Genomic DNA, 141412 nt, shown 5'->3' on the forward strand with positions numbered 1-141412 from the left:
CTGGCATCCTCTCTGCCCCATGCTCGGGGCTATGGGTGGTACCCAGGCTGTTGCAGCCCTGTCTTCACCTTCCTGCATTCTGGGATGGGCTCCACAGAGCTGTCTTCAAGGGTCAAGGCTTCTCTCTTCTGCTTCCATCGCTCTCTCCGGATCCAGGTGAGCCCTGAGGTTCTCCCTCTGGGGATGAACCCCCACTCTGCCCTTCCTACCCTGCTCCGTCCCTCAGGTGAGCTGGCTGTACTTGGCAGCTAGGACCCTAAGGGTGGTAACAGCTAAAACGGCCCTCGGTTGCTCCCCCCACCACCAACTTTTAAAAAAATCTCAAACAGCTGGAGTGTGTTTGTTTGGTCTGGAGTTATTCCTGCTACAGACAGCCGCCACCCAGCTGGCAGAGGCCATTTGCTCTGAGAGCAGCCTTCCTGCCTCCTGCCAGCCCCACGTTAGCTGCACACACCAATTTTTTTTTATTTTCTATTTTTTTAATGAAATGCAGTTGATTTACAATGTTGTGCTAATTTCTGCAAAATGACTCACTTAAACACATATACACATTCTTTTTTAATCTTCTTTTCCCTTATGGTTTATCCAGGAGACTGGATATAGTTCCTTGCTGTTTATCCACTCAAAGTGCAATAGTTTGTATCTGCCAACCACAAACTCCCAGTCTGTGTCTCTCCCTTCCCCACTGCCGCTGGGCAGCCTCAAGTCTGTTTTCTATATGTGTGCACGTGTTTCTGTTTTGTAGACAGGTTCATTTGTGCCATATTTTAGATTCCACACATAAAAGATATCATATGGATGAGGTATTTGTCTCTTTAACTAAGGTTGCCAGGTTTAGCAAATAAAAATACAGGATGCCCAGCTGAGTTTGCCTTTAAGCTAAACAACAAATGTTCTCCAACTATGTAGGTATGTCTCGTGCAATATTTGAGACTTATTTATACTAAGATATGATTCGTTGTTTAGCTGAAATTTAGATCCAACTGGGTGACCTGTGTTTTACCTGGCAATCTTATTTTCATATTCAAGTAAAAGAAGCTGAAAAATCTTCTGCAAGCTCCTGAAAGGATCTGCAGCTCCAGCAAGGCTGTGAGGCAGTGCACATTGGTAAGCTACGTTTGCTGCCACGAGGCAGTGATTAGATGTCTGGTATGTCCTCCATGGGGCATTATGCATAGGCCGCCCATGCTTGCAAAACTGCCTCCTCAAAGCTAGACAATGATCTACAAGTAGCAAAAATGGAAATTCACTCACACCCAAATCCAGAGGGCAGAAAACCCAGAACAAGTTCTGCCCACAGTTGCCAAGGGAAAAAACAAAATAAACCGTGACAAAGCCAAATAGTTGCAAAAGCATTCCCTTACACAGAAGCAAAGAGTTACTTGTAGGGAGAGTGGGTTTGGAAACTCTTGCCGTTTCCATAGGAGCCACTCCTAAGATCTTCCCATTCTGCAAACCCTGCCACTAGCAGTCACCCCAAATAGTCCACCAACTCCCCGACCTGCTGGCTTCAAATCGCATCAGCTTTTACTTTGGCTGACTCAGCAGCCTGGAATGACTCACTTTCAGTTAGTCAGTGACACATTTAAAATCCCCTAAGTATTTATGGTATTTATGGCAGGCCGACTTTGGCTCCCTAAATTGTACATGCACAGATGTGGAAACATGCTTAAATTTACCTCTCCATTCAAGGGAAAGCCTCTCGTGTGCAAAATGCCGTGAGGGCCATCCCGGGGGCCGGGGCTGGGGTGATGGGATGAGAAGCTGGGCAGGTGGGAGTATGAATATTCTGTCCATATTGTGAAGTGACTTATGGGTGTATGCCAGACAAGTGTCAATGTATTGTTTAAATCACTTATCTAAATAATAGGTGTTAAATTGAATTCAAAAGTGCTAAAGGTGATGGGCTCTGGTCCTACATGGTCATTAGAGGAAAAATCATTTTACAGATTCACAAACAAGATTCGATTTACGTTTAGGGATGAAGGTCCAACCATGCAGCCCAGCCTAAGCCTAGAGATGGCAGCACCTGGGGATTTTGTCTTCAAGCACGTGATGTTACGAACTGCAATATGTGAGTGAAACTCAACCCAAGGAAGCTGTGCTGGGGCTCATTTCCCTGTACATGACGGTCACCACTAAACCACGTGAAGGGGTTCTTTTAAAAAAAGGGAATCCTGACCCAGCCGTGAAGGTATGCAGTTTGCTCTTTTGTTCTTCCCCATTAAAACACAGCTGGGACTTGCACGGTTTTCACGGGGTGGCCAGATCACGTCATTGTCCTGTAGTTATTGTTGCGTTAGTCGCTCATTTGTGTCCGACTGTTTGCCACCCTCTGGACTGTAACCCTCCAGGCTCCTCTGCACATGGGATTCTCCAGGTAAGAATACTGGAGTGGGTTGCCATTTCCTTCTCCAGACTTAGTGGAGTAAGTTCCTGGAAAAGGAACAGTGCCCAGGGTCAGGAGTGAAGCCAGTCTCTGTCTTCTAAGTTTGCTATTAGCAGAGTTTCTCCGAGTGAGATCCCAGAACCACAATGTCCGGACACTCTAGGACAGCAATTCTCAAATCCCCACTGTGCAAACAAATCACAGAATCACGAGAGACCTGGTTAAGATGCAGAGGCATCAGGCACCCTAGATTCTGCATTTCTAACTTTGCCCAGGAGGTAGATAAACACTACACTTTTGGCAGAAAACCTTCCAAATGGGTTCCCTACTTGTGTCATCTATGCTGGCCAACCCTCACCGGGCTACTGTCCTTTCACTGCTTCAGCCACACTGGCCACTCTCTGCTCCCAGAACACGCAGGGCCTCTTCCCACTGCAGGAATGCGCCCTCTGCAGTGCCTTTGTGTGGAGTGTTCCCACCAGGGCTTCTTATTGTCATCAAGATCTTAGCTCAGATCTCACCTCCCCAGATAGGTGTTCCCATCTTATCCTATCTAAAGTAGCACACCCCACCCGAAGCATTCTTTATCACATTCATACCTCCTAAAATTATCTACAAAATCATTGCTTATTTAAATATTTCCTTCTGTATTCTCTCTCTTCTCAATAAGAACAAAAATCATTTTTGTCTTGGTCACTAGAGCACCCCCCTGGACTGGGGAAAGTGCCTGTCACACAGTAAGTGCTCAAGAAACATTTTTGACTGAGGAGGGTTTATTTATTTATTTATTTATTAACTGCAAATAAATTTCAACTGAAGCGCAAAAAAGTGCTTTTCAACATGCTTCTGTTAGAAAAGACACACATGTTAGTGATAGGAAGGTGGTCTCAGATTGTTGACTTTCCAGAACTCACTAAAGAGGAATGCACTTAATCCCTTTTACTAACTTTATGTGATCTCTTGGGAAGCATTGTCGTGATCAAGAAAATTTTAAAAGAAGAAAAATGTTAACTATTCCTGACTTTCAGTCTAACTTTCCCTTCACTTAGAACATTTTCATACAATTTCAGTAGAAAGGGTGACCAAGTACTGTCTCTCTGACAGTCTTCATCATTGGAAGAGGGTTGTTTGGATCTAGCTTTTAGATGCTTTAGTAAGTGGAAACCCACTTGTAGATGTATTTTAAAAGGGGTTGGGTAAAGATTCCTGGGATTTCTAGGTCCCTGGTAGTATCTACCCGCATCTCTCTTGAGTCTAACATACCTTCCTCAGCCTCGTTCATGCTTTTACCCAAGCCTTGAACTTGCCCTGGCTTCCCAGGACCCCGCCTGTATTTCTACATGACCCATGTGCCTAATGCAGCCATGCTTCAGTGGGAGTCTTTTATTATAGTCGGCCATCAGTCCCATTGGGGAGGATGTGTTGAGCTCCTCAAGGGCCAGGGGCAGATTTCTATAATCCTCCTTGGGTCTCGGCGTCTCAGTCTACAAACCTGGCACAGTGAGGACAGCCAGCAACCGAGGGCCTCCCTACATCTAATTGTGAGATCTTTCATCTGTCTGCTTACCTGGAAAAGTCTTTTCAAGGAAGTATGTATAACCCTGGCATAAAAAAATTATCTTAAAAACTTTAAAAGTACGGATAGTGAATAATTCATCTTCATCCCACTGCTCTCCTGGAGCTCATATCAAATCACAAACCAGATTGTCTGCAGCCAGGAAGTCAACAAACAGCTCATTGTTTCCAGAAACCTGTAGCCACCTGAAACCCTCTACACCTGTACAAATGTGTAACCTTTGTACACATTCAGGCTCCACAGTAGCCACTGATCGATCCATTGACTGAAGAAAACCGACTGAAGTTTTCTACAACGAGAAAAGCCGTAAATGCTCCCAATCGCTCCCTCCTCCAAGCTCACCAGGGGCTCACAGGAAGGCTGGGGATGGGGTGGTGACAATGATTGGGCTCATGACCAAGGAACACTGAGCTTCGGGATCACCTGCTCTCTATCTTCAGGGAGAGGCTGCCTTGTCTCGCGGGCTGCTCCTTGCACGCACAGCCCTGAGACGTGGCCTGGGGAAGGGGCTGAGAGCTGGGGCTCCTGGCACTCCCAGTGGGAACATGCTGGCACCTGCATGGTGGATCACCTCTCCCAACAAGGCCAGGAACCAGTCCTGGAGGCCCCGCCCAAAGGGTTCTTCCAGGAGCCAGGCCTAGGCCACGGGCCTGCTGTTGAGCAGGAGGATGTGAAATAGTGGAAGTGAAAGGTCAGAACTGCCCCTCTGGCCCTGAGGGATTGTAGGTGGTGATAAGACAGGAACCAGGAGGGGAAGAGTGAGATAAAGAGGAAGGGAGTTGGGGATGAGATGAGCGGATGCTGAGGGCTTCAGTGAGGACTCTGGGAGGGGGTCCCCCAGATCCTACCCCCTCCCACACACCTGGGGCTGCCAGAGCCCAGGCACCTCAGCCATGCAGCAAGGCCAGGAGGTAGGGGCTGGAAGCTAGCTTTCCAGAGCTGCTCTCTGTACCGCTGTGGTGTGGTTCAGACCAGGCACTCCTGCAAGGGCCCAGAAGGGGGTGCCCTGGACAAACGTGCCCCCCTGGACTGCGTTGGCCATGTGCTCCTGGTCCAGCCGTACCGGACCCTTCCCATCCTTTGCCCAAAGCTGGCAGCACGCGCCCACCTGTAAGTCTGTGTCTTCACCCGTGGAATAGGGGTAAGAGTAACGCCGACCCCACAGGCTTATATAACTTCTACATGCCTTGGTTTCATCATTTGCAACGTGAAGATAATACTACCATCTATTTCAAATGATTGAGCTAAGAATTAAATGATTCAACGTTGTAAAACACTGAAACTATGTCTGGTACCAATAAGTGCCATACAAATGTTTATTGTCATTGTTATTCTACTTCCAAGTTAGATTTGCTTCATGAACGTTCCTGTGTGAAACTTAGGAAAATTTCATTTATCTTAGGAAATGAAAATATTCCAGGGTCACAGAATCATAGCCTTTCAGAGCTGGAGTGAATTTTTAAAAATTAATTGAGCCCCATCCTTTTGTATTTTATTTTATTTTGTTTGTTTGTTTTTCTGACATTTTTTTTCATTTATTTTTATTAGTTCGGGGCTAATTACTTTACAATATTGTAGCGGTTTTTGCCATACATTGACATGAATCAGCCATGGATTTACATGTGTTCCCCATCCTGATCTCCCCCCTTTTGTATTTTAAATGATAAAAGTCATCTCCGTGTAACACAGCCAAGGTGAGCTAGCCCATAATGCAGAGCCCAGACCAGAACCCAGTTCAGAGCTCTTTCCAACACACCACTCCCTGTGTGTGCTTATCAAACCAAGCACCACGTGTCACGGGCCCCAGGCAAGTCAGAGCCTTTATTGCCACAGTCAAGCTTGGGTCCAGAGAGCAACACGGAAGCATAAAAGAAGAATTTGGGAATCACTCTCCAACACCACCACCACCTCACTGTCTTTGAGATACCTCTAGAAACCTGATTCCCTAATCCTATTAATAGAACCTCTAGAGCTATTGCTGAGTCCCCTCTGGGCTCCACCCACCACAGCTTTTAGTGGAATCCCAGGGATTCAACAGGAAAGTTCTTCCAGTTCTTCAAAAATGAGCTGTGTTTATGCTACTTCTTAATTCTCCCTAAAGTGTCTCTTGCCCTGGGGAGAGTTTATGTAACTTTCTGCTAAGGTCAAAGCACTATTCTCTTTCAGCAGCTGGATGTTAATTGATCATTGATCTTTGAACTATGCTTTTTCAGACTGCTGCACTGAGAAAAATGAATAACATTCGTCCTTTGGAGTGCTTTCTGCAAAAAAACCTCTCTCAGGCATCCTTTCTCTCCTTTGCCACTACCACCTGCCACTACCACCCTCCTCTAGGTGGGCCCTTTTTACACTCCCGGGTGATTTATCACAAGATGCTCTAGTGCGCTGGTGAGGAGGACAGCTTTAGGGGGAGACCTGGGTTTGAGCTGACTCTGCTGTTAGTGTGCAGGCAATTTCCTTGGGGGAATTTCTTAAGTCCTTTCAACACAGATGCAATGGTGCTGGCTCCAGCTCCAGTCTGCACACAGAGCAAACTTTTCGCCTCTCTTCTCAGATGGGGCTTACCGCCACCCCCAGTGCAGGAGGATTCTCATGTTTAAACTGGGATGGTCGTCTCTGATGGAAGATGCTGCCTACCACCCAGTCTTCATGGATGCTCTCCAGACCTTTCGCTGCTTTTTCTATTTCCGGTTTGGCTTTCAGCTTTTCTTGTCTGTCATATCATCACCTCCCAATGGAAGAAGGGAAAGTAGGAAAGATGTGCCCAGGAGATGCCAAAAGCCTATTAAGCATGATTGTATACCAAAGCTAACTTTTCCCTGAACTAACCAGTCATTTATCTGGTTTGCTGGCTTAAAGAAAATCTGCTTTGTGATTTTCTCTGAGCTCCAACAGAGTGGAGGAAGGAAGATTATGAGTTGTCCTTACTTTTAGACTTTGCAAAGTTACTCACTTATGCCAAGGCTCTGCACACTTCCTTGAAAAGAGAGAAGGGAGAGGTGTTTTTCCACCTGTTCCTTCCAACTTACTCTTTCTGCCCGCATCCTTACCACAGCTTACCTGGCTCTTCCATGATTTTCCTGTTGGCAAGCTGCTGACCATCCCTCCTCCCTGATTCTCCCTAAACCCATACACCTGATCTGAGCCACTTTGTTTTCCATAGCGAATTTGTTCCAGATACAAACAAATTTCCTCCCTCCTCAGTTCAGTGAAGCAGAGTTTAGAAATTTTTTGAAAGACCTTTATTAAGAACCTAATGGGCAAACTAGTATTGAGCTGGTATTCACCACTGTGATCCAACTGGTTATAAAGTCACTTAAATATTGCAAATGACATGATCTTATAGAGAGAGCCCTAAAGACTCCACTAAAAACTAGAAGTGATCAACAAATTCAGTAAAGTTGCAAGATGCAGAATCAATATACAAGAAGCAGTAGCATTTCTACAAACTAACAACAAACTATCCAAGAAAGAACTTTTTAAAAAATCTCATTTATAGTGGCATCAAAACCAGTAAAACATTTAGGAATAAATTTAATAAAAAGGTAAAATATCTGTACACTGAAACTATAAAACATTGATGAAAGAAATTGAAGAAGACACAAGTAAATGGTAAAAGATTCCATGTTCTTAAATTACAAAAGTTAATATTATTAAAATATCTATATTACCCAAAGAAATATATATATTCAATGTAATCTCTATCACAATTCAAATGACATTTTTCACAGAAATAGAAAAAAAATCCTAAAATGTATGTGGAACCACAAAAGACCCCAAATAGCCAAATCAATCTTAAACAAGAACAAAACTAGAGGCATCACACTTTCTGATTTCAAAATACACTACAAAGCTATAGTGAATCAAAACAGCATGGTAATAGCATTAAAAACAGACATATAGACCAATGGAACATAATAGAGATTCTAGAAATAAATCTACGCATTTTCAGGCAATTGATTGTTGGTAAAGTTCTGAGAATACACACAGGAAAAGAATAATCTCTTCAATACACACTTGAGAAAACTGGATAGCCACATATGGAAGAATGAAACTAGACCCTTATCTCATACCATATAAAAAATCAACTCAAAATGGATTAAAGACTTGAATATACCTGAAACTCTGAAATTATTAGATGAAAACATAGGTGAGAAGCTTCTTGAATTGGTCTGGACAAAAAAATTGAACCACCTGTTGTTGACAGAAACAAAATGCAAATATGAGAGTCGTAAGGAAAGTTTATTTGGGCATAAAATGAAGACTATAGCCCAGAAGACAGCATTTCAGATAGCTCTGAGAAACTGCTCCTAAGAGGTAGACGAGAGGTCAGTATTATATACGATTTTAGCGTAGGGGGTTATATGCAGTAAAACATACATTTTGGTAGAGGCCTGCAGCTAGTCATGAAGAGCAGAGATCATCATTAATGATTTTAGTGCTTTTCTAGACATGAGGAGTTGCAAGAATTGGGCTCATAAAATTGTCTCCTAAAAATATCTAACCATCTGAAGGTTTGTTCTGCTGTTTTTTCCCAGAGAACACATTCCTGATCTCCACCCTGAACTCCTTTCAGGGTGTATTGAAGATTAGCAGTACAGCAGTTTGTGGCTTAATCCCTGCAGAGGCAGATTGCTTTGCGACCCTATGGACTGTAGTCCACCAGGCTCCTCTGTCCATGGGATTTCCCAGGCAAGAATACTGGGATGGGTTGCCATTTCCTTCTCCAGAGGACTTTCCCGATCCAGGGATCAAACCCACATCTTCTGCATTGGTAGAGGCAGATGGCAAGGGCCAATTTTTAGGTGGCACTATGATCCAGAAGTACAACTTCTTGGTATATTTCCAAAGGAAATGAAATCGAGTCTTGAAGAGATGTCTGCACTCCCATGTTCCCTGCAGCATTATTCACAATAGCCAAGATATAGAATCGACCTAAGTGTCCTTCAATGGATGAATGAATAAAGAAAATGTGGTGTATGTATACACAGAGGAATATGATTAGGATTTAAAAAAGAAGGAAATCCTATCTTTTGTGACAACAGAGATGAACCTAGAGGACATTATGTTAAGGGAAATAAACAAGGCACAGAAAGACAAATGCTGCATGATCTCACATATATGTGGAATCTAAAAAAGTCAAACTTAGAAGCAGAGTAGAATGGTGGTTGCCGGGGATTGGGGGTGGAGAAAATGAGGTGATGTTTGTAAAAGGGTACAAAGCTTCAATTCTGCAGGTTGGATAAATAAACTATGGAGATCTAATGTATAGCATGGGCTTCCCTAGTGGCTCAGCTGTAAAGAATCCACCTGCAATGCAGGAGGCTGAGGTTCGATCCCTGGGTTGGGAAGATGCCCTGGAGAAGGAAATGGCAACCTACTCCAGTATTCCTGAGGTTGTAAAAGAGTCAGAGACCACTTAGCAATTAAACAACAACAAATATATAGCATATAGCAAATATATAGATTACTTATGATGACCATAAGTAACAATTGTATACTTGAAATCTGGTCAGGCAACATGTTCTCATTACACACACACACAAATAGTTACTATGTGAAGCAATGGGTATGTTGAATTAACCAAGGTTATCATTTCACAATGTATCCATATATCAAAACATCATTGTACACTGTAAATATTTATAATTTTTATTTGTCAGTTACACCTTAATAAAGCTAGGGGGTGAGGATAGGAGATTAAAACATTGGTATTCATTCAGCAGCTTCCCCAAGATTCCTGAAAGTGAAAGTCATTCAGTTGTGTCCTACTCCTTGTGACCCTATGGACTTCAGCCCACCAGGCTCCTCTATCCATGGAATTCTCCAGGCCAGAATACTGGAGTGGGTAGCCATTCCTTTCTCGAGGGGAGGGGATCTTCCTGACCCAGGGATCGAGCCCAGGTCTCCCACATTGCAGGCGGATTCTTTACCGACAGAGCCAGCAGGGCAGTCCCAGCAACAAAGGTAATTGTTGTTGTTCAGTCTCTAAGTTGTGTCCCACTCTTTGCACCTCTATGGACTGCAGCACACCAGACCCCTCTATCACTCACTATGATAGAGTGAATGATAAAATTTGTTCAAATTCATATCCATTGAGCCAGTGATGCTATCTAACCATCTCATACTCTGCCACCCCCTTCTCCCTTTGCCTTCAATCTTTCCCAGTATCAGGATCTTTTTCAAGCAGTTGGCTCTTTGCATCAGGTCGCCAAAGTATCGGAGCTTCAGATTCAGCAAGTCCTTCTCATGAATAGTCTGTTGATTTGATCTTGCTGTACAGCAAAGGCAGAGCGCCCACTAGAGCAGCAGGGGGCGCTCCAGATCCCTGCCCCGACGCTCAGCCCCATTCCACTGATTAATGCTTGGTCCTTAAACCAGCTGCCTGTTACCCCGTGCTACGGGGAATAAATAAGACCACACATTTCCAGAGTTAGATTCCTCATCTGAAATTGAGTGGCCAGAGACCGGCAGGCTCCCACTGCCTAGAGGACATAGCCAAGCTCCTCCTAGAACCCTGCCCTGTCCCAGGTAAACTGCCTGTTGGTTGAGACCAAGGACATTTCATTGTTCCTTCTGTTTCTCGCCTAGAACCTGGGCTCCCTCCTAGAAGCATGAGGGCTCCTGGCCCAGTGATCCCCAAAGAGCCACTGAGGATCAGTGTCCAACTGAGACGAGGTTTTCCCAGCCTGCTGAGACATGAGTGAAGCAAGAGACACACCCATGTAGAGAAGGGTTTGTTTTGTTTTGAAGAGGAGAACCATGGTTTCTTTTATTTTTTCATTTTTAACTGTTATGAAATACATAACATATAAAATTTTCCATCCTTTACATTTTTAAGTCTACAGTTCAGTGGTGTCAAGTGTATTCACGTTATTATGCAGAACTTTCTCAGTGTGCAAAACTGCCACTCTATGCCCATCAAACAATAATTCCCATATTCCCCTCTCCTTCATCCCTGGCAACCACCATTCTATTTTCTCTAAAAGTTTGATAACTCTAGTCCCTAATATAAGTGGAATCATACAGTATTTGTCTTTTTGTGACTGGCTTATTTCACTTAGTATAATGTCCTCAAGTTTCATTTATGTTGTTGCATGTGTCAGAATTTCATTCTTTCTTGATTTCTACATTATTTGGTATCTATATACCACTTTTTGTTCATCCATTGATCTGTCAGTGAACAATTTGGTTGCTTCCACCTTTTGGCTATTGTGAATAATGCTGCTATGAATATGGGTGTACAAATATCTCTTCAAGACCTTGCTTTCAATTCTTACGGGTGTATATATCCAAAAGTAGAAGAGTTGGAGGATATGGAAATTTTAATTTTTTAAATTGTTTTCTAGAGCACCACTTTACATTCCCACCAACAGGGAACATGGGTTACAATATCTCCACATTCTTAGCTACACTTGTTATTTTCATTTCATTTCAAGAATGGGTGTGATCATATAGGGTGTGAAGAGAAATTTTTATTTCATCATTTTTTATTCTAGGATTGTGTCCTTTTTTTTTTTTACTTTTTTAAAGATTAAAATCACCTTTCATCAAATGGCAGCAATCATAGATGATTTTTTTTTTAAACATACAAATGTGTTCTCATTTGAAATATTTATACAATAAATATTCCTGTTTTGGTCCAGAATAGCCAATAAAGTTTAGTATAAAAGGCAAACTATGCTACTCTCTGCCACTATAATTATAAATAATTCCCAGTCTAGGGTATATGAAGAGCACATACTAATTTGCACGGCTTGTCCTGTTTTGAAGTACTCTGGCATTGTTTCAGTATCAGTACATCTATACTCCACACATTTTAGCAGGCTTTTTTTTCATATTAAAAAAAATTATTTTACATTATGGTTTATCACAGGTCATTGTTCCCTACGCTATACATTAGTACCCTGTTGTTTATTCATTCTAAAAGAAGGTATTCTTTTTAATATCCTTACATGGAAAATTTTTAAATCGACATTGCTATGTTAATTCCAGCCATTAAAAGAAAAACTTCAGATCAAAACATCCAAGTCTAGAAACTATTAGGCAGAAAGAACAATAAATGCACTAATACTTGTTTAGGGTAAGAAGATGATGGGTTTAAAATACAAGAAAAAATAAAGAAAATAAGTGGATTGTAGAATATATGCAATAGAGACAGAATAATATTGCTTAGCTGGAAGCCAGTCTTATTCCTGCTAATCTAGGAGGGGGAGCAGATGGTATTAGGGTAGCGCCCAGCCTCCCCACCCCATTTCGGGAAGACTGGGAGTTGAGAATGGATGCAACAGAAACAGGATGATCTGTCTAACTGGCCACCACTGATATTCTTCATTTCGTATTCCTCTTTAGTTTTTTTCCCCATTTAAATTACTTGTGGAAAACTGCACTCTTTATGTGGCTGGTAACTACACTGGAATTTATTTCACATCCTAGGAACTAAAGGCAAACCGCAGGTGTGTTTAGAAAGGCTACGCTGCACAGAGCCACCTTCATACACATTCAGCAGAAAGCCTGGAAAAAGCATCTAGTGCACACTGGTCAGCTTCACAAGACCGCAGGTATTATCCTATTGTAGGCTTAAACTATCTAAACTTCTGTACCTTGTCATAATTTTTAGCACCAAAGAGAGAGAGAAAGAGATGATTGATTTTGTATGGCAGAATTTATAAGGGATAATATCACATCGTTGCCCAGAATATCAACTCAGCTAATATAAATGAGATGAAGCCTGATATCAGAGGCTGGGTTTTTTTAACCAATAAGAACATGAAGAGATGAATCGGTGTGTCTGTTTAAAGATCATTATCTTGAAGGCTATAAATGTATTTTAATGATTTCTGAAATACATTCTTTTGAATGATTCCCCGGGCAGTAAATTGCCATGCACTCGGAATGGATGTGATTTCTGGAAATAACTAGAAGTGATTCAGAGCCACATCTGGTGAAAATGATTGGAATCACGCAGGGAAATGCTAGTTTCATCTAAAAAGGAGATATGGTTACAACATAATATAGCTGGTTTGTAAACCTTTGTGAAGGCAATTCCAAAAGAAGAATTCTGGAAATGTGTGGAGCAATGAAAAAAAACATTATCGGTAAAAGTGTAGGTGCCCAGCTTGACTGCTCTGTAGAAAAACCAAGTTTAAACTCTGCCATGAATATCTGGGGGAAAAAAACACAAACTTTGCTTTCCAAGGATACTGCCTAACTACTGCTCATGGAACGCCAGACACATGCTGGCAACCCACAGGCCATGTCTTGGCCTACAGTTCTGTTTTCTTTGGCTTGGAGAGTATTTTTAAACTCTGAATATTTAAATTGGAGTATTTAAATTTTTTAAATTAATTAAACAATTTTATTTTATGTAGTTGATTTACAATGCTGTATGATTTTCAAGTGTACAGCAAAGTGACTCAGTTATACACATGTCTATTCTTTTTCAGATTCTTTTCCCATTTAGGTTATTATAGAATATTTACATAGAGTTCCCTGTGCTATACAGTAGGACCCTGTTGATTATCTGTTTTATATATGGTAGTGTGTACATGTTAATCCCAAACTCCTAATTTGTCCCTCTCCCTCTCTAAACCTTTCTCTTTGGTAACCATAAGTTTGTTTTCTAAGTCTGTGAGTCTGTTTCTATTATGTAAATAAGTTCATTTGATCATTTTCTGAAAGTTTTTAAAATCTCAGTTTCTGACTAATCATGGGAAATCAGCAGAATTGTGCTATCATTACCAGGCATGTCCTGGCACCAGACTGCTTGTGTCTGAAGCTCAGCTCAGCCACTTTCCTACTTGTTTGGCCTTCAAATTACTTAACCTCTCTGTGCCTCAGGACTCGAAGCAACTCAAGTTATCATCTTCATCTGAAAAATAGGGATAGTAACAGTATCTCCATGCAGGGTTACTGTGAGCTTAACATGAGATCATCTATTTGCCTCCATAAATGTTAAGCGATTCCCTGGGAACACCACACCCTCTTTTCTGCAGTGGCGGCCTGTTCATACAGAGCAAACGTTCTCCAATTCACATAGTTCCCGTGAGGTCCACTTCACCCACTCCAGTAACTCCCTGGCCCTTGTGGGCACCTGCAGTTTGCAACCTCTGCCTTAGAAACATGGATCTGGCCAAGCAGCCGCATTTCAAGATACAGAAAGAACTACCTCCCAATCACAAAGTTAGCTAACGGCTGTGCTGGCCAGCAGTCTGCCAGTCCATGGCCACCTCTGGTGCTCCTCAGTCCTGTAATCTTGGTTCTCACCGAATCTTCCAGCGAGTTACAGGTGGCCCACAAAACTGCTCAAAAGCCATGTAGACTTGCAGAGTAAATTGGATTTTTTTCTTTCACTTGTAACTGATATTCTTCCTAGGCTAGGAGAAACAACTTAGACTTGCCAATAAAATATATTTATATCTTTCCCAAATCTAAATTGTCTCCTTTCTGAATGAAATTTTAATCTGTTGAAAAGTAATGGAACTCTGTCTGGACTGGTTTGAGCAGCCTCACTAGAACGACTTCATCTCTGATTTTTATCTCCTTTCTTTTCCTCTGGTCAGTGTCTGGGTACATGAGGAACACACTCTCTTTTGGGGGCTTTGGGGAGAAAGTGTTCTCAAATTAGGCTTTGCAAGGGGACTTCCCTGGTGGTCCAGTGGCTGAGACTCTGCGCTCCCAATGGTGGGGACCCAGGTTTCGACTCCTGGTCGGGGAAATAGATCTCACATGCCACAACTAAGACCTGGTGCAGTCAAATAATTAAATGCTAAAAAAATTAAATAAAAGACTAGGCTTTGTAGAAGGTGTCACTGGACCGCCCAGTGGTGGCACATCTTATTGTCATTCTCTGGTTGTCCCTCACAGGCCAGACCTTGCCCAGGCTCTCACAAACACTGAGGTTGGCCTGATTCCCCTGTACTTCTAGCCCTAAAGCCCTCCATCAAGGGCCACCTGGCCACGTAGTCTGCTTTAGGGCAAGATCCCCAGAAGAAAACCTTAACCACCCTCCACACTTGCTGCCTGATCCTGGGGTCCCTAGAAAAAAGATCCTGTAGTAAAACTTAATAGCCAGTGTATTATTAGCAGTGAGACCTGTATGTGCGTGCTATGTCACTTCAGTCATGTCCGACTCTTTGCGACCCTATGGACCATAGCCTACCAGGCTCCTCTGTCCATGGGATTCTCCAGGCATGAATACTGCAGTGGGTTGCCATGCCTTCCTCCAGGGGATCTTCCCAACCCAGAGATCGAACCTGCGTCTCTTGTCTCCTGCATTGAGAGGTAGGTTCTTTACTACTAACCACCTGGGAAGCCTAGGGGGGCCTGGGGATGGGGAACAATCCCTGGGAAGCCAGAGTTAGAGGAAAAGGTCACTGAACAAGGACAAAGGGATGCAAATAAAGACGATGCTCAAAAAAACATAGCTGGTTGCCCAGGGTCGTGGATGTCTCTAGAATGGCTGCCCGGATCTTGGAGTCACTAAATAGTCAAGAACGGGGGAGAAAGGGGAGAGGAGGAAGGGCAAGGAATGCATTTGTGGGCTCCTTCCACTTCCTGTCTCCCTGTTCCAATTTTATCCCACAAACCAAAACTTTCCTGCACATCTGGGTTGCCTTCCCCAGACCCTCTGTGCAGCACTCGGAGAAGCCAAACCCCTGTGAAAGCATGCTGTGCCTGAACTTGAAAATGGTGGGGCTCTGGCTTCAGCTGCAATGGTTCCCATGGGCTCTACATTTAACCATTAGAGGGTGAGGTCCATAGCAGGCCCAGGGCAGTTGCTCGCTCGGGCCGGGCAGTGCTGGCCCAGGCTGGCTACCACGAGAGAAGAGCTGCTGAGGATGGACAGGGTCCAGCATGGCTGGCCACAGCCCCACGACCGGGCCCAGGGGTGGGTACCCAGGGCAGTGCAGGGAGGCGTGGAGCTTAGCTCCAGGGCACCCCATTCCGGGCCCCTGTGGTGGTCTGGTCTGAGCCACAGCACAGCCTACGACGGCAGCTAGCTTCCAGCCCCTACCTCCTGGCCTTGCTGCATGGCTGAGGTGCCTGGGCTCTGGCAGCCCCAGGTGTGTGGGAGGGGGTAGGATCTGGGGGACCCCCTCCCAGAGTCCTCACTGAAGCCCTCAGCATTGGCTCATCTCATCCCCAACTCCCTTCCTCTTTATCTCACTCTTCCCCTCCTGGTTCCTGTCTTATCACCACCTACAATCCCTCAGGGCCAGAGGGGCAGTTCTGACCTTTCACTTCCACTATTTCACATCCTCCTGCTCAACAGCAGGCCCGTGGCCTAGGCCTGGCTCCTGGAAGAACCCTTTGGGCGGGGCCTCCAGGACTGGTTCCTGGCCTTGTTGGGAGAGGTGATCCACCATACAGGTGCCAGCATGTTCCCACTGGGAGTGCCGGGAGCCCCAGCTCTCAGCCCCTTCCCCAGGCCACGTCTCAGGGCTGTGTGTGCAAGGAGCAGCCCGCGGGACAAGGCAGCCTCTCCCCGAAGATAGAGAGCAGGTGATCCCGAAGCTCAGTGTTCCTTGGCTGTGACACCAGCCATTGTCACCTCCCCATCCCCAGCCTTCCTGTGAGCCCCTGGTGAGCTCCAGTGAAGAACTTGTGGGCATGCTAAGTTGCGTCAGTCATGTCCTACTCTTTGCAGCTACATGGACCGTAGCCTGCCAGGCTCTTCTATCCTTGGGATTCTCCAGGCTGGAATACTAGAGTGGTTGCCGTGCCCTCCTCCAGAGGATCTTCCCAACCCAAGAATCGAACCCGCGTCTCTTATGTCTCCTGAATTGTCAGGTGGGTTCACTAGCGCCACCTGGAAAGCCCCAAAGAACCTGTTGCTGCTGCTGCTGCCAAGTCGCTTCAGTCGTGTCTGACTCTGTGTGACCCCATGGACAGCAGCCCACCAGGCTCCTCTGTCCACGGGATTCTCCAGGCAAGAATACTAGAGTGGGTTGCCATTTCCATCTCCAAAAGAACCTGCAAACTGGTGCAAATTCTGAAGCTCCAAGGAGTTATGTATTTTTATTCTAGTCGCATTCAGCCCTTAGTAATTCATTAAAAACCTTAGTTGAATTCTTACCAACTTGTATCTAGAAGCATCTGCCCTGGTCAAGCAAGTGCTCACAGCCCATTCCTTCTTGGAGATGCCTGTTTACCCTTAGATTTTTTTTTTTTTTTTTCTCTCTCTCTCTCTCTTTTTAGCCAAGCAGCTTGTGGGATCTTAGTTCCCCGACCAAGGATTGAACCCAGGCCACGGCAGTGAAGCGTGGAGCCCTAATCACTGGACCACCATGGAATTCCTTAGATTTCAAGTTAGTTGGTTGACACAACCTCAACTCTCTGACAGATTCAAGAGAAATGAATTTGCAGATTTTCTGCCCCATCATCATACATTTGATTAAAGTCTAAAACACTAGAGAAAAAGATATGATAAACCAACTGAATAACATGACTCAGTAGTAAATGGAGAAATTGGAGAACAAACCATCAAACAGCAAGAGAAAACCCTGGGTTTTGTTTTCTTAAAACCCATATTAACTTGTATATTAAGCTGTTAAGAAAATTCTAGCATTTGCAAAGTTTCACAGTTCAGCTTTAATTGAGCTGGGAATGAGTGAGTGGTGTGGATGATGTTTTCATTAGAATCCTCTCTGAATTATATAACTTGTAACCATGCTCATTTATCATTTAAAAATATTTTAAAATTAGAGAAGGAACACATTTTATCACCAAGTCATGAGCAATAAGCAAAGCATCCCAGCCACATGTTGTTGATTGCTGCTACGATCTGGGGACACGACATGAAAACAACGGAACCGAAATCTGTCTCACTGAGAACACTGGAATCATTTCTTCTCCAAGAAACAGAAATTAGAAGTCTGGGAAGGGCTGGCTCCTTGTAAACTTGGCATTTCTATGCCTCTTCTAACCTGTTTGATGACTAAAAATACTTGAGTTGTTTGTGGCACCAAGTAGGCATTTAAAGGAATCCATAAAATTAGTATTCATGTAATTAAGCTGTATGAGATGAGACAGGCTAGCAGGTCTCACACGCTGAGATAGCTGCCCGGACAAGCAGAAACACCGCAACGGTTGCCATTCACACTGGCTTCAGTCAGACTTCATCCCAGCAAACACGTTGCCATCTGCTGACACCCAACAGTTACCTGAACTGGAATCAGAGCTCCCAGACAGCCTGGCACCCCTAAACAATCCAAGCCTTGACAGGGTTGACTTATCTTCTCTAAAGTCACTTTCTTTAATCAACCATTTCCAGAAACACATTTACAGAATGAAATGAGTCATAAGTACATATGTGTAATATCTTAGCTGGTAGTATATTCCTTGGACACGTAGTTGTTTAGAACTTAATCTGAAGAAGGAACTAGCTTTCAGTCACTACAAAATTAAGTCAGATTAAGCCAAAATGTGAAACTTTGGAAATGCAGAATGCTCTTAGCAGCTTAAAGGAGGTAGTAGAGTGTCAAAATCTGGATTCCTGGTTCCCACATTGGCTCAGTTGCTCATCAGTTCAGTTCAGTTCAGTCGCTCAGTCATGTCTGACTCTTTGCAACCCCATGAACCACAACACGGCAGGCCTCCCTGTCCATCACCAGCTTCTGGAGTCCACCCAAACCCATGTCCATTGTGTCGGTGATACCATCCAACCATCTCATCCTCTTGTCCTCTTCTCCTCCTGCCCTCAATCTTTCCCAGCATTGGGGTCTTTTCCAATGAGTCAGCTCTTTGTATCAAGTGGCCAAAGTATTGGCGTTTCAGCTTCAGCATCAGTCCTTCCAATGAACACCCAGGACTGATTTCCTTTAGGATGGACTGGTTGGATCTCCTTGCAGTCCAAGGGACTCACAAGAGTCTTCTCCAACACCACAATTGCTCATCAGAGAGACAAAAACCAAATTCATAGAATTTCATGTATTTTCAAATAAAGAGATAAATAAAAACCTAGAAGCCCTGACCAAAAAACAAACAAAAAACTGAATGGTGTCCCACTGAGGAAAGTCTGATGTTACAAAATGATGTGTGCTGTGCTTAATCGTTCAGTCATGTTCAACTCATTGTGACCCCATGGATTAGAGTCCACCAGGCTCCTCTGTCCGTGGGGATTCTCCAGGTTAAGAATACTGGAGTGAGTTGCCATGCTTTCTTCGAGGGGAATCTTCCCAACCCAGAGATCAAACCCAGTTCTCCCTCATTGCAGGCAGATTCTTCACAGTATCTCCCCTTTTCCTGAAGAATTAGGATTGGAAACGGATGGGGTCCTGAGCAGAACAGGCTTTGTAAAGAGAGGGCTTCTATTGCTTCTAGAAACAGGTAGTTACTCGCTGTCACAGCCAAGCTCTCCTAAGGTCAGAACTTTCTAGCAGCCTCCCCTAGTTCTAAGCCTCCCCCTCGACTAGGCAGGAGGAAGAATTTTCTATTATAAAGCTGACAAAGGAAGGGCTTTTCACGCAGATGAGTTTCTAACCACAGCCAATGGAGAAAACAAAAATATTTTATTTGGGCAGGGAAAAACATTCTACCAGAGCATTAAAAAAAAAAAAACAAATTGTATTCTTTCCATCACATTACTGAGATGTGTGCAAGACCAGTTTGTAAAGTTGCTAATGAGCCTGGAGCAGCTGTGTGGACAGACTAGGAGTTTGGGCCCTGCAGCTAGATTGCCTGGGTTCACATCTTGCCTCTTTACTCCCACACTGTGGCAAGTTGCTACACCAGTCTGTGCCTCTGATATTTTCATCTGTGTAATGAGAAAAAGGTTATCGTGAGGACAAAATAAGTTATAGCTTGCAAAGTGGGCCTGGGTCACAAAAAGAGCTCAGCAGGTATTATGTACATTTTTTTAAAAAAGATTTATTTATGTACTTATTCTATTTTTTTGGCTACTCTGGGTCTTCGTTGCTGCACATGGGCTTTCTCTAGTCAGGCGAGCAGGGGCTACTCTTCACTGGGGTTCATGGGCTTCTCACTGTGGTGACTTCTTCTGTTGCAGAGCAGGGGCTCTTGGGCTTCAGTAGTTGCAATGCATGGGCTCAGCAGTTGCAGCTTGCAGGCTCTGGAGCACTGGCTCATCAGCTGTGGTGCACTGGCTTAGTCACTCCGCCGCATGTGGGATCCTCCAGACCAGGGATCAAACCTGTGTCCCTTACATTGCAAGGTGGATTCTTAACCACTGGACCACCAAGGAAGCCCCACGTACAATTACTTTGGTGGCAAATTTTACATGCCTCGATTGCTTGTGATCCATGACTACCAGTTAGCAGAGGAGGAGAGTTCCCACTGGATATTTGTTAACCTGAGGCTTCTTCAAAGCCCTTCCCCATAAAGGATTTTCTTTAATTGTCTTCTTGTCCTTGAGATTCCTGGCAGCCCCATGGCTCAGCTGTGACAGCCTAGGGATCCATCTGGATGCTTCCCATACCACATACATTGCGCCCACTTGCCTGATTCTTGAGTTGTGTTGGGGTTTATACATTCATAGGATGAATTGCTGCTGTATACATAGGATACATAGGATGTATGCTGCTGCATACAAAAACCAGGGCGGCATTTGTATGGCAGTGCAAAAATTTTACAACTTCAGTAAAGTGGACAATTTCCTATGCTATCATGTTAATATAAATTCTTTTTCTGAAGTAGAATATGTATAACTAAAAAGGGTACAAATATCGCAGAGCTCCAGGAGCAATTCCAAAGTGAAAAAACCTGTACAACCATCACCCTAAGACAAACAAGTCACTACCAGAACCTTAGAACTTCATCCCCGCCCCCCCACCTACTCTGGCTCCAAATGATGACTCTTCTCTTCCTCAGAGGAAACCTCCTCACTTCTAACCCTGCAGATTAGTTTTCCTGGTTTTGAATCATACGTAAAGGGAATTACAGAGAATGAACTGCATCTTGTTTCTTTCATTTGGTAGTCAGTCAGTCAGCCAGTTCAGTCAGTCAGTCAGTCAGTCAGTCAGTCAGTTCAGTCAGTCAGTCAGTCAGTCAGTTCAGTCAGTCAGTTCAGTCAGTCAATCAGTCAGTTCAGTCAGTCAATCAGTCAGTCAGTCAGTTCAGTCAGTCAGTTCAGTCAGTCAGTTCAGTCAGTCAGTCAGTTCAGTCAGTCAATCAGTCAGTCAGTCAGTCAGTTCAGTCAGTCAGTCAGTTCAGTCAGTCAATCAGTCAGTCAGTCAGTCAGTCAGTCAGTCAGTTCAGTCAGTCAGTCAGTTCAGTCAGTCAGTCAGTCAGTTCAGTCAGTCAGTCAGTCAGTTCAGTCAGTCAGTCAATCAGTCAGTCAGTCAGTCAGTTCAGTCAGTCAGTTCAGTCAGTCAGTTCAGTCAGTCAGTCAGTTCAGTCAGTCAGTCAGTTCAGTCAATCAGTCAGTCAGTCAGTCAGTCAGTCAGTCAGTTCAGTCAGTCAGTCAGTTCAGTCAGTCAGTTCAGTCAGTTCAGTCAGACAGTTCAGTCGCTCAGTCATGTCCAACTCTTTCCGACCCCATGAACCACAGCACGCCAGGCCTCCCTGTCCATCACCAACTCCCAGAGTTGACTCAAACTCATGCCCATCGAGTCGGTGATGCCATCCAGCCATCTCATCCTCTATCGTCCCCTCCTCCTCCTGCCCCCAATCCCTCCCAGCATCAGGGTCTTTTCCAATGAGTCAACTCTTCACATGAGGTGGCCAAGGTACTGGAGTTTCAGCTTCAGCATCAGTCCTTCCAATGAACACCCAGGACTGATATCCTTTAGGATGGACTGGTTGGATCTCCTTGCAGTCCAAGGGACTCTCAAGAGTCTTCTCCAATACCACAGTTCAAAAGCATCGATTTTTCAGTGCTCAGCTTTCTTCACAGTCCAGCTCTCACATCCATACATGACCACTGGAAAAACCATAGCTTTGACTAGATGGACCTTTGTTGACAAAGTAATGTCTCTGCTTTTTATTTATTTTTTTTTTGTCTCTGCTTTTTAATATGCTATCTAGGTTGGTCATAACTTTCCTTCCAAGGAGTAAGCGTCTTTTAATTTCATGGCTGCAGTCACCATCTGCAGTGATTTTGGAGACCCAAAAAATAAAGTCTGACACTGTTTCCACTGTCTCCCCATTTGGTAGTAGAACTGTAATAATCACACAGCACGTAGGGGTGGTTTGCTTCCATTTCAATATCATTTGGCACACAGACTCGAGCATTTCTGATGAGTTATACCTAGGGGGAAAATGATGAATCACAGGGATTATGTATGTTCAAATTTAGTTTGTATGTTCAGATGACAAATGATTTTCCATAGTATGGGTAGCAAAGAGCACTCACACCAGCCATGGACAAGCGTCTCAGTCATTCAGTCTCCTCACTAAACTGGAAGTAGGAAGGCATTTTATTTTTCATTGTAGCCCCTCAAGGGATTCTAATTTATATTTCCCAGATGATTAACTGTATGGATCATCAGATACTTAATTAATGAATATCAGATGCTTTTGTGAAATACTTTTTCAACTATTGAGATTATATGATCTTCCCCTTCATGTTGTAAATACAGTAGATTGCACTGACTGATTTTCAAAAGTTTAACTTTTCACTCTTGGAATAAATCCAGTTTGATGATCTTTATCAATTTCAATTTAATATTTTGTTTAAGATTTTGCATATATGACACAAAAGAAACTGATTTAAAGGATTCTTTCTTGTAAAGTCCTCAGGTTACACTGACATTATAAAACAAGATTCAAAATATTAATGTTATCTCCTCCTCAAACATTGGGACGAATTCATTGATGAGGTTCTCCAGGCTTGAAGTTTTGCCTCATTTTGTTTTCTAGGAAGGTTTTTTTGTTGAGAAACAGATGAATAAGTATCCCAAATGCCCATTTCTTTTCCTCTTCCTGTTATTATCCCTCTTCTCAAGAGTAATCCCCATTCTGACTTCTGAGACCATTATTTAGTTTTGCTGTTGGTACCTTATTGGAATCTGTTAAGCAAATCTGAGACTTGTTTTTTGAACCACCATATGGTTACTTTTGGTATTGTTTTACATACACCCGAAAAAATGCTTATTCTTAAGCTGTTGAAAGCTGTGTGCTATGTAAGTCAATGAAGTTTGACCATTTTGCTCTTCAAATGTTGAATATCCTTAATGTCTATTTATCTGCTTATCAGTGAGTGATGTGATAAAATCTCAACTATGTGGATCTGTCTAATTTTCCTCTTGGTTCTGTCCCTTTTTGTTATATTTTCTTGATATAATAAATTGAATATATCAATAGATTGATACAACAAATTGAATAGATTGAATATATCGATAGATATAACAAATTGAGATATTGAATATTTTACTGGTTTGAAATATCTCTTCTTACTTCAGTAACATCAAAGTAGATTTCAAGGCAACAGATATTACTAAAGATAAGGAGGGGTATTGCATACTCGTAAAATATCCAATCCATCGATCTAGCATGAGCTGCTAAACGTGCTGCAAAACTGCTGGGAACATATTCTTTTGGTTTTCAGTTATCTGAAATTATCTTTATTTGCCTTTATTCTTAAAGGATATTCTTAATGGAGTAAATATTCTGGGTTAACAAGTTTATTTTTCACTTTAGCACATTGAAAGTATGGTCCGTCTTCTCAGCTTCATTATGGTTGATGAGAAGGGGTGGTTCTCAAAATGGCTGTAGCCATTGTTATTGCCCTTGAAGCTGTTGTTGCCAAACAAATGTATTCCTTTTTACCCTTACTGCCTTTGCAAATTTTTCCTTATCTTTTTTTTTAAATAGCAGTATAGTTGATTTACAATGTGTGTTAGTTTCTGGTGTATAGCAGAATGATTCAGTCATATATATACATGTATGTTTGTTTTTAATTTGTTGATAATATTTTACTGTTGTTACCTATAGTCTGGCCATTTTTAAAGATTTTCTCTTTTTTTTCCCCCCCAGAAGTTCTACTTGTATGTACTTAAGTCTTGTTCCTTTATATTCGTCTTGCTTGGGTGTTTGTAGGACTCTAATTGGGGCTTGTCTTCTTTCATTAATTTTTGGAAATTATTGAACATTACAGTCCATGGGGGTCACAAAAGAGTTGGACATGATTTAATGACTAAACAAAAACATTTCTTTAAATACTGCTTCTTCTACTTTCTCTCTCCTCTTTTCCCAGGACTCAAATTATGTGTATTTTACAGCTTTTCACTGTGCCATACATCTCTTGACTTGTTTTCATATTTTCTACATTTTAAAAGTTTCTCTGTACTTTCATCTGGATTTTCTCTGACATATCTTCCCAACACTAATTCTGTCTACATAGTGTTTAATCTTCTGTTAAATCCAATCCACTGAGTTAATTTCATCTAATTTGGTTTCCCAGTTCCAGAATTTCCATTTTGATTCTTTTTTATAGTTTCCAGTTCTCTGCTGAATTTCCTGTCTTACAAATATTCATTTAATTTAAATTCCATGTCAGATAATCCTAATATCTGAATCTCTTATGGGTCTTTTTTCTACTGATGTTTCCCATTAAAAAAATCTTCTTCTTTTTATAGGCCTGTTTTTTTAAAAAAATGATTGCTAACACTACAAACAAGAAATTATAGACATCACATGAGGTTCTGTATGATATTTTTTGATAAAGGAAAGCTTATGTCAAGGCTTCAATAGTCTTATAAATATCCAAAAATAGACATCAAAAAGCTGAGCAAAGACTGGGGAAATGGGTTATGGACCTGAAACTGGGGACCAAGCTGTCCCATCCATCTCTCAGGGAACTGCATGTCCCGTATCTGCTTCTTGCTCCTGCTCTTTGTTAATCAGCTTTTATTTCTGACTTATTAGCATATTGTTGTTGTTATTGTTCAGTTGCTCAGTTATGTCCGACTCTTTGCGACCCCATGGACTGCAGCACGCCAGGCTTCCCTGTCCTTCACCATCTCCTGCAGTTTGCTCAAACTCATGTCCATTGAGTCAATGATGCCATCCAATATAAACAATGTAAAATGTCAACCTACCCCAAATCTTCATGACATTATAGATCTCATACTCACCTATATCTTCCTGACTGACTCAGTATATCTTAGTTCAAATTTCTGAGGAAGAGGATATAAAAGACTTAGCCAAGTCTGTGGCTGATTGGCACATGCTGGAACAGGTGTCTACCTCAGGTCCAGTCACCATAGGTGGAGAGGTGTGAACTCACATGATCCAAAAAGGCAGCAAGATCAAGCTTAGAAGTAAGTCTCAGCAGGGACTTGCCTGGTGGTCCAGTGGTTAAGAATGTGCCTTCCAATGCAGGGGATGTGGGTTCAATCCCCAGTCAGGGAACTAAGATGCCATGTGCCATGGGGCAACTAATCCCATGTGCCCTTGCCCCACAATAAAAGATCCCACATGCCACAAACACGACCTCAGGCAGTCAAATTAATAAATAAATTTTAAAAAGAAGTCTCAGTAGAAACCAAAGATACTCATATCTAGTATGAAAACATTGTCAGCATCACTAGACTTTGTGTTATCTTCTTCCTTGGGGCTTCCCAGGTGGTTTTAGTGGTAAAGAACCCACCTGCCAATGCAGGAGATATAAGAGATGTAGGTTCAATCCCTGGGTCAGGAAGGTCCCCGGAGGAGGGCATGGCAAACACTCCAGTGTTCTTGCCTGGAGAACCCTACGAACAAAGCAGCTTGGTGGGCTACAGTTCACAGAGTGGCAAAGAGTTGGTCACAACTGAAGCAACTTAGCACACACGCACACACTTCATCTGTTAGCTTTTCTGAAGATAAATTACATCTCTGCTTTTAATTTGACTTTTGTCATGAGTGAATAGAATTTGACTTCATATATGTATCCCTCGTGGATGATATATTTTTCCAGAGAGAATTTCCTTCTGGTTCTGTCAGGCTGTTAGAGGCTATTACCTTAATTCCATGAGGGACTGAACTGGTTTGGAACTGAGTTTTAGTCCTGTGAGTACTGGTCTATTTCTAGCTCATCCTTATTCATAGGCAGCCTTGACTCTCACAGCTTCTCAGGGCCCTAACCTTACATCTGGTGACCAGAGCCCATCCTCCTGGGCACACTCTGCACTCCGGGAATTGTGTCACCCCCTCCCCATGAGACCTTCCAAAGGTCTGGGCCCCTCAGCCTCTGCTTTCACTTTCATGCTTGAGAACTGCCTGGAGGGAAAAAGATGAGCCTCGAATATCATTTCTCTTGGCTTCTTTCTTCTTCTAGATCTTTGCCTAACAAATGTTCACTTCCTTGGTAGCTTTTCAATTCCTTCAAATAGATTTTTAATATTTTGCCTAACTTGTCTAGCTATTCTTAGGTTGCAGGAGGTTGTCCAAGACAACTTAGCCACTGCAGGAAGCCAAACTTCGTATGTCATCCATGTACTTCCCAAGAATGTTATCATTTTAGAATAAGAATTGGTCTTTTTCCTGAGATCTTTGGACACTCCATATTATGGAAGATCTTATAGCTAACTTTTATATTAATTGTCTCACCTGATGCTTTTTCTCAACAGCTTTCTGAAAATATAAGCCCATATGGCACATTTTCTGCTCTTGCACCTTGTCTCAAAGAGAGATCCCAAGCTCAGGGTGAGCAACCTGTGAATAAGGAACAGTGTTATCTAAGCCTCATCCAGCTTTGGTGTGGCGAGTGGGCTAATGATGACAATGCTTCTTTCTCTGCTTCTTAAATGTGTTGTCATGCCTATGACAAGATCATAGTCCTGGGGTCAGGCCACAAGATCCATTCTTCCATTTCCTTCCACTCACCATCAGTTCTATTTCTAGATTTCTCCCCACTGGAGTGACTGTCTCCTACCAAGGGTCTTGGTCTTCTACACTTCCTTCCTCCAGGACATCCTTCAACATCTCCTGTATGCCAGGCAGGAATCTAGCCCTGGAGCTGGACCACTGGAGCATCCCTGGGTGAGTCCTCTTTACCTAAGTGGTCATTAATTGTCTTTATACCTTAGTATATCTCATTCCCTGCCTTGGAAAATTTGACCTCCTCTGATAGGCTGTATATTGTCACCCTGCTTATTTAACTTATATACAGAATACATCACGAGAAACGCTGGGCTGGAGGAAGCACAAGCTGGAATCAAGATTGCTGGGAGAAATATCAATAACTTCAGCTATGCAGATCACACCACCCTTATGGCAGAAAGTGAAGAAGAACTAAAGAGCCTCTTGAGGAAAGTGAAAGAGGAGAGTGAAAAAGTTGGTTTAAAGCTCAACATTCAGAAAACTAAGATCATGGCATCTGGTCCCATCACTTCATGGCAAATAGATGGGGAACAGTGGATACAGTGCCTGAATTTATTATTCTGGTCTCCAAAATCACTGCAGATAGTGATTGCAGCCATGAAATTAAAAGACGCTTACTCCTTGGAAGGAAAGTTATGACCAATCTAGACAGCATATTAAAAAGCAAAGACATTACTTTGCCAACAAAGGTCCATCTAGTCAAGGCTATGGTTTTTCCAGTGGTCATGTATGGATGTGAGAGTTGGACTGTAAAGAAAGCTGAGCGCCGAAGAATTGATGCTTTTGAACTGTGGTGTTGGAGAAGACTCTTGAGAGTCCCTTGGACTGCAAGGAGATCCAACCAGTCCATCCTAAAGGAAATCAGTCCTGGGTGTTCATTGGAAGGACTGATGCTGAAGCTGAAACTCCAATACTTTGGCCACCTCATACGAAGAGCTGACTCATTGGAAAAGACCCCGATGTTGGGAAAGATTGAGGGCAGGAGGAGAAGAGGACAACAGAGGATGAGATGGTTGGATGGCATCACCGACTCAATGGACATGGGTTTGGATGGACTCTAGGAGTTGGTGATGGACAGGGAGGCCTGGCGTGCTGAACCCCTGCAGTTCATGGGGTTGCAAAGAGTCAGACACGACTGAGCGACTGAACTGAACTGAACTGATGCTTGTTCCAAACTAGTAAGGAGTCATCTAGTATTCCTGGTATTGTGATTCTGAGGCACAGCCTACCCCCTTGTCCCACTTTTCCTTTATATTCCAGCTGATCCCGTCCAGTGCCCCCAAATAATCTCACAGATGCCATCCTCCACTGTGCCTGCAGCTCAAAAGCCATAGCAAGCCCTGGCTGATTACATCGCTTCAGGAACTTACGAAGTTTCTCATGTCTGCTTCAGTCTTCCCCTGCTGCCTTCTTATCAGTTAGTCACTCAGTCATGTCTGATTCTTTGCCACCCCATGGACTGTAGCACACCAGGCCTCCCTGTCCATCACCAACTCCTAGAGCTTACTCAAACTCATGTCTATCGAGTTGGTGATGCCATCCAACCATCTCATCCTCTTGTCCCCTTCTCTTCCTGCCCTCAATCTTGCCCAACATCAGGGTCTTTTCCAATGAGTCGGTTCTTCGCATCAGGTGGCCAAAATATTGGAGTTTCAGCTTCAGCATCAGTCCTTCCAATGAATATTCAGGACTGATTTCCTTTAGGATTGACTGATTGGATCTCCTTGCAGTCCAAGGAACTTTCAAGAGTCTTTTCCAACACCACAGTTCAAAAGCATCAGTTCTTCAGCGCTCAGCTTTCTTTATGGTCCAACTCTCACATCCATATGTGACTATTGGAAAAACCATAGCTTTGACTAGATGGACCTTTGTTGGCAAAGTAATGTCTCTGCTTTTTAATACACTGTCTAGGTTTGTCATAGTTTTTCTTCCAAGGAGTCTTTTAGTTTCATTGCTGCGGTCACCATCTGCAGTGATTTTTTTGAAGCCCAAGAAAATGAAGTCTGTCACTGTTTCCATTGTTTCTCCATCTATTTGCCATGAAGTGATAGGACTGGATGGCATGATCTTAGTTTTTTGAATGTTTGAGTTTTAAGCCAGCTTTTTCACTCTCCTCTTTCACTTTCATCAAGAGGCTCTTTAGTTCTTCTTCGCTTTTTGCCCTAATGGTGGTACCATCTGTATATCTGAGGTTATTGACATTTCTCCCGGCAATTGTGACTGCAGCTTGTGTTTCATCCAGCCTGGCATTTTGCATGATGTACTCTGCATATAAGTTAAATAAGCTGGGTGACAATATACAGCCTCGACGTACTCCTTTCCCAATTTGGAACCAGTCTTATACCTCAAGTATAACCTCCTTATACTTGAGGTCATTCCACCCCAGTCTGATGACTGCTACATAGGGATGGGACTGACCGCAGGACTGGTCTGGATTTGAAGGCTGGCAGGAATGGCAACTCAGCTCAGCTATGGAAACTTCCCACTTTGTTTTCTATCATCCCTTCACCTGGAAAACAATGCAACGTATATGCAAGGCTTTGGAGATGTACGATAGTTCAAGCTAGGGGAACTGGGTTCGTTGGGCCTCCCTTATTTCTCAAAAGGCATGTCCAGAGATGGGTGGTCTCAGCATTCTGCAAAGAGAGAGGAGTTTTCCAGGTCAGAGGAGGCTGACTTCCAAATCTTACTGCTTTTCATATCAGTCGGGGGCTGGAGCCTACCAGCCATGTCACCTAGACTGAATGTCCTAGATCCATCACTTCTTGCTGTGCCGGTTACACAACCTGCTGCTGCTGCTCCTAAGTCACTTCAGTCGTGTCCGACTCTGTGCGACCCCATAGACGGCAGCCCACCAGGCTCCCCCGTCCCTGGGATTCTCCAGGCAAGAATACTGGAGCGGGTTGCCATTTCCTTCTCCAATGAATGAAAGTGAAAGTGAAGTCGCTCAGTCATGTCTAACTCTTTGTGACCCCATGGACTGCAGCCTACAAGGCTCCTCCGTCCATGGGATTTTCCAGGCAAGAGTACTGGAGTGGGGTGCCATTGCCTTCTCCAGTTACACACCCTAGTCTCATTTTTACTTTTCATTTCTCTCAGGGCAATGAAACTTATTTCTTAATCATCTGTTCTCATTCTGTCTAGGGGCTCTTTCAAACTTTCATCTCTCTACCTCTTCTCTCCCTCTCATTAGAAATCTTTCAATCAGTCCCTGAGAAAATGAAAACCACAAGGAGAGAAACCTTCATGACCTCCTACCCATTTACAAGAATCTTCTGTCTTTTGCTCTTCTTGGGAAAATTGGTCCAACTGGTCCCTCTACTAAATCTCCACCTATGCTTTGGAATCTTTTCTCCTTATTCCTTCAGTCCTTCACTCCAACATCATCTCTTGTCTCTCCTTTGTCAACTTAAAAAACAGTCACAACATAGAAATTGAGTCACTCAGTCAGTTCAGTCGTGTCTGACTCTGCAACCCCATGAACCACAGCACACCAGGCCTCCCTGTCCATCACCAACTGCCAGAGTCTACCCAAACCCATATCCATTGAGTCAGTGATGCCATCCAACCATCTCATCCTGTCATCCCCTTCTCCTACTGCCCTCAATCTTTCCCAGCATCAGGGTCTTTTCCAATGAGTCAGCTCTTCGCATGAGGTGGCCAAAGTATTGGAGTTTCAGCTTCAGCATCAGTCCTTCCAATGAACACCCAGGACTGATTTCCTTTAGGATGGACTGGTTGGATCTCCTTGCAGTCCAAGGGACTCTCAAGAGTCTTCTCCAACACCACAGTTCAAAAGCATCAATTCTTCGGCGCTCAGCTTTCTTTACAGTCCAACTCTCACATCCATACATGACCACTGGAAAAACCATAGCCTTGACTAGATGGACCTTTGTTGGCAAAGTAATGTCTCTGCTTTTTAATATGCTGTCTAGGTTGGTCATAACTTTCCTTCCAAGGAGTAAGCGTCTTTTAATTTCATGGCTGCAATCACTATCTGCAGTGATTTTGGAGCCCCCAAAATAAAGTCTGACACTGTTTCCACATCTATTTGCCATGAAGTATAGGACCAGATACCAAGATCTTAGTTTTCTGAATGTTGAGCTTTAAACCAACTTATTCACGCTCCTCTTTCACTTTCATCAAGAGGCTCTTTAGTTCTTCTTCGCTTTCTGCCATAAGGGTGGTGTCATCTGCATATCTGAGGTTATTGATATTTCTCCCGCAATCTTGATTCCAGCTTGTGCTTCCTCCAGCCCAGTGTTTCTCATGATGTACTCTGCATATAAGTTAAATAATCAGGATGACAATATATACAGCCTTGACGTACTCCTTTTCCTACTTGTAACCAGTCTGTTGTTCCATGTCCAGTTCTATTGTTTCCTGACCTGCATACAGGTTTCTCAAGAGGCAGGTCAGGTGGTCTGGTATTCCCATCTCCTTCAGAATTGTCCACAGTTTACTGTGATCCACACAGTCAAAGGCTTTGGCATAGTCAATAAAGCAGAAATAGATGTTTTTCTGAAATTCCCTTGCTTTTTCGATGATCCAGCAGATGTTGGCAATTTGATCTCTGGTTCCTCTGCCTTTTCTGAAACCAGCTTGAACATCTGGAAGTTCACAGTTCACATATTGCTGAAGCCTGGCTTGGAGAATTTTGAGCATTACTTTACTAGCGTGTGAGATGAGGGCAATTGTGTGGTAGTTTGAGCATTCTTTGGCATTGCCTTTGTTAGGGATTGGAATGAAAACTGACCTTTTCCAGTCCTGTTGAGTTTTCCAAATTTGTTGGCATAGTGAGTGCAGCACTTTCACAGCATCATGTTTTAGAATTTGAAATAGCTCAACTGGAGTTCCAACACCTTCACTAGCTTTGTTCGTAGTGATGCTTCCTAAGGCCTACCTGACTTCACATTCCAGGATGTCTGGCTCTAGGTGAGTGTGAGTGATCACACCTTCATGATTATCTGGGTCATGGAGATCTTTTTTGTACAGTTCTTCTGTGTATTCTTGCCACCTCTTCTTAATATCTTCTGCTTCTATTAGGTCCATACCATTTCTGTCCTTTATTGAGCCCATCTTTGCATGAAATGCTCCCTATCGACGGAGGTTCATGACATTGTACAGGAGACATGAATCAAGACCATCCCCAAGAAAAAGCAAAAAAGCAAAATGGCTGTCTGAGGAGGCCTTACAAATAGCTGTGAAAAGAAGAAAAGCGAAAAGCAAAAGGAGAAAAGGAAAGATATTCCCATTTGAATGCAGAGTTCCAAAGAATAGCAAGGAGAGATAAGAAAGCCTTCCTCAGCAATCAATGCAAAGAAATTGAGAGTTATGTTTTATTTGCTGGGAATTTTTAGAATTTCAAGCCTGGAAGACAGCATCTCAAGTAACCCTGAAAGAACTGTTCCAAGCAGGCAGGGGAAGGAGTCAGGTTATACCGAAGTGTGCAACAAACATCAAGGATTATTGTGAATTAAGGAAAAGCAGGTATCTCAAATTAAGGAATATAGCACTCTTCTTTGTACGGGAAGATGCAAATGTCTAGGTACACTGAAATCACTCCCTTCATACGCATCTCGGCTATCTGGGGCCAGCACCCTGCTTCTGGCTTCTCACGGCCTTAGTCCCGCATGCACGCTCACCGCAGTGCCAGCAGTTGCAGCGGCTGGACCTCAGGCACTGCTCTCCGTTTGAGCACACCTGGGGCTCAGACGTTCACACCCGGAGGCCCCAAATCGCCGATGGCCGCGACATCCTTGTTTACTGATATGGCAGGAAACACTCCATTTCACACCTTGAGAGTATTTCAAATTCAAAAAAGGAGGGAAAAGTGGATTGTTCACTGATTATAGGAACACATAACTGCTAGAACTCATTTTTAAACTTGTCTCTATTGATCAATGACAGTTCTGTATTGGGACCCACATGTGGTACTTCAACTTAAAAGAATGGTATGCTTGGTCTTTGTCCCAGTTCCTGACACAGAGCTCCTAAAATCCTTGGGATTTCTCTAAGTGAATAGAAATTATGGTGTCTTTTGTTATGTCAATGAGATGCCTTTTAGAAAGCCCCTAAAGGGCCTGCTTGCCAGGGGGTCCAGCCCTGTGATTAGAGGGTTGGAATTTCCAGTCTAAACCCCTCATCTCCAGAGAAGAGCTGGAGATTGCATTCAATCACCAATAGCCAATGATTTAACCAATCAGGGCTGTTATGAAGCCTCTTTAAGAACTCGAACGGACAGACTTCAGAGAGCTTTCATGAACACGTGAAGATTTGGGGACAGTGGTGCACTCAGGAAGCATGGGAGCTCCATCCATGCCCCACATACCTTGCCCTTTGCGTCTCTTCCGTTAGGCTGTTTCTGAGTTACATTCTTTTATAATAAACTGGAAACAGAAGGAAGGGGCTTCCCAGGTGATGCAGTGGTAAAGAATCCACCTGCCAATGCAGGAGACACAGGTTCGATCCCTGGGTCAGAAGATCCCCTAGAGAAGAAAATGGCAACCCACTCTAGTATTCTTGCCTGGGAAAACCCATGGACAGAGGAGCCTAAAGGGGACACAGTCCATGGGGTGCCAAAAGAGTCCGACACAACTCAGTGACTAAACAACAACATTGGAAGCGACTATTTCTCCAAGTTCTATGAATCACTATAGCAAATTAATTGAACCTAATGAAGGGTTACGGGAGATTTAGCAAATTATAGCCGGTTGGTTAAAAGCACAGGTGACAACCTGGACTGGAATTGGCATCTGAAGCACGGTAGGGGTGCTGTCTTGCAGGACTGAGCCCTCAGTCTGTGGGATCTAACACTCTCTCTGGGTAGATCATGTCAGAACTGAACTGCTTGGTACTGTTGGAAAACACCCACACACCAGACCATGCCTTTGGAAGCAGCCCCAAACTTCTGCAATTGGCTAATTAGCAGTAAATAGCCTTACTCCAGTGACCTCAATTCCTTGACTGATGCTCAACAAATCCCTAAAATGCCCAGTTCTGAAAAATTGGCCAAACCTGAACTCCAGTTTCTCCCAAACTCTTAACAAAATTAGCAGGAGAGGGGCACCAGTAAGTCCATCAGAGAACCCAGCAGCGCACAGAGAGCTTTCACGCCTCCATCCTCCTCCAGGCCAACTCTCTCCACACCGTGCGGGCACCCCAGCAAATTCTGGGTAGAGACATCCACCTGAGTTTACACCTCGGCTCCTGCACCTTCCAGCTATGTGACTTAGGACAAGTCACTCAAACGCTCTGAACTTCAGTTTCCTCTACGTATGTATTTCCAGGAGATCAGGATACAGCACATGGTCTGACTGGCCGCCTTCTCTTCCAAAAGGAGCTAAATGATGTCATTAAGTCAACAACTGGCCTTCTCGACTGCACCCCTTGAATCCAATACAGCCTGCTGGTAACCAGATCTCAAAGCAAAAATCACACGTAAACACTTGACAATGGTGTGCTAAAGTAATGACAATCATTGCGATGGACTAAAACGATTCTGCCGCCTCCGCTGATATCTTTGTGTACACGGCTGCACCTCCTGAGGGACAGTCCTTGGATGAGTCCCCATAATGCCCAACTCTCCAAAAGGAACACCCAGCTCCAAGTGAGTCAGTGTCTTTCTGGTCTACCATGTATAATTGATAAGGTGCTACTTACACCCAATCAGCATAAGACCTTCCATCCAGAGGTCCTCCCTAATTCTTCAGTCTGTTGATTTTCTATTTACCCCAGTCCCCTCTCTGCACGCTTATAAAATTTAATTATGTTCTCAATTTCACATAGGAATTCTGCCTCAACATACAATTCAAGTTAATAAAGACAATGATTAAACTGAGAATCTGAAAATCAGCCTTGATGGGGGAGTAATAAGGTTTGGAAGGATTTCTGAGCACTTTAAGACATGCAGAATAGGTTATTCAAAGCCATCTAGTATTTTAAGGAGTGATTCTGGGAACTTATGTGATGAAGCATTAGTTGCTCAGTCATGCTCAACTCTTTGCAACCCCATGAACTGTAGCCCACCAGGCTCCTCTATCAATGGAATTCTCCAGGCAAGAATACTGGAGTGGATTGTCATTTCCTTTTTTCCAGAGGATCTTCCCGACCCAGTGATCAAACCCGGGTCTCCTGCATTGCAGGCAGATTCTTTACCGTCTTGAGCCACAGGGAAGTCCTACGTGACAGGATAACCCTTGTCCAAATCCTACTCTTGAGGTGGGATATGTAGGAGCCAACAATAAAGCCAAAATAAATAACAGGCCATCAAGAGGGAACAAAACATAGTGGCTTTCAAAATACTATTAGAAGTTAGACCAAAACTCTGGTGAGTTAGTTCGCTGGTAACAAGTATAGCTGCAGCTCTCTTTAATCATCATACATTTATCCTAAGACTTCTACAGAACACTAGTTTGAATTTCAGATATTCAAATTAGGCAATTCTGAGATGTCTCTGCTGGAAAGTGTCAGAGGAAAAACCAAACCTCTTCAGCATACTTTCTCAAGGCCAGAGTTCTTCATAATCCACTCTCCAGGGAGTGATTGCAAAAGAATTTCCTTCAGAGGACTGAATATATTTCTTCGGGAGAAGAGATTTACATTTTAAATGATGTTTTAAAAAACTTTCCATTTAATTACTACAGTCAATTTTTGTTTTTCAGTTTCCAATTATTATTCTCAGCACAGGCTACTTACCATAATTTCTCAGCAAGTACACTTCTATACATGGGATGATTTTATTTTTTGTTAAGGCAATTGAAGATAAATGTTAGGAACCAATTCAGGGGGGTAAAAAACCCAAAGTATTTTCTGTTGAATGTGCCAGAAGTGGTGAACATGCCTTATTTTGGAATATCTCCTGCACCACAAGCTTAGCTTAGGTACACGGGGCCAGAAAGCTTGATGTATTGTTTGCTCACATGATAGGTTTCCTTTTTCTTTCCTTTCTAGCTATAACAGAGTTCCAAGGGCAATTCTTTTCTAAAGAAATCACAAAAGCTTTTCCCTAAGCTTCTGCCTAAAAGTTATTCTTCTCACCAGAATTTGGGGAGAACATTCAAATGAGTCATTTTAGTATGATGTAACCATGTCACAGCATCATGGGAACTAGGTCCTGCCTTCCTATAGGTTCAAACAAAGGAAGTTCAGAAGGAACTGTTTCCCACCTCACTTTTGTAGCCTTGGGGCTGACTCGATGATACATGAAACACTTTTAAACTACCCTGTGTGCTGTGCTTAGTCGCTCAGTCGTGTCTGACTCTTTGCGACCCCATGGACTGCAGCCCGCCAGGCTCCTCTGTCCATGGGGATTCTCCAGGCAAGAGTACTGAAGCGGGTTGCCATGCCCTTCCTTCTCCAGGGGATCTTCCCAGCCCAGGGAGAGAACCCAGGTTTCCCGCACTGCAGGCAGATTCTAGTCTGAGCTACCCAGGGAAGTCTAAAACTACCTTAAGGGGTTTTATAAGAGAAAGCCAGAAAAGAGAAAAATAAACAAATCAGTTCTGAAACCAAACACAAATAACTTTTTTATTTATGGGGTATCATTTTACATCAATTCCATTAAAACCTAAAACCAGTTTGCTGTACTCAAGTTAGGTGGCATAACAATATTTCAGTTAAGCTGGGAGTCACAGGACTTGCACACGTTTATGAAGGTGATGCAAATACTGAGGACACGAAGCATTCACAGTTACAGGTTAGCTGCAGTTCACCGACAGTAACCCCGAGAGAAATGACCTCATGAAAAGAAGCAACCCACCCACATTTTGGTCTCATTTACAGACACCCAACAATTTAGTTGGTCAATGGATTCTATACATTTATTATACAACATATGAAAGAATAAAAGATAAGGCTTACAGAGGTATTTTAGCAGTTGTAAGAATAAAAACCAAGGGCACAAACTAACTTCTAAAGCTTTCTGTATAAACTTCAAAAGCACTGTTAAGATGGAGACTGAGAGGCAACAGAAGTCTGTTGTTAATCCAGATCCTAGAAGTCTGTCTAGTCAGCTTTATAAAAACTTAGTTCAGAGGTCATGCTTCGAATAAGCTGCACGTGACATTATAGAGGATGATTATGGCAAATCAAATAATGCAATTTCCGACCTACCGCAACAGTAAACATCTAGAAGTTGGATTCCATTATCACAGAGTATTGACACGACAGAAAGAGAGAAAGGGTGGAGATGTAGGTGATAAAGAAAAACCAGAAAAGGGCACCCTCATTTACTTAGCATTTGCCCATAAATAAGTGCTCGGTGACTGCTCAACTTATGTAACTCGGGGAGATTTTTATGAAAAAATATCTTATTACTTCTGGCTCTTCTTCCCCTTAAAAATAACTGCATAAAATCACAGAAACCAAAGGCAAGCACGCTGCAGTCATAAAGATTTATTTTTCAAGGGAATTCAGAGATTATTTGGCCTTTTCTAATAGGCAAGATCATCCTTTTGGAATACTTACTTCCATGTTACACATCATGAAATAATTTTTGCTTGGCTTTTCCAAAACCCCTGTCATCAAAATGTTCACTGTGTATTAAAATGTAACGTTTTCCCTGTAGCCATCCTCTTATTTTGGGATTAACTGTGCTTACTGTTAAAAAAATTCCCCAGTTTCTTACAGTACCTTTCAAAATAATTTCAATGATGATTTCTATTTGCTTTAAACAAAACCAGAGTCGATCAAATTTAAGAACTGCTGCCTTTAAAGTGTGATTTGTTAACTTCATGGGACCCTTTTGAAAATGAATCAAGTTCTCCACAGACTGGAACCTGCCTATAGCCAGTTGCCAATGGAGTTAACAGGCACCCGTCGGAACGGAAGCCCTTTCAACACACTGGTCTCAGGAGCTGTGCTTGCTGTCAACGTCTTCTGTTCTTTTCAGGGATGAATTTGTGCAAACTGGTGTGAATGTGTAAGGTAGAAGGGGAGTCTACAGCTTCTAAACAAGGAATGATTAAGTATGCTTAATCACTACAGAGTTTTTCAAACTTCTGGTTTATTTCACAGCAAACCAAACCTTTCCATTTGGTAGAAAAAGGAAGTGAATTTCATTCTACCAGGTCATGATTTTGTATATGCACACACACTGTATATACATACAAAATTCCTGTCTTTGGTGGTTCACTTAGGGAAAAAAAAAAAGTATGAAAATCTGAACACTGTTTGCAAAGAAACTGAAATCATGGTCAAACAGTAGCATTGTCTGTGTGCTTTACTCATAATGCCATTTAGAGGTTCACATTTGACCCAAAAGGTTTTGGGGCCAGGTTTTGAAATAATCTGAACCTCCTCCAACTGGCACATGTTCAGTGTGGATTCTGCTCACAACTATGCATTCACTTGCTCAAATGCACCAGTAACTTTCACTTCGTTTAAGTCATTAGCCTACTGTGTTCTCACAAAACTTTAGGGACTAAATTAAGTAATTCAATAGCACCAGAGAGTTGAGGGAGAAGCATGTTTTTTTTACATTTCCTTGAGAAGGGTTAAGACAAGAAAAGAAAAAAAAAAAAAAACAAAAACATAAAATACAAACCTAAAAATACCGTCCCGTTTGCTCCTGTTTCCTCACCCACATAAATAATGGCTATCACCTCTCTGTACATATTACTCGGGTAATGACGAGCGGCCCCTCCAGGAAAGGTCCTACCGTGTAATAGAGTTTTTAGCTCAATGCTGGTGGTGTCGTGTCCACTGCCTGCAATGGACATTCTGCCAGGAAAAGCCTAGCGTGAAAGAAACAAAAAAAGGAAAACAAAAAAAACACCTCTCACTTACAGTATAGTTCCTCCCCCACCCCCACCCCCGCAAAACTAGAAAATTAGACACCATGAAAGCTTAGCTAAAAATTCAAGCCACAACTAAAAGTGCTCTGCAGTTATAAATTGCCAGCAAACCGTTAGGTTTTCACGGAGGCGGCAAAATAAATTTTACTTAGAATGGCATAGAAAGCATCAGCAGACCAAACACTGACTAGAAGAATGCAAAAGAAAAAAAAAAAAAGCACTAAAAAAGTGTACAAGGGTTTAAAACCAATGGGAAAAAAAGGTGCAATTGTAATTTGTTCATCTGTACCTATATTCAAACTATGACAGCGTTAACATTAGAAAATCAAAACCTATATCCTGCATGGTGGAGATGATTTGTGGCATGGTATGGGTCTATATGTTCAATTATTCTAACTTTCATCACTTCAAAATGCTAATATTTAAGTAAACCAAATTAGATTTGGCATAACGCCTCTGAAAAGTTATGACTCCCACCTCCTTTCAAAGTTGGCCTCTTAAATAATAAGGTTAATTCTGGCAACATTTGCATATGGTAACAGCTGTTCTGTCTTGTGTTCTGAAATGCTACATTTTGAGACCAAAGAAAAGTGTAATTGGGTCATTTGAAAAAAGGGACTAGAAATATGCCACAAAAATTATTTTACAATACATTTTTGCAGAAATAATCTCTAGGTGAAGCTTTGTCTTTTTATACACATATACAAAATTTAAACAGCAATATACACATAATCACAGTGAGGACGTTGGCAAATTCACCAATCTGTAGTGTAAATACAAACTGCAAAGCAGCCTTCCAAGAGAACAATGCTACACAGCAAGCAGAGCTGGCCCATTCAATAGCAAACACCAAGACGTCCCTGCCAAAGGGAGACAGTGCAAGAAAGCAGCATGCGCTTGGACACAAACAGCGGTTTATGGCTAACGGCTGACATGACTGTGGTAACAGTGACTCTCTCGCTGCTATGCATAAAGTCCTAGGACATCTGTTTGTCTTTATACCACTCCACAAACTCGTCCAACAAAACTGGCCCTGGAGAGAGAGAGAGAAGAGAGGGGGGGAACAACACAGCTATGAGACTTCTCATGACAAGGCTGAGGAGCAAATGTGCGGGGGGCGGGGGGAAAGCGATGCCCACCCAGTACTTACATGCTCCATCTTCATCGTAGTTGCTGAGGTCAAGGTTAATTGTTCTGCTAAACTCTAGCACATTGCACCACTGGTCTTTATTAATAACTTTGTATTTTGATTGCTGGTGGAGGAAAAATAACATGAACTACTGACACAACAAATCAGTTTCAACTGCTGTGACAATCAACTTGAAGGTTAACACTCACGAAGGTGAACACTTTCCATTTGTGGTGTTATCAGGCACCATTCTAGGAGAAGGGTGAGAGACAGCGAGAGGGAAACTCTGGATGACAATTTTCATTACAAAAATATTATGGGGGCTCAACATAAAACAACAAATGCATCAAAGAAACACAACTTTACATCCCTAGAAGTGAAATTTCTAGATGGCAAAAGTCCTTTTATGTAAAAGAGGGATAATACCCATTTCACAGAGATGTGGTAAGGATTAAGACAGATAATTTCTGTAATTTATGAAAAGCACTTTACTGAGTGTGTGGCACACAGTAAGTGCTAAATAAAGAGTTGCTCCCATTAACAGGCCCTGACGTGAACATCATGCTTCCTGTCAAGCTGCCAGCTAACAGCATATGCCGCTGCGGGTTTACTCAACGAGACCATGCTAAGTGCTGTAAGCAGTCTCGGGACTAAGAGGCCCAGCCACTGAAGAATTAGTGTCCTAATAATTAAAAACTTGCGTCTAATCATACAAGGACTAAGAACAGCCATGAAGCAGTTTTTCTCTTCCCCCCAGACAAGAAAAAGGCCACATGAATATTCAAAATACAATATTCCTATATAAAGATCTAAAAATAAAACCCAGTCTGATAATTCTTAAATCTTTGCCACTAAAATCGGGAACATTTGGGAAACAAAACAAGTACATAAAAAGCAAAGAGAGTTGAGCCAATGGTTTGGAGGATGCAAACACAAGAAAAGCTCAAATAAAAGGATTACTGGGGCCTTTTAAAAGAAAAATGCAAGCTGGTGTGAGAGAGAGAACAAAGCACAGACTACAAGTGTAACTTTCTAAGCAACTAAAAGCAAAACCCAGTCACTGAAACAGTTGATGGTGCTCCTCGAACCGTGTGAAGTCAAATCAGCTGCAGAAGGACCTTCACACCCGGCCTTAAATTCTGCCCAGCCTCCTGAGATCAGGAGCCCATTGTTACTCACTTTTCAAATAAAGCTAACATTTCTGAGGGTTGTCAGAGGAACTGGAAGAGATCACTGGTAAATACGGGCTGTCATGTAAACAAGTGCTTCTTATATTAAAAACTAGTTTTCATACCTTTCTTCAGGAATCCCAGTCAGTAATGTTAAAAGCAAATTTTAATAACAGTTCTCAAAGAATCCTATCAGTTGGAAGTTTTTCTGGACCATTACACCAACCAGTTGTAAGGAAGATTATTTCAAGAGTGAAGCTAGAGTCAGGGTAAAGTCCAGGATTTTCTCCAAGATCCAACAGCCTCATCCTTTCAAGCAAAAAGCAATTTTTAAAGGGGTTTGGGGACTGGAGGGCAAGAAGGAGGCTATATATGACAACCCAAGTAACTCAGACTTCCATCTCAGGTTCTTCCAGGTCTTAACAGTATTATTACACTGGCATCAGAGATGGTTCCTAATAACCAGCAGCTCAGAATTTCTCTCATTAATACTTAGAGCAAACAAACGATAACAATGGAGGGAAGTGCTGGGTTATTTCGAACACAAACATGAAGAAAATTTAAACTGCAGGAGATACCAACTGAAGGAATTGGCCACTGAGGCTGATCGAGGTCCCCAAGGTGCTTGGAGGTGAGAGCAGTTAAGGACACGTTACAGACTGCTCTTAGTGGGAGAGCGGATGGTTGTTCTCTAACCTTCGCTTCATCCAAGTGGAACTTCATCTAAAGCCACAAAATACGGTACATCTTGTTTTACTCTTGTTATAAAAAGCAGGAAATCTAAACACAAACGAAACTTTTAAAAGGGGGACGAGAGAGGAGAGGCCAGAGCTGCGCTGTCTGGAGCATCTGCAGGGGGCCAGGGGCACGAGCAGCGCACACACGGGACGCTCGGGGCTCGGGGACGTGTGCTCAGCGGCAGTAAGGATGTCGCCGCTTCCTACAGGCAGGGAAGGACGACAGACAGAAAGGTACAGGAAAGGACCAAGTAAAGGATACTTGGTAGTTCCAAGCAAGCACACACACATTCCACAAAGTAACAATTTAGTACCTCTAAGAACTGGTGAAAAACTGGAAAAAGGGGCCAGATTTTTCCTAGTAACAGTCCCAACATGCACTTGGCAGTGTTTATGTCTAGGCTTCGCTGGTCCTTTTCCTGTTTAACAAACAAAAACAAGGATGAGCCAGGTGCCCCCAAACAATCAGTTTCAACAATCCAAATTCCTATTTCACTTCAGTGAGGAATCAGTAAACAGCTCCTGTATCATATACCATAAAAACCTGAATCAAGACTAAGGTAGGGGAGGGGAGGTGGTCAGACATAATGGAAGGATTGAACAGTTTTGTACTATAGAATTTTACTGTGAGAAAGATTCACATCAATTGAATGATCACCCTAATCTATGATTATTTCATGGGATATGGTTGTCATCTATGATTATTTCTTGGGATAAATAAAAATCCATAACTCAATCACTAGCTGTTTGACATTTATGATTATTATTGACATCATTAACTACTGATCCCCAAAACCCAACTTAACTAAATAGGGTTTAAAGGTTTCAAATTTCATGCTTAGGAATCAGGTTTCCTTGAAAAAAAATCTTTCTTCCACCAGTTTTATTTCACTGGTAAATGTTTTTTTTGTACCTAAAAATGATGGAATTCAATGGAGCTCACAATGAACATTGGGGCTCTGGAGGATCTCCCATCCCCCACCCTGGGGGAAAGCAGTGTGCCCACCTGTCTACCTGCTTCATGCTGCTTACCTTAGATTTGCTGCAAGCGACATCTAGGAGAACACCCCTAACTAACAGCCAAGTGAAAGACAACACTGCATGGGGAATCCAGAACACACATCTACATAAACCTGAATGTGGGCAGATTAAGCTCCTTCTACTTACATTTACAATTAAAAATGTTAATTCCTCACTGATCTTTCTTACAAGATTCCATTTGGAAACTAAAAAGTGGGCAGTTTGTATGTAAAAGGACAGAGGACCTGGGACCTTGAGTGGTAACCTTAGACATCAAATGCTAGCTAGCCTCCTCCTGGTATCTTAGTTTCAAAGAAAGTTTGCAAAAGTATCTTACTACAAAGGGAGAAAGTGCTTGGCTGTTTGATGTGGAGTGGAATCTAAATGTTCACCAGATTAAGGGAGGATGCATGACCCCGTGCCGGCCACATATGCAGCCACACACACCTCCTGATAAAACTGTCACCTCAAGGATTCTAACAGTGACTTGCTCTTGAGTACAAGGAGAATTTCTGGCCCTGACACTGATTTTAAAGTAAAGGACTTAAACAAGACAGCAAACCTAAGCGCCTCACTCAATAGCCAACAATGGAGATGTGCGACGGGTCTGCCTTTCGGCCCCAGTTGTGCAGCACAACGACCATGCAACCACAGGCCAGGTCAGATGGCTCTCCGTTAGCCGGCCCTGTCCTGGCCACACAGCTTCAGCCTGAGGAGGGCTCCGCAGTTCAGGGCAAGGAGGGGCCTGCCCTCCACAGCCTGTCCTGCCCTCCCTGCCCACGTGTACCGCCCTGCTCAGGGGTGCAGGGCTCACTCCGAGGAGAGGACGGCAGCGGGAACGCAGCCCTCGTGGGGGGCCCCCTCCTGCCCCCGAGCCTCATGGTGCGTTGCACTGCACGTCTCCCACTTCTGCCATGCACTGTGCAAGCAAACAGGAAACTTCCTCTTGTCCTGTCACGTGGGTGCAGCAGCAGCAGCATAGCCCGCTATGGACACCCTCCGCAGTCCCATGGAAGAAAACCAGGGACCTGGTGAAAACGCACGCGGCACCACGGGACCGGGCCCCAGCTGAACAACAGCTCAGGCAACGCTGGGCTGAGGGCATGGACGCCCTGGAAACGCTCTCCCTCTGAGGAGCCTGTCGTCGTTCACTAGACCTAAAGTCGCCAGTCTTGCCCTGATGCACACTGTGCCTTCTTCCAACACCATCCACATCCCCATCACAATGGACATACACTACAGTGACAGAAAAGAAGATACAGAGGACCTGGACAGACTCTTGGAAACAGTGCAACCATCTGACAAACTGGTGATCATGAAGGATTTCAATGCATGTGTTTGGCAGCGAGGCCAAAACATGGAGGGAAGGCATCCGACTCACAGGGCTGGAAAGCCGAACAGCACTCACTCACTCCTGCTCTGCCAGGGTGCCAGCCAGCAGCGCGCAATCACTAACACCATCTTCTGCCTAGCAAACAAGAGAGAGGTATTACGGAGGCACTCGCGATCCGGACAGTGGCATCTCGCGGATCACCAGTGTGGCCTGGGGGGGGGGGGTGTGAGGCTAGGTGCAGATGACCATGACTGCAAACACTGCGATTCCTGGGGACAGCAAGGCTGAGAGCTCCCAGAGCAAACATCTACGTAACAGCGAAGTGGAGACAGGCCGGGGGTTCTCCGACAGAGATCCTAACGGCACTCTCAAAGGTGTTCCCAACTAAGTGAACTGAACCTCCCAGGATGCTATGAAGCAGCCATAAACACTGAATGTTGTTTGTTTTTTTAAATCACCTTAACAAATCCAAGGAATACAGCCAGAAACATCTAGAAGCCCGTCGAAGGAAATTCAAATAGTACACAGTCAACATTGACCCTGTACTCTCTGCTTGTGGAGTACCAGGGCGCGAGAGGCAGACTTTGACATCTCAATACACAAATAACAATGTTTTTGCAAGGCAATTACTTAATTAAGCTCAACTACTGACACTTCCTTTAAAACATAAAGAAAAAAAAAAGATCTGTCAATTGGCACAGTTTTTACACAGTCATTTTATCTGGTATAGATTCTATGATTGTACTCTTAGAAGATAAGATATTATTTGAAACCTGAGGTTTGTGTGTGTTAGTCGCTTAGTCGTGTCCAACTCTTTGTGACCCCATGGACTGTGGTCTGCCAGGGTCCTCTGTCCATGGAATTCTCCAGGCAAGAATACTGGAGTGGGTTGCCATTTCCCTCTCCAGGGGATCTTCCCGACCCAGGGACTGAACCCGTGTCTCCTGAGTTGCAGGCAGATTCTTTACTGTCTGAGCCACCAGCGGTTACAAGTACCTAAGTAATGTCAATGAAGAAAAATTCAACCATTATTTCTAATTCTATGGCTAACTTTTATTGAGAACTGAACCAGCAACTGTTTTAAGTGCCTTATACTCAATACTCATGTAATACGAGAGGCTATTACTATATGCCTATTACAAGAGGCATTATTATAATCCCCAATTTATAAATAAGGAAACCGAGGCACAAGAGTTAAATGACCTTGATAAGAGCTGGGTCTGAACCAGGAGACTGATTCCAAACCTGAGCATTTCATCATGTACCCATTTGCCTCCATCTCAGCTCTTCAGAGTTCAATTCACTTGACAAACAACTGCTGAGCAAATTCAGGCAATAACCAAAGGGTAACCTTAAAGGTAAAGCCAACAAGATGTTCACAGTAATGAACCTGGGATTAAATGACCATATATTCCTCCTACTTTTGTCCTCACCCATGCCTACCTTCTGTCTTCCTCATAATTTACAATAAAAGTATAAGGAAGAAGTAGCGAGGAGTGTGTGTCCGTGTATGTCTGGTGTGTTGTGGGTTGTATGGAGAGGGAAATCAGACAAACACATTGGTTAAGAAATAAGAACTGACTCAAGTTAGAAGAGGAGATGAATCAAATGGTCACAGCAGATCTCCGGTTAAAGTTGGACAGAGTTCTCTGGTAACAGGGTGTTGAACATTAAGACCCAACAAAATTTTCCTCAGCACACCCTATGAGTGACATCCACAACCATTCCACTAAATGGAAGTGACTAGGACATGAGCTCTAACATGTGACCTGAAACACCTCAAAAACTAAATAAAACCACTCGCAGTTGGAAAAGGTGGGTGCATCATGGGACAGGCTGTGAGGACTGACTTCTGACAACGTATTAACCATCGCAGGATCACCTCTCAAGAAGGTGGGATTTCCACTAGTACCTTCTGCCTCCACAAAACCCTGCAATACAACTTCTTAAAGCTTCACTGCAAGGGCTGAAAAGCCAGGACTCGCCCCTAAAGAAATCTCCCATTCTTGCTCACTGCCCTTCTTCTCTCTCACCCCACAAAACCCCCCTTCTACCCATCCAGAAGCCTCTCTGCCTCAGAGAGTTGCTCAGAAGGGCTGCACTCAGCTCCCATCTCCCCACCGAGCCTAGAAACTTCCCTCAGTCCTCCCCGTCATTCTCGCCTTCCAGCACCTAGGCTGTGGGAAGACCTCCTAGAGTGGGTCATCAATTCATGGTGTCAGCTCTCAGCCAGGCTAAGATGCTGTAATTCTCAGCGCCTCACTCAGCCCAACATTCACCCTTCTCAGAACCCCAAGAGGCAACTCCTTCTAAGGCTTTCAGCACAGTACCTTGTCTTTGCCCCAGAGGATACAGAAAAAGCAAATTTAACTGATATTTAATAACCAGCATCAGAGCAACCAAAAAAATCACTCTGTTTAGTCTTTTATCTCATTCTCTTTGTCCCATCTTATTCTCACTAGGTCCTTTTAAAGGAATCAAGCCAAAAATGGCTGTTTTACTTAAAGGAATCCACAATTGTTTATGTAATAAAATTTACATTAGGGGAAAAAAACACTAAGCATAAAAATATTCAAGACAAAATTCCACTTGCAGCAGAAACTGGCCATTTCAGCCCAAGTCTCTGCCCCACAGGCCGGTGGCAGCCTGAGTCAGGAAGGCGGTGTGGTTCAGGGACAGACCCGAGGCCCTCAGTCTCGTCATCTGCACAGTGACAAGACTGAGCCAGTGTCCTCCACAGCGTCTCTCAACTCCAAAGCGTCGCGATTCTCTGACGTCTGTAAGACTGTATGTAAGCTCAAGTCAAAGTAAACTTACGAGAAAGATAACATGACTTTATAATTGAGTGCTATTTTTAATCGGCTACAAGGTCCTAAGGTGAGGGAGAAAACAAGCATGCCCTGAGGACTATAATTTTGGTGGAGAGATGTTAAAAAAGGGGCATTTTATCTTTTCCTGGTGTTGTACTATAGTTTCTTCCCAGGTATATTAAAGGGTGAAGTCAAGTATAAGTTGCTCAGTTGTGTCTGACTCTTTGTGACCCCATGAATTGTAGCCCACCAGGCTCCTTCGTCCATGAGGATTCTCCAAGCAAGAATACTGGAGTGGGTTGCCATAGCCTCCCCTCCAGGGGATCTTCCCAACCAAAGGATTGTACCAGGGTCTCCTGCATTGCCGGCAGATTCTTTATCATCTGAGCCACCAGGGAAGCCCCAAGAATACTGGAGTGGGTTAAAGGGTAATTTGGAAAATTTAACAAATGCTACTGTGTGGTCTTTGAGAAAAAGAAATGAGCCCCCAGTGATAGCAGCATACTGTGTGGAGGTGGTTTCCAGGCTGCAGCACAAGAAGGGGGAACCCAAACCCAGCCCAATGGAGCTCCAACTCACTAAACTGGAAAAGACAGTTTGTGGGTTTCAAGGAGGCATGTAATTTTTGGGGCAAAATACCAGCGAGGTAGAACCGCACAGAGAGACCTGGGGACCCACACTGTCTCCCTAGGTGCTGGCTGAGGACTTGTCTGTGCACATGTGAGAGGAAATCACCTGAGTTTAGGGAAAGAAACGGTGCAGAAAAACAAGCAGAAATTCCCAGAGTTCACACAGGGCTGGGAACAGTCTGAATTCCCACCAGGCACAGTCGAAAATTCTCAAAATACACAGCCTTGGGTGGAATCCTCAGGAGGGTGTTGTCTTCCTGCTGGGGCTTTGTCATCCCTAGACTGAGGCTGCTCTGGACCAGTCCTTTCAAAGGAACAACATGATTCCAAGTAACTTAAATACACACCAGGAAAAAAAATTTAATCCAACATTAGTTAAAGGAATACAGCAAACCCAAGCAACCAACAACCTAAAACACAATACTCAGCATCCAATTAAAAAACAGAGGAAAAAAAAAAACTATCAGGAATGCAAAGAAGTGGTAAAATATGACCCATAACTAAAATAAAACTTTTAACCAGAGAAAGAGATAAAGATATGACAGATATGACAGAACCACAACACAATGCTGTTAAAACACCTGTCATAAACACATCCGAGAAGTTTAAGATGGTAGAAGAAAATATTATCATGATGAGAGAAATGGATAGAAAAAGTCACAAACAGAATTTCTAGAGATGAAAAATACAGCATCTGAAATGAAAATATACCAGCTGGAGTGAGCAGAAGATTAGCATTAGAAGGTACAGTAATAAATATTATCCAAAGGGAAACAAAAAGAGAAAACAAAAACAAAAACTGAACATAGCATCAGTAGCGTGTGTGACAGTATCCAGCATCTCATACAACTGTAGCCCCACAAGGAGGAGAGAGGGGGAACAGGAGAACTATTTGAAGAAATAACAGCTGAGAAATTTCCCGATTTAATACAAACGGCTTAAGTCCAAAGACCGAAAAACTCAACAAATCCTAATCAGAATAAACGTATGTTTATTATGAAATTATGTTGAGGCACACCATAGTCAACTTGCTGAAAATCAGTGAAAAGAGAACAGAAGCAACCGGAGAACAAAACAAGGCACTATGTGCAAAGGCATCATGAACGACATCAGACTCACCATCAGAAACTGCACAAGACAGAAGACGGTGAGGGCGAGCATTAAAGCACTCACAGAAAAAACGGCCAATCTAGAAATCCTTTCTCTAGACAAGTGCCTTCTACAGTGAAGGCAAAATAAAAGCTTAGAAACTCATCACCAGAAAATCTGCACCATGGGCAATGCTGAAAGAAATTCTTTAGGCAGAAGATAAATGATACCAGATAGAAATCTGGATCCACACAAAAGGAAGGAAGCGCACACACGTGGTATATATCTGGGTAAATATAAAAGACATTTTGGGGACTTCCCTGGTGGTCCACTGCCTAAGACCCTGTGCTGCCCAATGCAGGGGCCCGGGTCCAACCCCTGGTCAGGGAACTATATCCCATGTGCTACAGCTGAAAGCCCGTATGCTGCAGCTAAAGACCCTGCATCCTGCAACTAACACGCAGTGCAGTCAAACAGATCATTTTTTTAAAGTTGCTTTAAAAAAAGAGGCATTTCTGCTTATTTAAAGCAAAAATGATATGAATGTTTGTGAATGTTTGTGTTCCCCCCTTCCAAGTGATGGTAATAAGAGGTGGGGCCCTCATGACTGTGGAGGAATGCCCCTAAAACAGAGACTGCAGGGAGCTCCCTCCTCCCTTTCACCATGTGAGTTACAGCAGAGACACACCTTCCCTGCTAGCACTATGAGCTTGGACTTTCCAGCCTCCTAAGCTGTGAAAAATAAATTTCTGTTATTTATAAGCTTCTGAGTCTCTGGGACTTCGTTAAGCAGCCTGAAAAGACTAAAACAATATATTTTGAGACGTGTAACACATGCATAAGCAAAACGTGTGACACAGCAGCCAAAGTATGGAAAGGGCAAAATTCAAGCGTACTATTACAAAGGCTCCTACATCATACACGAAGCGGTGTCATATTACTGGAAGACAGACTGAGAACTTAAAGATGTGTGCTGTAAAGCCTGATTAATCACAAAAAATAACCCAGAGATACAGATAACAAGACAACAGTGGAACGGAATGATAAAAATGGAGTCTAAAAAAATCCAAAAGAAGTTATGAAAAGAGGAAAAAAGAAATAAACATAGATGGGACAAAAGGGAAAGGAACAGCAATACAGGAGATGCAAACTTAACCATATCAATAAACACATTAAATGTAAATGGTTTAAGCATCTCAAGACATATACCGGCAGCCCCAACTATGCATATGCTATCTAAAAGAAACCCACTTTAAATATAAAGACACAAAGGTTTAAAGAGGATGGAAAAAGACATATCACATAGACTTTACTTAACACAAAAGCAGAAATGGCTATATTTCTATCAAACAAAGTAGACTTCAGAACAAAGAATATTATCAGAGATAAAGAAAGACATTTCATAATGCTAAAAGGTCAATTTTTCAAGAAGACATAACACTACTACATATATATAAATCTAGCCTGAAGCCTCAAAATACGGTGAAACGAGAAACGACACAAGCAACAGAAGTAATCACAGTCGGAGAGTCCAACAAAGAGTCTCTCAGCAAATAACAGAACGGTAGGCAGAAATCAATCAGGGTACAGACGACCTGACCACTACTACCAACCAACTTGACCTACTTGACACTTATACAACATCCCACTGAACAGCAACAGAATAGTCATTCTTTGCAGGTACACATAAAACATTCATCACAGCAGATCACAATTGCAGACCATAAATCAAGCCTCCATACCTGTCAGTGGACTGAGACTATAAAGAGCATGTTCTCCAACCATGGCAGAATTAATGATAGATTATTTGGAAAAATCCTAGTGGCTGGCAAATAACACAACACACTTCTACATAATCAATGGGTCCAAAACAATCACAAGGGAAACAAGACAATATTTTGAGCTGGATGCAAATGAATATTTAACACCTCACAACTTGTGGGATACAGCTAAATAAAACAAATTCAATAACAAATTCATCTTAGGGTATATTTTAGCTGAACTGAATCTATTTGGTAATGATTAAATATGGGTGACTATTATTCAGCATTACATAACGGGGCTTTACATAATGGGGCTTAATTCACTGATATTTATTGATACTCTCCTTAAAAGGCAAAGATTTCTGCAGACTGCTACCAGAGATAGGAAGAAAGAAAACATGCAGTCCCTTAAACTGTCAGAAAAAAATGCAGGCCTGGACCCAAACTCCCAGGCCCAGCTCGAGGGGACAGGAGGGCCATGTAAGTGATGATCCTGTGTGACGGTGGAGCCAGGTGGCTTGGCCCAGAAGCTGGAGCTGGAGCGAGCAACAGAGATACAGACGAGGCTCAGACAGCGCTTGGCATGGCAAAAGGCAGGGGCAGGCGGCAGGTTCAGCAGACAGCTAGTTCACCGTCAGCAGGGCACAGGCATCTTGTGGAAGGGGAAGCCTGGATGGGACTGGACTGCAATGGCCTGGGGGAACCCGGAGATGGGACCTACAGCCAGAACCTGAGTGTGGTCCTGGACCTACTGCTGAGCAACCAGGGGGCCCCAGTTCACCCCACTCCTTGGTGACGGAGAACGAAACCATCCCATTCATCACTCGGCTGCTAGGGAAGCAACTGTGATGTGCGCACAGTGATTGAAGCGCTATATTCACACGGAGGCGATGGTGCTCATGGCCGAAGGCGGACAAGCGGCCCAAGGCTGCGGGAGACGGACCAAGCCCTGCTGGTGCTAGTGCCTGTGAGAAGGGAGACGGCGTGGACAAGAGGTCACGGGAGCAGTGCAGGCAATGAGCACGGCCTCAACCCCAACGGAAGGAGCCTCTGTGACCGACTGAGAAGGGGACAGCCAGCCAGGTGGAAGGAAAACTGAACCCAGTTCTAAAGCAGTGGACATGTGGGGAAATTTCACTTCCAAACAAGGAAGTTAGAAAATACAGTTGTTCTGGTGAAAAGGCATGATGCTTCTAAACAAAACTTCACCCGTATGATAGCACACTGCCGACTGAGGGAGGAAAAAAATCTTGAGAAGGAAAACATTTAATCCTGGAAACCATGCCTCTACTCTAAAAGCATCTGACCAGCAACTTTTAGATACGATTATACGAATGCCATTGAGTGAAACACTGCATCTGAGGTTGACCATATCACTTCTAACATCTATACATTTTCATGCGTGTCCTAATTTCATTTGAGGCTGCAAAAATTCACACGTGAGGACACCACTGTGAACTTACTGCTGTGCTGTAGGTGCACCAGATCGCAACAGCAAACAAATTTTTGGCTAAACTAACAGAGCCAAAGCGAAGAAAAAGTGAAAAGATCCACATGGTGGTAAGAAAAAAAAAAGAACTGCTACTGAGTTCTCTGCTTAAAAAAAAATCATTAAAAAAAATCATGTCAGGAAAGCTAATCACCTGAACCCACCACACACACAAACAGAACAGAAAACTACCATCCTGCAACAGAGCATAATCGTTATATCGTTATGTACGGGGCCGTGGACAGTGAGTGAACACAATGCCAACTGGTGCCTCAGGATTTACTCACTACCTGTGGTGACCAGGCTGAAAAATACAGCTTTATTTCACTCTGGTAGAACCACCGCCACAAACTTGGCCTGGCTCACTTGTGTGACAAACAAGATGATCATTTTTCAAAATGATGACTAGAAACTACATTTGAATCCTGTCCATTTAAATTAGCTTACATTTGAATTAATTCGAATTCAAATTATTTCCAGGTATGATCCAGCACCCACAGTCAAACTGGCTTCGACCTGACTACCTTATTCCAGGAAACTCAATGGGTGAAGGTTTGCTGTTTCGTGAGAAGCAAAAGCTTTTCCAAGCTTACCTAAGAGCTGTTGAGAACAATGTCTATGATGTGCCCATTTATAATTACTTCTAAGCCCATCACACGAGCTATTAAAGGCCTGTCACTAGAGCTTTTTGTTGACATACTACATTCTTGTCCAGACTCAGCTCATGTAGAAAGTCTATGTGTGGAAAGAAATTCTAACTAGCATCCTGGGAGTAGCTTACTCAACTTCCTTGCTGTAGCATATAAAACAAACCTCAAAAGGCAGTGAAAAGAGGGAGGGGAGAGAGAGAGAGAAACATCTGGATAGGATCCAGAGGACTCACCCGTGCAAAGTCAAACGCATATCTGTAAATAAGTTTAAAGTTTGTAGAATCATTTAATAATGATCTTAAGTAATCCAAAGTATTTCTGAGTTTTTCTGTTGTATCACATCTAGAAAAACAGAATAAAGGCAAATTATAACCTGAGTTTTTTTTCTGACGTGGGGCAGTAATATAAAACACAATCCCAAAAGACAATAAAAACCCTGGAGTTGGAACACGTCCACGATGAGCTTTTTTTCCTACGCTTTTTAAGAAATTCCGAATGTACGGAAAAGCTGAAGGTCCTGTAAATAAGCAGCCACGTGCCCATTCCCTGGGTCCACCATGAACACAGTCACATCTGTGCTCTCACATACAAGCACTTTTTTCTGTGCCTTTTCAAAGTAAGTTGCCAACATAATGCCACTTTACTCCTAAATGCCTCAATGCCATCATCACTCTTAATACCCCAGAAATGTTAACTTTCTTAGCTAATACATGACTCACGTGCAGATTTCCCAGTCTTCCCCCAGCTCCAGTTTTCCATCAGAGATCCAATCAAGGCTTATGCACTGCTCTCCAGTGTCTATCTCCTTAGTCTCTAGAAGGTACCTTGCCTTTTTTCTGTCTTTCTTGACAATCTCATTTTTGAAGGGACCAGACTAGTTGTTTTGCAGAATCTCAGTTTGTCAGATAATTTCCCTATGATTACACTTAGATTAAGCACTCATGATAAGAACACTCCAGGCTATGCGCTTCTCCTCCCATGAGGACAGTCTGTTCCATTACTGGTGATACTAAGATGACTCATTTGGTGAAGGTAGTACCCACCCATCTCCACTTAAAGGTACTCTTGGCCCCTCTAAATGGTGTGAAACCTCGAGAACGACACCTTGAGACTGACAATCCTGTTCCTCAGCAACCCATCACCAGGTGGCTTCAGCATCTGTTATGATCCCTGCCTAAATCAGTTTTACATTTGAGGATGCAAAATGGTGATTTTTCTAATTCTGTCATGCTTTTACACTTACAGGCCGGAACTTTTCTATAGAGGGAGTTCCACTCACCACCTTTCTTAGTTTTGGACTAAAGGACTCTTGCCTTTGACTCAGGGCTATGATCTGTTACTGTCCTCATCCTCACGGTGCACAACTTCACTCCAGTGTCCCTCTGACACGTCCCCATCAGTCTCTGAGCGCATCCTCGCTTTCTGACACAAGATGTTCTAGTTCACCTTGTACTACTCTCTCTACCCTAGACTTGAAATCAGTTATTTCTCCAGAAAGCCCTGGTGACAACAACCTGTTTTCACAGGTAAGTGACACAGTTTTTTTTTCTCATTCAGTCACTCTGTCGTGTCCGACTCTTTGCAACCCCATGGACTGCAGCACGCCAGGCTTCCCTGTCCTTCACCATCTCCCGGAGCTTGCTCAGACTCATGTCCATTGAGTCAGTGATGCCATCCAACCACCTCGGCCTCCGTCATCCCCTACTCCTCCTGCCTTCAATCTTTCCTAGCATCAGGGTCTTTTTCTTAAGTAGCATCACAGCCTTTTTCCTAAGTAGACTATTTGGCTATTTTTATAAGCTAACTTTCTGTTCCTAATAGCTAGCCCTTAAAATTGAGAACCAAGAGTCATCATTTTCACTGGCAATTTTAAAGATTTTCAATGCTGGATGTGTTTCTTTGTGTTTCCCTATAGAGCTTTTACCTCCTACCAAATATAGATAATACATATTACAAGTATTAACAATGTAAATATTTTACATACTTTATTAAACCAAACTATACTTCACTATAGGACACACTGATTTATTTTCAGCACTAAAATTGTGAAATTTCTGCAATTTTTTTGTAGCTATCTACAAAAAGCTTCCCATGATCTACTGAGATGATAAAATATCTAAAAGTCAAAAATTACAGTAAATGTTTCACTTCTATGAGTTTACAAGAATTTAGAATATCCTCCCTGATTTCTCTGAAAACTAAAAAAGATTAAAATTAGGCTAACTTTAGAAGTCAGAAAAGGCTTCTTTAAGGGACTGACTTGTAAGTTGAGAGCTGAAAGATAAATGGAAACTAGATGTTTTTGGAGAGGAGGGCTTTCTAGATTAAAGGAATAGTATGCATAAAGGTCTAGCAGCACGCCAAGCCTAAAGACTAAAAGAAAATCATGTGACTAGACTGAATAGAGTAAAAGGGAACATGGTCCAAAAAGAAGCTGAAAGAGAAGTAGGGCCAGACCATAAAGTTTTTGTGGTCCACAGTGGGGCTCTTTTTGTTTGTTTTGGATTTTTTAATACCTAGAAACAATGGAAGCTATCTCCTATCATGAGAGTTACCATGATCAGGCTTCCATCTTGGAAAAGCCCACTCCGGATCTCCGTGGGAAAAGGTTAGAAATGGTGGGGGAGAAAAGACACTGATTGATAGCCTAGTTGGACAGTTAGCGCCAGAACCCATCGGGTTCATGGAGGCTAGAAGGATGCGTGAGAAAGCAGTATGTGGGAACCTGCGAGGCAGGAGCAGAAGCAGAGCTTACCGTGTGTTGGGCTCTCTTCTCTACGGTTTGATTTTCTTACCACAGATATATGAGTAATATTTTATCAGTAGTAATATGGGAGAGGAGTAAAGAGAAGGGAAACAGCTAACCCCAAAATACCTAAGGCTGGAATTCCCCTCTTCATTTGGAAAAAAGGTTAAGGACCAAAACCACAGGAAAGTGGCCAGATTTGGGCCAGTTGGTTTAGTTTAGTTCTGCCCAATGAAAGGAAGAGTAGTTGCTTGTTTCAACAGATTCTAGAGCAGGAACCACTGCATAGCTGAAAGAAAATAACGCAGTTGCAAGGTGAATGTGAAGTTCTACAGCGAGCTGGGGAATAAGTCCAACCAACACTGGCAAAGATGTCCTGACACTGCAAGACGCACAGAGTTGGTCTGGAGAGTCACACATAAAACGCCCAAAGTGAAATTCACTCCATGTGTCTATTAACGAGGTTAGAGACGATGCTGTCAATAGAGTTTGCTGTTAGTCGTTCAGTCGTGTCCAACTCATTGGGACCCCACGGACTGTAGCTCACCAGGCTCCTCTGTCCATGGGATTCTCCAGGCAAGAATACCTGAGTGGGTTGCCATTTCCTTCTCCAAATAAAGAGTTTGATCTGCTTTAAAAGGGGCCTGGTCCCGTAGAGCCCGTGGACTAACCCCCACCAGGGATCCAGGCCGCTGAGTCACCCTGTCCGAACCGTACGTTGCCATCTAGTGGCCGCTCAGCAAGGTCATCTGCAGACGGCTCCGTTCCAACAAAGATGTGAAGAAACAGGCTTGGCCTGAGACTTCGGAAAGCAGCCAATCATTCAGCCCATCTCCCCAGCTTTCCTGAGGTAGTCGCGGTGTGACAGTGCCATGCTGCCAAGGAGCATCATTTGCCACAAGAAAATATGCACGTATTGTGGAATCACTGCTTATTTCAACCGTGCTGCTGAAACAGTCAGAAGTAACAAGAATGAGGATAATCTTCAAAGGTTATACACTCAAAGGTAGTTCTCTTCTATTACCCAGGGACAGCCTTCACCCCTTCACCCAGTCAGCCCAAAGGTAGGTATTTTTCCAGCCGATCATCATTTCTATGCAAAGTTAGCTACAAGGCTAACAAACATTTTTGGTTTTGTTTTGTTTAGCTTAAATGCTCTATAAGCTTAATTCATCAGAGGTAACCTTAAACCCACATGCTAGAACAAGACAAAAAATAAAACAGTCAATTAAACCAAGAGCTGGGAATTTCCTGGCAGTTCAGTGGTTAGTACTCGTACTTTCACTGCCCGGGGTATGGGTTCAATCCCTGGTCAGGGAACTAAGACCCCACAAGTCACATGGCAGGGCCGAAATAAAATAAGTACTGTGCCTTCTCTAAGAACCATCACAGGAGCCTGGAGATCAATGTTCCCTTCCCTACCAGCTGCTGTCACTTCTTCCAAGAATCAAGAAACACAGCCCTCCAGTGGAAATGCCAAGCATGCAGCTCCTCCAGACAACGTCCAAGAGATAAATTCTGGGTGCCCCACATTCCATCGCTTCAACCTTCTTGGTTTTAGGGACACTGCCAGAGACATCCAGGAAGTGGCAGATTCAAAACTCCCTGGTTCTAAAACGCCTGGGCTTCCTATTTCTAGCATGCACCCACAGTACAGTAACTTAAAAAAAAAGTCTTTTTTTATACTTTAATTTTCACTTGAGTCCAAAAAAGTTCACTTGACAGATTTAATAAACCCAAAAATGAGAAAAAAGGAAAAAATTCCAGATAGAAGACGAAATAGATCATTCAAAAGATGGAGTATTTTCCATCTTTAGAAGATATAAAAGACTGGCCTCTGAGTTTTCTTATTTATTGGGTGCAAATACCTTATAAATACAAGTAGCATAAACAGAAGTGACCTTATTACTTTTGGATGTTTTGGCTGAACATTGCTTCCAAGCTCCTGCCTCAAATGGACTTTGTCTTGTTCCTGGCTTTTGTTTCCCCAGGACCTAGAATTCCATGCTTGGCACATCACTGCCACTCAAATATTTGCTGAACAAATGACGGATCTAGGGAGGCAGGAGGGGGAGGAGGGTGGAAATTCATAAAACTTGGAATTGCACTATTTCTGAACTACAAAGAACCTTAGAGGTTATTGTGAGTAATCACCCTCACCTCACTGATGAGGAAACTTAATCTCAGAGTTTCATATCACAAAAAGAAAGATTCCTCATTTTTTCCCGCAGGGATCAGGTCTGTTACTACACAGTACACCACAGGACCGAGTGCCAGCATTCTCTGGGAAGCCACCTGCCACCACTTCACACAAAATGTCAGAGTTCCCAACAGAGAGCGTGTGGAGCGCCCCCTACCCCGAGAGCACACACCAAGGCCTCTTTCGGGAAACTGCACAGCTCAGCTCCCAGACATCGTGATCCTCAAACCACGAGCAAGGCCTTGCACTGGGTAATATTCTTCTGCAAAGGCAAATGTAAAAACGAACCCAGAACTATACCAAAATGGGATATTATACCCTCTTAAGACAAGTGAAAATGTGCCTGAAAAAAAAATGCTGATGGTACCTCCTCTAAAGCCTTGAATGAAATCTTGATTTAACCTCGCATTCATCATTGCAAGGGTACTTTAAAAGAAGCAGCCGTCCCGTGCTCTACCCGGAAAGCACCAGAGAAGCAGCGAGGAAGACGATGCAAGAGTTGGTGGGCTTAACATCGTGAGGAGATGTTTCCCAACAGGACGAACACAATCCTATGAGATCCCAGAGACTTAACTCCAAAATTCTCGAACATGCTGAGGAAAGTGTATTTGCAAAAGGGTGATTTGGCTTTTACCTAAAATGCATGTGTCATCAGATAATAGTTGTTAGAGGAAGAAAGTGACTGAAGAATCAGAAGTCTTAGGTTTTCTTCCTACCCCTAATCCCATTGCAAATCACACACCCCTTTGAAGCCTCTGTCTCCTCACTTGTAAAATGGGCAGGATGAAGTCTGATCTGTCAAGGTAGGTGTGAGGATCAAACAAGGGAACAGTGAAAAGGCCTCATAAAAGTGAGGCCTAAGCACACTGAAAATAAAGTATTGTTGCCAACGACAAAGGGACAATGATATTAAAAGCTGACAAATTTCTAAATTATTTAAATAAAACCATTAAGCCATTTCAATTCCAATTTTAATACAAGTCTATTATTCCTACTTAAAAGAAAAAGAAAAAGCCATTCTAAGTACTTTAGATCAGTTATTCAATACTATCCTAAGAATCAGCACTTCCTCTTTTAATATCATTTGAAATGTTTCATCATTCACCTCATTTGTATCTTTCAAGGGATAAAAGAATGACAATTTATGTTTTCCTGAGTGAAACTCTTAGCAAACACACACACAAAAACACACACACAGACATACATGCGTGTAAGCACAAAGTGAATACATAAAACCACTGATTTTTTCCTCAACTCTGCACCAAGTAACATAAACAGAATCTTTATTATTATTAATTTTTAATCACTAGAGTAATGAAATTTTAAACTTTCACAAAGCTAATGTGAGAATATATCAAATAAAAGATAAATATCTTTACTTGTAAGTTATACTTTACTCAACTGTTCTCACTAACTATAAACCAGATGCTAACACTATAATTTTAAACTTATGCTGTCAAACATGGTAGTCACTCAACATACACAGCAACTGGGTACCAGAAATGCAGCTGATAAAGACTGAGGTATATCATAAAAGTAAAATATACACCAGGTTTCAAAGACTCAATATGAAAAAAAAAGTAAAATAAAGTGATTTTTAAAATATTGATTAATGTTAGGATGATAATATTTTGGATATTCTGGGCTAAGTAAAATACATTAAGACAAATTTTACCTGTTTCTTTTTCCTTTTTTTAATGTGGCTATTAGAAAATTTTAAATTATATATGTGGCTCACATATATGACAAAAGGATGATCCATTTCTATTGAACTGCTCTAGAAGAATACTAAAATAAACAGTGTACATTATATAAAAACCTCAATTGCTAAAATTTATCCATATAGCCCTCCTCCACATATGAAAAAGGGGCTTGGTCTTCACACCTGTGACCACAGGTGAAGCCTGCCCAGATCCCCAGGCTTTCCTCCAGTCACCCAACCCAGATGAGGTCCCAGAGGGAGGCAGTCAGCCAGGGGAGAGCAAGGACCCCCCCACTCCCACCCCCATCCCAGGGCAGCCTTGGGACTTACTGTAGAGAAGTCATTCCTTTTAACCATTCCTGTAGAGTAAAATAACCCATATTTTGTGCATCCAATTTCCAAGCTAGGACAAGCATAACTACCTGTTTAAAACAAAACAAAGCAGAAAGACCAATCAAATCAGGAGAACAGACCTCAGCAATTAAATACATTAACATCACACCAAATGTTCACAGTAGTTTAGTCACTGAAATATGAACAGGGTAACTCGAAAATGAGTTCTAGTTTGGCAAACATCTAGAAGTTTGATAATTCAGTCTGCTGACAAGGGTTTGGACAAACATGACTTCTGTTGATGCCTGATGGTGAAAGTATAAAGGGATTAACCTCTCCAAAGAGGCTCCGCAGTATCGAAACTGGAACCAGCAGTTCCACCCATGGAGGTTATCTCACAGCTACACCTGCACATGTACACAAAGCTGAACAGGCATCAAGACTTACTACAGGACCATTTGTGGTAGTAAAAAACTGAGAACAACCAAATGCCTACCAGTAAGGGACGACTTAATACACCTTTGCTAAACACATTCTACACAAAGGAAAACGATGTCACTATTGAGACAAATGAAGCGGAGCCATCAACACAAATATGGAACAGTTTCCAATATTTAAGTGAAAATGAAGAGACATGTGCAGAACAGAGTGTTAAAACCCAAAAGGTAGGTGGTGGGACAGACAGTGGACATCATGTTTGTAAATTCAGCTCTAAAAGGGGGGAGATGACTTTAATGCAGCCCAACACTCCACGCCTATGGCGCTGCGCCTGCAACACGCACAGGCTGGACAGACTGCCCTCGGGCACCTCTCAGTGGGCACCTTCCTTGCTGTGAGTGGCTCTTCTGAAACTCTGCTGATGTGAGCAACGGTGACAACCGGTTTGTGGCACTGATCATCACTTCTTCACTTAGATGTTTTAGAGAAAAGGGTGGCACCGAGATAGTTATGGTTGAGTTTAATAAATACCTGAAGGTATAGAAGACAAAATTACATTTTGAAGATGCCTCCAGCTGCAAGCTCTCTGGGGTTCTTACACAAGGACAGAGCTGAGGCCGTCTAGATTGGGGAGAGAACAGGAAGCCCTCCCACCTCATCTACTTCAAGACCCAGGACAAGATGAGGAGCAACTTAAAAACAAAGCATGCCATTCCTGGAGAGGTGAAGAAGTGGGACGGGGCCTTCCTAGGACCAGCCTGCCACTCTGCAAGGCTGGCAATCTCTGGACAGTCACTCATAGAGAAGGGAACTCAAGTTCTCAGCTGGAGACCACACATACCCTGAACGGCTGTATGTCTATCTGTTGTAATAAAAAAAAGGGCAATGGGCAGAAAATACATATTTCTATAATACAGTTGGCTGGGGACAAGCAAACGTGGCATTTGGCAGGTACTCTCATTTCTTTACACCTGAAGAACTGCCCCATTACACTGCTACCTGGGTCAGATGGTGCCCAACTGGGTCAGATGGTGGTGACAGTGAGAGGAAAGCAGGGTGATATAACATAAAGCATGAGGCAAGCCAAGACATGGAAGCAACCTCAGCGTCCACAAACAAGAAGGTGTGGCGTACACACTTTCTAATTCACACTGCTATGTTCTCAGACAGAGTCTGTACTCAGTCCTCTGTTAGAAAGATTAAGTACTCCACACAAACACTTGTTGAGTTAAGAAAATAAAAAACAGTCATGGCAAAGGAACACACACACACACAGTATGCATGTAATGTGGTCAAACAGCCAAAGCAGGCATTACAATGGGAATTTCTTTACACAAAACAGACCTTTCCCCAGGACAGCCAATAAGAAGCTAACTAAAGCACTTCAGTGTTACCTCAGTGAATGAAAGCCGACCTGAATTTTACAAGCCTGCTTACATTTCATGAGCTATAAATATCAGGCGGGGCGAGGGTTTTAAATGCTTTAAAGTGCTCACTTATCAATACAGATAAGCCTTTAAAAAACTATTTCAGTGTCTGTTTTTCAAACAATTTCTTTAAAACTGGGATGCATCCATAGCTTATGGCTTATCAGATTTACTTAACATTTTTCCCTTTAAGTGATGAATAAAATAATAAAATTTCTATTAGTGGCATCTTAAACTGAAATACAGTAATAAATACTTTAGAATAACAGTCTGAATTGGGTCTTTTGGTCTTCTATGTGATTCAACATTTCAAGATTATTTCTATTCCTACAGAAATGGAGAACCAAAGACTCATAATTACCAAAAAAGATAATAATAGCAACTATTTTTTATTGAGTACTGGTATTTGGGGGCTTCCCAGGTGGCACTAGTGGTGAAAGAATCCACCTGCTAATGCAGGAGATTAGGGTTCGATACCTGGGCTGCAAAGATCCTCTAGAGTAGGAAATGGCAACCCACTCCAGTATTCTTGCCTGGAGACTTCCATGGACACAGGAGCCTGGCGGGCTGCAGTCCATGGGGCCACAGAGTCGGACAGGACTGAGCGACCGACACACACGCTGGTATCTGGGGTGAGCCACTTTAAAGCACGGGGCCTTGCCACTTTTCTGCTCAGAAGCAGCTGTGGCACTCCCCCACACAACAGGCCTTCCTCCCCGGAGAGCAGACGCCCACTCAATCCCTGACACCTGCGGCCTGACACCGCCCCATCTCCCCACCATCGGGCCCTGCGTCCACCCCCAATTACATGCCGACTGCTGCTCCCTGGGTAGAAACGGGACTCCTCTCAGAGCCAGCTCACTCTCGCCCCTCTTACACTGCCCTCCAGAAAACACTTGTCAACCTTAGCCCATTCCCTGTCAGAAAACTTCCTTCTTAAAGTCAGTGAAATGTTCTTTTCTGTCTATGTTCTTTTCTGGCTATGGACCAGATTAAGCAAAACACTACTGACCCAGCTGTCCCCAGACCTTTGCACCAATCTGAATAATGTATTAAGACATCTGACCCAGAAAGATGGCTTAAAACTCAACATTCAAAAAATTAAGATCATGGTATCCAGTCCCATCACTCCATGGCAAACAGATGAGGGAAAAATGAAAGCAATGACAAATTTTACTTCCTTAGGCTCCAAAATCACTGTGGACGGTGACTGTAGCCATGAAATTAAGACGTTTGCTCATAGGACGGAAAGCTATGACAAACCTAGAATACATTAAAAAGCAAAGACATCACTTTGCTAACAAAGTTCTGAATAGACAAAGCTATGGTTTTTCCAGCAGTCATGTATGGATGTGAGCTGGACCATAAAGAAGGCTGAGCACCAAAGAACTGATGCCTTCGAATTGTGGTGCTGGAGAAGACTCTTGAGAGTCCCTTGGACTACAAGATCAAACCAGTCAATCCTAAAGGAAATCAACCCTGAATATTCATTGGAAGGACTGAAACTCCAATACTTTGGCCCCATGATGCAAAGAGCTGACTCACTGGAAAAGACCCTGATGCTGGGAAAGACTGGCAGCAAAAGGAGAAGAGGGCAGCAGCGGATGTGATGTCTAGAGAGCATCACTGAGCCAACAGACATGAATCTGAGCCAACTCCAGGCGATAGCAAAGGACAGGGAAGCCTGGCATGTTGCCGTCCATGGTGTTGCAAAGAGTTGGACACGACTTGGCAAATGAACAACAACCTGAACTAGATCACATTAAAATTAAAAATACAAGGCAAAAATCAGTCCAAAGGCTCTTTAGAAAATTTAAAGTGTTACTGGGAGGAAGTGGGGAAGATGTAGGCATAGAAATGGTAACAAAAAATTTTTAATAAAATTTCTTGGTGAAATCTCCAGGAGCATGACATATCGGCATGGGCACCAGGTTATTTTACCAATGCTTGCTCTGATGAAAGGGATGATCCCTTGGGAGCACTACCAGAGTATAAATTCACTGAAGATGTAAGAAGCACTTGCTAAACTGGGGGCTGTAATATTAAACTGTATAGCTAACGAGCCAGGGCATTTGTATAATTTTTCATTTTACAGTAAGACAGATGTGGGAATAGGAAAGATATTCAATAATAACATGATGATAAGAATTAGGCAAAAATAATTAAGCATGTACAAAACTTCTAATTGAATTTTTTAAGGGAAATACTTAGGGTTTTTACACTAAAAATCAATCACTTTCCAAGCTAAATTCAACTGGAAGTAAAGGAGCTGTGAAAAATCCTTGATAATTACAACCTATTCAAAACTCTTATAAATAATTAATTATTCAAAGTCCTGGACAAACTCTACATTAGGCTGGAACAACACAGAGGAGGACAAAGATACACAATGCCATCAGTCCCCTAGTTATCTGTCATCGGAGGTACACATGCGCACACCACTTTTTAAATGTCTACTTTAGTTACTTGATTAGTGAAATTAAGAAATTACAAAATTAAATGAGAAAAAAAAATGACTAACTGTAGTTACACCCCATCAACTGCAAAAAAAGTTCTGCTTTACAAACCAATTCAGAATGGAACTTATTTCTTAGACTGCCTCATAAAAACTAACATATCCTTACTTCTTTACTGTTGCATTATTTGTTGAGAGACCAAATCAGATCAACTGATTTGCCCAAATTAGTAAGTTAGACTTACATTTTCTGGCTCAACACCAATGTCTTCACAGAATTTCTCCATGCCTTCAGGACCTACGACATCATCAGTACCTGTGTGAAATGCAATTTATACAAAGTAAATCTAACCATGTACAGATATAATCACTACTGTAGCATTATACTGTTAAAATACTTATTATTAAGATCATATAACACCTAAGGACCATAAACCCTTTCTGAAGGAAGAAATTACCAAGTATAAGTTGAAAAATATTCTGGAATTTAAGTTCTATCTTTAAAGGACTCTGCTTTGCACAATCATTTACATCAATTTATGGCCGAGTCCTTCAACCTACAAATGATGTACACATAATTGATATTTAAAGATAAGGCTGCTGCTGCTAAGTCACTTCAGTCGCGTCCGACTCTGTGCGACCCCATAGACGTCAGCCCACCAGGCTCCCCCATCTCTGGGATTCTCCAGGCAAGAACACTGGAGTGGGTTGCCATTTCCTTCTCCAGTGAGTTAAAGTGAAAAGTGAAAGAAGTCACTTAGTCGTGTCCAACTCTTAGCGACCCCATGGACTGCAGCCTACCAGGTTCCTCCATCCACAGGATTTTCCAGGCAAGAGTACTGGAGTGGGGTGCCACTGCCTTCTCCGAAAGATTACAGGTTAAAGGTTACAGCTATTCAATTTCTATTCTTTAAAGTAGCTTATAAATCTCTATTCTTATTTTGATAATAATTTCAACACATAAAATAAATTTTGGAAACACAGTAAAAAACCACCTAATATTCTTTATAAAATTAACTGGGAAGTAATATAATTGTTTCTTTTACACAGAAAAAAAAAAAAAAATCAAGCAGTCTTTTTTTTGTTCTACACAAGGCAATAGTCCTTTCTTCACACTCCACGTTAGCTCTCTCTTCCTGAAAGCAATGTCCATACATCACAGCTCTATTGCATCCCCACTCATTCTTCAACCACGGCAACTGTTTTCTGTTCCTCTCCCTCCATGGAAACTCCCCTTGCCAAGGCCACCAATCAGCTCTAATCACCACATCCAGTAGACATAGCCCGTCTCTGTTTTATGTGGCTTCCCTGGAGTAGCTGAGATTATCCTTCCGTAGTGTCTCAGCCCGGGTTACCAGCTGAAACGGAAGGCCTCATCCCGCAGTTCCCCCTTCTCCTACATTCTCAAGAGCCAATCAACGATTCAGTGCCCCGCCAATTTTACTTTCCAAATATTTCTTAACTGCTGACTTACTATTCAGACGTCATTCTCTCACTTAGATGACCACAGCAGTACCCTCAGGGTCTCCCCATTTCCAGAGCCTCACCCTGCACACAGCCACCTGGAGGGTCGACCTCAAACATAAACTCCATCCTGGCTTAAAATCCTTTGATTTTAAGCTCCCTACCATCTATGGATGAAGTCCAAAGTCTCTGGCATATCAAATAAGGTTCTTTATGATCTATTGCCACCCTTCCTCTTCAGCCTCATAACTTTCCACCTTCAAATCAAGTTTCCCGGATATAAAACAATCAAATAAATACTGCTGAATGAATAAAAGTTAGGATCCAGAAATGCCTACCCATGGTTCGCTCCGCACACATACCCTGACATGTGGTACTACTACACGGTACTACATGTGGTACTACTCTTGGGGCTCAGTCCACCTCCCTCTCCCCTCTTCTCACGCGAGCTCCTTCCATCTTGCAGGCGGGACCACACAGGCAGCCCTCCCAACGTCCCCACTCCCACCGATGGAGGCCGGGCCAGGCAGTCCCCATGCAATGCTAGGAATACTTTTCCCACATCTGCATCGAGTCCCAGCTCATCTACCTTTCCTTCTAAATTCCAACAGAGTAAGAGCTATTTATTCTTATAACCTCAACCTACTACCTTGGCATGAAGTAGTTGCTCCATAAATTTTATTGAATGAATGGATGGATATCAGAATACAAAAATCACTCTACAATCTTTCACAGCCTTCAGATGTACCAAGCTGCCAAGATCAGCAGAATCCATCTAAATGCCTGTTTTATTCAAATGTTATCAACTGGGCACATCCTGGAGCTATTCACTGCAGAAGTAGCTGACGAGGAATAATACATGGTCCCTGCCCACCAAGACTGGAAATAAAGCGCAAGAGTAATTTCAATGCAAAGTAATAACTAGATCACAAAGTATATGGTGGTTGTTCTCACAAAGGGTGACAATTAAAACCACCTTGCACGCTTACTGGTCAGTCCTGTGTCACTTCTCTCTTCTAGTCCTTGACTTCTCTTAAAATCCAAACTCAGGCTCTTCCACCTAATCTAGCCAGAGCAAATACTTTTTCTGCCTGTTTTATTTGCCTTTTAATCACAAATGTGCTATTTTGTCACAAATAATTTCCTTTCACATAATTCAAATCTGTTATCTTTTTGGGGACTTTCTCTTTTTTCTCCTTTTACATGTTTTTCAATGTATCCTTAATTTTGTCTTATTACAGGAAAATCAAATAAAACTTTACTTAATTTTTAATTTAATTTTTTGGGCAACATTAATACATACAATGATATGAAATTTCAATTAAAATTGAAAATAAAAGTGCAAAAAAGCAAAAGTTTTCCTTCTAACCTTTCCCTACACCCCAGAAGAATTTCTTTAAAAATCCTTCCTCAAATAAGCTATTTTATAGAATTTTAGCTACAGTAAATATATACATATTTATTTCTATAAGTTTTTCAGGCAATTCTCTTTGGCCTCCAGGTACACAACAATCATTTCATCTTCAATGAATGATTTATTTATTTCCTGTATTTATTTATTTATTATTTATTTATTTTCCTGTATTTATGCCCCTTTTTTATCTAACAGGATTAGCTAATAACCTCCCAAAACAATGGCAAATAAGAAAGAGTGAGAATGGGCACCCTCATCTCATTCTTGACTCAAACGGGAATACAGTTAGCATTTTATCACCTGGGTTTGTGTGTGCATATGGGCTTCCCAGGTGTCTCAGTGGTAAAGGATCTGCCTGCAAAGGCAGAAGACCCGGGTTCGATCCCTGGGTCGGGAAGGTCCCCTGGAGGAGGAAATGGCAATCCACTCCAATATCTTCGCCTGGAAAATCCCATGGACAGAGGAACCTGGTGGGCAACAGTCCATGGGGTCACAAAGAGTCAGACACAACTGAGTGACTAAGCACACACACGTGTGCATATACCTACATGTGCACACACATATTCATTACACAAACGATACATGAATACATTCATATGGTGAAACATTCAATAGAGAAGTCCAAGTGCAGTAAAGTAAAGACAAAGCTTGCCTTCTCTCTTCCTTACCAGGCAGGCATGTATTCTCTTGGACCATTCTGCTATGTATTTATGTACGTGCAAATATATAGTGAGATGGGGTTCTTAACTTGTTTATCCACACACACGGTTCAGACCGTACCCTGCTTTATTTTACCATCTGGTGATCTTCCTGTAAAAACACCCAGCCGATATTCTGTTCACTACTCCACCGTAGGCCACTGTGTGTGAACTCCATGTTTCATAGCCCTTATCATTCCACTACTGTAAAGTATCTGAGCTGAGATTAAAGAGCAATGATATCCGATGGAAGTATCCATCTATTTCTAGCCTGCTAAGAGGTTCCATTTGTAGGAACAGATGAGTTTTTAGTATCTACTGAAAGGACTCATTGGGAGGTGGTTACACAAAGCTGAGGGGAAAAAAAGCACTTTACAATCTTAAAAAAATTTTGTCTTTGGTTTCTATATTTTGTGATCTAAAAAAAGCCTCTTTCTCTGCTACCTATTCCTGAGCCTGGCAAGCCACCTGCCGTTTCCCTGCCTGGGCACAGGGCCTGGGGGTCTCCCAGCTGGCTGCCCCACTCACACCCCCTCCAAGCCCACCTCCCCTCCCTGTCAATGCTCATCACAGTGATGGCGCGTCTCCACTGGTCTGTTTATCACACAACAAAATGAGCTCCAGGCGCAGCACTCCGGCCGTCCACACTCACCCCACAGCCTGGCATGCAGCAGGCCCTCAGAGCTTTGCTGAGTTACACTGGGCAGTGGTGACATTAAGTTTCCCATGCTTTTTTCTTTTTTTTCACATTTTATGCAATGCTATTGTCATATTACTTATATACACTTGCATCTGTGTATTTTATAAAAAAACAAGGTTTTTAACAGCATGGTTTCCAATAGCATGACTGATATTACTTTAATATTTTATCCTAAAAAAATTAAAATAGAGCTTATCAGTCAACATTACTTAAAGGCTACCCATAATCCTGTTATCTACAATAACTTCTCCTTTCTCCTCACTATCATTGCCATGCACACATTCAGATCTATTTGTAATCACATTGTTCACTGGGCTTATGGGTGTACCGACACTAGACTTATCATTTATCTGTAGAACGGAGCAATTTTAATCTAACAAAAGGACTTCCCAGGTGGCTCAGCAGTAAAGAGTCCTCCTGCAATGCAGAAGATGCAGGTTCCGTCCCTGGGTTGGAAAGATCCCCTGGAGGAGGAAATGGCAACACATTCGAGTATTCTTGCCTGGGAAATCCCATGGACAGAGGAGCCTGGAGGGGTACAGTTCGTGGGATCACAGAAGAATCAGACATGACTTAGCAACTAAACAACAATCTAACAAACAGGCCACTGGCTAACACAAAGTGGATTAAAAGCAGGTTTGAGGGAGATGGTCTAAAAGCTATGGAATGCCCTAGTGATATGATACTAGAGGTACATTTAGAAGGTAGATATACTGACAATAATCTAGAAGAGAGCGGTCCTCCCACTTTCACTGCCATTTTAAGCAGGGGCTCCTAACTAAATATATTTAACTTCTTCATGAGGGCCCAAGACCATCATGGTACAGTTTCCATAATCACACCACACTGCATCACTGGGGCAAACAGGGCCACACTGTCTCCTTCACCGACAGCCCACTGCTCCTGATCCCTAACCTCACTTTGGTAAACCAAAACACAGCTCTGCTACAGAACCTAATTCAAAGTAGAGATGAAGAGCCTACAGTCAGGACTTGCAGAACTTTTACAACCCACATGTGTGAGCTTCAGTGTGACTTAAATGTTGGCACTTGGGTACCTGCTCTCACCTCTTACTCTTAGATATAATACTTCAGAAGGTGAAAGCTATTAAATTATTTATGTATAGCTGGTTATTTTAATGAAAAAGAAATGAGATTCCAGCTTCAGACAGAGGTCTAAATAAGACACTCCCCCAATCTTGCCCTCAGCAACCCTTTCTAAAGTCAGAGGACTAGAGTACCACAGCACCAAAGTGAGTAAACCTATAACCAGAGAACAGGACAAGAGCCGCAGCCGAGGGAGTTTCCTTTATCAAATCTCTGAGAGTCAGAAACTAAGTTGACAGGGATTTTAAAAGGCAAGAGGCTGTATCCTAAGAGGTGCAAAGGAGGGCTAGGCTCAGGCCAAGGGAGGGCGGAGGGCAGAGGGCAGAGGGCAGAGGTCAGGGCCAGAGGTGGAGCTGAGAGCTCTGGGGAGAAGAAAGGCCCAGCGGTGTCACGGGGCTGCACCGCCAAAGCCCCTACCGCCCCGCACGCCACTCTGTTCCGGGCAGGGAGTCACCCCGAGGCGGGCGGCTGTCTCCCAGGGAACACCACCACCCACAGGGGGACCCTCATCCAGGCACGGGCCCGCAGCCTCACTCTCTGCCCCCAGGCTAGCCCGCAGCGCAGCCCGTCAACCTTCCTGCGGCCCCTCACCGTGAGTTTTTCCTGAATGACACTGAACTACAGTTTTTACTCATGTGGTTGGGGTATTAAAAAATGAAAGAAGGTGCCAGGTGGGGCTTTTAGTTATTCCCAATTTCAAGTCATTTTCCTGATGAGATACCAAAAAAGGAGGGGGGTATAAAAAGAGGGAGAGCCACACCACAGAAACTTCTTGCAGTAATGAACCCCACAATGAACGACCTGGCAGGGGTCTCAAGGAACCTAAAGAATGCGGCTTAATCTTTATCCCAAATGTCACCTTTTTGAACCAGAGAAGAGCAATCAAGAAGGAAAAATTGTACTGTGTTTCCTTTTAAAGGCAAACAGAAGTGTGGCTTTCACTATGGAAAAATTTATATTTGCTTATACAGGAGGACACAACAGTATCAAAACGGCTGTGTGATGGTGGTGGGATTAAGTGTACTTTTTCTGTTTAAACTTTCCTTCTTATAATACATGTCATTACAATAAATGTGAACCAATATAAGAAAGCAAGAGATTTTCATAATCAAAGTGACAGGAACACGAGAAAATGCTCCATCACTCAGACCCAAGTACTGAACACCAGGAAACGTGCCGACTACTTTCACTAGGAACAAACTGTCTTCAAGAGAGTCATGCTTTCAAGATGTAAACGTGAGAAACAGACAAATTCTAATACTATGTAAGTGTTTACACTGTGTGTCCATTCCTGCAAATAAAACCCAGCTCAAATCAGTTCAAGTGATGAAAGAGAATTCATTAGAAAGACACTGGGGTAGCTCACAAAAATCCAAAAGACTACAGGAAATCAGGATCACATCCGTTCAAGTCTACCACCAGAAGAGAAAGAGGCTCTTCTTCCAGTTTCAATCTGAAAACCCCAGGACATTTTATCTGATGGTCCTGACCTGGGTTACCTGCAAGCCCCAGGAACAATCTCTGTGGCCAAAGAGGGCAAGACTTTTATCAGAAAAGGGTGGGGCGGGAGGAAAACACTGGCCTCAGGAAGAATTCTCATTCTGATACCCAAGAAAAGGGCATGGAAACCAGTTATGAGCAATGTCCTTCCTGTACGAGTACAAAGGCTATTAAGCTAATTAAGCTAAGAGATGCACCATGTGTTTGTCGAATGGAAAACTGGAGAAAAACACTCCAGGCAAGAGACCACTGTGAGTTAGCTGTCTTTTCTCCCGCAGGTAGCAGTGGTTTTTAAGTGGGGGTAAGGGTATAGTGGATTGTTAGATCACATGTGTGATCACATGTGTGATCTGCTCATTTTTTTTTTTCTTCAAATTAGACAACAGGCAACACATAGACCTGATTGGGGGTAGAGACTGATACTGAAAAAATCGGTTTGAAGGTCACTGGACCTGTCAAGTGCATACGCTGGGATAGAAATTTGGTGGGGAAGAGGAAAAGCAAAATAGCCTTCAGTTCAAAACTTGTCTGAAAGTTTTTCTTTTCCCCTTTTTTTCACACCATACACAGCCACAAAAACAAACCTTTTATTTCAATATTATTCAACTGGTTATAATAAACTGCAAAAATGGGATTGGTTTTAAGATATTTGAAATGACAAAACCAACACTGTCTGCCAAATGATCTTTCAAAACAGAGACACAATATAAGAAATTCCACTGCACTACACAAAGGTACAAAGCAACAACGCCTATTTTAACTTGGACGCATGAACCAAGCAGCCACCCATTACCAGCATTCTCAACAGGTTTCCTAGCAATCCAAAGTATTTCTCCCAAGTACATTTCATCTTTTCAGTTCCCTCTAGTGTTCCGAGTTCTTTGGCTTAGCTGCTGGCTATAAATAGAACCTTTGGTGATTTGTTTAACTGTGCTCCCTCTCGAAAACAGGAAGACACACATACACACAGACACACACCCCAAATTTAAAAAGCACTTTTTTAAATTCTTTAGTTTCCTCTAAAGTACTCTGCATTTTTATGAGGCTCAGCCTTAGGTGATATGATTACCTACCTGCATATTCATAGAACCATTCTAAGCACCTCTTACTTGAAAAGGCTTCTTCTTCAGTCTTTATTCTAGTTGAATCATATTTTCTATACATGCTAGAAATTGAGAAAGGAGTTTTAGAAGTTATTTAAAGATACTGAGTTTTTTTAAGTAACAAATAGTTTTTATTTTATTACCCAATCAGATACCTAGTCAATAGGTATTTCACATACATTTAGAACACTCCACTTCTTGCATCTGGAAGCATCACCTTTAATAACTATAGTTTTAAACACAGTCACACCTAGTATAGAATTAAACAGTAAGCTCTTAATACAGGTTTTTCTCCGGTGCACAAATAGCTAGTAAAAACTGAACTGAACAAGTATCTTATATACACCTTCCTACCTCTCTAGCCAGAACCAATACAGAACAATAGTGAGATGCAGGAAGAAATGTCGCTGGTGTTTTCTTCAACTCAAGACCCTAGAATTCAATCGTGTTCCTGAATTAAGTTCTCCTGATGCCCATGTCATCTGAGTCAGGCTGGGCATAGAGCACAGTCTAAGGAAGAACCTGGCAATAGTAGAGACCTCCAAGGAACTTGTTAAGCAAATGAAAAGAAATATCAAATTATGAACAAGCCTCCAGGGGACAAAACCTCAGGAAAAAGAAATACAGAGCAACCCTGGCTCCTGCCCTGCTCCTGGCGTGTCCCAGGCTGTGGAACCAGTGCGGGAGCTGGAGAACTGAGCCAGCAAGCACAGGGCCTCCTCCTGTCCTGCTGTGACCCTCGTCAGGAATTCCTTATCTCACGGCGGCATGGGGCTGAGGAGCAAGACAGTCCCTACTTGGGGAGGGGAAAAGGATCAGCATCACTACAAACAGTGATTTCAACAGAAAAGTTATAAGTTTTATCCCTTATTTATATATGAACATTTATGAATACAGCTTTTACTTACGTAACATATAGTATCATACATAATTCTTTTGAAGTGAGCATTTATTCATGATCGAGACTTTCACCAGGATATCTGTATATACTGCTAATTAGAGATTCTGGGTTTTCATACCCAAAAAACCCCAAAATATGTTATAGGGTGCTAAGATACTGAAACCACAAACCACTAGTTTTGTATTTCCTCTATAAAAAGCAGACATACCGCCTGGAAACAAAGGTGGATACTGGCCAGGGGTTCAAACAGATTTGCTCTAGTCCTGGGTTTGGACATTTTTTTCTCAGCTCAAAGTCTGTAACTGGTCAATTAACTGGAGACCTATATAAGACACTGTAATGTCTGAATTACTTGACAATATTCTACATAAAAAAGGACACTGGAATAACACTCAGAAAAAAATAAATAATATATGCTACTACATGGAAGAACCTCAAAAGAACTATGCCAAGCAAAAAAAAAAGCATTTCACATAAAGGTTCATTTACGTGAAATGTTCAGAAAAGGCATATACGAAGGCACAGAAAGTGAATCTGTGGTTCCCTGGGGCTGAGAATAAGGGCAGACTGACTGTAAGCGGGCATCAAGGATCCAACTGGGGTGAGAGCTAAACTGGTTTGTAGTGATGGTTGCAAAACTCAAACTCAGTAAAAATTACTGAGTGGTACACTTAAAACTGTACACATTGTGGTATGTAAATAAAAATTTTCCAAAAAAGACCAAGAATGAAACTCAACTAAATCATCCAGCTATAGAATTAGCTCCCCATGCCCTGGGTGACCAATGAAATGCTATCAATGAGAGTACCTCACACCTTTCTGCAACTCAACTACCAGTTTTTTTTGTGTGTATTAAAACACTGTATTTTAATGAAAAATAATTCTAGTTTTAAAAATAAGAAGAGGGGCATTATTTTACATTTTTGCAAATGCTTTAAAAATATGGCTTTATATTAGACTGTTCAGTTCTCATTATCTGTTTCTACATTCAGATTGTTGAGATATACTGTTCTGGTTGAATTAGTGAAGAAAATTCAGCCTTGTACAGACTTTAAACTGGCTTTATCACACTAGAAGAATTTAGACCCCAGTGAAAAAATAGTAAGTGATACATACAGTCATGCTATGTGATAATCAGAATTTAACAATTCCTTGATAATCATATCTGTACCACCAAATGGTCAAGGAGCTTGGTTTCATAAAGCTGAATCACTGGTCTAAACTGTGTTGGTGATTATCTTCTAAATCACAGCTACAGTTTTTTCAAATACTTTCCACTCATTTGAGATAGGAACAGTGACACGATTTTCATGCTCTCAGAGTCCATCTCTCTAACCCTGTAAGACTTGTAGTATATGAAACATCACAATGAGAAAGAAGCAGAAAGATCTCAACTGATCCCTCTGATTATCAATATGGCAATTCAGGCCACATCAGTGAAGTGAAATGACCTACAGAGCCAGAATGGAGGAAGATAGGAAAAGGCAGAAAAGATTAAAACTATGATGTCTGTTCATTGTTTAAAAAAGAACAAAAGTGGCCATTAAAATCTGGCTGAAACAGTAAAGATGCCTAAAATAAGCCAATCTAACAGACCGCGGGAGTTACCGAAATTAGCAGGTCACTTGTCTGAAAGAGAAGTGGTCTCAACAGTCTTGTTTTCATGGCTCCTAACAAATCCTCACTCTTCAGAGAAGGAATGTCAGCTCAGCTAATATTCCAGGCAGGCTCAGAACACTGGGGGACAGGCAGCTCCCTTCAGCCACGTGGCCCAGGTCCTTGCAAAAGCAGCTACGGGAATCCTGCTCCTGTTGCAGGTAGCGAAACCCTCTTAAAGAACAGATACATACCAATCCTGAGGTCCTCAACGGGCACAGACAGCAAGCCCTTAAAAGGAAAGAAAGAAACTCTACACCAGTTTTGGTGGATCAATGGACTAAGATAAAACTTGAAATTTCTAAGAACCCAGATTACCTAATTTGTTTTTATTTCATGAACCCACTCATTAAGTATCACGAAATAATTACACTTTGAAAGTATGCCTATCAGAACCAAAACAACATTCCAGTTGGTATTCGTGTACTTGGAAGGTTCACACTGGGCTCATGGATCAATGTGCCTCTTTGGCACGTATGCCATCAACGTGGATCCACTGTCTCTGCAACGTACCTATCGTGTCTACTTTTCTTGGCAGATAGATCATCTCCAGAAGCAGGTCTTCTCTTTTTCCTCGGCGGCATCACTTTACTAAAGCAGTCTGAAGAACTGCAAGACCGCAGACTTCCTACAAGACACAGTGAAGAGCATAAAAGTAAGGACTGCCACATTGAAACCCTTCTGAACACCACCACTGAATGAAGAGCTTTCACAGTTTATGCTACAAAGGGTTTATATGTCACCTGTAAATGCTATAAGGTGAAAATATGGTTTTTAGTTCCTCTTTGAGAAAACGTTACACACACAATTTGGATTTCGGGCAAAAGCCTGATATGATCTTCAGCAAAATTTCCACAGAACTTTTTAGTTTGTTTCACCACTTAAAGAAGATTCTTGTCTTTTGGTCAGGGTTCTCTGAGACATAGCTTCAATTTGGTAAAAGATATTAAAAATGTAACACCATCACAGAACACCTGTTGAGACCTTACCATATGCCAGGCCCTGCTCTTAACACTCACATGTATGAACTCACTTAATCTCATGACAAGTTTACGAAAACAGAATAATAATGCCTACATAGATAAGAAAATGGAGGCAGAAAGAGGTCAGGTAAGTGGCAAAACTGGAATTCAAACCCAGACAGTCTCACTTCAGACTGTTTTAAACCATTGTAAATTAAAAGACAATTACAACCCCATCCTGGCACAAGTACTGTGTCATTGGTTCCCACAAGAACCCTGAATGAATACGTGTAAATCTATTGCTGATTCATGTCAATGTATGACAAAACCCAAAAAAATAAATAAATAAATAAGAAATAATTAAAAAAAAAAAAACCCTGAATGACACGCAGGGCAGAGATAATGATCTCTACTGACAGATGGGAAAAGCTAAGGATCAGGCATTCAAGAGACGTCCCAAGGTCTTGGAAATGCTAAGCGATGAACTCTGGACGGCATTCTGCTCACCTGCCAGGGCCTTGGTCAGAGGCTGGCCCTCAGAGAGCCAGGCACTAGGGGCCGGGTGCCCTGCACTCCGGGCGTGAGCTCCGGCTCCTCACCTGCTCATGTGGCTTGGGCAGTCAATGACCTATCCTGGGTCTCTGGTTCACCATCTGAAAATGAGACCTTCTCAGGAGTGTTCTGAGGTAACTCCTCAGGAGTGTTCTGAGGGAAAAACACCCACTCAGCAAGGGCTCAGGTGCCAAGCGTCACGTGTAGACAGATGCTGGGAACTGAGTTTCACAAAAGAGATATGCGCTCAGGCCAGAGTTCCACGTTTACCTGATCCTTACAACCACCCTACGATGGAGGGCATCCTTAGCATCCCCATTCTTACACATAAGGAAACTCAGGCAGAGCGATGAAGCAGTGGCTGGAAAGCAGCAGGTGGGACCAAGGATGGAACCCAGGCGTCCCAGGAGCGAGGCCCTGGCTCCCTGCCACCGCTCACTGCCACTGTCTCAGGGCCACGGCAGCAGAGGCTGAGAAGCAGGGGACCGAGGCCAGAGCCTGGGAAAGGTCAAAGTAGCTCAGTCGTGTCCGACTCTTTGCAACCCCACTGACTGTAGCCCGCCAGGCTATTCTGTCCATGGAATTCTTCAGGCCAGAACACTGGAGTGGGTACCTGTTCCCTTCTCCAAGGGATCTTCCCAACCCAGGGATCAAACCCAGGTCTCCTGCATTACAGGCAGATTCTTTACCATCTGAGACACCAAGAAAGCCCAAGGATACTGGAGTGGGTAGTCTATCCCTTCTCCAGATCTTCCCAACCCAGGAATCGAACTGGGGTCACCTGCATTGCAGGCAGAGTCTTCACCAGCTGAGCTACCAGGGAAGCACATAGAGCCTGGGGGAGTGTGGATGTTGGGGACTGGGAAAAGAAGATGAGGACCTGGGTGGGGAGAAAACCTGGGTGAGTGTGCTGTCCTCCCAGAGGCTTGAGGAGGAGGAGTGAGCTAGGCAGTGGGTGGGGGCGGGGCAGGCAGCAGTAAAAGGCAGCAGCAAGGGGTGGAGGCGGAGGGGTGAGGCTGGGGAAGGGACCCAGCAATCTGCAAAGCAGGGACAGCTCTTTGCAGAAGGCTGTTCAGAAGGCAGGGAGAGAGATGCCAGTAGCTAACGATTCCAACCTGAAAAGAACAAGGGCAGGGACTGGAACCTAAATCCTGGACACACTCAGGCTTCCACCTCCAGGCAATGTGCTTTAGGAAGAGGCCAGCCAAAAGCACCTCTCCTGAAACAAACCAGGACAGTGGCGCCAGTGAGCGGGGGTCCAGCACTGGCTGTTGGAGCCGGCTGGCTCCTCAGTGCACAGGTGGAGCCCCCCAGGCTGGAAAGATGACCCTCGGCCACCCTTCCCGGAGCTCAACCAGGGTGGGGGTTGATTCTTCAGATTCTTCAGACACTAGACAGCCTCACATCTCTCTCACAACAGTAGCAAGAATAGCAAGAAGAGCCAGAGCAAGTGTCGCCACCATACATACCCATCCGTCCTCCCTGCGAACCCAGTCCTGTTTACCCTGACACCCCAGGAGGAGGTCTGAGGGGGGCAGAGCCCCCGGCTTTTGCAGACTGCCACCAGGCAAGATTTATTCTTGTCCAGTAGTGCCTCGGGGTGGGGCTCGCAGAACTAGAGTGTGACCCAACTTGCCAGAAAGCCTGCCACGCTTCTCGGAAAGGAGCAACTTGAGGTTTGCTTCTCCCTTTTGGATGCGCAGGTGTGAAGGACAGACACTGTCCCCCGGCACCGGTCACAGTCACGCTCTGAGCACTCAGTCCGGCAGTGACCTCCCCCTCCCACCAGTGTTCACAGAACACAGGAAATGCACACCTCTCCCCAGCCTGGGGGAAGACGAACATCATTTAAAACAATGTTTCCACCAATATTCACCAGTAAGATCTGATCCACCACCAGCTCCTTTACCGTTGCCTCTTCGTGGAAACACTGCCATCATAAATAAGTTAACTAACTTTCTCAACTTTCTTTTTTTTTTTTTTCTTACTAATGAATGCTTTCTGTTAAAGTTTCACAAATCACTTTTCCTGGCATAAAACGTATTCATATTTTAGCCCCAAAGCATCTCAAATGTGGCATTTTGTTCTTTTACTTATTCACGTGGCCCCCGTTCAGATGTCTCTGCTCGAATCATGGGCGTAAGCAAGTGACTGTCAGGAGCCGTCCTTCACAATGCAACAGTGTCTGTTCATTCCTGATGCCTGCTACAGCTCAGGCACCCACTGGCTCCTCGACCCTCTCACCCCCACCTCCCAGGACGAATGTGTCCAACTCACATCCCAGAGAAGTCAGAGAGGACAACACAACACAGCTCTACAGGCAGAATCCCGGAACTCGATGACTTCAGCTTCAGGCTAGCTCAAAAGCAAGTGTTTAATGCTGAAGAAAACAAGCTGACCTAAAATAATTTGGGGACATGAACCAAGTCAACAGAAACATATAGACAGCATGCAACTCAAGACGGGGTAGCCCCAAGCCCCCAGTATGGCTTCAGGGATCCCACCTGAGCAAAAGCAACAACTCAAGATTTTTAAGTCCATGCACCAAAGTACATCTGGGCTTGCAGGGTTCTGTCTGGTTCACCTGTGCAGACAGAGCTAATACAGTATCATTATACAGTGGTAAGGTATACATATCCTAGAGGAGACTCTGAAGAAACACTTGTGGAATAAATGTGTTCCTAAAACATTTGTAAATCAAATTCTGCTAAGAAGTAAGGACATTTCCAGAGGTTGAAACACCTATGAATAGGTAATACACCACCATTTCAGATTTTTTCGCCCATTTATCAGTTAAGACAAGTACTTGGCTCAAGTATCCTGGCAGGTAGGATTTTTTTTTTTTAAACACAAATATTTGAGAATGTTTGCTTCTTAAAATAACTCTGTGATGTCTTTTTATAATCAAGACACTTAAATCCAAATGAATGGTTCACAAATTTGTATTTATCGGTATCATTAAATTTAGACTTTACTGCCTCAGAACATGAATCACTTAATCTACCTGAATTATACTTATTTTACACTGAAAATTTAGTAAGCAAATAATATAAACAAGAATCTTATGGAACGTTTATCTGTTTTAAAGAAGCTTTAGCTATTTTAACCTGCTACAAGTATCCACTTAGGTACAAATAATCTGCCATTATCGGTAAAGAGGCAAAATATTAAGGCTGATGTTTTCAATTAATAACTACAAAGCACTTTCAAAGTTATCATCACAAACCTGAGAGGTATTATTACCACCCCAGTTCGACATATAAGAAAACTGGTCAGTAAATTGAGCTCCTCAAAGTTCCTATTCAATAAATAATTAACAAATAAAAGCTAACTAACCCACAAATTCATTTGAAATGATCAGAGTTAATACTCTGGTTTCTCTTCCAATCATATTATAGCCTTTTTGGAGGGAAATGATCAGAGTTACAAGTTTCCAACGTTTGCCAATCATGCATCATTGACTCAATGGACAAAAATTTGAGCAAACTCCAGATCATGAAGGACAGGGAAGCCTGGCGTGCTGCAGTCCATGGAGTCAAAGAGTCGGACACGAATGAGCAACGGAACAACAGCAACAACAAAGAAAAAAGAGGAAAAAAGAAGATTTTAGGAATCCACCTTAAATCTCATTAGAAACGTTTGGCAGGCACTTACGAAAAAGGAAAGGCCTTTTTATTATAATAGTAAAGAAGTAGGAAGATGAAGGGATGAATAATCTCAACTAGTAATCCCAAACTATGATTCAGGCTCCTTCACATTACAGTGACAGGCATTCTGGTGTTCAGTCTGCAATATCTCTCCATTAAATAGACAGTGACTCTGAAACCCTCCCCTCATTAGAAACACTTTTGATGCTGAAGTGTTTGTATGATCCTTAGGAAGACAACAGAAATTGTTTCTATTTTTTAACCAAAGGTTATGATTGAGTTCAGGTTCATTTCTTTTTGGTTCAGTGTTTAAGGAGAACAAATAAATTAGGCTATTAACTGACCATATTTTCAAATAAATCTGACCATATTTTCAAATAAATCAGTCAATGAATTATAGCTCTTCTTCTAACATTAAACAATTAGAAATACTGCAACATTTTAAACATATCTAATAGTTGGTCCCAGAAAAATCAATTTTAAACAGCAAACTGAGTTCACCTGGATCAAACCACAAAGCCTTTTAATGCCTATGCAGCTGGCTGTTTTCATAATAATTTAACTAAGTATGTTATTCCTAATAAATGCTATCTAAGTAGCTGCTCCGCTACTTTTTTAATTTAATCATTTTGCTTGTGGGCCTCAAGTTAAAAAAAGGTCCTGTTCAGGAATTAATTCTCCTACGACATATTAAATTGTGCGTCCAGTTTCATCCTCAAATAAGAGCTCTATACAATTAGAGATCTTTTTCTGACTTTTCCAAACTTAGTATAAATGCATGTTCCAATACAAAAATCTCACTATCGAATTTTCATTATGAGTTTGTTGTATCATATAACCTTGACTCACTTAATAACATTTTATATGCTCATTCCGCCACTTCAATAATTTTTATATAGCTTTTTCACAGAACAATTTCACAAAGGTATAGTCATTTAAGTTGATAAATGCAAGTGTGCTCAGTCGTGTCCGACTCTTTGCAACCCCATCGATTGTAGCCCGCCAGGCTCCTCTGTCCATGGAATTTTTCAGGCAATACTGGAGTGGGTTGCCATTTTCTCCTCCAAAGTTGATAAATAGGTTGTATTTTAAGACATCTTATCAGTATCAAAATATTTTATTTCATTTTCTTAAACACACCACTGAACTACTTACTTGCTTGAGTAAAACTTCAGTGTCCAAGTGTGCAATTTTTATCCTACTATTAAAGACCAAAAAATTTCCTTTCCTTTCTCTCTAAACAATACGACTTCCAACATCTATCATCCTCCCTCACTATTATTATTACTATTGGTCCTCTCTGGCTTTTTAAATTCAGGCCCACTATTTTGGGCTGTTTCTCCAATACTAATGTACACTCTCTCCCCTTTTCCTTTTTTGGTGGTAAGAAGACTGAAAGAACCAAAGAAAAGTATTAAAAGAAAGAGAGGAGAAAGATACTGGCCTCTTGCACTTGGTTTCGCTCTTCCATATACAGTTGGTATAGAAATTGCTCAGTCTACCCTTGAACGAAGAGATTCAAAGAGGCACTACAGTGATTAACTTTCCCAGATTTTCAAACATCACAGATTTTATGTTGTTTAATTTTTCAAGTATGCTCTGTCAGATATGATAATCACAAGTGATGCTATAACCAGATGGGAAAATGTTAATGAAATGGACTACTCTAAGAAATTACCAATGCTAGCTGACATGGACTGGCACGTATGAGGTACCAGACACTGCACCAGCAAGTCATGTACCAAACATCAGACACATCCACTGTCCCCAAGGGCAAAAGAAGAGGTGCAAGGCCAAACACACTCTCCACTTTAGTGTTCCTGAATTATAGCCCCCAGTTATTAAACTGCCACGTTCAGGTTAAATATTTAAATGTGACATTACTATAGTAACAATACTCACTTAAATCCAAAGTTCAACATTAACTAAATAATGTACAAGATGCAAACTTAGATGCTTCATTATCATAGCCAAGGGAAAGACAGCCGAAACTCTCTACCAACAAAAAATTCAGTTTTAAAAAACCAAAACAACTATCAAGTTTAAAAGATCTCCAGTGCCTACCAATGTATTTTTCCAGAATAAGAAGACAGAAATGTGCTTTTTCTTAACTATTAGAACTGGCCCTGAAAATTATATTCAGCATTATTGGTAGTAGCTAAAAGTTAAACACACTTAAGTGTGCATCAACAGAAACACATTATGATATAGTCTCAAGATAGAAAATCATGCAATCATTAAAAATAAAGCTTCATAAATGTGCTATAAAAAGATCTCCAAGATACACTGAGTGACAAAAACAAGAGGCATATATAAATGTATACTTGTATTTGGGGGAAAATATATCATCATTATCATTTGGGAAACAAATACAAGAATATAAGAGTTGTCTCTGGAGAGTCAAGGGTGTAGTACTAGAGGGGGATGGGAGCTGGGGCTCATAAAACTAGATGGCAACCTTTGCTTTTTTATACTTTTGAGACACTTCTTTTAAAATCATGTGCATATCACTCATTATCAGAGAAATGCAAATCAAAACCACAATGAGGTACCATTACACGCCAGTCAGGATGGCTGCTATCCAAAAGTCGACAAGCAATAAATGCTGGAGAGGGTGTGGAGAAAAGGGAACCCTCTTTCACTGTTGGTGGGAATGCAAACTAGTACAGCCGCTATGGAGAACAGTGTAGAGATTCCTTAAAAAACTGGAAATAGAACTGCCATATGACCCAGCAATCCCACTCCTGGGCATACAAACTGAGGAAACCAGATCTGAAAGAGACACGTGCACCCCAATGTTCATCGCAGCACTGTTTATGATAGCCAGGACATGGAAGCAACCTAGATGCCCATCAGCAGACGAATGGATAAGGAAGCTGTGGTACATATACACCGTGGAATATTACTCAGCCATTAAAAAGAATTCATTTGAATCAGTTCTAATGAGATGGATGAAACTGGAGCCCATTATACAGAGTGAAGTAAGCCAGAAAGATAAAGACCAATACAGCATACTAACGCATATATATGGAATTTAGAAAGATGGTAACGATAACCCTATATGCAAAACAGAAAAAGAGACACAGATGTACAGAACAGAATTTTGGACTCTGTGGGAGAAGGTGAGGGTGGGATGTTTCGAGAGAACAGCATCGAAACATGCATATTATCTAAAGTGAAACAGATCACCAGCCCAGGTGGGATGCATGAGACAAGTGCTCGGGCCTGGTGCACTGGGAAGACCCAGAGGAATCGGGTGGAGAGGGAGGCGGGAGGGGGATCGGGATGGGGAATACATGTAAATCCATGGCTGATTCATGTCAATGTATGACAAAAATCACTACAATATTGTAAAGTAATTAGCCCCCAACTAATAAAAATAAATGGAAAAAATTTTAAAAAATAAATAAATAAATAAAATCATGTGCATATACTGTTTTTAAAATTATTAAGGAAATGGTTTTTGACTGTCCTGACCTAGGCTTACTAAAACAGAAAGATCAGGTGAAGGGACCCTCACCTGTGGCCTGGCCTTCTAAAACACACCTCCTCTTCTCTCACTCCTTTCCCCGGAAGGAGGAGTGTCTGATCTAATTGGTAATGGGGGGCACGGGAACTGAGCAGAGGGCCCAGCCCCTTCTGAACGCCCTTTCAGCCCAGCCTGCCGGCAGAAGCTGCTACCCCTCCACTGCCCTAAGTGGGGGGTTGGAGGTGGGCCAGGTACGCGGTGCTCTACTGGCTATGGCAGTGATTGTGTGCGAGGCTGTCTAATGCAGGTGAAATACTGAAGAGCTTCTGCATTTCTGCTGTTCATCTCAGCTGTGTTTTCCAACACAACTGTTAGCTCAATATCCATCTTATTATGCCTAATTTTCAACTGATCCTGAATCAGTCTGGAGGGGAAGGGTAGGGAGTTCTACATCCCAACAACCTCCAAGGTAATTTTTTTTAATAAAATTTAATTTAAAAAAAAACCTGATGCTATATAGTATATACACTATGAGCTCACCAATGCTAAAAAAAAAAAACAACAACAAAACACTACTCTACTACTATAAAAACACATGCAGGTACAAAAATATCCCAAGGAGTAAGTATTAAAACAGCATACTGAAGGAGGGTTTTTCCTTCATTTGCTTTTGTGCTATTCTCTAACAAACTAACAATTCTCTAACAAGCATGTGTTCATATATTACTGTGGTAACTTTCAGAAACTTTAAAATATATTTTAATAACTATCACTGGAAGTTATCCTAACTATAGATCAAGTGCAAGTTTCTGAACTTTGTGATCATCATGGTTTAGAGAAGTGGTTCTCAAAGTGTGATCTCCAGACCAGCTCCATCAGGATCACACGGCAGCTGGTCAGAAATGCAAATTATGGGGCCCTGCCCCAAAGCTCTGGAGGCAGAGCCGAGCAACCCGTTGAAACTAGCCCCTCCCTCCGCCGTGATTATAATGCCAGCTAGAGTTTGAGAACCACAGGGCTAGAGAATTGTTTACAATAATCCACTTTCAATTTTCCCAGTCATAAATCCTCAAAGTGAAAGAAAGTGTTAGTTGCTCAGCTTTTGCAACCCCATGAACTGTACCCCGCCAGGCTCCTCTCTCCATGGGATTTTCCAGGCAAGAATACTGGAGTGGGTAGCTATTCCCTCCTCCGGGAGATCCTCCCAACCCAGGGATCAAAACCAGGTCCCCCACACTGCAGGCGGATTCTTTACCATCTGAGCTACCAGGGAAGCCCACAAATCCTCAGGACCCATACAAAACACACAGACACACTCCTATCTCCCTATCAACTCATTTTATATCTCAAGTCAACAAGCATTTATGGAAAACCTTTCAAGCGGCACTACTTTTTAGTATAAGCTAAAATACTTTAGTAATGATTATCTTCAAACCACTGGGGAACCCCCAACCCCATTAAAGGAACTGAAGTACTCCGTCATAAACCAGAGCCCTAGAACACATCTCCTCCTGGGAAGGAGCTGAGGCATGGCTGCCGCTATACATCTGAGAAAGATCCTCAACCAAGGAACAACTTGCTAATGGGATGTATTATAACAACATGGAGTGTTCTCAGCTAGTGCTTCTCCTTCATAACTATTAGGAAGTTTATTGAAAATTAAGAAGTGATAGCATTTATAGATACCTGTTTGGTGATCGTCTTGGCCAACGTCTTCTGTTAGATTCTGCAAGAAATATGTTCATTATTACCAAGAAATCACACACCATACAGCAAGTTTTAAAATTTAATATTTTCATAAACAGCTGATATCTTAATATCCGTAATCTAAATTATTATCAAATACACTTAAAACAACTGAACAGCTGGTAGTTTTGTCTTGAAAAAATTGACTTACTAGCTTATTAAGGGTGTGGTAGATCTTATGAATATTTGCCAGTGTTGAGAGATGAGAGTTCAGCTGAAAGTCTTTAAAAGAAAAAGGGGAAAAAGGGGAAAATTCAGTGTCATTTATTTCCCATACTGCAAAAAGACTATTAAAAAATAAAGCTCAAAAGTGGAAATAAATGTTCTGATACAATTGAATACTATTGCCATTATATTTGATACTTATTAAATAAGATGCAACATAGAACTACCAACCTATCTGCTAGAAATATTTTGACAATAAAGTTAAATTCCCAACCAAATGTTAAAATATAGCTCATGAAATTTTCATGTGAATTGTAAGGCAAAACAAAAATAACTTCAGTAGTTATAACATCCTATCAGCAATGAACTTAAGCTTAATAGAAAAATACCACTGATGCTGGCAAATTGAGTAACACAAATAGAAGACAGATCTCAAATGAACCATATTCACTTTCTCTTTCTCCTCCCCAGAATTACTAGCACAATACAAGCTCCTGGCAAGAAAATAAACAGGAAAGCATCTCATTCACTTGACATTTCTTACAATATACGTATCTTGTGGACGTTTACACAACATAGAGCAGAAATGGAATCTAAGGCCCTCCCCCTCTTGTTTAACAAATACAGATAAATCAAAGGACTGGCCTGAAAGTGGCCTGTCTGAGAGGCCAGGGCCCTGGGATGGAGTCTATAGTTCCTGGCACTGCAACAGTAAAATGTGCCTCGGAGCCAATAACACAGAGGCAGAACTTGCACTCAGAGAAACGGCCAAATCAAAGACTGTCTCCACCAGCCATCTCTAACAACGTCAGGACTGCCCACTAAATCATACACAAAAGACAAAGTCAAGCTGCTCCACCACACGATACCGCACAACATAAAACTTAACGTTCGGTTTTTTAATCTCCAATTTCAAATGTTTTTCATAAAAAGTATGCTTGCCTACATGGTAGGTTATATGAATATGAGTTAAAAGTCGACGGCTATTTTCATATTTGAATAAGCATCAATAGAAGCAGCTTCATAAAATATCAAGATTTACATTAGTTCCTTTTCTTTACTATCGTAACGATTAGTAAACGTTAGTCTGGAAGTAACCCTGAAAAGATACTGTAACTTTCCAAGTTATGCCATTCTGATAAAAAAAAAAGAGAGAGAGGAAAAAAAAAATCACCCTTTCCTGGATATTTATTTAGGATGCATGTCAGATGCAAGGAGCCAACACTACAACACAAATTGTCTCTGCTGAGCTGGACTCTCTGGGCTGGAAAGCAAGCTGACCTGCCTGCCAGTATTTAGAAAGCTTCCCTTTTCTTTTCTAAACCGTGCCAGGAATCCAAGCCTGGGCTGGCCCGGAGGGCAGAGGGGCCAGCAGGCAGCAGAGTCCCTGACATGCACACACCACTGTCAGGAGCAGCGGGCTGTTAAGTGGCCACAGCGCTGGCCCGACCGACGGCCGCCCCGGCCTGACACCACGGGCACAGCCATTGAGAGTGGTCCAGAGAGTCAGGGCGCCTGGCTGAGACACAACCAGAGAAGGACCTCAAATTATTTAGCATCTGAGTGGCTGAGCCATATTTAAGGTAAATGATGACATAAATATGTGCAGACCTTGATTTTCCATCTTAATTAGTGCAACTACATAGAAAAAGATTTTAAAACATTTGGGGTGTTTGAATATATATGTATGTATATATATATATACACACGTGTGTGTATTTATGTACTTACACTTCTATTTCATAAACCTAGGTGGGGGGCTCTAAAGCTAGGAGCAATAGCAAAGGCTTTGGGGAACTTAATCTTACCCCCACCCCTCTCCCCTGGCATCTATGACCAAGCCATAAACTCCCTTTTTGTACTCTCTCAATTTAAAATTTGGAAGACAAATGATACACTACAGTAATATCTTGATATATAAATTAAACTTCTGGACTCACACACACACAAAAAAAACACCCAGAAACTTAAGGATCTAGATTCTCTCTTCACTGAGGATACACAGGATGTCTGCCAAAGATCACCAAAGCAATGAGGTCTCCAGACCTGTTGATTCAACTGTCAAAATTCACACAGGAGAATCTAAACAAATTAAAATTGCTAAATCCGTCTTTACACACACACACACACACAGAGTTTATGCCAAAATAAAACTCCAAGCTTTACAACCTGACTCTGGAGTCTAACAATTAGTTTGAATCTCAGATCCACCAGTTATTTAACCTAAATTTCAATGTGCTCAGTTGTGAATGAGACTACAATGCCTGGATGTGGCAGAGAGTCAGAGTAATGTGTGGATCACAGTGAGTGCCCAATAAAAGATATTATCACTGTGAGATTATACCATTTTCCACACCAACCACCTACAATGGTTTCTACTTCTGTAGATCCAAGTCAAGCCCCACATCAAAGATCTCAAAGCTGCAGCTGCCTCTGTGACAGAGGCATATGGCCTGATACATCTCAACAGCCTATGATGGTACGTCTACATTCATATACCACCAACTGATTTCATAATGATGGTGGAAGAATATCTCAGCAGTGGAAAAAAAATACAAGAGGATTTAAGGTTCTATATATCAAGTTTCACTTTACAGAGGATGCAAGTAACAATGTTCATTTCACAAGTCACATAATATATGTCAGCAAGTCTCTATTTCCATATCCCGTGTCTAGTATCATAACCACCTCATCATCATCTCATCAAAAAAAAAAAAAGGAAAAAGAAAAGGAACCAGCAGCATGAACAAAACAGTTTTTCTTTAGTTTCATCAAGGTAAAAACCTAAGGAGTAGACACAAATTCAGGGGGAAACAAAAAGACCAAAATGGCATTAAAAGATAAATCCACAAAGGTTAACACATATTGAATTCATGGTTCATCTGTTCACTGCTCAGGGCAAGTAATAGACCTTGAAATCTAAAATAGATTTCACATCCTTAAGGAATAGATGTTAAGGGTAAAGATCACATGCTCTACAGAAATGCATTTAGGAAAGTACTAACTGATACATAAAATCTCCTTTGGCTCCTATTTCAATTCTAAAGGCTAAATGCTCAGTTAAGTCAACTTTAGTCTGTGATCAAAAGGCTCTCCACCATAGTCACTGGGTCAGACTCTCACGTGTGACATGCAAACCTAACATTCTGTATTAAGTGACAAATGGCTCTGCAGAAAGACACAGCATGCTCGATAAACGGCTTGCCTAAATTATCTTCTGAGTATTCTTTAAAATGATCAACAAATGCTGATGTGGCATAAAGTTTTCCAGGAGTTTTGGGGGTTTGTTTTGGGTTTTTTTAATAATTATCATTTGTTGTGACCTGTATAACAGGAAAAAAGTGAACAACATTGAGAGGGTCAAAATTCACTTCCTCCAAACTACCCTTTGTATATAGGATCCTACAATATAGAGAGACACATGTATTAGGAATAAAACAAAAACTGTAAGTTCAGACAATGACCATCAACCAAAAGAATCAACTTTAAGAATTAACAGTCCTAACAGGAGTTTACTTCCACAAGAAGGTCAGAAACAACTGAAATACATAAAAATTCAAACCCTTCTTTTATGCCATAAATAATCACTTGTTAATATACCTGGGAGGTGATCTCAATTATAATAGCAAGGAAAAGCAATAGTACACGTAGGAATAAAATGTGCAACATTCAAGGGAAGAAACAATAAAAGTTTACAGGTGCAAAGATAATATTCCTGGAATGGAAAGACCCAGTATCGTAAGATGATCACTTCACCCTGTACTGAACTACAAAATTAAATGCAATCAAATTCCTATTCTCCCTACTTCCCACTTCCCCACCCCAAAAAAGAGGTGAGGGAAAGGGAAGGGAGTCAGGCAAGCTTAGCAGATTGAGTCTAAAGTTCACCTGAAAAGAACAAACATGCTTGACTTGCCAAGAAATTGTTGAAAATGAAGAATGAAAAACAGGCCCTATCAGACCATATATAATATAAAGCAGAGGTTGGTAAACTCTCTGCCAGAGTGCCAGATCTTAAATTTTATTTTAGGCTTTGTGGACCATCCGATCTCTGCTGCAACTACTTTGCCATTGGAGCTGAAAAGCAGCCATAAACAATACACAAGCAAATGAGTGTCGCTGTGCTCCAATAAAACTTTATTTCTAGAAAACTGGGTGGTGGGCCTGATTTGGATCATGAGCTGTAGCTTGCCAAGGCCTGATATAGAGGCACAGTACTGTAAAATATGGTACATGTGCAATAAGACAAATCATTGAAAGAGAGCTAATAAACATGTCTACGCATGTCTGTGTGGTTGCGTGTATGTATAAGCACAGAATATGATTAAATGGTATTTCAAATCAATAGGGAAGAGAGAATTATTCAGCAAGCAGAGGGCAACTAGCTACCATGTGGAACAAATTAAAATTAATTCCAACCTCAGAAGTTACAGGTGGAAGGGAAAGGCTAAAGAGAAGTTATGGCCTCAGGGCCCCGCATCTTCTCTGCCTCTTCTACCCAATCTCATCTCTTACCTGTCTTCCCCTTACTCCCTCTTCTCAGTCACAGAGAGCTTCCTGCTATCCTGTGAGTACTCCAAGCAAGCTCTTACCTCAGGGCCTTTGAACACACTATTCTCTCTGCACTGAGCCCTCTTTCCTCTAATAACAACAATGGCTTGCTCTCACACTTCATCAGGCTGCCACTGAAACATTACCTTCTTACAGAACCTTGCCAGACCCAACAAACAGGACCCATTCTTCACTATCCCATTACCACGCTTTACCTCTCTTTATGGCATTAGTATCACCAGACTTTATGTCACATTTGGGTGCCATCTTCCTCTAGCATTAGAATATAAGCTTCACAAAGGTCAGAATATGCTCTTGTCCACTGCTGTATCCCTAGTACCAAAAGCAATACCTGGCACACATCAGGTACTCAATAAATACTCAAGGAATTAATGAATGTAGGGACAAAGGCATCAAGACTTCAATTCAGTACGCTTTGGTATTTCAGGGCATTCACATCACTAGATCTTCACATGTGAGAAGCAGCATGGTAACAGAAGAGACTCCAAGGCAGGGTAGGACAGAAAAAGGGCAGCTCTGAACCCCGTTTAAGAGGTTAATCTAAGGATGAGTATTTCCACTGGGCCGTATGCATCGGAGGGTACGCATTCCCCCTCAAAGGTAACTCATGTACAGCTGTCTCACATGAAGACGACACACGACTATGGCATGAGATCGGAACGAAATTTCACCAGACCAAGTTACGCGCCCAGAATCCAGAGAGTATTTAACTCTGCGCAGCAGAATGCTGGAAGCACTTCTGAGCCTGGGTGCCACAGGAGTGTTTAAATCAGCCTTTTTTGGAAAGGCTGCCCAACGGCAAGTGTGGCCTGGATTCAGAGTGGTGTTTCATGAAGGCTACTGGTAGTGACCAAGGTGGGAAATGATTGGGGCCTTCGGGTGGTCTGCGGCAGCAAAAGTGGAGAGTACAACCGGACCGCAGGACATCCACGTTTAACTCACACCAATTCATGGCAACAGCTTGGCAAAAAGAAGAGGGAGAAAGACAAGTCAGTTGTCCCAGTAACTGCCCTGAGGCCTCTACTTAACGACAGGGAGGAGGGCAGCAGGACTCTGACAGTCGCTGGGCCGCTCAGCCTCCACGTGCCTCTCACAACACTATGTGAGCCGAGTATTTAGGAGATGCATTTTTCATAAAACACAGTCCCGAAACATAAGCCAGCTGCTTCAACTGAAGGTGCTTAGCTGAAGAAGAGTTGGTGACCTGTCCTAATGCTGGAGGAAAACACTGCTGTGCTAGAGACAATCTGCAATGGGGGGCACCTTCTGAAAGTACTTCCAGTAATTTTTTTTTAGTGTATTTTTATTTATTTATTTGACTGCTCAAGGTCTTAGTTGTGGCATGCGGGATCTAGTTTCCTGATCAGGGATCGAACCCGGGCCTCCTGTATTGGGAGTGTTAAGTCCCAGTCAATGGACCACCAGGGAAATCCCTCCAGTGATATTTTTAATGCTGGTGATTTTCACCTTGGATATGGACTTTAGGACTCACCTCTATATAAAACGTGATTGCACTAGGAGGAAAACCAACAAGACTGCTTTCAGGAGCTGTGAGGGAAGCTCATGTCCTTTTGTCCAAGTCCCAAAAGTTCTCCTTGAGCTATGAAAACTAGCACAAGCAGAGTCAGGTAACTAGCTGCGGCCAAGCTGGGGAGAATTCACATTCCCAAGCCCATCCCTCCGTTCTAACTCATTTCTGATGGGAGCATCAGGGGGTAAAGAGCAGCAGCATGTCCCACCAAAGCTGTCAATTAGTAAACACACCAAGTTGGAGAACCTTACTATTAAATAAGAAGATAATAAAACTGGTGAAGTCAAAAACAATCTACCAACTTAAAAAAAAAAAAAAGATGGTGCAGAAAAGACATAACATCCATGTTATTTCTATTTCAAATACACCTCTTTCTTCTTGTCACTAAGAATTCACAAAAGTATTTTATTATTAGCTAAACTCCAGCTGGTCAATCAGTAAGCAATGCTCTCAGGTACAAAATTTTTAATATAGCACTATGCACAGATATGTACTGATAAATGCTCTCTGAGGACAATGAAAATGACGAACTAAACCAGTAATGGCTTTTGGGGTGGAGGTAGAGGACAGAACATGGGGTCGTTACCATGTCATTGCCAAAAAAGTGAAACAAAATTAAGGTTATCAAAATCAGCATTCATCCTATATGTTTCTGGAACAGAACAAGAGCAAGATGCAGCGGTGCAGGGCTGGGTCTCTCTAAGCTGATTCCACATGGAAGGCTGAGGGGTGCTCCACGCCATTGGTTACAGGGCCCACCCTCCTGAAACCTTAGTTTTACTCAGTGATATGGAAAAAGTATATAATAGTGTATGTAACTAAGATTCACTGTTTAGGTCTGCCCTTTCTTCTAGAGAGCTTCCCTGGTAGCTCAGCTGGTAAAGAATCCGCCAGCAATGTGGAAGACCTGGGTTCAATCCCTAGGTCGGGAAGATCCCCTGGAGAAGGGAATGGCTACCCACTCCAGTATTCTGGCCTGGAGAATTCCATGGACAGAGGAGCCTGGCCAGCTACAGTCCACAGGGTCACAAAGTGTCGGACAGGACTGAATGACTTTCACTTTCTTTCTTTTTCCTTCTAGAAAGAGGAGCCCATTTTCCTACAGATTTCAGGTACACTGAGGATATGAATGTCAGTGAGGGGGAAAAGAGACCCCTGCCAACCTGCAAAGGACAAGTAACAATGTAAGGTTGTAATCATGAGATTTTGGATTTGTGACTGCCACATGAAAGGAAAAACTCCAACAAGTCCGTGCAAGGCCCTACATGATCTGACCTAAGTCATTCCACTTCATTATCCTGCTCACTCCAGTCCAGCCACACTCTTCTTGACTACTCAAGTGAACCCCTAGCTCAGGGTCTGTTTTATTTAATACGCCCTCCTCCTCTTTCCCACCTCTGTGGTCACTGGCCTGATGCTGACGTCACGGAAATACCTTTTCAGATGTCACCTCATCCAGAGGCCTCCCTCCCCTGACTTCCCTATCCAAACAAGCACCTCCATCCCCACCAGAGTTAGGTTTTTACATAGCACTCTTCATTTTTTGACCTTTTTTAAAAAGCTTTATTGAAACAGACATCATATACCATACAACTGATCCATCTAAAGTGCACAAGTCAATGCTTTTGTGTATTCACAGCCGCGCAACCATCACAGTTATTTAACATTTTTATCACCCCATCAGCAATCACTCCTCATTTTTCCCCTCACCCCTACATCATCAGGCAACCACTAACCCTACAGTTTGCCCCTACAGATTTGCCTTTTCATTTTCTATCGATAGAATCATAAGATATGAGGTCCTCTGTGACCCAGACATTATATTTTATATATATTTACATCTTTATCCTTTGTCACACTCCCTGGAGCCCAAGCTCCATGATGACAGGCATTTTCTTTTGCTTTGTTCACCACTTTATCCCAATACCTAGAAAAGCACAAGCCTAGCACATGACAGGTACCAATAAACAGGGGAAAAAATGCTTTTAATGTACCCACTGGGGACTTCCCTGGTGGTCAAGACTCTGAGCTCCCAATGCAGAGGACCTGGATTGGATCCCAGGGCAGGGAACTAAATCCTGAATGCTGCAACTAAGATCCGGTAAATCTTGAATGCTGCAACTAAGACCCAGTGCAGCCAAATAAATAAATAAACTTGAAAAAAAAAAAAAGTAGCCACTGAATTGAGCAATGTGCAAGTTACTCTATAACTGTGGTGAAGAATGAAATGAGGCATGGCTGGAGCAAGAGGTGAGGGATCAATCTATTATCAGGCATAAACAACTGTTGCAGAAGCTTTACCAAGAAGGGAAAGGAGAAACGCACAGAGGACAGAGTGGGTATTGAGTTTGGGCTTCACAATGATGAGCCTGGAGCACATTTAAAACGCTGAGATTCAGCTTGCTTCGTAGCCTAGATGGTTACAGAAGCCAAGAGCAGAGAGTGCGTCAGATCACAGGTCAGGGTGGATCTGTAACATGAGCACAAATATATATAGCATATGTATGTCATTTTAAAAGAAAATTACAAAATGCAGTTTTAAGTTTAAAAATTCATTAAAAACGAGTTTTACTTCAAAATGACTTAAAATACAAGTCTACCATAAAATGAAGTCTACTTTTGACCCTATAATAGCAGTGTTTTCAACTGGTATTCTAGAACCAACTCACGCTCCTGCACACCAACTGGTAAGTCACTGAGCTATGTGATGTGACACAAGCACGTGTCTCACTTGTAAAACCTAATATTTTGACATTTGAGGCCAAATTGTCAAAACACACAGATCTGAAACAAGTTTCCACACTGCAAAACTGGGAAAAACCAAAAGCCAGCTTTGTGGGTTAGCTTCATACCGCACACTTGTCTAACTTGTTAGAGATAGGAACCTCTTGGTCTAACACCACCTGCTCACGAGAACACTGCGAGGACCGGACGAGCTCCCGCTGCAGCGCGCCCAGCACACTGCCTGGCGCGGAGCGGGCACCACCCGCTCACGGGAACACTGTGAGGACCGGACGAGCTCCCGCTGCAGTGCGCCCAGCACACTGCCCGGCGCGGAGCGGGCACCACCCGCTCAGGAGAACACTGCGAGGACCAGACGAGCTCCCGCTGCAGCGCGCCCAGCACACTGCCCGGCGCGGAGCGGGCACCACCCGCTCAGGAGAACACTGCGAGGACCGGACGAGCTCCCGCTGCAGCGCGCCCAGCACACTGCCCGGCGCGGAGCGGGCGCCCCCGGAACGGGGCTCTGTGTCACCCGGTGTCACCTGCATGCTGAGCAGGGTGGCCTGGACGCAGCCTTGGCACCCTCCCCGCCACAGCCCAAACCAAACCCGAGTACACATGGAGCTACTGAACACTGACCCAGGGGCTGCACATCACCTGGGGAGGCCGAATAACAGCCGCGGCTGGGGCCCCATCCAGTCAATCAAACAAAAACGGGAGTGGACTTGTCGGAGCTTCTCAAGCAGCCCAGGTGACTACACACAGCCAGAGAGGAGCGTGCGCCCCCAGCCTCTCCTCCACCCCCAATCCACATCCAGCTCACAACACCAGCCAGGCCAGAGGGGAGTCCAACCCATTCACGGCAAGCCCCGCCCTGTGAGGACAAGATCAAGATCCACGCTGTTTAAGGTCAAAAACCGAGGTGCAAACTTAAGGAACCAAGGGACAGTGAGGAGGAAGGCATGAACATCACTCTCCTCATCAATAAATACTTGTTATTTCCAAAACACAAAGTCAGGAAAGTGAGCGCGGAAAGAAGGAAACTGACGAGGAACGGGACCAGGTCATCGTGGGTGACTCAGCGCTTTCTCTGAACACAGGATCTGAAGCTAAGGCCATCCAAGCACACCATAGCTTCTGGCTTTTTCCTCCTGACTCTCACAGGACCTGAAAAGGGGGCCGGGGGGCGAAGCCCCATCCAGGACAGGTGGCGTGCCACCCAGCCCCCGTCACCAGCGCACAGCCTCTGCCTGCTGGTGCCACCATCTTAAAGGAGCCGGCCACTTCAGGACGGCCAGACTGGCTGCTCTCCCACCCCAACAAGACACAAAGGGCCCGAGACTCACTGGCTTCACCCCACCCTACCCACTGAAGAACACAGATCCATTTCATCTCACTAGTGTTAGAAGAGGCCTCGGAAAGCCCCAGGTTCGAGTCCCTGCTCCGCAGTGTCCCAGCTGAAGGCCCTTCCCGGTACCCAGCCTCACTAAATCAAAAAGGAGGCCCCTCCTCATCAGTCTCTTAGGGCGTGTGCCAGGCGCTCAGCACAGCACTGGCGCGTACTGTGAACCAACCAAGGTTCATTATTTTAATCCCTGTTATTATTATTCAGCATGGAAGAGACCACAGCAGACAGAACCCAGAAGACCAAAAAGACAGGGCAGAGGAACGACAAGGGGACGGACGGGTCTTTAAAACTCTCTTGTCAATAGCCAGCTGTCCGGACTTGAATGTTCAACACTCCTTCTCAAGCTTCCTGTTTAATTAAGAACAAATAATCTGTGGTCTAATTTTGGGAATGGAATCTGTAGAAAGATCTTAAAGGGGAAAAAGACTTAAACTCACCCTCAGCTACAGAAAAAGATAAGAAATCAGTTCAAAGATGTTACACAAAAATGACATTAGTTAGCTCTATAGGTTTTCTGGCTTTTCGGCAATGATGTTAGGCATCTCCTATATTCAAAAAGTATATGCTTAAAAGGTACTTAATACAAATGTCTGTTTAAAATAAAATCTTTAAGACTAAAAATGCCTATTTCATTAGTGACAAGAGAAAGTATGGAAATGCTCTTCTTTGCCATAATCAGTTGCCCAGCTAGAATGCATTTTTAAATGACTACTTTCATTGTGAAATGGCAGACATGAAAGAAGAGGAGTGGGAAAGAAGGAATTCATCCCAGACCCTGTTGGGATCCATTCCAAGAAGAAAAGAACCAAATGCAAAACAAAGATAATAACAACAACAGGCTCTGCCATCAGCATTCATAGGCCAGCGACAAAACACGGAACTCCAACATGCCTGCCAGGTCACCAAAGGGTTAAATGAAAGGCACAAGTAAAACAGTGTTATTTCAGAGTGTTCGTGCCTGGAAAATCCCATGGAGAGAGGAGCCTGGCGGGCTACAGTCCACTGGGTCCCAAAGAGCCGGACACGACTAAGCACACGTACTTCACAGGCAGCCGTGGGCACCTAAACACCAGTGTCAGAGTGCTTGAGTCAGCATCGCAACTCACCACCCACCAGCCGTGGGGCCAGACAAGGTTAGCTATCCATTCTGTACCTCAGCTTCCTCACCTGTAAAATGGGGATGATAACAGTACATTCATGTTCCTACTTTCAAGGGCTGGGGTGAGGAGTAAACGAATGAATGCAGGCAAGGCAACTGAACAGCCCACGAATAATCACTGTGTGTAAACACGTTGTGAGTCCCTCTCCTCCCCGACCCCGCTCTGTTCCCCCTTTCTCCCTGCATCCCACATCTGATTTCTCTCTTACCCCTCACCTCCCTTCCACTCCCTGGGGCCTCTCTCTAGCCCTCTCCATGTGGCTCCTGCCCACCCCTCCACCTGATTCCCCTTGGCTCCCCAACTCCTTTGGTACTGCCAGGCTGCTCCCTCCACTTGGAAAGCACCCTCCCACCTCACCCCCGCAGGCACACACCCATCTTTTCCTTCACATAATAGAACCTCAAAAGCTAAGCTTACACAATAACTAACCCTTCCCTGAAGGGGTTCCCTGGTGACTCAGATGGTAAAAGAGTCTGCCTGCAATGCAGGAGATCTGGGTTCGATCCCTGGGTCGGGAAGACCCCCTGGGGAAGGGAATGGCAACCCACTCCAGTATTCTTGCCTGGAGAACTCTATGGACAGAGGACCCTGGCAGGCTACACAGTCCACGGGGTCACAAAGATTCAGACACGACTGAGCAACACTTCATTTCACTTCCCTGAAGTCTAATTTTAATGACTACCTATTTGTTTCCAAGCATGCTGGGCATCCATCTAACCTTCCCTGTCCCATATTTTAACTGTCCAGGACTTCTCTGCCTCCACCACTAAGCACTGGAAGGAAGCTCCTTAAACACAAGGGCCAGGCTCAGCTGTCTCTGTCGCAGCAGCATCCGGCTACAGGAAAACCCTCAAAGGTTTGGTGAGTGACTAAGTGAGGCAATGCCTCACTTGCCTATTTTCTTTCTTATGACCTCTTTTCCTCTCCACGGTCTCCTTTCATTTATTTATTTGGCTGCTTTGGGTCTTAGCTGAGTCACGTGGGATCTTGAATTGTGGCATGCAGCTCTTGTTCCCTGACGAGGGATAGAACTCGGGCCCCCTGCACTGGGAGAGCAGAGTCGTAGCCACTGGACCACCAGGGAAGTCCCTCGAGGGACTCTTTTTAAAGAGAAGAAAGAAAACTGTCATTACACAGTAATCATTAGCAACAAAAACAGAAAAGTGCCAAGCATTTCTCTAAACATTTTGTGTTCTATCTAATCTAATTCTCAGGGTCACTCCTGATCTTGCCTCCTACTCCTCCTCTCTGCCGAACCCCCAACTCCCCTCCAAGCCCACTTTGCATGTTTGCCATTCCGCAAACACAGGTCTGCTCCCCTCCTCGGAGTCTCTGAATTTGTATTCCCTCTCCCTAGAATGCCCCCTCTCACATCCCTCAGGGCTGCCCCGCCCAAGCCACAGAAACTACAACATCTTCTGCTCTTGTTCCCCTCCCCTGCACACATGGGAACTAATGAACTGATCACCATGGAACACACTCTTATTACCCACCTCTTTCCCCACGCTGGAATGAAAACTTCATGACAGATGAAGAATGGGGCCTAGTACACAGTAGGTGTTCAATAAACACCTTTGACTGAACAACTCCATACCCTACAGTAGGCGGCTTTATGAATGCAGAACCTGAAGAGTAGTTGAGTAATTTATGCACAGTCACACAGCTAACAGGGGCAGAACCCAGATATTCTGACTCTAGGGCCCACACTTAACTACTATGCTTCCCTGCCCTCCCGACCTGACCCAGAAAACAAATCATCTCATCCAAGGAACTAATCCTAGAACTGTATGCCTTTGGTCCACAGAAAAAGCCATCCACCAGAAAAATCTTTCAAAGGAACAAGTCAACTAATTCAAGCCAATTCTATGTGTAAAGTATTAATTGTCAGATTTATAATTTATGCAGCACTGTTGGTTTTTCTTTGGATTTAATAATTCAGTAAGAAGAGACGATTATATCTTTTTACACTGTAATACCCTCACAAACAGCGAAATGACAAATCATCAAGTAACAAGGGGGAGGCCTAAGCTGATATATATTAAAAGCCAAAAATTGTGGTGGAAAGTAGAGAAGTACAGACTGCAAGGGAATACAAGGGTATTTTGAGGGGTAACGAAAACATTCTATATCTTAATTATTGTGGTGGTTACACACACACGTATTTATCAAATGGGTACAAATTTATAGAATTAATTACACTCAATAAAGTCAACCCAAAAGCAATTAGGACTACTAGATATGATTTTTGGCTAAACAAAATAAACATTCTACCAGTATTATTTCCATACCTAATACTCTCAACAATTTGGAGGCGGGGGAGAGGACACAAATGTGATTAAGAGCAGACAGCAGTAAAGAGCTCTACACAGTGAGATCAGGGGGTGACTGCATGCCTCAGGGTCCTGCGTGACCACTGACAACGGCAGCTCCTACCACGGACACTGCCTCGGTACCCCCTTCAGTCTTCTGGATCACCTCGGGCCAGGGCTCTTGGACTCTGAACAGACTCCAGGCAGGGCGGAAAGGCAGATCACTGCTCTTCTCCACAATGGCCTCTGCCATGTATCGACCAGTGATAGATCTGAATGTTGAATTTGTCAGAATTCTTAGTTGCAAGCATTAGAAACCAACTGGCCAACTTAAACAGAACAGCAATTTTTCTTTTTTAAGGTTATTAGGTAGTTCCCATAATCTCCAGGAAAACCAGAGGACCAATCATACCAGCCGTACAACCAAAACATCTAAGGGCAGGGTGTACCACTGACATAACCTGGACCTGCCTTCAGCTTCAGAATCACACTCTGGTGTGGGTGTGTCTGGGCAGCTCTGCTTTGACAGTTAGAATTCCCCAATCAGAAGAAGAACCAGGGCCCCAAAGACTGGCAAAGGCCATCACAGATATAAAGGGATGACACACCATCTTTGCAAATACTACTGACACAGACAGCAAGTAATGAAAGGTTTTCAAAAAATATTCACAAGGAAAACAATCCTCAAAGATGGAAGTAAAAAGAAATCATACTTAAAAAAAAAAAAAAATTAGCAAAAAGAAATCATACTCAGAGGTAATGTGATTTGGGGAGGGTGGGGGTCTTTTGACACATTATTCAATATTTTACGGTGGCTTAGTTGATAAAGAATTAGCCTGCAATGCAGGAGACACATGTTCAATCCCCGGGTTGGGAAGATACCCTGGAGAAGGAAATGGCAACCCACACCAGTATTCTTGCCTGGAAAATCCCATGGACAGAGGAGCCTGGTGGGCTACAGTCCATGGGGGTCACAAAGAGTCGGAGGTGACTTAGCGACTAAACCACCACCACCACCACCAGTATATTAATTAGTAGTTTCAAAAACTACAAAGCCTACCTTCCTAGATTGAAAATAACTCATTAACAGCATTTTCGGATTAAAAGAAAAACAATTCAAATCTAAAGCAGCAAATACTTTGTCTACCAGAATACTGGACATGATAGAGAAAAGATCCTTAGATCTGAACACTCATGTGACAATTGCTAAAATATATGATCCTATTTAAAATGCATTGCAGTATTTTTCTCTATTTGAAACATAAGCCAAAAATTGTAGCCTCTTTTATAGCCACCAATACAATAGCCTCTCTTATGGCCACCAAGGGTCCATCTAGCCAAAGCTATGGTTTTTCCAGTAGTCACGTATGGATGTGAGAGTTGGACTATGAAGAAAGCTGAGTGCTGAAGAAATGATGCTTTTGAACTGTGGTGTTGGAGAAGACTCTTGGGAGTCCCTTGGACTGCAAGGAGATCCAACCAGTCCATCCTAAAGGAGATCAGTCCTGGGTGTTCATTGGAAGGACTGATGCTGATGCTGAAACTCTAATACTTTGGCCACCTGATGCGAAGAGTTGACTCATTGGAAAAGACCCTGACACTGGGAGGGATTGGGGGGAGGAGGAGAAGGGGACGACAGAGGATGAGATGGTTGGATGGCATCACTGACTCAATGGACATGAGTTTGAGTAAGCTCCAGGAATTGGTGATGGACAGGGAGGCCTGGCGTGCTGCGGTTCATGGGGTTGCAAAGAGACAGACACGACAGCAACTGAACTGAACTGAACTGATAGCCACCAATATTTATTTTTTTAGTACTTTGTTTTGTTTGTTTTGTTTTTATTTTTGGTGGCTGCACAGCATGCGGGATCTTAATTTCCCAATCAGGGATCAAACTTGTGCTCCCTGTAGTGGAAGTGTGGTGTTTTAACTGTTGAACCACCAGGGAAGTCCCAGCCACAAATATCTTTAAATGTATGTTCTGCTTAAAAGAATAATTCTCAAGAGGTACTTCTGCTAACCTGAATCTCAGAATTTAAAAAAAGAACATGCTATGAAAGCCTACTGACTGTAATTTAAGCTGGTCACCTAAACAGAGATGTCAGCATTAATGTCAGAGGCTCAGAAAACTCACCTCCAAGTAACACAGTCTACTTCCTAAAGAAAGAAAGCCTTTGGAGAGCTTAATGTATTCTTAACATTAAAAAAAAAAAAAAAAAAAACAACCCTTAGGACCAGACTCTGGTCATAAAACAAAATAGGAAGGGAGACAGACACTTCCAGGCCCTTTACCAACAGACCTGCCAAGCCCTGCCCAAGCCTTCCCCACGGCGGCCTATTACACCCAGGTCAGAAGTGGACACATGCACTGTCCCAGGCACACTCCTGTCCCTCAGCACATCACCAGCGGGCGACTCCCTTCTGGGGAACTTCTCCATGCCACAGACATTCTTCAAAACTGATATCTGCATGTATTTAAAAATACATATTATTTAAATTGGTTTGCATAGGACAACTCTGTCCAAAAAAAGGGCAGAGAATGAATAAGTGAAAATCTGTATTCCTGGAAGAAAAACCTAAAGATAACAAAAGACATCTCAGAAGCAGAATTGCAGGAGGAAGCATTAAAATCTTTCAGATAATTCACTAACTGCTCAAGAGTTGACCATCTAAGTTCAGTTCATTACATATTTGAGGTCCTAAGCAATGCAATGCACTGGACCACAGCATGAATACTAAGGCAGAGTCCCAGATCTCGAGAGAGTTATCGTCTAACTGGAAAAGGGACAAGAAAGTAAACACACAGCTACTGTTAAATAAGATAAAACTGAGAATAAAAGTCAACAGTCCTTGGAGATTCGGTGGAGGGAAGGAGTCTGCTTGAGTGGGAAAACAGAACAAGAGAAGTGGCGCTGAGTGCAGAGGGAGGGGGGGGTTCAGGGGAAAGAAACTGAGCTTAAACTACAGAACCAGTTCAACCCCAGCTTCAGAGACATCTGTAAGCAACTGTGAGCCTTTGAGGTTTGGAGTAGTGAGGTCTTAAGGACAAAGATTTTCAACTGATGATGAAGAGGATAAACAGGAGGCTAAGCCTGACAAAAAGATTACTGGTTAGAAAGGATGGCTCAGACCTAGGGCAATGGCAATCAGTATGGAACAGGCATAGGAAGAGATGCAAGTTTGCACTCGCTACCAACCAAGGAAAGAGAGGATAAGCAATGTCTAAGCTTCCAGCTTGGGTGATTAAATGAACTGCAGTTTCATTCAACAAATGAAAAAAAATGAATTGGTCTTGTTTTCATCTTTATTTTGGCCACTAGGAAGCTCAGAGCCAAATACATGGCCCATTTCTAACATACAGCAAGCATTTATGTGTAGCTTGTAAATCTGTATTTTCTTTCTCTTGACAGAATTTTAAAGTTGCCTCTCATTATTTTAGAATGTGGCAGAAAATAAATCAACAGATAAAAATGATTGAGACCAAGTCAAAGACAGTTGGACAAAGTAGCTGATTCAGAGATATAACTATAGGCTGCCAACTCATAGCATTCTCATCTTTCTTCTGCCCTAGGGAAGTCTGGAACCCACAACAGAAGCTAAAAATGCCAGACTTAAAAAAAAAAAAAAATGCACCAGACTTTCACCTTCTCCACTTCCCTTACAACTAGTAGTGGCATGACGTCAATTCTACCCAATGAGACTAAAGAGAAAGTCTCCAAGGTGACCTTCCAGAAAAGATTCTTCTCCGTAAGGGAGGGAACTGTAAGGAAATATGCTGCTTTCATCCTTTTCTTACATAGGCATGATGTCTGGTGCTACAGCAACCACATTGCAAACATGAGGCAATGAGCCTAAGGCTCCTGATAAACCAAAATACTAAGAATAAAGGGAAAAAGTATACAAAGAGCCTAGATTCTTAAAAGACATACTGAGACTCTGTACCAGCCTTAGAACCATCCATCTCTAAACTTCTTGCCACTGAACAAAAATAAGCTCTATTACTTAAGCCACTTTTGATTGAGTATTTACCTGCCAGAGGCATCCTAAATCATACAACAAAGTTACCATGAGGTCAGTTTCTGAAGCCATGATTTTTTTTACACTGCTGACTACACAAGACTATTATTATTGAGATGAGAGCAATGCAAACATATGTGATAGTCAGGAAAAAAGCAATCAATAAGCACTTCTGGGAGCAGTTAAAGAGAAATGGATATAATGATAAATAACATTTGAAAAAATGTGATCATGTGTTAATAGGGGTACTTCTTGGGAGCAAGAAGAGAGGAAGAAAAAACAAAAGTACAGAAATTCTCAGAAGTGGAAAATGTGAGCTCAGTTGTGTCCTACCTTTGCAACCCCATGGACTGTGGCCCACCAGGCTCCTCTGTCCATGGGATTTTTCAGAAAAGAATACTGGAGCGGGTTACCATTTTCTCTTCCAAGGGAGAAAATGAGGGGCTCTTTCTTTCTGGCAATATTACTGGTAAAACAACCTGAAAATTTTCCCACTATAGAGCTTTCTCTACTTACGACGGGGTTATGCCCTGAGTAAATCCACTATTTAACTGAGACTATCCTATGTCAAAAACACATTTAATAAACCTAACCTACAGATAACAGCTTAGCCTAGCCCATCCTAAACATGTTCAGAACTCTTATGTTAACACATAGCTGGAAAATTATCTCACTTCAAGCCTATTTTATAACAAAATATTGACTATCTCAGGTAATTTTTTTTTTTCCACGCTATGTGGCATGCAGGATCTTAGTTCCCCCACCAGGGATGGAATCAATGCTCTCAGCATTGGGAGCGCAGAGTCTTAACTGCTGAACCACCAGGGAAGCCCCCTCAGGTAATTTACTGAAAACTGTATTGAAAGTGAAAAACAGGATGGTTGTCTGGGTACAAAATGGTTATAAGTGTACTGGCTGTTTACCCTCCTGATTACGTGTCTGACTGGGAGCTGTCGAGGCCGCCACTCAAGCGTCAGGAGAATATAATACCATACATCACTAACCTGAGAAAAAATCAAAATCCAAAATTCAAGGTACAGTTTTTATCAAATGCATATTGATTGAGCACCACTGTGAAGTCAAACCATCCTTAAGTTGGAACCATCTGCTTGAAACAGTCGCAAAGTTCTGGGTAAAGTTTAAGAAACATCTGTTTAAATGCATAAGTAAGCTCATAAGAAAACAAAACCACCTCCCCAAAGGCCAAAAATCAAAGAGGAACCTAAAAACCACAGCAAAAAGGAGCTACGATAATAACGTATAGGAACCCGGGGTTTGAGGGCTAGGGAAGAGAGAGCGTCACGTGTATCTATAGGGCACCTGCCCTTTAGGATGAAATTGAAAAAAGAGAAAAGGGAACAAAATGACTGGCCTAATATTTTTTTTAAAAAACACCACCTTAAAGACAATTACAGCTCCTGTTTTCAACTTCATCCACTTCACCCTTTACAAGAGCAAATTTCATGACACACGCGTGTTTAGAAAAAAAAGGAAAACATAACCAGGTTAAATATTTACATATCACAAAGGAGTTCCTGGATATGTCACCATAAGCTTAAGTAAAATATAAAACAGATATAAATCTTTTCCTGATAAAATCACACATTGCCCAATTTTTCAGCCATTATGAAACGAACCATATGAGTTCACTGAGTCAAGCACTCAAGTTCCATACTTGTAACCATACTAGACAGTTTCCAAGTCTTTGGACTTCTTGGTAAAATTTTTATCATCAGGGTCATCACAATACTCTTCTAGTGACCATGCTACCAATGGTTTCATAATACCTTATACATCACATTAAAAAAACTCCTGTCATTTCTGAGCTAACCTGATAGCCCTCCACATTACACGTTTTGGAGTCGTCATTGCATATAAATGGTAAAGGGAACTGGCAAAGGATGTGATGTCTGCAGTCTACAGGCTGGAAGTACGGTTTCCAACACTAAAGAAAAACACATGAAAACCTAAGGTTCCCTCCACTGAGTTTACCTTCCTCTAGTCTCATTTGCTTTCCATGCTTCTTTGGAAACCGAAGACATCATATATTCCCTTTGCTCATCTTCACATTTTCACGCTGGCTTAAATAAATGAGATCATTTTCACTGCAATTCCATTAAGCCACCTCCAGCTCTCAATTGGTGGCACAGTGGTGAAGAATATGCCTGCCATTGCAGAAGACGCAAGAGACCTGAGTTCGATCCCTGGGTCAGGAAGATCCTCTGGAGTAGAAGTGGCAACCCACACCAGTATTCTTGCCTGGGAAATCCCATGGACAAAGGAGCCTGGCGGGTTATAGTCTACGGGATCACCAATGAGTCAGATAGGACTGAAGCGACAGAGCGCACACACGTACATGCACACACTAAATTCAAGACCATCTTTCCCCCAGAAGTCCCCTTATCCTTTGGCAATCCAAACGGCCCAAGAACTGCAAACATAATTTATACTATCTTCACAAGGTTTTTACGTGTCTCCACTGCATTCCTAGATTTAACTAAGACGGAACCTTTTAACCTGATGTTTATACACACAGGAAGCCACAAATACACACTATTCTAAACTCTGCTTTAAACTGCGTCGCATCTTCAATGTTTCTTCACAACCTATGCACTAAATGGTTCAAAGACTAAGCATTTATTCTACAAGTAAGGGCACCAAATGCAAGTGGGAAATATTCAACTTGGAGATAAAGAACCCAAGTGTGAAAGGACTGCGCTTGGCTTGGTTCTCGCCCACCCGCTGACACGGGGAGAGGGTCCCAGGGGACAGGAGCGCCTCACTGGAGCGCGCTAGGGTTCGCGGGGAATAAGGCACGAGTTAGAGGAGCTGGGAGGCTCCGAGGGGCGCGCTGCATTCTGGGACTCGTTTCCACAGTTACCCACGTGCACCCAACCCAACCGCGGTCCGGACTACAAGTCCCAGAATTCCGCGGGACCGCCTTTCCCCTTCACACCCGGCGACTGGTGCCAGACCCTAAAGGAAACCCCTAAAGCGCCCTCTCCGAACCGCTGGAAGAGGTCGCGCCCCGCGGGCGCTGCGCTGGGTTTGTGGTCCGGCCCTCCCGGCAGGGAAGCGGATCCCTAAGCACCAGCCTCCACACCTGACGATCAGAAATTAGACAACTGCGTCACAGACTGCCAAATTCTCTGACCGTCAGGGACCCCCCCCCCCCCGCCGCCCCGCCCCTGGACTCCAGGGCCCGACCCCTCCGGCACCCACGGCGCAAAACCCGCAGCCTGCTCCCCTGCCCCGCCTCCCAGTCCCGCAGCTATAGCCCGCGCCAGCGTTGACCTCGCTTCCCGCCGCTCAGGGGAAACCGCGGCAAGCGCCAACCTCAGGGCACCTCCCCCGCCCCCCCCAGCCCCGCCCCCCCTTATACCCCGAAGCTCAAGGCTCCCCTTCAAGGGACCCAGTCTTAATCCAGGGAAGGATACACCTCCCCCAAACACACAGTCCGACACCTTCCCCCCCGAGCCCCGCGCAGACAGAATCTGGACAAGACAGTGTTCCCCTGACCCGGCCCCTCCCAACCTCTCTTCCCTCACAACTAGCTCTTCACCCCCACAGCACCTCCTCTACCCCTGCCCCCATCCTGTCACCCCAAACCACGTTCTGCCTCTCCTCTCACTCCCGATGTCCTTATGTTCCCAACACCTGCTCCATCCTATTACCCCAACGTCGGCCCCCCTCACCACTCCCAGTTCTACCCCTCCACGCTTCCTATGGCCCTCCTGCTCGCCGGACTCCCCAACTATCCCATCACACCCCAATCCCTCCCACCATCTCGCTTTCCCATTACATCAGCCCTCATCTCCTCGCCTGCCCTCCTGCCCCGCACGGCCGCTGCCCCCAATCCTCCACCCCATTGTTCCCCCCCCACCCCCGCCATCCAGCCCTTCTTCCCATTGTCCCCGCCCCCGCGCTCCCCTAGCACTCACCCGCCTTTCTCACGGAGCCGCCCGCACCGCTCAGCCCCTAGGAAATCCTCACCCCTGCGCCCCGCTCGCTCGCTCGCTCCCTCTCTCTCTCCCCCCGTCGGTGCCAACCCCCAACCCTGCTCGCTAGCGCCCGCCGCCGCCTCCACCTCCATTCACCCGGGACACTCTGGTCCCGGCCCTTCATCGCACGTCCCGCCCCCCCCTTCCCCCAACACTGAAATGGAGCCAGTCCCCACCCCCCTCACCTCCGCCCTCCCCCGGCAGGCCGGCCCCTTCCCCCCACGCCCGCCCCCGCCCCGCGCCGCCCGCAGCGTCACCGCCCGCCCCGGCCCCGGGAGGGGAAGGGGTGGCTCCCGGGCAGGGGATCCCGGCGCGTTTCGGGACAGGAGGCGCGGGGCGGGGACTGCGGGAGATGAGCGGAGAGTGTTGGCAGCCGCCCGCTCCCAGCCGGCTGGTTCTCTGTTACTCACTGACAGCGGCGGCATCCGAGTGCATTTTCGGGCAGCTCACACCGCTCTCGCCGCCCAAGCTCCCGCGCTCGCCTCGCGGTCCCCCCACCGGCTCGCCGCACCTCGGCTGGGAGCTGAGGACCCGCCGCCGGGCACTCTCGGCCCGCCCACCTCGCCTCCTCCATTGGCTGAACTTCGGCTGAGGGGCCGCCCACCCGGGCCTCTCATTTGACAAAAAGAGTGCGGAGAGAGCTGGTCTGGAGCTGGCAAAGAGGCCCCGCCCCCTGAAGTCCAATACGATTGGCCCCGGCGCCTCGTCCCCGTACCGCCCCTGGCGGGGGTCCATGCTCCCGGATAGCAGGTTGGACCTGGCCGCTGTCACTCAGCCCCGGGGGTCCAAAAGCGCGTGTAGGGGCGAGGCTGGGGAATTGGTCCACCTTGACCCTGGAGCCCCGCCTTCTGGTGGGCAGGACTGGTGGAGCTGTAGACCAACCAAGAAAGATGGGTCGGCGTCTGAAACAAAGCAAGCGAAGTGTTTCCCCAAGAACCGAGAAGGGGACGAGCTGTTGGTGCGGCTTGTTCCCGCTGCACTGAGTAGGGGAACCAGCTCTTCCCCGCTGACTCGACGCGTCGGAGTCTCCTGCTTGTCTCTCACGCCTCCGAGCGGCTCTCTTCGGGAGCCCAGTCTGCGACGAAGTTGGACTGGGACTTCTCTTTCTGGCTGTGTCTTGCAGCTAGAGACTGGTAAAGAATCGCCGCGTCTTTATTTCCAGCAAACCCTCTAGTGAGGAACAAATTCTTTCTTGCACAACAAGTCACAACAATCCATTCTGTCCTCATTTTCGAAATGCACTTCTTTTCCAGCGACAACACATTTCCTCCTCCTTCGTCACAAATGGGCTGTTCTAAAGGCTTCGACTGCTGCATGGTCGGTGATACACATTTGTGCGCCCGCAGACCACACGCAGGAAACCAAGGGCCACTCTCTTGAGCTTCGGGCTCAGGCTGGCACCTGAGCAAGTCCAGGGCTCAGGTCACCAGCCTTCGAAGGACAGTAAGCGTCAGCTAAGTGAACCTAAGTCAATGACGGCAAGAAGCGGTCCAGAAAACTGTTATTTGGCAGAGGAAGGCGTTAGTTTAGATGACTTCTTCTGACCCTTGAGTTTCCTCAGTCAAGAATTCTCACCATTTTCCAGAGTTCCGACGAGTTTTTCGCAAGGCTTTCAAACCAACTCATCACACTCACCGTATTATTGTAGAGGAATAATATTTTGAGATATTAGTGGAGGACCGCCTCTCCTATTCCAGCCGCAACACACAAACAGCCCTTCTCTGGGTGCAGAAGCCTTGCCCCATCCTGCAGCTAGGCCATTCCACCCTCCCGCCTTAGAGAATGGAGGACACTAAAAACAACTGGTAACAAATGAGTCGTTTTGGTTTTAGACTTATACAGCCAAAGCTTTTGAGTTTCAGGGTTCTGAAATTTAGGTTTCAAATCAGGGCATAAGTATTAAGGCCAAAAACAGCATATTTGAAAGAACAAAATGAAACCAGTTCCTCCATCCCACACCACTCCCTTTGTAATATACTCCATCTTTCTTAATTCCTAATGTCTTATTTTGTATCTGTCATGCTTCTATCATTCAAATACTTATGAATCACTCCATCTAACCATAGACTCTCAGAATTGAACCTGAATTTATCCACTTAGGGTTCAATTCAGACAAGATAAGAATCTCATCATTGGTGACCTTTAACCTAACAGAGCATCAACTGGGCCCTGCAGAGATGGGTAGGTACCTCTGGACTCTGAAATAGACATCCTTTTGAGGCAGATCTAATTGTAAGAACGTCTGTCCTTAGCCTGAGCAGAGAAACTTCTCCTGCATTCTTTATACCATTTGTGTTTTCAACTTACTCTACACATCTAAGAAGTACTTATAGTTCATCCAAGTTTATAATATGTTGAATATGTGATATTTGCATGGCTTTTTACTGCTTATGGTACTTCAAGGGCTGAGACACATGTTTTTTTGCACAAAAATGGACTTGTTACTTGTCACCTCTAAATTAAAATGAGAGCAAAATTAATTTGTTGTAGGTAGTCGTTTGCTATATTGATTTATTTGCAGCCAATAATAATGTATTGATATATTAATATTAATCTACATGAGGCACCTGCCAGCTGCTTTGCCCCAACACCCAACATTGTCCTCTGACACATGCTGTCCATAAAAGTGTACAGAATATACAAGCCTTTGTTGTATTCCAGCATTACTTTCAGTCAGGTCCGTATGATTATTTTTAAAGAAAAAACAGATCTAGAGAGTAATTTACACAGATGTTTATAGTGAGTCAGCTGTAGCCTGAGGATTAGCAGGCAAAGCTCAGTCTGCTAAGCCTCTCTGGCCCACAAGTTTTATGAATAATAAAACAGATACAATGAAGTGACTGCATAGTGGAAGTGTTAGTTGCTTAGTCGTGTCCGAATCTTTGCGACCCCAGGGACTGTAGCCCGCTACACTCCTCTGTCTGTGGGATTCTCCAGGCAAGAATACTGGAGTAGGTAGCCACTCCCTTCTCCAGGGTATCTTCCTGGCCCAGGGATCGAACCCAGGTCTCGATCATTGCAAGCCAACTCTTTACTATCTGAGCCACCAGGGAAGCCCAAGTGACTGCATAATATTCTGCATATATTACCCTGTCATTTTAACAATCCCCAAGATTGTAAACCTTTGAGGGTAGAAAGCTTGTTTTTAATCTTTGTGTCCCCAGCACCAACTACAGTGCATTCAGAGTGGGCACTGATTAACTCTTCCTCAGAGTGAACTGCACGTTGACTCTAAGGTGTAATTTTAGATGTGGAAGGAGCCCTGCAGATGATCAAATCCAACTTCCTCATTTAAGAATATGAGGCTTGAGATCCAAAAGAATCAAACATAAGGTCCAAGTCATTCAGCTAGTTAATAGCATTAAACTCCAGTATCCCAACTCCTAAACCAGGTCTTTTCCTAAACCACACTGTCTAATAGCAAATCTTCAAATTCCAAAGATGGATAAACTAGTCTCCTTTTCCATTAGAAAGTTATCAGTCTACTTAAAATTCTGTACTTAAGAGTTAGAATATTGCCTTCTTTTTTATGAAGTTCCATAAGGAATTTTTTAAATATATAATACATTTCCACTTTTTCTCATTGGTAGCATTCCCAAATCACTCAATTCCTGTGGAGATGTTTACTGAGATAATAATGTTATTCTGTGCATTTATATTCATGTCCTTAGAGAACCACAGTCTTGGGACTGTGGTGGCTAGAGATATTTGGGAATGTAATCTCTGCCATTTTGCTTCACCCAGTTACTGCTTCAAGGTAATACTAAAGCAAGTTACTTTGTTTCAAATGATAATTTAACTGGAATTTTTCTATTTTATTTGTTGTACAACATTAATTTTAATCAGCTTCTTTACCATCTGAGCCACCAGGAAAGCCTCCTTAATTTTAATCATATTTTTTTTTAAATACCTTAAGCCTAGATTGAAATTTGGTATGGAAAAGTCTAGTGAGAAAGAACAACAATGCTCTTTAATAAAATTTTAAAACTTCTCCCCAAATTCCACTATAGCATGCTTTTCTTGCATTTAGGGTTGGGGTTACAGAATGGAAAATAGCGTAGTCCTCAAGACTGAAATAAAGTTGGGCCTGCTCAGACAAATAAGAGCCATAGTAATTTGCCACTGATAAGTAACAGTGCCCCTAAGAAGTCAAACTCCCTGTGTTGTAGTGTTCCCATGCTGGGCTTCAGTTCTTCCTCTTCTTGATCAGGTTAATATATGCCCTCATACCTGAGTGATTCATTTATAAGGATATAATAATATGGATATGAATGTGATTTTCAAAAATAGTGTATGAAACCTGGCCCCTTTCTAGAGTATCTAGCCACTCCAGCTGCCTTTGTAGATACACATTATGAAAAATATTAGTCAGAAAGATGATTTCCAGGTTACTACATCTTTCTTATCTATTTGCTCCTTTTGATCTTATTTCAAAAGCATCTATCTACTTCATGCTATGTCATTAATGAGGTTATTTATCCAGAGTAGCTAATGAGGTTCTGCTGAATGTAATAAATACTCTCTGACTGAGCACGCATTCCCAATATATCAGTAAGAGAGGAAAGCCTCTTCAGCCTACTGAAATTAACCTTCTAACCACTGAGGCCTGTGTTATTGGGAACCGGTTTCAGCTCTTAATTTAATTACGTATGTCAGAGTAAGATACTTTGCTTTTCACATATATACATAGAACAGTTTTGCAAACAGCAATTTGCCAGATGCTACTAGGATAATAAAAATGTTGGTTTCATTTTTCAAACCTGCATCATAGTCAGGTCCCAGTGATCAGGTTGTTAAAGGAACAAGCATAGAAGTAGACATTTTCCTCATTGGCACCAGAAAGGACGGCCTCTCCTCAAAACTGGGAGTAATTGACAAGTCAAAAGTATAGCATCATTTGCCTTCTGTCTTACTTTACTACACTTTTCCCTTCATCAGCTTCCTTTTCCCCTGCCTCTCTTACACTGGAGATTAAACACAAGCAAGTAACAGTGACTACAGATTACTTCATAAAATTGATATGCTCTGGTCATGTGGGCTTATAATGCACATTCAAGAGCCTTCCATTTTTTCAGCAGCCTCCATTGGGGTTATATCATGTCTCCCAATATACAAAAACACTTAGCAGATGGAACTTTCTGGAACCACCTCTACATTGGACATTTTTTAGCCTCCAGAGCACTTATGCCATCTTTTTTTGAAGCAGAATTTAGGCTTTCTGCTGTCAGATTGCCTGGACTAAAATTCTGTTGGTTGCTTACCTGCAAAATAGTGAAAATAGTAGAACCTACCTCTTAGGAATGTTGTAAGGATTAAATGAATGAGTAAATACAAGTAAGCACTTACATGTACGTGGCATAGAGTAATGCTCAATAAACATTAGCTGCTGTGATCAGTGTGACACTCTCCAGGACTCAACACATTCTAGAAAAAACTTTTCCCCCTTCACGTCCAGCTTTTCACCCCAAGCTCGTTTTTCAACTAATCTAGTCCCTAACTCCACAGTCACTATTTTCTATTAGCTAGGCCTCCTTCTTCCCTTCTAGAGTTCACAGCAAACATTTAGTATACAAGAACATCCTTCACTAGGACCTAGGACATGCCACCAGTGTGAAATTGTTTAGTTTGAACTGACATGTGAAACTTCATACAGTAGGGATAAAAAGTGAGTACCCAACATCAATGTCCATTGTTCAAATTCTTTAAAAACTTGTGTAATGAAAATTGATTGATACTGGAAGTTCAAATGGATACAGGAAGTTCCTGTGGCTATAGAAAGATGGTATACCCCAAAGGAGTCATCAGTTATGGGGATTCTGCCTGAATAGAGACTCCGGTTATGTTCCGTAATGAATAATTTCTCTTACTTGTACTTTGATGTACTACTGCCTTTTCCTGAGAGCCGCAGGAACTGGTATAAAAGAGTGTAAATCTTCTGTATTAGAGGCAGGGCTTCCCTGGTGGCTCAGACGCTAAAGAATCTGCCTGCAATGCAGGAAACCCAGGTTCAATCCCTAGGTCAGGAAGATCCCCTGGAGAAGGGAGTGGCAACCCACTCCAGTATTCTTGCCTGGAGAATTCCATGGACAGTGGAGCCTGCTGGGCTACAGTCCATGGTCGCAAAGAGTCAGACACAGTGGCATGCTGGAGGCAAAGGCAAATGCCTTTAAGTATCGCCCTTGGGCCAACCTGAACTAAGACTTAAACCCGACTGCCAGATGTTCAGGCTGGCTTCAGAAAAGGCAGAGGAACCAGAGATCAAACTGCCAACATCCGCTGGATCATCGAAAAAGCAAGAGAGTTCCAGAAAAACACCTATTTCTGCTTTATTGACTATGCCAAAGCCTTCAACTGTGTGGATCACAATAAACTGTGGAAAATTCTGAAAGAGATGGGAATACCAGACCACCTGACCTGCCTCTTGAGAAACCTGTATGCAGGTCAGGAAGCAACAGTTAGAACTGGACATGGAGCAACAGACTGGTTCCAAATAGGAAAAGGAGTACATCAAGGCTGTGTATTGTCACCCTGCTGATTTAACTTATATGCAGAGTACATCATGAGAAACGCTGGGCTGGAAAAAGCACAAGCTGGAATCAAGATTGCCAGGAGAAATATCAATAACCTCAGATATGCAGACACCACCACCCTTATGGCAGAAAGTGAAGAGGAACTAAAAAGCCTCTTGATGAAAGTGAAAGAGGAGAGTGAAAAAGTTGGCTTAAAGCTCAACATTCAGAAAACTAAGATCATGGCATCTGGTCCTATCACTTCATGGGAAATAGATGGAGAAACAGTGGAAACGGTGTCAGACTTTATTTTTGGGGGCTCCAAAATCACTGCAAATGGTGATTGCAGCCATGAAATTAAAAGACGCTTACTCCTTGGAAGGAAAGTTATGACCAACCTAGATAGCATATTAAAAAGCAGAGACATTACTTTGCCAACCAAGGTCTGTCTGGTCAAGGCTATGGTTTTTCCAGTGGTTGTGTATGGATGTGAGAGTTGGACTGTGAAGAAAGCTGAGCACCGAGAAATTGATGCTTTTGAACTGTGGTGTTGGAGAAGACTCTTGAGAGTCCCTTGGACTGCAAGGAGATCCAACCAGTCCATCCTAAAGGAGATCAGTCCTGGGTGTTCATTGGAAGGACTGATGCTGAAGCTGAAACTCCAGTACTTTGGCCACCTCATGTGAAAAGTTGACTCATTGGAAAAGACCCTGATGCTTGGAGGGGTTGGGGGCAGGAGGAGAAGGGGATGACAAGAGGATGAGATGGCTGGATGGCATCACCGATTCGATGGGCATGAGTTTGAGTAAACTCCGGGAGCTGGTGATGGACAGGGAGGCCTGGCGTGCTGCAATTCATGGGGTCGCAAAGAGTCAGACACGACTGAGCGACTGAACTGAACTGAACAACCACTTAGACTCTTGAACAGGCATCAAACTTGTCTGGGCCTCAGTTCCTTCAACTGTAAAAATGGGACTAATACCTTCAAGGGAGAAGCAAGGACTAATAAATAAAAGCATTTTATAAAAGTCAGAGGGAAACACGAATGAATGAATGCTTAAACACCAATTATGTGATGGGATCACATATTTCCCTGTGAACCTGAAGCAGTCTTATGAGATGCAGTTGGCTAACTTTTATGCTTGGGACTATTTCAAGTAAAAATGAGTCTGTATTTTTGAATTCTAGAAGAGCCTGGTTTCTTTATGAAGCAGCCATCTTAGGCTTCTCTCAGAAAAGCTAAGAATTTTTCAATTACACTGAGATTTGACATCAGTGTTTCAGTTTTTAGTTTCATTTAGCACTAAATTTTTTGCCTGTCTTCAATGTAGAGAAAATTTCATTTATTTTTAAAAACTATTTCTAACCTGCAAGATTTCTTGACATGTGACAATTAGGGTAGCATTAATAAGCCTTTTTCTTAAACTAATCTTTTCTCCAGCCCAACTGTAAGGTGCTTAAAACGACTCCTTTCTTTTTTATCCAGAGCCTTTTATTTTATGGAAATCATACCTGTCTGGGGATTTAACAGAATATTTGAATAAAAATGCATTCATTCATTACCACAAGTTCTTCTCTGTATTGGGTGTTTTCACCTTAATCGCATTGAGCTAATCAAGTCCTAATGAGGGTGCATTAAATTCAATCTCAGAAGGTATAATTTTCCAATAGAATCTAAACAATGGATGACCTTTAGAGTGACTTTCAGAAATATAGCATTGCTTTAGTTACTCCAGTAAGCAGGGGATAAGACAGAAGGAAAAACCATTTTACTTGGACAACGGCTGCTGTGTGTTGTTGAAATGAGGCTCTTCATTTCTCCTTGCCTTTTCTAGCCCGCTTCCATGAATACAATGTCTTTTTAACATCCCTCTCAGGGCAGTACAGGAGGCCCCATCCATCTCCAGACGTCGTGGCTGCAGAGCAGCCGAGCATCTCATTAGGGCACAGTGAAGCATGCCGGGAGGGTGGATGGAGCTGCAGACGGCAGCAGGAAATGGGGAGGGAAGAGGAGGAGGCAAGCTGTGGAAAAGACATGCCCACTTCCTTGGTTCCGCGTTATGGAAGTATGAATATGCTGTTTTACAAAGAAAAGACTATGTAGGATGTCAAAAAAACCTGTGACTGAGCAGATTCCAGCCCCTACAACCTGGGTACACCGCCTCAGACACCCCACACCTCCCGACAGTCACACCTGAACCCCAGTCGGAGCTACCACGGGAGCCATATCGGTAGGAAGAAAGCATGAATCCAAGCATTTAAGAAAAAAAAAAAACAAAAAAACTATGGTTCCAAAAAAGAAACAGGAAAGAATTTTGACACACAGACAAACCACCAACGGAATTGAAAACTATGTTCTTCCAACTAATCTGAATGCTTCCATTTTAGTTTGTTCCACTGCCTTAACCAAAATAGGTTAAAGCAAATGCCCTTAACATTTTGAGAATCACAGACTCCCTTTAAGAATCACTGAGAATGATGACTCTCTGTCAAAGGCCTGAAACCTACCTACATCCACCCCATCACCCCCTAAATTAAGGATTCCTAGATGAGAAATTCATTATAGTTTATAAGTTTTTCCTTTTTAAAATCCATGTACCTTAGGGACAGTCCGTGGCTAGCAGTAATTTAGTTATTGAGAGATGAGTTCCTCTCTGTTAGCTTTCCTTCAGGCAGGCTGACTTCTGAGCCTGCATTCAGATAAGGGGAGTGGAGGATGAGGTGAGCAATTTCAGGTGGGGAGGGGCAGCATTTTCAGGGTGGTGTGCATGTAGCAGACACAGAGAGTGTCTCACAGAGGGGCTCTCTGGAGAGGATATGCCAAAAATAAATTTCATCTCTACAAATTTTGCTTACCTCCAGTTCCAAACTGGGTTGCAGTCAAAACTGCTCTTTCTGCATCACCCACATTCAGCCTGTGAGCCCTTCGCTGCCCACTGTCGCCTCATGCCCTCTGTGTCCTTTGTTTCTTCCCCACATCCCCAACCCCAGGTTCTCCTCAGCTCCAGCTGGGCTCTAGGCCTCCCAGCAGCCCCCTCCTCCTCCACCCCCCACCTCAGGATCTGGTGGGTTTATCCTGTAAGTCCTGCCTTGCATCTCTATAAGTGCTTCCATTTTATTCTCCATTCTTCCATCCTCATGATCACTTTTTCTGGCTGCTAAGCTCTATCACCACAACTTCAGCCTGTTCTAAGCCTCTATTCAAATCCTGTAACTTCAACTTTGGGAAACATTTCAAGTTTCAGACGGTGGATTGAAGGATATAAATTTTGGCAAACACTTAAGTTTTGCAATACCACTCACTTGGTACCAGGTACTGTTCTAGTGCTCGTGTGGATTCGTTTAACCTTCCCAACAAGCCCATTTGCTCGCTTGCTCGTGTTTGCTCAGTCATGTCCGACTCTTTGCGACCCCATGGACTGTAGTTAACCAGGCTCCTCTGTCCATGGGATTTTTCCAGTCACAAACACTGGAGTGGGTTACATGCCCTTCTCCAAGGGATCTTCCCAGCCCAGGAATTGAACACATGGCTCCTCCAGCTCTTATGTTGACAGCCAGATTCTTTATCACTAGCACCACCTGGAAAGCCCAACAATCTCACTAGGCAGAAACGTCTTTCAACTCATTTTACAGGTGAGGAGACCAAGGCGTAAGTAGGTAAACTAACTTGCCCAGAGTCATACAGCTAGTGAGTGACAGAAGCAAGGGAATTACACCGACACAGACTGGCTTCGGATCTATACTTTTAGTCACTATGCTACATTGCATCTTTGTAAAGCATTTTACAAGGGGTTGCTTACCCACCCAATTCCCTCTCTGCCAACACACACTTCAGGACCTCTAATGCGGAAGCTGTAAGCAGTCACACCTTGTATAGTTCTAGAAGTCCCGGCAATGTCCTGTGTTCTCACCAGTCATCATTAGTGGTAACATGGGACACAGTTTCCCCAGTTCTAGGTATGGAATTTTATTCTTTTGTTAAACAGAGCCCTGGGTGCAGCAATAGGACGGTGTGTTGGGGTGTGTGAGAGGGCCCAGGGTAGCGGTGCTGTTATAGGATTGCCACCAAACCCAGCTCCAGACTGTGCCACTCATTCCCCTCTTGCCACATCCCCTTGGAAGCCTTCTCTCCCTCTTCCAGCCTCCCTCCCAGCTGCCAGGAGCTTGTATCCTGGTGACTGGTAGATGGCCCTCCTGGACAGACTAAACCCACTTTCAGAACAAGACCCATCCTTAGGGAATGAAGGCATACCTCACTGTTCCCCAATAGGAACAAGATTGACAAAGACTGAGCTTAGCTTAAACAACATCCTTAAGGAGTTGCTTGAAAAATTGGAAGAGGAACAGACAGACACCAACAGGTTATTGTACTTAATGGACATGGGAAGGGTTTAGGGCCAACTGTGTCCATAAGAGCCTCAAGCATTTTAGCATCGTGAAATGGAGACATTTCTTTGCTCCCTGCCTCCCTTAGTCACTCTCATCCCTGGAGCAAAGCTATCCTCAACCCCCAACCAGCACACATACAAAGTACAGTTGTCCCTTGAACTATTGGAGGAGGCTGGGTTGGGAGCACCAAAAGTTTGCATGTAACTTTTGACTCCCCCAAAACTTAATTACTAATAGCTTACTATTGACCGGAAACCTTACTGATAAACTGTTGACTAACATATCTGTACATTATATCTAACATACTGTATTCTTACAATAAAGTAAGCTCAAGAAATGTTATTAAGGAAATCATAAGGATGAGAAAATATATTTACAATACTGTATCAATACTGTAACCTTAAGCTTTATGAGTCATCTGTTAGTATCAACATCAATATTGTCTAATATGATACAGAGCACTATAAATGTTATGTATTACTAACACTAGTCATCAAAAAAGGAAGAGATAATGTGAAAAATAAGTTCATATTTTGGTAATGAAGAAGCAACAGTATGATTGCTTTAATGTAGCTTGTTGCCGTTGTTGTTCGGTCGCTAAGTCGTGTCTGACTCTTTGCGACCCCATGGACTGCAACACACCAGGCATCCGTGTCCCTCACTGTCTCCTGGAGTTTGCCCAAGTTCATGTCCATGTAGCTTCTGTAATTCATTTGATTGCTTCTCAGTAGCCTTCTCAGAAGCATTGCTTCACATGCTTCTCATGTGAATGAATCATTATAAAATTTCTATGGCATATAGTGTCATATTCATAATACAGTGTTGGAAACATTGCAACATATTTTTTAAAAACCATTTACCTGTGATGATAGGCTGATATGCAGTGTCTCCAATTATGAGAGAGAGAAGCATACTTTACAGTAATGTAATTCTTTGAAAGCAAAGTTATAAAACAGTAAGACAACTAACACTTTATTAATTTTATATTATCACTCACCTTATGCCTAGCTACATAAAGAAAGGCTGATCACTTCAATACAGATCTTGCACACAGTGTTCTCCAAGTATATTTTTGTATATTTATTGAAAACCACATAAAAATGGACCCGTGCAGTTCAAACCATGCTGTTCAAGGGTCAACCCTACGATGATCAGCCTAATTCATACATGCAAGAGATGCTTATACTCAGGACCTATTTTGATTATCAAAACTTACCTGTCCAATGTCTCATTCCCTCAGATCCTTGTGGATGAGTGGCTTGCTGTTCTTGGATAAGCTAATTCAGGAGAAAATATAGGTGAGTTAACATGGTATCCCTTACAAAGATATTTACTCTTAAAAAAAAAAATACTTCTGGCAAACAAATGACTCAATACCAATCCCTAAGATAGTGCCCTAGCCAGCCCCTCACCCTGAGATGCCATCCCTCCTTCCCCTGCCTGCCCCCTAAGTGTAAAGCTCACCTCCATTAAGCCTTCCTTGACTGAGGCTGCCCACAGTCATATCTTTTTCCACTTAACACCTGTAGCACTGGAACAGAATTTGGCAGGAGGAAACAGAACCAGAACAAAAGGGAATAGAACATTGGGCTGGATGATCTCAGAGGTGAGCTCAGCTCATTCCCTCATTTCACAGGTGAGGAAACAAAGACGCAAGTGACCGGCCCAGGGCAAGTCAGCAGCGGTGTGGGAGCCATCAGAGTTGATTCTGTCCAGCCTTCCCCTCTTTCGCTAGCAAGGGCCTCCTCTTCTTTTGGGGAACTGCTCACCCCACCATTCACCAAACAGCTTGGAGAGGAATTGCCTGTCAGGGTGCTCCCACTCCCAGTGGATATGTGATCTCAAGTGGGCCGGCTAGCATCCTTCCCTGGAATTCTAAAAATCAGAAGTAAGAAGGAGCAGCCTTCTCTGTCTGTGGGCTTATAAGCCGCCAGCAACCATAGCCCCCTGTTCATTAAAAAAAAAAGCCAGTCCCAGAGAAATAAAGAAACACACACTCGTTTGTTTGCTCATCCATTTATTCATGAAACAAACATTATTTATTAAGGACTTCCCATGTGCCAGACACTGCTGGGCCCTTGGAATCACATGTTGGGCAAAAGCAGACCCAACTGCTGTCCTTGTGGAGCTTACAAGTTTGCAGGGGAGACATTCCTTAAGTAATCATGCAAGCAAAGTAAAACTGCTATTTTGACAAGTAGTAAGGAGAAAAGCAATAGTCTTCTGAGAACACACAGTAGAATACAGGGTTTTGGTTTTGGTTTTGTATTTTGTGTGTGTGAGCACCACATCACTTTACTTCTTTGGTTTTCCAACTTCCCTCTCAGACAGTGCCAATTCAGTCTCTCACTTGACTGGTCAGTGGTGTCGTCCTTCACTGAGGATGGCCACGGTCTCTGAGGAGAGGCTCAACAGAAAGACTGAGGTCTCCAAGTGCCAGCCAAACTAGCTGAGGACTGCGGGGTCCACAGCAGATGGGCTAGTTGGTACCTGGCATGAAGCTGTACTGCTGAAACCCCACCTGGAGTCTCCTAACCAAGCCGCAGGGCCTGGTATAAAGCTGTATGTGCCAAGAGGCAGGAGACCCTATTTTTCACACACTGGCATTGTCCCCTCAAAAGGGTCACCTTTTTCTAATTGGCCCCCAAAGACTTGAATAAATCTAGCCGGCTTTCTGGGTGTGATTCAGTCAGGCTGCTGAGCAGGGGGAGTGGAGGCTTTCCTGAGGAAGTGACTGGACACATGAATAATGAAGGCGAAGGTGAAAATCAAGGTCATTCAGTCATGTCAACTCTTTGGGACCCCATGGGCTGTAGCCCGCCAGCCATGTCCATGGAATTCTCCAGGCAAGAATACTAGAGTGGGTTGCCATTCCCTTGTCTAGGGGATCTTCCCGACCCAGGGATTGAACCTGGGTCTCCAGTGAGCAGTAGATAAACTAAGCTGGGGGGAAGAATTTTTTCAGACATAAGCCTGTGCACTGACCTTGTCTTGATGGCTATCTGGTCCCTGACTCCAATCACTTCTGAAGCCTAAGAGGTCCCCTACACTTCCAAGGGATTGCTGTCCTGACCATACATTCCCTCTTTGCAATTCAGGTTAGGTTTCTGTCACTTGCAATCAGGAGAGTTCTGACTCAGAGCCAAGCTGGACCACCTCTCCTTCCCCCCAAGTCCAGCGGGCCCCCTCGCCCTGCCAGGCCCTGCCCTCCCGTCTGGAGAACCTCCACTCTGTGTGGCCGCCTCACCTTCAGAGCAGGAGCTCTGTCTTCGATGATCTAGCGCTGTCTCCAGTACGTAACTAGAAACTCAATAAATATCTCATCCATCAAGGGTTGTTTAATCTGCTGGTGATCTTTGTTTCCACTAGGACTAAAAGATGTGGTGAAGAATTAGAGGACACAGTGGCTTTTCTGTACCTTTGTCATCACCCACCAAGTTCATCCATGGTTTCTACTGCCTCTGAGCATACAGCCTCCAGTTTATACTTATACTGATAGAAAGCTCTGATTTGTCTGTTTGAGTTTGGCTATGGGGAGCCAGTGGGGTTCATTTCACAAGGAAGAATCAGCGGTCTTTATTCTGTCTCTGCACGCTTCATGTCAGTGGGCCACCTTTAAGATGAAGCACATTCCAGATATGACAGTCTATGCATGTGTGAATGCTAAGTTGCTCAGTCGTGTCCGACTCTTTGTGGCCTTATGGAACTGTGGCCCACCAGGCTCCTCTGTTCGTGGGATTTCCCAGGCAAGAATACTAGAGTGGGTCACCATACCCTCCTCCAGAGGATCTTCCCAGCCCAGGGATCGAACCCACATGTATTACATCTCCTGCATTGGCAGGTGGATTCTTTACCAGTGGGTCACCAGGGAGACCCCTGAAAGTCTGTAGTCGGATGTTAAAGATGGTTTTCACTCTGTGCTTAATATCTGCTAGAGCCCTGTCTAGAAGTGTCAGGAAACTTCAATTCCTCTGTGGTTTTATGAGCCAGGAACAGTCTGCTTTCCCGTTGGTCTTTGTTTTATTCTCAAACTAAGGGCAGTCATTCTTCCTTCCCTTCCAACCCCAGGGCCTGAACCATTTCAGCTTCATGGTATAGCCCATGCCACCACTGCTGCTGTTAGCTTCGTTGTTGTGGTTCTTTTCTAAATCTGGTATTTGAGGCTTTTTGAGATTCATGTCTCCTTTTAATAAGCCAAACTCTAATGCTTGAATGCACTCTGTTCTACAGAGACTGGTGAATGAGCCAACATTAGGAATAAGAATCAGAGAATTCGATTGCTTTTCTTCACTGTTTCAAGACTCAAGGGTTGAGGAACAGCGCTTCATCTTAAAGGTGGCCCACTGACATGAAGCGTGCAGAGACAGAATAAAGATCGCTGATTCTTCCTTGTGAAATGTCGTGTTAGGTGGTCTCCGTCCTGCTGTTGTTTCATACCTCGGAACCAGATTTTGGCACACAGGAATCAGTATACATCATCCTATTCTTGAATCTGAACCTTTGGTCTAGAAAAGCAGTTTTAAATCTTTTTTTTTTTTTTTGCCATAATACACCTGAAAAATATGTTCCCATCAGCAACTTGTTCCCACAAACTTATTAACATCAGGAGTAAGGCAATATTATACCATAGATTTGTATATATGCAGGTGGCCCTGTTTTCCATTCAAGAAAGCACATCAGAACACAAGGGAGTGAAGTTTATGTTAGTATAAACTTTTAATCAAATTAATTAATTTTTTTAGAAGAATATGGCCTACAGATTGGGGAGATATTTTTGATTCACATATCTAACAAGAGTTGGTATACAGAATATATTTTTTTAATGCTTAAAATTCAAAAACACAGTCACCCAAATTTTAAAATGGGCAAAGGATTTAACTAGACATTTTTCCAAAAAAGATACACAAATGACCAACAAGCAAATGAAAAGATGCTCCACATCATTAGTCATTAGGGAAATGCAAATCAAAGCCACAATGAGATACCACTTTGTATCCACTAGGATAGCTATAATAAAAATTAAAAAAAAGAAGAAATAAGTAAAAATGTGGAAGAGGATGTGGGGAAACTGGGGCTCTCGTCTTTTTCTGGTGGGGATATAAAATGGTTCAGTCATTGCAGGAAATAGTTTGGCAGTTCCTCAAAAATCTAAACACAGAATTATCATTAAAAAATAATAAAGTTAGTTGTTCAGTTGTGTCTGACTCTTTGTGACCCCATGGACTGTAGCTCGCCAGGCTCTTCTGTCCATGGGGATTCTCCAGGCAAGAATACTGGAGTAGGTAGCCATTCCCTTTTCCAGAGGATCTTCCCAACCCAGTGATCAAACCCCGGTCTCCTGCATTGCGGGCAGATACTTTACCAGAGAAGCCCCAAGAATTGTCATATGACCCAGCAATTCTACTCCTAGGTATATACCTAAAACAAGGGTCGGGGAGTAACTGCTTAATGGGTACAGGATTTTACTGTTGAATGATAAAAATGTTTTAGAACTAGATAGAGGTGGTGGTTGTATCTCATTGTGAATGAACTAAATGCCACTGAATTGTTCACTCTAAAATGTTTAATTTGATATTATGATAATTTCACCTCAATAGAAAGCATAATGAAGCATTCAGATTTAGGCATTTTATTTTTACTAATAAGAACCTAGTGACACAGCTAAAGCTGTGAAGACACTGTAATCTGAAGTGCTCTACCATGACCGTATCACTTCTATTTCTCTTTCCTTTAATTCTCAGCTGAGTGCTCATCACTGTGTACATAAAGATGCATGGATTTTTTAGTAGGTGTGTTGTATTTGTAGGCATACAAGTCATGGTGCTTCCTTTTCTATCAGTCAGCTTATTTGGAATGGGGACATAACTCTTGATTTCTTTAGTTCAATTGTGTGTGCATGCTCAGTCATACTGAATATGACCCAGGGATCGAACCCAGGTCTCCTGCTTGGCAGGCAGATTTTTTTTTTTTACCACTGAGCCATCTGGGAAGCCCTTAGTTCAGTTATCAATCCTGTTTAACCAAGTCTTAAAGATGCCTATAAGTTGTGTTTCCTTCCCCTTGTTAACATCTTAAGCCCACTTTATCACCATGCCACTGTACTAGTGTTTCTCAAAAGTGAAAACTGTGGATCACTAGCATCAGAATCACCTGGCCCCAAATCCAGTCCTACTTAATCACACTATCTAGGGGGTGACCTCAGGAATGTGCATTTTTACTCTAAGTACCACTGCCATATGCTTTTTGTGTGTAGATACGGGGACATTGAGCTTCCCAAGTGGCTCAGTGGGTAAAGAAGTTGGCTGCCAATGCAGGAACCACAGGAGATGTGGGTTTGATCCCTGGGTCATGAATATCCCCTAGAGGAGGAAATGGCAACCCACCCCAGCATTCTTGCTGGGATAATCCCCATGGACAGAGGGACCTGGGGGAGGGGGGGGGGGGCGGGCTACGGTCCACAGAGTCAAAAAGAGCTGGACACAACTGAGTGACTAAGGATGCAGGTACTTGGGCTATTAGTTTTAGTCTTGATTTACTTTTAATAATTAATTTACTAATTCATTCAACCGAACATATTGAGTGCCCATTAGGGCACTATGTGAGATACTGTAGTGAGAAATGGAAACCATGATTTGCACAAAACCAAAACAAAACCCCACAAACAAACAAAAACCCTGTATTGTGATTCACAAAATTGATTAACTGTGCCAGACTGTAGTGTGCGACACAAAGTATCTAAACTCAAATTATTTTAACACCTGCTCATTCAGAATCGTGTATCCCAAGATCAGACCTATGATGGGATTAGTGTCCTTATAGCCATATGAGGATACAGTGAGAAGTCAGCAAGCCCAGCAGAGGCCCTCACCAAGAACCAAATCTACTAGCATCTTGAGCTTGGATATCCCAGCCTCCCGATGGGTGAGAAATAAGTGTCTGCTGCTTAAGCCAGACATTTTGCTATGGCAGCCTGAGCAGACTAAAGACAGGAAGTGGAGGTCTCACTGCATTCCTTCCTGAATCAGCCTCAACACCTCATTGCAGCCACAGTCATTTTTACCTGCACCTGGACTCTCCCTCAACATCATGCTCTAAGGTGGCTCGCAAGGCTGGTGCCTGGATTTCTTAGCACTGAGGATCCCCAGCTGCTTCTCCTCACTTTTTCCCTCTGCCACCCTCCGCACATATTTTCCCCATCATAGTCCAAAGTGGCTCGTTAGCTTTCACCTCCCACTCCTGGGCACCCCCTCCCTCTAAGGACACTGCCTGGAAGTCTCACACACTCTCTCCTCTTAGATCCTGTTATCGAGAACTCAGACGCACGGTTGTTCCTCTCTGCAAGGGAGGTTGGGAAATATAGCCATTTTTTCCCTCACTGTCCATGTGCCCAGCTAAAATTTGGAGGTTCTTACAAAGGATGGAGGAGAAGAAATATCAGAAGCCAACTAGCAGGCTCTGCCACAGTGGTGTATCTCCATTGTCATTTGTATCACCAGGAAATCTGTTACTAACAAAGTACTCAAGATTACGAATGAATTATTAGTATTTCTAAAACAGGATAGATGCAGGGTCACCTCTTTGTTAACACTTACTCTCTCTCCCTCATATTTTGATAAGTTTTCTTGAGAGGTAGTGTTAAATTCCACAGTAGGGAATTGAGTAAAACACAATCTTATCGATGTCTCGGTCTGCTGTGAATCACTGCTGCTAATAGTTATGGCATGTTTTAGTTGTTCCAAACCTTTGTGGTTTTGTCAGATGTGAATATATTAATGAGAAGTGTCATGCATTTATCTTAATGGCAATCATCTTGGCTCTCGTGAAGGGAAAAAGGTTAAGAAATCTTACACCAAATGAGCTCTGAAGTGCTAATCAGTTCTAAAACATCGTGATTCAGGGCATATAAATTCTCTTGTGCATGGACCACTTGAAATAGAATCACGTAGGAAGCTTGTTAACAATACAGATTCTTAGGCTCACCGCATACTGATAGAATAAAAGTCGAGGGGAGTGAGGCCCAGAAATGTGCCAATTGCACAAATTCTCCAGGTGATTCTTAGGAGCACAAAAGTTTTAGTGCATTTCCTGGGCCTCTGAGAAAAACTCTGGCTAATACTTTTTATCATCTGTCATGAATTAACTCGGCTGCATCTAGCTGCCAGGCTGAAACATGCACAGCTTGAGTCAGAGGCTACTTGCTTCTAGAGCAGGGGTCCCCAGCCTCCAGGATCTAATGCTTGATGATCTGAGGTAGAGCTGATGTGACAATAATAAAGGGCACAATAAATGAAATGCACTTAAATCATCCCAAAACCATCCCCAGCATGGTCTGTGGGAAAACTTGTCTTCCACAGACTGGTCCCTAGTGCCAAAACGTTTGGAGATATCTGCTCCAGAGGATGATCAGTAATGGATTTTACTAGCTGTTCCTCACAACAGCATGATGTTGAACTGCTATGGTCTGCAGCATCACTGACACTGCTGTTCTTTGCAGCTCGGAGTTTCGGTGGAAAATTACATACACCTCTTGATTAGGGTAAACATGTTGAGTATACTCACTTGCTACCCTCCCCACCCTGTCTGTATTGGCATGGTATCACAAAATGTAATATACAAGGTTATAGTCTGCAGACTGTAGGAGATTTTTTTCTGTTTTTAGCTTTTGTACATATACTGATGTATTTGGGGGCTAATAGATCTATCTTAGCAGACAGAAGAACTTACGCTACTGATGCTAGGGCATCCACAGTATATGGGAAAAGAGGAACTGAAGGTCTGTTTTGTGCTCAAGGTTCGTTACATGCTTCTGATACACACGAGCTTACTTAATTCTCCTTAACAGTCCTGTGCGATAAAGCATCTCACTTTATTTTCATTTTCCAGAGTGACTAAGTAACTTGTTTAAGTTCACCCAGAAAGTGAAAGAGGCTAAATTTTTATACTTTTCCCAACCCAAGTTTAATTAGCAAAATAGGGAGATAAAAGGGTGGGGAGGAGGGTATATGGCTCTTGAGTCAGCAGGTTTCCATTACAGCGTCGCCTTCCAAATTTTTGTATGAGCATCCCATCAGTAAATATGTCTGGGTGCCTCTCCCATCTCTGTGTGTTTTTTAAATAAATATCCACATTAGAAACCAGTTTGCTTTTCAAACTCTCATGGGTATCAGAATCACCTAGAGAACTTGTTCAAGCACAGCTCATGGGATCCCCGAGAGGGGCAGAGATTCAGTAGGTTTGAGATGAGACTCAAGGATCTGAACTTCTAGCAGGTTCCCAGGGGACTGGAAGAGACCCTGATGCCAGGAAAGATTGAGGGCAGGAGGAGAAGGGGGCGACAGAGGATGAGATGGTTGGATGGCATCACCGACTCAATGGACATGAGTTTGAGCAAGCTCCAGACGATAGTAAAGGACAGGGAAGCCTGGTGTGCTGCAGCCCATGGGGTCGCAAAGAGTCGGACACGACTTAGCAACTGAACAGCAACAACCCAGGGTACAGCGACGCTGCCTGTGATGAACCTCGTTTTCAATAGCATTGCTATAAGCATAACACCCAAATCGAGATTCTAAAACACTAAAATACAGTGGAATAAAATAGTAATTCTAGGGACTTCCCTGGTGGTCCAGTGATTTAGAATCTGCCTTTCAATGCAAGGGACTCGGTTTTGATCCCTGGTCAGAGAACTAAGATCCCACATGCAACTAAGAGCAAAAAGGCTGAGCACCACAAGGACAGCCCACATACCACAACTGGAGTCCGTGCACCTCAGCGAGAGATTCTGCACAATGCAAATAAGATCCTGCATGCTTCAACTGAGACCCAACACATTCAAACACATAAATATTTTTTTAAATAGTAATTCTAGTATTTTTCCTGCACCCCAGGAGTGAAAGAACTCATTTTGGAAACCACTACACTAAACTGAGCCACAGTAGCTTTCCCTGGCAGAGAGGTAAGCTTGGTGGCACTTTCATAAATCACAGAAATTTCCCAAGCCTCAGACACTGTGGATAAAGGAGATGATAAAGGGACACATCAGATGGGCACAGCTCAGGGTCTCACTAATACTCCCCGGTAGCACTCCAGCTGTCTGCCTTTCATTTCCAGCTAACCACTCCTATCATCTTTCCTCTGCTTTAATTTGTTTCCCTTTGTGATAACAGCCACCATTGCTTTTAGGTGATGCAATCTAGCACTCCTGTTGTTCCTTTTATGGAAATTCTAGCCACTGCAAGTACATGTGGTACTTGATATCCACAAAGCAAAAATGTTCTGAGTGAAGGATGCTTTGATTGAACTTTAATTTTGCTGTTACTTTGAAGTCCTGAGCTACTGGGATGCAATATTCTGTTCCGCATGGTTACATTCAGAAGCACTTGGAAGGGAATTTTCCCCTGTTTACATCTGATGTAGATTTCCAAAGTGCTTTTGTAGATTTCATTAGTGGTTTTGCTGCTTGGTAAAATATAGGACAGGTTCTATTCAGTAAAGAAAACAAATTTCAGTACTTTGGAAGAGGAGCGATGAGGTATTTGCAAAGACTTGGTTCATGAATTTAAATCTAAAGGCTACTACAGCAATAAGCTATCAAAGTCATAGAAGCCATAGCAATAGGCTATTATAGCAATATAATTATACTATAAGTTAGATAATGTTACATAATTAATAATATAAAATAATACTGGATAATATAGCAATAGGCTCTGCTATAGTAAGAAAAAAGAGGGTTAGTATGGCCATTGCTTCACTGGAAAAGGCAAAGAAGCATCTTTTGGCATTTTGAGATAAAGAAAAGTGAAAGCATAACTTATTAGTAAAGACAAAGTGCCTTCGACCAGAGAAAACCCCAGAATTTCCCATGATCAAATCTGAGCAATAGAGCAAATGTCATGTACTGGGTGGTGCTTTTCAAAAAAATCATTTGTACTGTACAGGAAAAGTACTGTGAAGTGTGCTTGGACTTTTGTTAACTAATGTCTCAATTTAAAGCCAGATTCCAAAGGACTGATTTTTATTGGTCAGTGAAATGACTCCTCCTTATTCCCTCGCCCTACAGCTGTTTATTTCCTGACTAGTTTCTTACCCCCAACTAAATGGCACTTCTTTCCTGGGTGGAGCCCCTTGCTTGCTCAGAACTCAACGCAATGGGACCGGCAGCCTAGGCTAAGAGCAGCATCTGACGCCACAACAAGTATCCTGACCCCCAATTCTTACAGAAAGTACTCCCCCTTTTCCCTCAACCCTCATCTCATTTCTGCTTCAGGAAGAAAATAGGTCACGTGGGAAAAGAGAGCGCATGCACCATCAGAAATGCAGGCACTTAAGGTAACATGCTTGGGTCCTCAAATGTCCTGAATTCCCCCAATATACTTGAAAAGCTCAGAAGCCAAAAAGAGGAAGAAGAAGGGTTGTATATTATGTTCATCAGAAAATACGTATTTGAGCCCAGCAAGGTCTCCAGCAGTACAGGTATACTGGCCTTGGAATCAGCAGTCGTGGGTAATGTTGCACCTTCCCCATCTCTTAGACATGCCCTTCTGGTCAAATCAACTCAATTAGCTTGAGGATTAGTTTCCTCATCTAGAAAATGCAAAGAAAAGCTCCTGAAATCTAACTGTGGCAGATTAAAGACACTCACATAACTTTTTTATACCTTTACTATTGAAAGTGTGGTCCTGGTCCCCTATCCTTGAATTTAGCAACTACCTTGGTGAGTAGGATATGGCAAAAGTGACTAGTCTATCCAAGCCTACATCTTAGTCTTATGGAAGCTTCCATTTTCTATCCCCTGGGATACTCGCTTAGGAGCCCTGAGCCACCATATATAAAGTTCACCTAGTCGACATAGAGAGGACAGCTAAGAGACTCAGATGAGTCCTCCTCTCCAGCCTTCCTCATCAAGATACAGTCAGATGGGTAAAGCCAGCCAGGAATCTCTGGTCCAGCCCAGTTACCATCCATATGCCAGCAAGCGACTCAGTGCCACAGGGGACAGAAGGATTGTCCAGCCAAGTTCTGGCTAAGTTTCTAACCCAGTATGAAAAATTAATAAACCTCAATTAAAGTGGGGCTGCTCTGCTGGCTCAGACCATAAAGAATCTGCCTGCCATGATGTGAGTTCGATCCCTGGGTTGGGAAGATCCCCTGGAGTAGGGAATGGCAAGCCACTCCAGTATTCTTGCCTGGGAAGTCCCATGGACAGAGAAGCTTTGCAGGCTACAGTCCATGGAGTGGCAAAGAGTCAGACAGAACTGAGCAACTAAGGCACTCACACAGTTAAAGCGAGGAGACCAGAGGGGTGCTCTCATGCCCTGTGATAATAGCAGAGACCCACAGGAAGAAGAAAGACTCCTCTTCTTTCCTGGCAAGACTCAGCCTTGGAGTGTTTACTATAGCACTCCCAACTTCCTTTTCTCATCTATACAAGGGGTCTCCTTCCCTTGCCATGGGGGGACTTCCATGTGGCTTGTCGTGGTCACAGACCCTAAATTGCAATTGTCTGCTGATCCAGAATAAACCTATCTCTGCTGGAGAAATATCTGGCAGTCTATTTGTTTTATGTCAATACCACAAAATCATGAGACATAGTTTATTATACAATAATATATTATTAGGACATCAGCTAAAAAAGGTGACTGCTATAATCAAAAAGAAATTGCAGGTGCAAAAGGATTTGCAGACTAGAAAGCAACATGTTTTGTCAATAGTATATAAAAGAACACAGTCTCTGAACACAGGTGTTTACAATGATTAATTTTTTGACATTTGCCATTCCTGTTGAGGGATGTAAAGTCAATTGCCACCAGGTATCTGTGGTAGAAATGAAGAGAAATACATTCAGCTCCTAGTTCTTTATTTTGATGGGAGCCAGGGCTTTGTGAGTAAGGGATATTAAGGCTATTTCCAGCTGGGAAAAGAATATGCCATCAGGCTTTTATTTATTTCAGTAAGGAATTTAGGGGAGTGATTTCTTTTCCTATGACTTATTCACCATAGAGTATTTTGAAGCAATGATCTCAATTAACCAGAGTATTCAAAGAAAATGGTATTCTAATTAACTGAAAATTTCATCAATGCTTCTCCTTGATCTTTCTTAAATGCTATAATAACTTTGTCTTAGTATGTTGTTTGGAAAGTCTAAACTCTTGAAAAAATCATGAAAAGTTAATTTATTAAAAAGCTTGTAAGTTGAGTGTTTCAATAGAGTACATTTTCCCATTGAAATAAAACTATAAATGATAAGATTCCAAGACTCAGAGGCAACAGAGTTCCAAATGTGCTACCAGGTCAGTTCAGTTCAGTCGCTCAGTCGGGTCCGACTCTTTGCGACCCCATGAATCGCAGCACGCCAGGCCTCCCTGTCCATCACCAACTCCCGGAGTTTACTCAAACTCATGCCCATCAAGTCGGTGATGCAATCCAGCCATCTCATCCTCTGTCGTCCCCTTCTCCTCCTGCCCCCAATCCCTCCAAACATCAGGGTCTTTTCCAATCAGCCAACTCTTCACATGAGGTGGCCAAAGTACTGGAGTTTCAGCTTCAGCATCAGTCCTTCCAGTGAACACCCAGGACTGATCTCTTTTAGGATGGACTGGTTGGATCTCCTTGCAGTCCAAGGGACTCTCAAGAGTCTTCTCCAACACCACAGTTCAAAAGCATCAATTTCTCGGTGCTCAGCTTTCTTCACAGTCCAACTCTCACATCCATACATGACCACTGGAAAAACCATAGCCTTGACCAGACGGACCTTTGTTGGCAAAGTAATGTCTCTGCTTTTTAATATGCTATCTAGGTTGGTCATAACTTTCCTTCCAAGGAGTAAGCATCTTTTAATTTCAAGGCTGCAGTCACCATCTGCAGTGATTTTGGATCCCAAAAAAATTAAGTCTGACACTGTTTCCACTGTCTCCTCATCTATTTCCCATGAAGTGATGGGACCAGATGCCATGATCTTAGTTTTCTGAATGTTGAGCTCTAAGCCAACTTTTTCACTCTCCTCTTTCACTTTCATCAAGAGGCTTTTTAGTTCCTCTTCACTTTCTGCCATAAGGGTGGTGTCATCCGCATGTCTGAGGGTATTGATATTTCTCCTGGCAATCTTGATTCCAGCTTGTGCTTCTTCCAGCCCAGGGTTTCTCAGGCTTTGGCGTAGTCAATAAAGCAGAAATATATGTTTTTCTGGAACTCTCTTGCTTTTTCGATGATCCAGTGGATATTGGCAATTTGATCTCTGGTTCCTCTGCCTTTTCTAAAACCAGCTTGAACATCTGGAAGTTCACGGTTCACGTATTGCTGAAGCCTGGCTTGGAGATTTTTGAGCATTACTTTACTAGCGTGTGAGATGAGTGCAATTGTGCGGTAGTTTGAACATTCTTTCGGATTGCCTTTCTTTGGGATTGGAATGAAAACTGACCTTTTCCAGTTCTGTGGCCACTGCTGAGTTTTCCAAATTTGCTGGCATACTGATTGCAGCACTTTTACAGCATCATCTTTCAGGATTTGAAATAGCTCAACTGGAATTCCATCACCCCCACTAGCTTTGTCCGTAGTGATGCTTTCTAAGGCCCAATTGACTTCACATTCCAGGATGTCTGGCTCTAGGTCAGTGATCACACCATTGTGATTATCTGGGTCGTGAAGATCTTTTTTGTACAGTTCTTCTGTGTATTCTTGCCACCTCTTCTTAATATCCTCTGCTTCTGTTGGGTCCATACCATTTCTGTCCTTTATCGAACCCATCTTTGCCTGAAAATTTCCCTTGGTATCTCTAATTTTCTTGAAGAGATCTCTAGTCTTTCCCATTCTATTGTTTTCCTCTATTTCCTTGCATTGATCGCTGAGGAAGGCTTTCTTATCTCTCCTGGCTATTCTTTGGAACTGTGCATTCAAATGGGAATATCTTTCCTTTTCTCCTTTGCTTTTTGCTTCTTTTCACAGCTATTTGTAAGGCCTCCTCAGATAACCATTTTGCCTTTTTGCATTTCTTTTCCATGGGGATGGTCTTGATCCCTGTCTCCTGTACAATGTCACGAATCTCCGTCCATAGTTCATCAGGCTCTCTGTCTATCAGATCTAGTCCCTTACATCTATTTCTCACTTCCACTGTATAGTCATAAGGGATTTGATTTAGGTCGTACCTGAATGGTCTAGTGGTTTTCCCTACTTTCTTCAGTTTAAGTCTGAATTTGAAACAAGGAGTTCATGATCTGAGCCACAGTCAGCTCCTGGTCTTGTTTTTGCTGACTGTATAGAGCTTCTCCATCTTTGGCTGCAAAGAATATAATCAATCTGATTTCGGTGTTGACCATCTGGTGATGTCCATGTGTAGAGTCTTCTCTTGTGTTGTTAGAAGAGGGTGTTTGCATTCTCTTGGCAAAACTCTATTAGCCTTTGCCCTGCTTCATTCTGTACTCCAAGGCCAAACTTGCCTGTTACTCCAGGTGTTTCTTGACTTCCTACTTTTGCATTCCAGTCCCCTATAATGAAAAGGACATCTTTTTTGGGTGTTAGTTCTAAAAGGTCTTGTAGGTCTTCATAGAACTGTTCACCTTCAGCTTCTTCAGCATTACTAGTCGAGGCATAGACTTGGATTACCGTGATATTGAATGGTTTGCCTTGGAAACGAACAGAGATCATTCTGTCGTTTTTGGGATTGCATCCAAGTACTGCATTTCGGACTCTTTTGTTGACCATGATGGCTACTCCATTTCTTCTAAGGGATTCCTGCCCACAGTAGTAGATATAATGGTCATCTGAGTTAAATTCACCCATTCCAGTCCATTTTAGTTAGCTGATTCCTAGAATGCCAACATTCACTCTTGCCATCTCGTTTGACCACTTCCAATTTGCCTTGATTCATGGACCTAACATCCCAGGTTCCTATGCAATATTGCTCTTTACAGCATCGGACCTTGCTTCTGTCACCAGTCACATCCACAACTGGGTATTGTTTTTGCTTTGACTCTATCCCTTCATTCTTTCTGGAGTTATTTCTCCACTGGTCTCCAGTAGCATATTGGGCACCTACCGACCTGGGGAGTTCCTCTTTCAGTATCCTATCATTTTGCCTTTTCATACTGTTCATGGGGTCCCCAAGGCAAGAATACTGAAGTGGTTTGCCATTCCCTTCTCCAGTGGACCACATTCTGTCAGACCTCTCCACCATGACCTGTCCATCTTGGGTGGCCCCACACGGCATGGCTTACTTTCATTGAGTTAGACAAGGCTGTGGTCCTGTGATCAGATTGGCTAGTTTTCTGTGATTATGGTTTTAGTGTGTCTGCCCTCTGATGCCCTCTCGCAACACCTACCATCTTACTTGGGTTTCTCTTACCTTGGACGTGGGGTATCTCTTCACGGCTGCTCCAGCAAAGCAGCCACTGCTCCTTACCTTGAATGAGGGGTATCTTCTCACAGCTGTCCCTCCTGACCTTGAACGTGGAGTAGCTCCTCTCAGCCCTCCTGCGCCCCACGGCATAATTGTACATTTTAAAGTTTTTTAAAATTTCTACAACCAATTCTATGCTGTGAACTTTTTTTTAAGCCTCGTAACATGCACTCAGCCTGATCAAACCCTTTTCAGTAAGATCTAGGGAGCCCCCTGGATGTCAGACCCCAAGTAGGATGGCAGTTTCTCAAGGGCGGAGGCTGTGTCCCGGCTCCCTGTGCTCAGCACAGAGCACAGACCTCAAAAGCTTGCTGTCATCCCTGAAGCAACTCAGCACAGTGCCTAAGGTGTGCCTCAAGTCAGAGACCTGGCTTTCATTCTGCCCTACCTCTTGCTAGTATCAACGTTGGGCAAAAGTCAGCATCTCTAAGCCTCAGTTCTTCAACATTAACCTGAGAATCGAGTGTGCCTACCACATGGAGCTCCTGCAAAATTTCAGTGGGGGACTTCCATGGCAGTCCAGTGGCTTAGACTCTGCCCTTCCACTGCAGGGAGCTTGGGTTCAATCCCTGGTCAGGGAACTAAGATCCCACATGCCGCATGGTGTGGGGGAAAAAAAAAATTCAGTGGGACATTTCATGTAAAGACTTGTCATGTCTGGTACATAGTCAGGGCTCAAAATGTGGCAGTAATCATTATTACTATTATTGAACACAGACTCATCCCAGGTGTGGCTCCCAGAGCATCCACTGCCCATTTCAGCAGTTCTGGGGAGTGGTGGGAGGAAGGAGGATCTGCAAAGGGTATTTGTGACAATTTCTATTTATATTTCTTTTTCCCCCAAATATTGGAGATCAATTAAGTTTTATTTATATTTAACATATGGGTTCATTGTAGTACATGTATGGAAGTTATAAGTAAATATATTGAGAGTATATGCTCATTTTATTTTTTTTTTACTTATAGGGCTGCATACATCAAAATATTTGTAAAGTTTTGGCCTAATTCTTCAGAAAAGTGACTGTATCTGAAGCCAGGCAGACATGGACACTTGCCTCAAGGAAGGAGCCCAGCTGTGAGCAGAGGGAACTGAACGTTCTTGGCCACAAGTGAGATCTTGAGTCTCTATCCTCCAGCCTCCAACAAAGACAAGGTCCTGCTTTCTTAAGGGAATGACCTTGGAGGAGTAGATGAGTAAAGGATAGTAAGAGAGGAAGGGAAGAATTCTAACAGACAACCAGCCAGCCAGGCAAAGCATCAGTGATGAAATTAGCCAGCAAATGGGTTTGGACTACCTTTGCTCAGAGTGTCTCAACAAGATGGTGGGGTAGGGTGGGGGGCAGGGGTGTCAAGCAGAGTTTCCATGGTGTTGCTGAGAGCTGGATGAATAGAGTGAAAGGAAGAAATGAGGTCCAAAAAGTGGTTGGGAAGGGAATCTCCTCCATCAGTGATACAGGCCCTATTCTGGTGCCTGGGGGGAGGGGAAAGGAAGGAGAAACAGAGATGCAGGTGGAAGGTCAGGAATGTCCCTGTAGGGTGGTGAGTCCAGGATTGGGTCACCATCTGTGATTAGAGATGTGTGGCAGACAGATAGACAGACATAACTCAATTTGGTGTATCAGTTTTTATGGTGTATAAGCATGGACTGTCCATCAGATACTCATTATATAAATACCCTGGATATATTCCCCCTCTCAATCCCAAATTTTATAGGAGGCAATATTGTATGGAACACACAGTGCTGAACCAGGGAGTCAAGAAAACTGTGTTCTTGTTTCAGCTTTTCTGTTATTTAGCTATGTCCTTGTGTAGGCACCTAGCTTCTGAATTCATTTTGTCATCTGAAAAGAAAGAGAACTAATTTACATGATCTCTAGGTTCCCTTCCAGCCCTGTGATCATGAATTTCAGGATTCTGAAAGGGGCATATTCTCTTAGGAATTGCCTCTTATGCCTACACATTGAGTGCAGAGAAAAGTTATAGTCTATTAAGGTTGTCTGGTTATTTGTGTTATCAATCAATGTTTGACTAGGTGGTTCCCCTTCTAGATTCTTCTTTAATGTCTTTACTCTGAACTAACTTGACTGTGTTACTGCTCCTATTAGCTACTCACATAATGAAAGTAGCTCAAGGCATTAACTCAGAGTTCCTTGGTACTGATTAAAATGTTCTAACTGAAAGAGAGAGAAAGGGAGAGAGAGATTGCATTATTAGTTCATAAGAAGCTATGGCTAAAATAATCGGATGCTTCCCAAATACACAAAAATTGAAATAACTACTGATCCAGCTCTATAAAATAAGATAAATTCACCACTCTACAATACAGCAGATCAGCACTTTTCTTTTTTCTTGTCTCTTCCATTATCCTCAGAATCCATTTGATCATTTAAAAAGTGTACTAGAATTCAAAAACAAAATGAGAAAATCAGTTGGAGAGAAAGCAGGGGGGAAAGGAGAGCCTGGTCTCCAGAGTGGAGGAGACATTGGCTGTTAAGAATATGTCCACTGTAAAGTAGGGGGAGAGATTTGGGTGTTTCCCTTCCCCCCATGGGACTCTATCCTCTTCAATCTATAGACTGTATAGTCACTGTATTATCAGACCTGTTCTTTTGGTCACTTAATGATGCTATAACAAATTACAATGGACTGAGTGACTTAAAAAACATGTTTCTCACAGTTCTGCAGACTGGGAAGTACAAAGTCAAGGTGCCAGCAGATCCAGTGTATAGTGACAGCCTCATTCTGGTTTTGCAGGTGGCTTTCTTCTTGTATCCTCACATGGTGGAGGCAAGAGAGAGAGAACACTCCTTTGTCTCTTATGAGGGCACTAATTCCTTTCATGCAGGCTCCACCTTCATAACCTTATGACCTCTTAAAGACTTCACCTTCTAATACCATGACATTGGGGGTAATGATTTCAACATATGAATTGGGAAGACAAAAGCACTCAATCCATTGTCCCTGTTCCCTTAAGGGCTTATTCAAGAAACAAATATATTCTCATCTTAAATTTAAAAGGAATCTGGCGGGGGGGGGGGTGGGAAAACATTTGTTGTCTTGCTTGCAAGCTCGTTTTTAAAAAGAAAAAAAATCTAGGTGGAAAATTGCCAGAAATGTTAGAAAATGTTTACAGAGATACCCTTAGAGATTTTATGTTATTGCAAAAAAAAACAAATTAGGGGGAAAAAAAAACCAGAAAACTTTAGTGTTTTACTCTACTAGGAAACAGTGCAAACATAAAGAATCTGTATACCTTCTCTACCCAGTAAGCTGAATGTGAAGAAGAACTAGGTCTATAGATTTCTGCAGAAACCCTAAAAGTAAGAACTAAAAACACATTGTATTTTGCTGGATTGACAGATTATACCCATTTACCAATCATTTCAAGTGCATTCACATTACCAAAGTCGCCAAAGCAGTGTCCTGAGTCCGAGGATGGCAACCTTCCCTCTCCATCCCCACCCCAGTTTACAACCAGCATCAGCCTCCTACTCCAAGGCGTCTTCTCAGAAGGGCTCAGTCATCAGAGAAACTGTGGTTAGCCACATCCTCACCCCAGTCAAAACATGAGGGCCTTTATTTTACCCCAGGATTCAGCAACAGCAAGCATCTGTAAGGCTGAGCTAGTTAGAGGTGCTCTGAATTTCTGGACTTGCATTGAAATAAGCATCATCAGGTTAAGGGGGATCACATGCCATCAGGGCTCCGTGAACTTTTTGTTACAACCAGTGGAAGATGTACACTGCTCAAAGCACACTCTGGTGTGAAGGTACAAAGAGATGATTACACACGTGTCTGTTTAAATGGAGAACAAGGATAGTATCTTTGCAAATATCAAGCAGATGTGCTGGAACTTTCCCCTTATCCTTATTCCCTGGAAGCCTTCCACTGGTGAACCTGAGTGCCTTCAGACCTACCTTCCAGCTCTTCAGATATTTGTCTGTTCTGATGTTAAAGAGAAATGATGTTTTCTGATGTTCACTGAATTCTTCATTTCAGTGTATTTTTGTAGAGTATTTTTATAGCTTTTTTGAGAGGCCTAGAACTTTTCTTTTTTTTTCCAAATGGGCTGTGTCACTCTGGATAGTTTTGCAAAAGTATAGTTTTCCTGCTGGAATGTTCAAACTTAGCTTTTAGGCCCTTGAACACAGGAAGCACAGTTGCTTTGTGGTCTATATCTGATAAATCCCATACTTCAGTTCAGTTCAGTCACTCAGTCATGTCTGACTCTTTGCAACCCCAAAGACTACAGCACGCCAGGCTTCCCTGTCCATCACCGACTCCCAGAGCTTCCACAAACTCATGTCCATTGAGTCGGATGCCATCCAACCATCTCATCCTCTGTTGTCCCCTTCTCCTCCTGCCCCCAATCCCTCCCAGCATCAGGGTCTTTTCAAATGAGTCAGTTCTTCGCATCAGATGGCCAAAGTTATTGGAGCTTCAGCTTCAGCATCAGTCCTTCCAATGATATTCAGGACTGATTTCCTTTAGGATTGACTTGTTTGATCTCCTTGCAGTCCAAGGGAGTCTGAAGAGTCTTCTCCAACATCACAGTTCAAAATCATCAGTTCTTCAGTGCTCAGCTTTCTTTATGGTCCAACTCTCACATCCATACATGACCACTGGAAAAACCATAGCTTTGACTATATGAACCTTTGTTGGCAAAGTAACGTCTCTGCCTTTTAATATGCTATCTAGGTTGGTCATAGCTTTTCTTTCAAGGACCAAGCATCTTTTAATTTCATGGCTGCAGTCACCATCTGCAGTAATTTGTGAGCCCAAGAAAATAAAGTCTGTCACTGTTTCCATTGTTTCCCCATCTATTTGCCATGAAGTGATGGGACTGGATGCCATGATCTTAGTTTTTTGAATGTTGAGTTTTAAGCCAACTTTTTCACTCCTCTTTCACTTTCATCAAGAGGCTCTTTAGTTCCTCTTCGCTTTCCACCATAAGGGTGGTGTCATCTGCGTATCTGAGGTTATTGATATTTCTCCTGGCAATCTTGATCGCAGCTTGTGCTTCATCCAGTAGCTAGAATCCACATCAGTAAGTCTGTTTCCCTTTGCCTGTTATTTCTGCTGATCATGGATTATGGTATCTTATCTTCTATGTGCTCTGTCATCTTTGATTGTGTACTAGACATTGTATATGAAAAAATTATTTATAGAAATCATTTGAGATGTGTTATCATCCTCATAAGAGGATTGTTCATTGTATTTTACTTTACTTTATTTACTTGTTTTGTCAGGTGTCAAGGGGCATGAGCCATCAAGAATCAGCTTCATCTCAGTTCAGAGTTTGAGATTTTGTGGGGCCAGCAAAATCAGGGACTTTCAAACTTTAATGTGAACACATATCACCTATGGATCTTGTTAAAGTGAAAAGTCTTACTTAGTAGAATTGGGACAAGCCTCAGGAAGCCACAATTGAAAAAAAAAAAAAGAAACAACCCAAGTCATGTCAGTGGGATAGTTAATTTTACATGTCAACTGGCCACAGGGTATCCAAATTAAATATAATTTCTGGGTATGTCTTTGAGCATTTTCTGAATGAGATTAGCATTTGAATCCATGGGCACAGTAAACTGCCCTCTCCAGTGTAGGTGGGCATCATCCTATCAGTTGAGGGCCTACACAGACCAAAAGGTGGAGGCAGGAGGAATTCACCCTTTTTTCTTCCTTCCTGATTACTTGAGCTGGGACACCAACCTTTTCAAGCCCTCAGCACTCCTGGTTTTCAGACATTCAGACTCAGTCTGGAATCTAACCATTGTTAGATGATTTTGCACAGCTCCAGGCTAACTGTAGGCTAAAACTCTGAGTACCTTTCAGACAGACTAGGCTGAGCTATGATGTTTGGTAGGTTAGATTATTAAATACAGTTTTGATTTACATGGGTTTTTTGGGACATAACCCTATCATAAGTTGAAGAAGACCTAAGCGCAGATGGCTTTAACACAACAGTTATTATCTGTCAGGGACTTAGGAGCAGCTAAGCCAGGTGGCTGGACTTGGGTTTCTCATGAGTTACAGTCAAGATGTGAACAGGGGTTGAAATACAATTTGAAGGTTAGCTGGGGCTGGAGGTGGAAGGTGACTCATTCCCATGGCTGTTGGCAAGAGACCTTGATCCCTCCCCACCTTTCTACCAGGCTGCTCATAACATGGCACCTGGCTCCTCCCAGATCCAAGAGGTTGAGACTAAGGTAGAAGAAGCCACAGTCTTTTATAACCCAAGCTTGGAAGTCACGTGCCCTCTGCTTCACTTTCTTCTCTTCATCAGAAGTGAGTCACAGCCTGTTATACAGAGTGAAGTCAGTCAGAAAGATAAAACAAGTATCGCATATTAACATATATATATGGAATCTAGAAAAATGGTACTGATAAACCTATTTGCAGGGTAGGAAGAGTCTCAGACATAGAGAATAGACCTATAGACACAGCAGTGGACACAGGAGAGGGTGGGATGAATTGAGAGTAGCAGTGAAATACATTACCATGTGTAAAAAAGACAGCTAGTGAAAAGTTGCTGTATAGTGCAGGGAGCTCAGCCTGGTGCTCTGTGACATCCTAGAGGGATGGGAGGGGGTAGGAGGTGGGATGGAGGTTCAAGAGGGAGTGGACATGTGTATACCTATGGCTGATTCATGTTGATGTATGGCAGAAACCAATACAAGATTGTAAAGTAGTTATCCTCCAATTAAAAAAAATTTTTTTTTAATTTTAAAAGAAAAGAAGTGAGTCACCAAGTTTACCCCACCCTCAAAAAGAGGCCAGTTAGGTCCCACCTTTTGAAGAAAGTACCAAATCACTTGTGGACACATTTTTAAAACCCTCATAGCAAAACTGGAAATAGAACTACCATATGACCCAGCAATCCCACTCCTGGGCATACACACTGAGGAAACCAGATCTGCAAGAGACACGTGCACCCCAATGTTCATCGCAGCACTGTTTATAATAGCCAGGACATGGAAGCAACCTAGATGCCCATCAGCAGATGAATGGATAAGGAAGCTGTGGTACATATATACCATGGAATATTACTCAGCTGTTAAAAAGAATTCATTTGAATAAGTTCTAATGAGATGGATGAAACTGGAGCCCATTATACAGAGTGAAGTAAGCCAGAAAGATAAAGAACATTACAGCATACTAACACATATATATGGAATTTAGAAAGATGGTAATGATAACCCTATATGCAAAACAGAAAAAGAGACACAGAAGTACAGAACAGAATTTTGAACTCTGTGGGAGAAGGTGAGGGTGGGATGTTTCGAAAGAACAGCATGTATACTATCTATGGTGAAACAGATCACCAGCCCAGGTGGGATGCATGAGACAAGTGCTCGGGCCTGGTGCACTGGGAAGACCCAGAGGAATCGGGTGGAGAGGGAGGTGGGAGGGGGGATCGGGATGGGGAATACGTGTAAATCTATGGCTGATTCATGTCAATGTATGACAAAACCCACTGAAATGTTGTGAAGTAATTAGTCTCCAACTAATTAAAAAAAAAAAAAAGCTGCATTAGCGTTAAAAAAAAAAAAACCCTCATAGCGACATCATGTTTTGCATATGGCCATGTGCTCGATACGTTTCTATTAAATAGATCCAAGGAACCTCCTTAGGTTGTGACATAGAACTTTTGGAAATTCTCTTATAATCTTTATCTCTGC

At 43.0% G+C, this 141412-nt stretch overlaps 1 protein-coding gene across 6 annotated transcripts; it reads right to left on the minus strand.

The window, feature by feature from the left end:
* Positions 1 to 36230: 36230 nt before the first annotated feature.
* Positions 36231 to 107198, minus strand: DCUN1D4 (defective in cullin neddylation 1 domain containing 4). 6 transcript variants are annotated; one of them, XM_043906795.1, is made up of 11 exons: positions 106859 to 107009; positions 84713 to 84783; positions 84502 to 84541; positions 74699 to 74813; positions 71599 to 71690; positions 63889 to 63959; positions 59321 to 59412; positions 52576 to 52684; positions 41874 to 41978; positions 39675 to 39777; positions 36231 to 39557 (listed from the first exon to the last, which is right to left on the minus strand). In XM_043906795.1, exons 1-11 carry the CDS (start codon positions 106881 to 106883, stop codon positions 39502 to 39504), a joined length of 879 nt encoding a protein of 292 aa, XP_043762730.1. In that variant the 5' UTR covers positions 106884 to 107009; the 3' UTR covers positions 36231 to 39501. The 6 variants fall into 6 exon arrangements, with proteins under 6 accessions (XP_043762730.1, XP_043762735.1, XP_043762733.1 ...); XM_043906800.1 differs by lacking the exon at positions 106859 to 107009 and adding an exon at positions 106389 to 106530; XM_043906798.1 differs by lacking the exons at positions 71599 to 71690; positions 74699 to 74813 and having other exon boundaries at positions 106859 to 107198.
* Positions 107199 to 141412: the final 34214 nt, after the last annotated feature.

Source organism: Cervus elaphus, chromosome 6 (genome assembly GCF_910594005.1).
Source record: "Cervus elaphus chromosome 6, mCerEla1.1, whole genome shotgun sequence".
Classification (NCBI taxonomy): Eukaryota; Metazoa; Chordata; class Mammalia; order Artiodactyla; family Cervidae; genus Cervus; species Cervus elaphus.

Excerpts from the sequence above, each read along its gene's own strand:
- DCUN1D4 (XM_043906798.1), bottom strand. The coding sequence starts at position 107,183 with ATGGACCCCCGCCAGGGGCGGTACGGGGACGAGGCGCCGGGGCCAATC. Across the intron at positions 84,542-84,712 it reads ACCACACCCTTAATAAGCTA|AATCTAACAGAAGACGTTGG; the intron begins GTAAGTCAATTT and ends TATTTCTTGCAG. Across the intron at positions 39,558-39,674 it reads CTACGATGAAGATGGAGCAT|GGCCAGTTTTGTTGGACGAG; the intron begins GTAAGTACTGGG and ends CTCTCTCTCCAG.